Below are 144,179 nucleotides of genomic sequence, written 5' to 3' on the forward strand. Positions count from 1 at the left end.
ATGTGTATTCCCTCCCTCAAACTCAAAAAATTTATAACAGGCTCGCCAAATGGGTGGTTCCCCTTTTTCCTCACACTATTTGAGTTCTTGTTCACCCCACTCAACAAAAAGGAACAAAGAAACTGCCAGTCGGTTAGTGGGGCGTGATTTGTGTTTTTTCCTATGATGAGGACTTGACACCCATAGACTCACCCACTGAGAAGAGCCTCTGGAGGAGCTGGTGCTGTGTTTGTCCATGTCTGCCTCCTCAGAGTCAATATGGGGAACCTCGTAGATCACCCTGGCTGCTTGATTGTGTGCTACACACACACACACACACACACACACACACACACACACACACACACACACACACACACACACACACATTCACACAGATATTATTAGTAGGCTTGTTAATATAGAGGAAATACAGCGCCAAACTTCAGCTTTATTTGTTTGTTTCAACCACTGCTCAATTCTGCTACGCTTTACAAAGTGTCCTAGAATAGACAATGTGATCGAGTGCTTGTACGGTCTTCAACATTTAGGCTCAGTTTAACCTACATTACAATGCTAGTGGTGTTAGCTATCTGGATCATTTGTAGGTTCTATTTGCCCAGGTTTTGACATGCCAATCTCTGAAACTTCGCCTGCAACCCACTGGAAGTGAATGGAGATTTGATTGTGGCATCCAGAACATTTGAAGAAATCCAGTAATTTTTATTCATATCCAAATTAATTATATGAATTATATTTAATTACATGAATTTTATTTGCTTACTTTATGATTCACAGACGTCTCCTATGAAACGTTTGGACTTTTTGCCAAAGAAATAGTCCCTATTAGAAATGCAATGGGTGAATCATTTGATCTTGGACTGGGACAATGCATCAATTGATCACCAAGTTAAATACAATGTTAATATACCACATTCTTCCTTTTACCTTGTCTCTTTTTCAGAGTGCAGAAGCAGACGAGAGCGAGGAGGAGCAGTGGAGCCGCTACAGCCAGGGAAATGATCACAGGATCGCCGGTAGAACCTGGATGTTCACGTTGCGAGAGAAAAGAAAGGGAAATATTAAAATGGTAATAGCATGATTATGTTTTAACAGATGTTTTAATTTTTACATTAATTGTAATTTGTGTGTGAATTAAAATTAGGATTTCAAAAAACAGTTGCACTACCCGTGTTTTATCACCTACTTTCATTTGTGTTGTCCTCTGTGTTCTCTCTGGCTGTAACCGTGATGACAGTACCGTTTCCTTCAGAAACATTTAACATAGGTATCTCCACAGTCACATTACAGGTGTATCTCCCTGAATCCTCTCTTGTGATGTTCACAAAGGTCAAGACAGAGCAGTCTGATGCATTCTCCTGAAGCATTCCCTGAGAGTAATTGTTGAAAAGATATTTCTTAATTTCTGTTTCATTTTTCAGCCAGCTAACTCTTACTCTATCAGGGTCCCTTCTCCAGCAGCAGCTGATGTTTACTGTCTCTCCCTCCATCACAGAGGCATCAGGAGACTGTTTGACACCACGTTTGCCTGGTGAAACACCTGTGGAGAGACACATTGATACATGATGTGATGGTTCACCACCAGACTGTACACATTGCACCATTTCAGAAGCTAACCCAGAAGCTTTGTTGCACTTTTTTCATTGTTTATCAGTTTATAAGATTGAAATCCACGTCTATTCAAAAAATTAGATGTTCTAAATGGTGTCCGTGCAGCAGATGTGGTATTAAAGGTTCAGTCTGTGTGTTCTTACTTACTCAACAACGTCAAAGTTATTTTAGGTCATGTGAACAAACAAACTTGAATATATACTGTATACAGGGGTGCCGTAAGTGGTTGAAAACTTGAGAACTGACAGGGGCACTAAAAAAATATAACAGAAACATTTTAGAAACTAACCCTGATGCTATCTTTTTTTCACGTTTTTCAGTTCATCAGATTTAAACACATGTCAATTCAAACCTTATGATATTCTTTATGTTACCCTTGAAACAGTATTAAAGGTTAAGTTAGTATATTTTACTTACTCCATGACGAGAGGGCACAGCAAGAGGCGAGCAGCAAGCTACCGAACAGAAGTTTCATCCTTCCACCCTGATTCACCGCTGACTACTGACACTCATCTCTTCACAGCTGCTCAAAGTCCTTCCCACCACACAAGCACACACACACACACACACACACACACACACACACACACACACACACACACACACACGCGCATAAATCGGCGTTGAATCGTATTTTCTGCAGAGAAGTGTGAAACCACAGCTTTTGTTGCCCTTCCCTCTTCAGATAGAAAGCAGAAAAAGTCCCTGCATAACAAACTGTATAGTTATTTTTTTTATTATTTTTTTTCCTTTGCTCTAACAGAAATAATGAGTGCGCACCAACAGAAGAGATGCTAAGGAGAGAAATGATGAGTATTTAAGTTTAAGGAAAACCTTTTAAATTAAATAAGAGCAACATTGTCTCTGTGCAAAGGTTTAAATTCTGACCCTGAACTAAGTTTACCGGATCTATTTTAGCTTCTTTATAGAAGAATTACAAAAAAAAAATACGATATTGTGTGACCTATAGTAATGCACTGTATATTGTAAGTTTAATTTTTGTTAAAGCCCCTCCCTATGTGTGCAGTTGTTCATGTCATTATACTGTGTTTTTAATTTGTTCTTTTTTATCTTTTTTTTTGGTAGGAATTGGTGCAGTCCAGCTGTCACTAGCATTTGGTTGTACGATTCATCTGTTTTTCCAGGGGTCAGGTCTATGGAAAGGTAGTGGGAGGTACAGGTGGCATGTATTCCTGTCTGTTTTAGTGTCTATTTTTAGTTCTACCACTAGGAGTCCCCAGAGTCTACCCTTTGGGATGTAACTCACCTCTGACAGACCTTTCGATGAGTATGTACATCTTTGGAAGATACATGGTGTACATCCAAACAAAATTTAAACCAAGATTTCTTTATTTCAAAGTCCAACATTGTGTGCCCCCCCCCCCCCCAGACAAAATAGACACATTAAGCCATCCGCATATATTGTTTTTGTCCACATTTGATTACTTTTGGGTAAATTGGCACCACAAAAAAGTATGCCTAATCTGCTATTACAAGCTCCTGTTTCCTCAACATTAAACACAACAACATTAGTCATTTCAAAATGGTTTACATTCATTGCTACTTCCTGCCTCTGTTTGTTTGACTGCCTCTTACTTGGCATAAGTTTGGAATCCAGTTTCCAGGGTATTGTGCAATGACAATGACGATAGGAGGGAAGTCACATAGATGAACGTATTTCACACCTTTGGATGTGTTCGGTACAAATGCACCACACAAAAAGTGTCACACCCCTGTTAAGGTCTGACATATTGGGATTTAAAATAGACCTGACTTTTGTTGCAAGAGCTCCATTATATCGTGCATCATAAACAAATTACACAAAATAACACTGAGGTCTTTCAGCTGCAGAATCAGAGTTAAAGGCCTACTTCACCGGTTTGAATATGAAGGTGTATTGAATTCTGAGATCCTATGTAGTATAAATGTGCGAAAAAAAATTAAATCGGTTCATCCTAGCCTGAGAAAAGGCAGAAAGAGTGTTTTTTTTAACCCTATATTTCTCTTTCTCGTGACATCACAGAAAGAGAAATATAGGGTTGAAAAAACTTACTTTGTAAATATTACTGTGATGTCTTTTACTGTGACATCACAGTAATATTTACAAAGTAAGTTTTTTTTAACCCTATATTTCTCTTTCTGTGATGTCACGAGAAAGAGAAATATAGGGTTAAAAAAACACTCTTTCTGCCTTTTCTCAGGCTAGGATGAACCGATTTAAATTTTTTTTGCACATTTATACTACATAGGATCTCAGAATTCAATACACCTTCATATTCAAACCGGTGAAGTAGGCCTTTAACACTGTGGCAGGCTAGCATTTTAACCACAAATGTACCAATACTCCTGTCAGGCCTATGACTGATTGGAACATACTAAGCCAACACCTGGAGAGCTCTAAGTGGTTATGCCAAATAAAAATAATCAAAACGGTCCATCTTTGTAAAATCGATGGTGGAGCGTTATTTTTTAAAGAACAGTTACACATTTTGATATAAATACAGAAACTTTACAGAGAATATACAACTTAATTTATTGGTAACATGTTCCATAATGTCAGCACATTGCATTTGCATATGATGACTCAATTTGTATTAATAAGCATATTTTTAACAACATTTTATTAATAATTCTCTTTACAATTTAGAAAAAATATTTAATTATTTTTTTCTTATTTTGAAAAAACACTGTAAACCTGTGGAAAGATTAACAGTAAAGGCAAGTTTGTATATAACTAAGTACATTTTTTCCCCCTAGGACTGTACTCAAGTACACATTCGAGGTACTTTTGAGGTCCCATCAGAAAAGATTTCCTCAATGTCTCTTCCTGGACTCTTTTCTTGTCACATCCATAGTTTACATGAGAAACCCAACATAATACACTAATAATATTTTCAAAGGTCAGAGCTGAACCGTTATCTGCTCACCTGAAAATACCAAAACAAAATACCAATGATGCACCGTCCTTATTTTACTGTACATGCATCACGGAAGAGTTTGCGGAGGTGTGCAAAACCACAACTTGTGTTCTTTCTCCGTCAGATGCTTCTTCTTCATGTCCCTTCTTAATTACCATCTGATTCCGTTTCCCTCTCCTCTTCCTCTTGGTTTCCTGCTACTCTTTGGAGTGAAGTGAGTGGAATTCCAGTAGAAGCTGTAACATAAAGCACCGATATATTTGCCATGGTGATGCACTCTAACATGTACATGTATCGTATATGCTGCTAATGCGTCCACCATGATGGAGTTAAGTGACAGTTACCATGCGTTCCAAATCACATACTTTTTCTTTTTACTATACTACCTACTAAAGTGCAGAAGAGTGTTAGAACCACGGGAGAGAAAAAAAATCAGATAAGGCATTTCTTTTTTCATTATGTCGAGAATAAAGACGAATACTCCAAAATGCAATTGGAGTTAGTGGGGTATCTAGGTATTTTTGCCATACTGCAATTGACATGCATGTATTTGGACATCCTTAATTTTTTTCTGGCATACTAAATAGTATGAACGTATGGGTATTGGAATGCAGAGTTAGATTGTACCTGGTGTGTTTTGTTGAGCCTTGGTCCACATCCTGTTGAGGCAGATGAAGGTTGTGATAAGGGTGAGGAGGGGCAGGCACCTCACAGCATACACTATCACTCCCTCTTGGTCAAAACCTGAAATTCACCAACAGACACAGCTGCTTAGACTCCATATGCACTATGCTGTATAATTTCAAAATGCTGTTTCGATGTAATAACAACTTGCTTTGGTGTTTCCAAGTATTTTTTTCTAATTTTGCACACATGGAAACTGCTGGAATCCTTGTGTCTTCAACCTCTTTTAGGCTGGCAAACAACAAAACCAATGTCTGAAAACCGCTGATGCAAGGTGCTATACTATTTCTTGCTTTTTTTTAAAAGGAAAAATGCAACTGTTGGTTTTCCAAAATAAAAATGGGTCCCAGTTGTTGTGACTGAACACTAGTCTTGTGTCACCTACCGCTGGCTGTGCGATCTGTGTTGTCTTCTGTGTTCTCTCTGGATGTAACTGTGATGAAAGTACTTTTTCCATAAGATGTATTTAAAGAAGGGATCTCCACAGTCACCCTGCATGTGTATCTCCCTGAATTCTCTCATGTGATGTTCACAAAGGTCAAGTCAGAGCAGTCAGATGCATTCTCCTGCAGAGACCTTTGAGAGTAGCTGGCGAAAAAGTCCCTCTTAATTTCTGTTTTATTTTTCAGCCAGATAACTGTTGTTCTTTCAGGGTCCCTTCTCCAGCAGCAGGTGATGTTTACTGTCTCCCCCTCCATCACAGAGACATCAGGAGACTGATTGACACCGCGTCTGCCTGATGAAACACCTGTGGAGAGACAGAGAAAGAGCCATGACGTGGTTGTTCACCACATGTTGTGAGGCAGTACTATGTGTGTGTGGGCCCTGTGTCTATTCTGATATAGTATATAATACTGTATATTAGTGTCTACAGTTTCCTTAGCACTCAACACCTACTTCACCTCTGAATGAACCCACATGTCATGTTTTGCCTTTTTTAAGTTTTACTTTACTGCGTATGGCTGTAAAATAACAAAATACACTGTGAATCTTTAGTTAGAAACAAACAGCAGGCCATTTATTTATTTATTTAATGCTCTTTTCAAGTGAATGAAAGGACTGCTCTAATTTAGAATGACATGAATTATAATGAAAATGTATCTATCAGTTCAAAGAGATATTCAAACCATTAAGATGTCTTTGTTAAAATCATTAAATATTAATGCAATATTAATGTAGTAAAAGACAGGAGATTTAACAAGACAAAACTATGAGCTAAAATCTGCTTAAAAGCTAGGAAGTGCTAAAGGTTAGAATTTTGTCTTGCTTTGCTTTGCTTTGTGTCAGTACTAGACACTCCTTTAACTATAGCCTACAGTAGTCATTTGGTTCCTTTTTAAATATTTCAATTAAATCAAATAGACAAAATGTACAACAAAGTAACATGCATTATCTTGATCTTATCTCGCCTACAAATATTACCTTCCCATACCCGTGGCATACAGATAAATGTACTGCAAATACACAACACAAAAAAACACATATGCAATTAATGACACTCAATTTATACGGTGTCCGTCCACTTCCTGCAATAGAGTACCCCATCAAAAAACAGTTTTGACATAGGCCTATTGAAATATTATGTACTTCAATATGTCAAGTGCATGCTGAGTTTAAAAAAATACATTTTATTCTATAATCTTGTAACAAAAGAGCCACTACACATTTTCGGGCAGTAGGATAATCTGTGTATGGCATGGTTCATTTTTTTTCCATTAATCTAAAACTTTGTAAAAGTTTTGTTACATTTGCCTTAATAAATTATAATGTGGAAAGTTCACATGTAGTATTTATAATTCTTCTTGTCTACAGAAAGCAGTGCAACATTCAATACCTTTGGATACTCTGATATTTATTGAAGCAATGTGAGGTTTCTAAAAGAAGACTTGTTAAATCAACACAAAACTTCATTTTTAACACACTTAACTCAATCTAATAATATTATGACGATAATATTTGAAATTAATTATTCACTCCTCGATTAGTAAGTATAGGCCTACCATACTGTTGTAAATTAATGAAAAAAGTTAATTTTTACTTACTCCATGATGGGCGGGCACAGACAGAGGCGAGTAACAGACCGCTCAGTAGAAGCTTCATGTTTTCACACTGATACACACCTCGATACTGATAAGTAGATCTGTTAGAGCCAAGTCCGTCACACCTAAAGACACACGCAAAGACGAACAGGCATCATCCTTGTATGATGTTTTTTTTCACCGATTATTTTTAAGGGAAATATAAAACTACAACATCCAACAGCTTTAGGTTCACTTTGATAAATAGTAACAATTGAGATGAGAGACATGTTTTTTCTTAGAATGGCTAACACCATTTCCATTTTATTTGGCTCGTTATTTTGGTTTTACAGCCATTCACTCTCACCACTCTGTCTTAATATAGTTATATAGGTCACACATCTGAATAATGTTCTTCTTGCTGTATGTATTTTTACCAGGTGTTTAATGTGAGAAAACAAATATATATTAAAAAATATTAATATCAAAAACATACTCTAGAAACCTGTAAATGCTAATAAAAAAGAGAGAGAAGGGGGAATCATTTTGGATTCATATTTATTTAAGAGGCATACATTATTTTTAATGAAGGCAGTTTGCAAATTACAGTCTGCCTGCTTTTCTCTGTATTTCCATTTCCCATAAGGTCTACTGATAAGAAATGGCCCTGTGCTCTGCTATGGACTGTTAGTATGACAGAAAAGAGAACAACAGGAAGGCCCCTCAACCACAAACCATTTAACCAGAAGTCTTCACAACACCCAACACTTAGGCCTTTTGCAACCCTTGATTGTTTGTTACATGCAGTGTTAAAACAGATGCAAAAAAAAACAGCTGCTATTACACTGATAATCCATTTGATTCTGTGGGATCCCTGCTTTGACCATATTGCCACTTTGGGTCTTTCAGCTGCAGAATCAGAGTTAAACACCGATGGAGCTTTACTGGTTCCGGTCAGTAATGACTTTACTGTAAAATGTGTTTCTAAAAACAACTTTTTCCTGCTCTTTCGAATTCTATTTCCTAAATGGTTTGTATTATCCTCTACAGTTTCATTGCGTATATGAGATAATTGATATGTATTATAGTGTGCAATTTTTTCTACATGGGACATGTGACTTTTATCAGTTGTTAGTTGTAACACAATACATAAAAATATATGACTGTTCATTTACTCCTTTTATATTATTAAATGAGATTAGATCAGATTGAAAATGTATTGAGTAAGTAAATAAATGCTGCTCAGTATTCAACCAGAAGTGCAAAATGTATGGAGGTTATATTGAAATGTAGTGAATATATAAGATACAAACTGGGCATTATATGCAGAATAAACAGTTGAAGATATGATGTGAAATTATACAATTCAGATCTACAGTGCAGACAGTAGTGTAAGTCTGTATTGCTATGTGTGTGCATGATAGTGCAGGTGAGTGTGTGTGCAGTAGTTAATTGAAATGAGCAAATAGCGCCTGCTAGAGGGAAGGAAAACAAAAATGAAATTGTTCGTGGCTGGTGTAAGAGATCTTCCGAAGATGCAGTGCGCCCTCTGTAGACACTGTTTGTGATGGACAGCTATGGAGAAAAATGTTGTCATTCTGAGAGAACTAAAGTGTATAGCTTACCATTAGCTGCAACAAAACCAATGAATATAGTGGCAAACAAAAGGTGGCACTTGCAAATGATTCTAACCCGTAATTATGGGGGATCTTGAATATAAATAAAGATTTATCATGAGTAGGGCATGACTATTGAACTGTTACTATAAACTCTTAATTGATACTGGCAGATGTTGACATGGCACCAAACGCACAGGTGTTATTGATAACATTAATTAATGTTGGAGTCCATACACTTTAAATGGTCCATCAATCATGCCTAATTCAGAGTTCAGTTCCCAGATTGTGCCAGCAGAGGGAACTCAACACCACTTATGTAGTAGCCCACTCACAGAAAACAATGCATCTCTGACAGACTACACTGTCACCTATTGGATCTGCCCTCACATTAAGATGCAATATCATGATGCAATATACCACTGTTTTATATGACATGCTATGGGAGTGGTAGGCCTACACCTTCAGTAAAGGCTTGAGATGGAGCAGTCAGGTTCAATACAAAGACACTTTGTAACACATTTTCCTTGAGTTTCTTCCTCGGTTTCCTAGAAGTTGCAATAGGACACATGCCTTCTTTTAGCCACCGGATACTTCCCAGATGACATTTATACAAATAGGCCTTTATTTAATTATTTTTGTAAATATCATATTTTTCCCCCCTGTAGCCTATAGTTTTCTTGTTGCCTGTAGGCTACTACCTCTTGTCCGAGTGTCATGTAGCCTACAATGAATGTCTTCTGTGTGAATTAAGGCAACATGATTGGCTTAGCCTACTAAGCCTATAGCCTACTGTTATTTTTATTTAATTTTTTTGTTTTGTTTGGAAAAGGGACAAAATTAAGTGACAAATGGTGGTGGCACTGCTTTGTTCCTAGACCTCGAGTTCAAATGGGTTCCTGTAGGCCTAGCTGTGTCGAAATTCAGCACAGTAAGGCTATAGCTAGTTGAGGTGCAGTTGATAAAATAATGTTTTGACACAATTAGCCTAATTGATTCTTAATGCCAACTTCTTTCAAATGGTAGGCTACACGAGTGCATGTAACTGATGTAAGGGCAATTTCGGCCAACTGACGACTGTCAAATGCCCGCGAAGACGAGACTCAAAACAGCCGGGGATACCAAACTTTACGGCACCGGAAGTGATTCGCTGTGTTTTTTCGGGGGAGCGGTTGTAGCTTTGCAGTTATGACGAGAGACGCAACGTTAAAAAAAAGGAAAAAGAATCAAGTCTCTGTTGTGCCCTGTGCCTACGCTCTCTGCCATTTGCAACATTTGCACATTCCCGCCACGTGTGTGGTCGACGAATACATGCAGGCTATGCTCTCCATTCCTCTCCCATTGAATATTTTTTTAGGGACCCCTTGGATAGCAAAAGAGCTTGAAAACACGGAGGGAACACAATGAAAATACAGTGACAAAACCCGACACTTTTCCCAAGGTGAGTCCTTTGTCGCATTAGTAGCTAGCCCTAGGTAACAGTGAACTGACAGGTGTTGTGTTAAAATTGACAGCAGTGTGTTTCATATAGAAACGTACATTTCGTATAATAGCCTCTAGCTCCGGTGTTTACTTCACCGTCGACCTGGGGGGGATGAAACGACAACCCGACTCATGGTTGCATCCTCCGCCGTGTCCAGTGAGGTTATCAGACTACACATTTAGCTAGATATCGGAGCGAGTGTCAACCACGCCATTACAACGCAGTGAAATGTAAAGCCCGAAAAACGTCAGTCGGACTACTTAGTTGTCTTATTTAATACTATGTATTCGTTGCTTGTTTTTCTTCGTTACACAAAGTAGCAGGTGTATGGTTATCTTTCTATCAACAATGCAAAAATACTGACCATGTGGCTTAATAAAGATAGAATACCTTTAAATACTGACCATGTGGCTTAATAAATATAGAATACCTTTGTACGGAATGTTCCTTTTGTATGATTTGACCTGTCACATTCAGACATGATGTCGAACCACAACCGTGAACCTGTTAGGGGTTTTTTTTTTTGCTGCTCATGAAGCTCCAGGGCTAACAGGCTATTAGCTTACTATTGAGTGAGTGAGTCAATGAAATCACACCATTACTAAGGCTGTACACCTGTTAGGACCCACGTTGTACATTGTAGTAGTAGGCTATAGCCCCAGCAGAGAATAACACTGAACCCATGCACTTTATCTGCATTGTGGTAAAGACTTGTTGTGTATCTGTTCTACAGAATGACAATGTGTAAGTGTATCCATCAGATGAGCACATGGTCCGTGTTACTCAGTCTGGATTACTGTAGGGTAGGCCTAAATAAAAAGGCAATAATCTCCTGCTGTGACTCATTATGTGAAATAAAAGCTTTCTGGATATTGACTGGCACCAAAAACGCTTTGGCCTATTTACAGTCAATGATAGAAGTGTTGTTACCGGGAACAGAAGTCTGCACGTCATAGCAGAACAAAGTAGTTCCCAAACTGTAGAGAGAGAAACATGGCAGGTTTGCAGGCCTGATGGTGGAATTACACCATGATGTGTTATTGCCATTATTCTCAGCTGTCGGCACACAAGCAGCTGCCTGTTGGTCTGTGGCAGTTGTGATAATGTCTGATGGCGGGAGTGTGTTGTTCCCATGTAGCCTATCTTGCATGCATCTTTTGTATCCCAAAAGCGGACCTACCCAGTGGAAAAAAGGGCAGTTTTAAGACCTATATAGATTTCTGTCAGTAAAAGAAAATAGCTGTGTGTGTGTGTGTGTGTGTGTGTGTGTGTGTGTGTGTGTGTGTGTGTGTGTGTGTGTGTGTGTGTGTGTGTGTGTGTGTGTGTGTGTGTGTGTGTGTGTGTGTGTGTGTGTGTGTGTGTGTGTGTGTGTGTGTGTGTGTGTGTGTGTGTGTGTGTGTGTGTGTGTGAAGTCACTGATAGTGGACTCGGTAAGATTGTATTCATGTGGTTAGCTGTAGGAGATGAATGAGGGTTTTTGTGTGTGTGTGTGTCTGTGTGTGTGTGTGACATTTGTCTTTTGGAGCCCTCAAGCCCTAGATAACTAGTGTCTGTGAATGAGCGGTGTTCTTTTTCACAGCTACTGAGAACTACTGCTGACACACCCACAAAAAAGAGAAGTCCCCCTCTGTTAAAAAAAATAGTTTTTCTCTCATTGTAACTTCACTTAGATGTGTGTGTTTTCATTGTGCAGGGTGAACCACTAGAAGGCTTTTTTCACAGTCATCTGTTTGTGTTCCTCTAAGCTCACGTTACACTAAATATCAGTTTGGAAGCCATTAAGCAACGTCCATAGGGAGTAACCACAAACTGAGAATAATTCCTGCTAATTGTATAAATTGTCAATTAACTTGATTGAGAATATAATAAAACCTAATAACTTAAGTGTCCAGACTGATAATGTTATACCCGATTATACCGGATAATGTTATACCTTATTACTTTATGAGTTACCATTGGGAAATTGTTACATTTTTCGTGTCCGGTGCTCCAAACAGGCTTTTCAGTGGAGCCGGAGACATACTGTGTGCAGAGGTAGAACTGTTAAAATGAACAACATTATAATGCACACACAGCCACATTCATAGTTTTGCGATCAAAACCTTGTCAGACTCCCCAATGGACACAGACTGTTTAAAACGTACATGTCGGTTCGCAACTGATGCAGCAGTATCACAATGCAATTTGTTGTGTTGCGCCAGTAGCATCAAATTTAGCCTCCAGCTGCTAGCCCCAAGCAGAGATTGGGAGCAGGCTGCAGACAGGCGCACTCAACAACCTCATATTATTTTCATTATCAAACCTCTAGTCTTCCGCCCCAACTGACATCACCTCCATATGACTTCACAGATCTTTAGGAGCCGCAGAAAGGTTTAATTATAAAACTTGTTGGGAAATATACAAACATGCTCTTGACATCCTTGCCTCTGTCCTTGGTCTGTATTCTTTGAAATCCTGTCGACCTCATGATTCGGCCTTTTGATAGCCATCCAACCAGAATTTGTTTTTCGGGTTAGAAAAACTTTATTGATTGTCAAACAATTTCTACACTGCTGATAATGGTTTTTATCTCCAGTAGAGATTGTACAGTACAGTGATTTCCTCCTCTGATTTTGAGCAGTGAAAACTGCTCAAAATAGATAGATAGATTTATTGTCATATGCACCGTTACAGCACAATGAAATTTGCCTTTTCAGTACACACCTCTCCAAGAAACATACAAGACAGTGACAATAACATGGGTGGACAGGAGATAGTGTAACTGCAGGGTCGCAGCGGTGCCGCGCCCCTGAATCAGAGGAGCATTGAACTTTGTTGTTTGCTGTCTGTGTGGACTTCGGTGTGTCCTTGTTCCAAACACACTCACACAAACCAAGCCCTCTGCTGCTTGTTTAACCGGTTTTCTATCATAGGTCAGTTAAGGGAATCTCCAAATACAGACTGTACATAAGCACTGTGGTGACACGTAATTCTTCTTTGCTCTCCTATCAAACAAAGTTATATTAGGAGAGCTTTGAAGTCGCAGGCAGACCAGTTCTAATTGAATTGTAGCCAAGCACTGTGTCACTTTCCCTAACCACCCGAATCCCATCCTCTTCCATCATGTCAATTATTGTCCCATAATTTGTTTGAAGAAACCAAAAACACAGGCAATTTGTATGACCTGTACCCTGGCATCACTCTGCCGTTGTGTATGATTTGCTAGCTAGCTCTCATTAGTTCTGCTCAGCTGCCTAAAACATGTTGTCTGGTTAGACTGTAAGGACTTGAGACCAAACCTTTTAAAAAACCCTGTCCAATAAGGGAGTGTCCTGCAAGTAACCAAAACAGGCTCTCATCTGAACTTGCCAATCGTAGGTGGTTACATTGTGTAAAACGAAAAATTCCACATTGACTGATTCAACTTAATGGTGTGATTCAGCAGTGATGGTATGCCCACTGTGAATGTTACAACTGTCTTTTGTTATTTGTTTCTCTGTTTGTAGGGATTACAGGGAAGAGGAGGTTTAGATGAGGACGTTTGGGGGAAATTGGCCAAATGCTGACTAGCCTGAATGCAAAACATGGAGCGAGGTGATAAGGCATCGGTCGGAACACATCCTGTTCAACAGCTGCAATAAAAACAGATCTTATTTTTCTCACACGTTTGAGTGGATTGTGTGAGATTTTGGTTGATTTGAAGCTGTTTTAGGAGCTTGTACAGTTGCTATTATGTATATGTACTCTATGTACTGTTATGTTTCTCTAGCCTGATCCTCACAACAAGTTGAAACATGCAGTGTAGCAATGCCGCATACTAACAGTGGCATTTATGTGAGTGGAGGGAACAAGCTTTGCCACTGAGGTCAGTACCATTTGGGTCATGCTGTTGACTGTGTGCAGGCTTACTCCCATTTCAGACACTAGTGCAACACATGAAGGCATCATTAATACAAAATATCAAATCCAGTAGGCTTTGGACTGTGGGTTTGTGTTTTTCCAACTAGAGAGTGTTTGTGTGTGTACACAGGGAGTGGACTCTGAGAGACTCTTGGAAAAATGTACACGCATTGGAGAGAGACAGAACTTGTTCCCAGCATAGCTCCAGTGCCAAGGCTTCATTGGAAAGTAATTGAAACCGCACTAGGTCAGGTCATTTCTTAAACGTTTACAATACTGCTATTCCCAATGTGTTTTTTCAAACCAAACGACAGTCAAATCAGTTTGATTGCTTCCATAATTCCCAGACAGGTATCAGACTTGTACTGTTAAGTAGTATTTCTTTGGACGGCCTCTTCCCACCTTCTCGTGGCCTCTTTCCAGAATTGAAATAGGATTCCTGCATCTCTAAGTAGTGAAACCTTGGCAGTGGAGTGTAAAGGAAAAACAAACGTACTCGCCCGATAGTCTGTGGACATTCAGCTGACCTTACTGCCTCTCCCTTTGCTGTGTGCAGTTTCACCAGAACTTCCTACACCAGCCATGAAGGGCCGAACAGATGCTCCAGCAGACCGGTGAGTTCAGAATCACACGCAAAAGACACTCTCTCACTTCCCACTGTTTTGATTGATCTGCTCTCAGTTTCTGCCTGCTTTTAATTGCTGACAAGGGAATGATGTAATAATATTCTTGAAGGAATTCACACTGCATTGCATTTCTCTATTAGTTTTAAAATCTAGGAAAAAAAAGTTGTACTCCTCTTTGTAATATTTTAAGTTGTAATCATCAATATACAAAGCCTCTATTTTTTACAGTGCAGCCAAACAAACTCTCAATCAAAGAAAGAGTCACAAGTAAATTGCAACCGTGATATGATGTGACGCTTTTAGCAGGGCCCCGTAAAGTTTGTAGCCTTGCTGAGAAGTGGACAGTCCTCATCTAAGACCGTTATGTGGCAACAGTATGGCGGCTCCTCTGTTTCCCCTTTCATCTTTCCTCCAATAACAGCCTTTATTTATCTCCATGTACAGGGGCTTCTTGGTGGGGGTCTGTTTCTTTATCCTGGGCCTGGGAACGTTGCTGCCATGGAACTTCTTCATGACGGCCTCATTGGTAAAAACATTGCATTTCAATTCATCCATCAAAGACAGTAGATTTAAAATATATATATATATATTCTGCTGCTTTATTTAATTGTTATTTCATAAAAACCTATAGAGTCAGTGGAATGGTAATGTCTTACCATTTCCCAGTCAGATCTATAGTACATAAAAGCCTTTTTCTTAAAGGTTGAGTCAGTGATACTGGAGAATGCTTGTTGTCAAAATCAGTGAATATCTCCTCACAATCTGCTACCTGTACGTAATGTGTATTTGGGCTGAAGAAAATGCAGTGTTAATACACAGCCTAGGCAGCCTAGTGACAAAGAGGATGCTGTTCTTTACATTTCTTAAATAATCACATGCTGGATGGATCACTACAGACAAGAAAATATATCTCTTAAAACAATAGAATGGAATGTAAGAGTACATGGGGGCTTGGCTTAGAGGGGTTTAAGTGATCAGGTGATGGTGTGTTAGGCAGTGACCCATTGACCCATAGGGGCTCCATCATATGACTTTAGCTTTATCATATGACTATGGGTGAGCATGTGGATCACTCTACGTGTACACATGCTTTCACATGTCGGGGTGAAGACTCTTTTCATATCCATGTTACTTGCATCTCGAGTGCCCTATGAGCACTTTGGTTCCTGCTAAAAGCATTGCCACTTGACAGTCAGAGCTATTTTCAGTTGCTTACTGATAGAGAGGGAGCAGCATCACAACTAATGATTAAAGGTGCTGTAAGCGGAATGGTTCTTTTAGCTAACTTCCTGTCAGTTACTGCAGTTAGCAGTCCCCGCGCTCGTCCCTATGTCACCACATTAATGCACTGCGGTCTTCAAGCAGCGAGTTATCTAGCATCATCTCAGATCCATAAGTGTGATAAAACATGATAAAAACCATCAAAACAGACATTGGGAAGGATTTTTACCTGGTCCGCCATTGTAGGCGCATAAACATTCACCCATCTGTTGCTCTAGCGTGCACCGGCAGTGAGACCATGAGTGAGACGGGTGTCGGTTTGTAGCGTTCTCTCTTGTGATTGGATATTAATTTCGGGATCCCCCGAAAAGTTTATTTGCCGATTACATGCAGAGCAGCTGACTGAGAGGTCGGCTTTATGAAACGCGCACATTATGTAAGTGATCACTGTATGAATATAGAGCGATTTAACACTTATATTAACATAAATAAATTGCTCACTTCACCTTTAATGATAGTATCCAGCAACAAACCAAATGGGACCAGTGTTAATATACAGGTGCATCTAAAATGTAATTCTGGATTCCTTTCACTTGACTTATCTAGAATATTTGAAAGTTTCACTTTTTGAATTAAATTATAGAAAAAAATTAACAAATTTTTTGAAGATGCACCTGTAGTGGTATGATTCAAAAAAAGTGTATTAATGTTGATTAAAAAGCATATATTTTCTACATTATTTCATATAGTGCATATGAGAATATAGTTGTGATGAGGGTAGCACACTAGAAGATTGTCTGTGAATGTGGTTGTCTTAAAGCTGCGTGAATTGATCTTTTTGTTTGTTTGTTGTTTGGCTGCTTGGGGCCATCACACCACTAACATATGATAACCTCCTGATGTTGGTATGGTGGGAAACAGTTGCTTATTTATTCATAAATTGTATACGGAGATGCATACGGTAGTGAGGGGCCTTAGTCTTTTTGGGTTCCTCAGTTTAAGTGAAACCCTTCGCATCACACACAGTCACAAGAGCCACTGTTGATATAAAGATATATGTGCAGGATCCATTGACATTGATAATCCAACATCTGTCTTCGCTCTGTGCTTGCAGTATTTCCAAGGTCGCCTGAACACAACAGAATGGAGCAACAGCACGGGGGTGGTCCGCCATGAATACCACTTCAACAACTGGATGACGCTGCTCTCCCAGCTGCCCCTGCTCCTGTTCACCCTGCTCAACTCCTTCCTCTACCACAGGTCAGTTACAGGCTCCCTTGCTTTCATTAATGGCTATTAAGACTTGAGACTTTTTCTAACCCAAAAAGATATACATTTTAACCATAATGTTCAGCAAAAGTAATGAACCTCATAAGGGTTAAGCATTACCTCCAAGACTTGAGTTACATAGTCGCATGTATGACCAAGATATTCCAAAAGAGAGAGTGTGTGTGTGTGTGTGTTTTCCAGTTTGATGTAGAGCGTGTACCACTACTGTTAAATGACTGCTGTGTGTGTTTGCGGTTGCAGGATATCGGGGACTATACGCATCGCAGGTAGTCTGGTGTGTATCCTGGTGCTCTTCATCATCACAGCAGTGCTGGTCAAAGTGCCCATGGAGGAAGACCGCTTCTTCTCTGTCACCATGGCTACTATCTGGTTCATCAACTGTAAGTGTGTGTGACGTAGAAAATTACGAGTGTGTGTGTGTGTGTGTGTGTTTGTTTGTACAGGCATCTTTGTGAGGACAAATTATATATATTAACCATCTGACTGGGGACATTTTTGGGAAGTGAGGACATTTTTCCCGGTCCTCACACGGGCTGTTTGAGGTTTAAGACTTACTTTTAACTTTAAGGTTAGAATTAGTTTTAGGTTAGGTTTAGTGGGAAGATTGTGGTTAGGCATTTAGTGCCCCACAAAGGTGTGTGTGTGTGTGATTGGAAAAGTGTTGCGTTAACTGCTGCTTGCTGTCTCTCTCCCTCTCTCTCAGCCTTTGGTGCGGTGCTGCAGGGCAGTCTGTTTGGCCTGGTGGGTTTGCTGCCTCAGAAATACAGCGCTATCTTCATGAGCGGCCAAGGCCTCGCCGGGACCTTTGCTGCCATCGCCATGCTCATATCTATAGGCAGTAAGCCCCACACACACCCACATCATCTTTCCATGCCAAATCCCCCAGTTGCCTAGTAACAGTGGAACATTCAAAATGGATGTGGTGCCAGTCAAATGAGCATGACGCCACCCACCATACTCTGGTTCTTTCAAATGACACAGCTCCTCTTGGGTCTTTTTCGAAAAACTGTTCTCATCAATCTTCTATGTCTGTTTCCCAGAATTCCTAGTTGGCTAACGGGGTGTGTTTGTCACTCAGGTGAGGCCGACTCTGAGTCAGCAGCGTTGGGTTACTTCATCACGCCTTGTATGGGGACTCTGGTTACACTCTCAAGTTACCTGCTGCTGCAACGCCTGGTGAGGCAGCCCTTTTCTCTGCCTGCCTACATTACCCACAATACCCTGCACCTCCACTAGAGTATCAGCCAATCAGTCACTTGTGTTACTCTTTGTTATTGATTGCTGTTTTGACATTTACAATACAGAGTCAATACAGAGTCAGGCTTTTTTAGAACAGTGTTAGCTTGTTATAGTGGGCCTTTGGATACAGGGAAAACTTGTGAAAAATTTGATATTAGTATGTTGCACCTTTCTGGAATATCACTGAATTCCCTTGGTGTCTAAAAATAAGTAGATTGCGGTATTATTCATTCATATCATTCACACATTCATGGTTTCATTTCTGTAGTTTTTGTATTTCAGCCTAATTTGTTGAGTGTGTTGTATGTTGTTTCCATGCAGGAGTTTGCTCAGTTTCATCTGAACAAAGGCAACAAGTATGAGCCAGGCACCACAGACGGGCTGCTGAAAGGTGAGATTAGGGGCTTCCAACACACACACACACACACACACACACACACACACACACACACACACACACACACACACACACACACACACACACACACAGACTGTTGTTAGTTGTCCCCTTTTCACCATGTGTTTTAATTGTTAAGTGTTAGCTCTTTAACACTGAAGTTCAACTGACAGTGAGTGTGCATCTGTTTGCTTTTCCACTCAGTTCCACAATTGTGTTCCTCACTGTCCGGCTGAATCAAATCAATTCAGTGGAACATTATCTGTGACTTGATCCTCCATTTATCCAATTATAGCCCTGGCAGAGCCAGACAAAGACAGAGCCTGTTCTACTCACAGAGGAACAGTCACACTAGTGTTGTTTTTTAAGGGATGCTAAATAGCCCAAAGAGGCGCACTTAATCAAATAATACAAAAACCAGATGTTATATTTGACACATCTTCTTTGATCGCAAGTGAAATAATAACACATTGATGGATATGGCAGTGGAAGTGTCGGTAATATTCTTTTATTGAATTGCAGGGAGCAGCACAGTAGCGAATGGTAAACTGAACGGCCATGCTAACGGCTCTGCAGAGGCCGAGGTGGACTCGTGTCCAGACGGGATCAAACACGCCTTCCTGTCTCAGGAGGAGGACGACATGGCACAGGCCAAGTCCTCGGTCATGGAGGTCTTCAAAAAGGTGAACACACACAGGTCTAACAGTAGCATACAGAGTTCCATTTACAAGGGAAAATCTCTAAGGTGTGGCCTGTTTTTAGTAATAATTAGTAAGGCATTTAAAATGTCAGTCCTTTTTTAATTCTATTAAATTCATAAATGATTTAACGTTTTCTTTTCTCTTCATTCATTTTCCCAGATCTGGGTGATGGCGTTCTGTGTGGTGTTTGTGTTCATAGTCACTCTGTCCGTCTTTCCCGCGGTCACCGCAGACACAAGAACAGCGTTCCCAGCTAACAAATGGGGTATGATGACCGAGCCTCAGTTCAACTCAATGATACGATTATCGGCATTCAACTTACACTACCTTTTTATAGCTGTACATTCAGTATAACTTCCAATGTCTGTCAAACTCCTGTCTATTCTCTCCTCAGACCGGTACTTCATCTCCGTGTGCTGCTTCTTGATATTCAACGTCAACGACTGGCTCGGTCGGACCGTCACCACATTGGTACAATGGGTGAGTATCTGATGACCATTTCCACATTGAAAGCGGTGTTTCCATTGCCTCGACTTTATTGTTTAATAGGAATAATATAAAAAAATTGTTCACAAAAGTAATTTACAAAGAAAAATCGAGCCCCAAAACTAATCCGACTTTTGCATCCTTCAGGCCATACTTTGTGATTCCCTCTCCATATAACGATCCAGTTTTCCCTTCTCCCTCTCTAGCCCAGTAAAGAGTCCCGTCTGTTCCCGCTGCTGGTGGTCTCCAGAGTGGTGTTTATCCCTCTGCTGATGCTCTGTAACGTCCAGAAGCGCTCCTACCTCCCTGTCTACTTCTCCCACGACGCTGCCTTCAGTGCCATCATGTCATTCTTCTCTCTGTCCAGTGGCTACTTTGTGTGTCTCACCATGTCCTACGCACCACAGTGAGTACAAAGAAGTTCATAACAACAACAAAAACACAACGTCAAAATATCTATCAAATGGAAAATGAGCAACATTAGACTTTTGCTTATTTACCCTCATAAATTTGATCTGATATTATCTAATGCACATTGCACAACTAGGTGCACAGAAGAATGAACTAGGACCTTTAGGAACTAGGTGCATCACAAACAGCATTAATAAAAGCCGCTGCAGGTTTCAGTGTGGCTAAATATGGTGACGTCTGCCGTTGCTGCGGTAACAGCAATCTAACCTTAAAGCAAACAATCCTGGAGCGATTATTTTAATAGTGAAGTGCAGCAGGTTTATCTGCCTACTGTGCAGCCAGGCAAACAGTGTTTTCAAAAAGCATGTGAGTCAATAATAGGCTCTCTAAAAGCTCAACCACAGCTGCTTCGTCTTTCTAATATTCCCTCTCATATTAAAAACTACAAAACGACACATGAAAATAAAAAAAAAGGAGTGATGTCAAAAAGCTGTGTCACCTTTTGAACACAAAGACTGAAGGTGGCTGCATGTACACTGACGATTGCACTGGTATTGATGCAGAACTGTAAAGTTCTCGCTGCCTATTTGTATTGTAAAGTGACCGTCTCATATAGTGAAATATGGGATTCTGTGCCTGACTCAGTATTACATGCCTGAGCTTGTTCCCTGCTCCCCTCTGCAGGTTGGTGGAGCCTAAGGACGCAGAGACGGCAGGAGCGCTGATGACCTTCTTCTTAGCCCTGGGTCTGTCCATAGGAGCCGCCCTGTCATTCCCTCTGAGAGCTCTGGTCTAGTACACACACACACACACACACACACACACACACACACACACACACACACACACACACACACACACACACACACACACACACACACACACACACACACACACACACACAGACACACAGCATAGACACAGTAGAAGAAATACACACAAACACCCAGAACAAGGAAATATAATAAATGATTCATCCTATCCTTGCCTCTTCTGGGAAACCTGGTCAGGGTTCTTTTTCCCATTAATTTGTCTGGCGCTGTGTGTGTGTCATGAGGATCCCTGTGGGATGCTGTACAAACCCAGCTCGTGAAAATGTTATTTTGGCCACAACAACTGACTTGACAAGTTTCCCCCTTTTTTGAAAATAGGAAGAAGGGAAACACTTTATGTAACGGACTGACTGCGGGTCACTGGGACCTGCTGCTAACCTAAAGAAAACAAGGTTAGAAATTCCCTCTGTACATTCTCTTAGGATAGATGTTGGAATTTTTATGTTGTTTCTACTGTTTTTTTTTTGGTTTATGTGTTTCCTTATGTTACTGTTGTAAGTAGTTTTACACTGATCCTAGATAGAGAAACACTAGGTTACACATGTTGCAATCAACATCTTTGTTTTATTGACTTGTTTTTGCCACAACTGGGCTTGGTCTATACTGTTTTTGATTGGCTTTTGATATTAGATAGATTTTTTTTCTATTGGGTTGATGGCTCGAATGATTAAAGTGGACCTACTTTTTTGTAAGAATTAATATTTTGATGTATTTTTCTTTTCTTAGTGGAACAAAACTAATAGTGTTACATTGTCCTTGCAGCATCATTGCTAAGTCTCCTCAAGTGCAATAATACAAACCTGTAGCATAGTTGTCTCCAGCATCAGGCTGCTACTGCCACCGTCTGGTCAAAAGAGCTCATTGCTCCTGAGCTTCTTTCCTCTTGAAAAACCCCAGAACCATTTATGTAGGTCGGACATGAATCATTAAGGTGATACCAGGTTGTACTTTGTTGGCGACCTGCCAGAGTTTAGGTAACAGGTTATACGAGTACAATAACATTCTTTAATTGAAATGAGCCGGGGTTGGCACTGAAGAAGACAGGGTGAAACTCAACACCTCAGTTTGTCAAATCTTTGACTTCTCCTGAGAACAGGCACCTGATTGCTGTAAGCGGCAGCCATTTAAAAAAACCAAACTATCAAATCAGATGTTGACATTAAAGTAATAGTGTAAATAAAGGCATTGAAAATGCAGAGTAATTCTTGTTTTAAGGATTAAGAACAGTGTTGGCCACTTGCTACCAATGTGCCATGCTCCAATGGAGCACAACAATCCAGTTTTGTAAGGAATCTTCTTTTTCTTTTTTTAATCTTAAAAACTTTACATGTATAGGAATTAACTTATTGATCCAGGTCTAAGTAGATTGATTATTCTTTGTTTTAGCCTCATGATCATCCCAATCACTTATTTTCTTTTTAAAAGTATGCGTGTGCTTTCTTTTGTTTGTTACATGAAGGGTTTCAAGTGCACCTGTATGAGTTATGGTACGAGATATCCACGTTCTCATGTTGAACGTGAGAAGAGATGTTGTGACAGCTGCTGCTTCGAATGAACAAAGGGCTGAGTCCTAATGGAGGGAACTATGTTAACTGGGACCTTTTCAAAGTGTAACTTGATTCATGATGCATTGCATTCACATAGTGGGATTTTTTTTTTTTTGGGTTGCAGCAAACAATGAATGGCAACATTAGGAAAAAAATATAGAGAAACAGAGCAAGTAGTTGTCTGGATAACTGAGTATTTAAAAGAAAAAAAGTATTATTGAGACATGCTAATCCTAAAAAAACAAATGCAGTCAGTACTTTATATGGAATGAACCAAATGTCCTACATGTTGTCAATGCAGCATCAGTAATAGAGATAAAGAAGTCGGTCCATGTTGCGAATTACCCCTGTGATTCCTTGTCATGCCTCCTGGAAGAATTCAAACTGTTACAATTTATTTTGTACTTGTAAACCCTTTTGTATAAAGAATGTAGACTAACAAAGTGATTTGATTATGGGTATATCTCAGGCAGTGTACAACAGTTCAGTGCTTATCAGCCTTAATAATAGTGAACCCCACTTTAGACGGTACATGGCTGTGTTGGAATCATTTTGGATTGACTGTACATGCTGGCTGCCTCATTGTGATACGTTTGTGCTTGTGTCGCTGATTGCATATGTGTCAGAACAGCAGGAAACATTCAAAACAATCAGATAATGTGTTCGCTGCATACTCAGGACCTACGGGTCATACTGTTTTACTGTCAGGCCATGTCTTTGAGTTACAGTATAAGGGAATTCATGCCTGTGCACTGCACGTTCATTATGCATCTTTAGAGATTTGACTGTCAATAAATGGATTGTTCTAACCAGCTGTGTTCGTCGGAAAAGTTTGTTTTGTATTTGTTTTCAAACAGGGCTTCACCAACTCATGCTAGCATGGAGTAGGCTAGTTAAAGTGAGCCTGTTAATTCTCATTGATCTGGTTTTCTTAGAAATGTGAGAAAGCAATCCATTTCTATCACAAACTTGGTTCATGTATGTAATTCAAACTCATGTCATCTATATCCAGATTAGATATCACAAGTCGGGTTTATAAAAGGGGAACAGTAATATACATGCATTTAATCAAACTCATAATATAATGAGAAATATACTGTTATAAGACTAATTCCATAGATACATTTCAGAAATATTTAAAAAAACATCATTGTAAATGATTACACAATCAAAGCTTAAACCTGCTTTAAGAACCAACTTAGCTGAATGACAATCGGCTGGCTAACATGTCACCATTTCAGCGAAGAACGACACCCAACACTGACACAGATTCATTTCCTGTATTATTTATTGAAAACCCAGCAGTCGTCATTAATACCTGTTGTGCCCTTACAGGCAGGGGGAGTAAGGAGAAGATGTGGTAAACTAAACTAGTTGTCATTCTGTTGTCAAGAAAATAAAAAGCAAAGAAAGGACAAAAACAATAATAATAATCAAACACGCCGATATGCTACAGAATGACACCTTTTATATTGTTTTTTCCCCCCTCGTTTTTCTTCTAACACTTGCTTTGAAAAAGGGTTACACAGATGCAGAGAAAGAAAAAAAGCATTGAGCAAGAAGAAGAAGAGAGTGGAGCTAGGGAAATCAAACGTAAATGAAAGACGGTTTCGGGTGTGTCTTTCTTAAAATTGTTGTGTTTGTCCGTTTTTTTCTCTCTCGTCCTCCGCCAAGTGTTGCTTTGACTTATTGTGTAGTGAAAAGCCATCAGGAGACCATAGTCCCTCTATCGCTCGCTTGTCTTCCCTGCGTCTCTTCCTCCGTCCGGTCTTCATCGTTTCTTTGGGGGTTGGGCTGTGCGTGGAGGTGTGATGGGCCGACTCGCATTCATCCCTCCGTACTGGTACTTGGCTTTCTTCTCAGATGGCTTCAGGATCTGTGGAAAGACACAAAATTAGCTTGTGCTTTTACTTAAAGGTGCACTATGCAGTTTTTTTTGTTTACATTTGCAGAGCCTGTAGTTTACAAAACGTACTTACTCCTCATGTAATTATTTAGTATTGTATAGTTCTATTATCAAAACAAAATTATTTTGATGAACCTGGAACCAAACATGAGAATAGAACGAAACTGGTGGCCCTGCTTGTGTAGACAACAGCAGTGAAACAGTAATTCATTCATTTACAAAAACATGGCACCCTGGATTCAAGAATATAAAAAGTACTTCAAAAATGATCTGGAGAAATCAAAGAAGATGGTACCTGGAAAGAGCACATCAGGGTTTCGTCCACGCTCATCATGCCTCCGGCGTTGTCGAACTCTCCGCAGTAGTTTGGAGCCGAGAACAGAGTGACCAGCTGCCGCTTGGCAAAGAACTCATAACCGTCTTCTACCACCTGGGGGCGTCAGAGGCACAGGAACGTTAGACCAGGTTCCACACAGCATCATCCCATAGCAGTGATCCACTTTAGAGTCTAATGGGACTGATGGCTCAAACCAGCTCCTGTTGAAGCTCGGGAAGCCAGTTATCTACGTATTCTTGTACAGGCATCTTTTTGGGGACCAATGTAATCTTTTAACAATCTGAGTGAGGACATTTTGCCCGGTTCTCACTTCTTCAAAAGGCCTGTTTGAGTGTTAAGACTAGGTTTTAAGTTTCAGGTATGAATAAGGTTAAGTGAAGGGTTAGTGTAAGGGTTGGGGTTAGGCATTTAGTTTTGATGGTTTGGGTATGGGGCTAGGGAACGCATTATGTCAATGAGTGTCCTCACAAGTACAGAGGTACAAGCACGTGTGTGTGTGTGTGTGTGTGTGTGTGTGTGTACCTGGTGGGCTCTGCAGATGAGGTCCAGGTCGTGGCGGTTGAGGAACTTGCTGACCACGTCGGCGCCGAAGGTGAAGGAGACGCCGCGGTCGTTCTCTCCCCAGCCCTGGACATCCTTGTCTGGATCGGACCAAAGCAGATCACACAGGAGGCCTGGAGGTAGACACAGGCAGACAAACGTATGTTAGATCTTTCAAACTACTTGGGAGACGCATTTACAACATGTCAGGTATTAAAACGCTAATGGCTGCCCCCATGTATATACACACACACACACAAACATTCTTCACCTCCAGACATTCGGAGTCTCCCTGAAAGACCATAAGAGGATGTGAGAGACAGCTGCTACCAGGCTCTGAACACTGGCTGCCTTATAAGGACAAAAGGAACCAGGTTTAGTGAAGAGGGGGCAAACGCATTCACTTCAACTGGTTCGCCGGGACTTGCATGCAACGCGGCACATGACGTAGTTGGACAAAGACATGGAAAGGTTTTTATTTTAGGATGAGGAGTAGTGATCTTATATCCAGCTAAACCGTGTACGTTACTGACACGGCAGAAATAACCAGACAATCTAATCTTTTCATCTAAAACGCAACCGACGTCAAAGTGCAAGGATGCTGACAGCAAGTACTCACTCACTGGGCCATGCCAGTTATTAAAGCCTCAGGAAACCTGGTCTAAAATAGAATAAAATCAATATATGATATCAAAGTTGGGTGTCTCATTAAGATAGTTCATTAATATTATAAAACTTACTGTAGTTATAAAAACACAGCTTTTTTAAAGTCTAGACTATTTGACAGGACTGTGTGGGCATGGCCGTGTCAAATGGTCTCCATGGCAACATTTATTGTAATTTTAGAACATTCGAGCAGAGAACTGCCCTGATTGGTTCAAAAATACTTAATGTGTCTTAGGAACCAGAGCATAGCCAGGCTCGTCTAAAGCGAAATGACAAAATCTTCCATTTGGACTGATACATATGCCTAACTCTTTTCAGATGCTTAATATCATGCAACAAACACAGGTAGGTGTTTGTAGATTTGGGTTTAGAGGGGCTTTAAAACACCACGGAATATTCAGTGGACTGGAATCATGGCCACCTCGTAATATATAAACATGTCTCCTCCCAGAGAACGTCTCTGCCTAAATACCATGTCTCCTGGCTGTCCCCCAACTATCAGCTAATACATGCGAGTCATTTCCTAAATTTAGAAAGTTGATTTGAACTCCTCTGGGGCTATAAGTAGAAGGACATGCGCTCCACTCAGGATAATTTACAGCCAGTTAGTTAGGAAATGCTTCCCTGCTCTGAGAAGCCTGATAAGAAACAAGCCCAGGTGTGCTTTCACCCTCACAAATCACAAATTATTTTTTCATTTCTGTGAATAGAGCCACACAGTGCAGCAGTGTGTGTGACAGCTCAAGTGTCTATTGGTGTAACAGAGTGAGGAGAGTTGCAGGGCAGGCTTGGACTGGCACTCTGCATTCACAGCTTGAATTAACTGCTTGAGATCAAGTAGAGTTCTCTGCCGAGAGCAGCACTTCAGAGGTGGGCCTTGTGACAGTTTTTTCTTTTCACCAAAGGAGCCTCTTTGAAGCTCAAAGACATGACAATGCTGTAGTATGTTGAGATGGAACTCATTTGTGTTTGTGTGTGTGTGCGTGTGCGTGTGCGTGTGCGCTTACCTGTGTCGGGCACGTCTGTGGGTCTCATGATGCGTCTGATCTGTTCCATGGACTGCAGGTCTGGAGAGAGACCTGTGGACACCAAGCAGAGTAGGTTAAAGTTTGAAAAACTGAACATCCGATAAAATAAAATAAAAATACACTTTAACAAAAAAATAAATCAAAATCAAGTCCGCAATCTTCAAATGCAAATGGCTGTTTCCAAATCAGGACAGGGACTCTACCTCCGTGACAGCAGAAGATCTTCTCGTCCACTATGGCGGCGATGGGCAGGCAGTTGAAGCAGTCGGTGAATGTCTTCCACAGCTTGATGTTGAACCTGCGTTTACCTGTGAAACCAAAGACATTTTACAGAATGACATTGGTATACGCTACACATTTTCTAAAAGGATCGATAAGAGTCACATTGAAGAGAATCCTTATCTCTGGTCACTCACACTCGTCGTAGAAGCCGTAGATGCGGTTGATGGAGGCACACTCGTGGTTGCCCCGCAGTAAGAAGAAGTTCTCTGGGTATTTGATCTTGTAGGCCAGCAGCAGACAGATGGTCTCCAGGGACTGCTTCCCTCGGTCCACATAGTCCCCCAGGAACAGGTAGTTAGCCTCTGGGGGGAAGCCGCCGTACTCAAAGAGCCGCAGCAGGTCTGTGTACTGTCCGTGGATATCACCTGGGGTAAGGAAAGCAGGCAGTGAGGAGCAGTGGTTGAAATGCAATACTAAGTACATTTATTCCGATACTGTACTGTCTCTGCATTCACAGCTTGAATTAACTGCTTGAGAAGTAGAGTTTTTTTCTTTTCACCAAAGGAGCCTCTTTGAAGCACAACGACATGACAATGCAGTAGTATGTTAAGATGGAACTCATTTTTGTGTGTGTGTATATGTGTGTGTGTGTGTGTGTGTGTTCTACTCTACTATTATTTGGCAAATTAAAAAGGTGCACTATGTAACTTTTGGTGTGTCAGAGAAGTGAACATATTCCAAGTTATATACTCACAACTGAACAAACACACTTTTCTCAAAGGAAAATTGGACCCATTTAACACTGTTTGAAGTTAGGAAGCCACCTTAAAAGTTACTGTTGTTTACAACAGCAGGGCCCAAAGTTTTGTTTAAAAACATATTCTAGTCTTACGTTTGGTTCCAGGTGCCATAAAATTATTTTGACTAATGAAGATAAGATAGAATTATTCCATACTAAAATGTACATGTAGAGTAATTAGATTTCCTAAAATAACTGCAGGCTCTGAAAATAAACAAAAACTAAATCAAAAATCCCCCTCCACTGAAACTGCATCTTTAAGTGACTAGTCACTTTACAGATTACATATTTTTATTTGCGTACTTTCTACTTAAAGGAATACTTCACCCATACAGAACCAGCGTTCTATCATTAATTATAATATAATGAATGAGGTTTTTCTTTCCTCAGTCTTCCCTTGGCCCAGCTGTCCTGTTAATCCTGACCCTTACTGTGATGTCACAAGAAGGAAAATGTAGGGTTAGACAGTGAGACCATAAAACACTCTTTCTGCCTTTTCTCAGGCTAGGATGATCCGATTTCATTTTTTTTTGCACATTTATACTGCATAGGATCTCCGAGTTCAATACACCTTCATATTCCCACCGGTGAAGTAGGTCTTTAAGTACTAACTTAAGTAAAGGATGTGAATACTTTGTCCACCACTGGTGACGAGGGAGATCACAGAAAGATGCTGTGTCTGAAATCGCGCACTTCTGTACTTACACTTACTTTTTTGAGTGCACTTTGCGCAAAACCGGAGAGTGTGCCAAAATGCAGTGGACTGTAATGCCTCGTTTCCACCGAGTAGAGCGGGTCGGATCGGAGCGGCTCAGAGCGGGACAGCTCACTTTTAAGAATCTCGGTGTTGTTTCCACCGCCGACCCTACCCTTACTGGTAGGGCGGGGTTTAGGCTGGACTGCGATAGCCGACGCCAGAATGTGGGTCAAACTATCGGGCTGTGGGAACAACTGTGGTCAAGCCAGCGGTCTCTTGTTTTTGCTTGGTCAAACCAGCCGCTTCTTTATTTATTCCCCCCGTGTTGTGAGCACAGAGACGGCTCGGTGCAACTGATAGAGACAGTGAGCGAACAGCACTGGCTGCGGCAGCTACGTGACATCGTAGCAGTGGGACACAGTGTAGCCAACTGATTCATTTAATGACGAGGAAAAACACCACACAATAAACAGTGCCGCGCTCACATTTTCGCCAAAACTCTCTTCACTCTAGCCGAGGTGACTACAAACGGCGGAGATGATTCAAACCAGCCGCTTCTTTATGTATTCCCCCCGTGTTGTTGTGAGCGTGTATTTTACTACTATCTATGGCAGAGACCGCTCGGCGCAACTCATAGAGACAGTGAGCGAACAGTGCTGGCTGCAGCAGCTACGTGACTATGGGACACAGTGTAACCAACTGATTAATTTATTGACGAGGAAAAACACCACACAATAAACAGAGCTGTGCTCACATTTTCGCCAAAACACAAGACTCTCTTCACTCTTGCCGAGATCTACACATGGCGGAAATGATTCTTTCGACCAATCAAATGACGGCAGTGTGTAGCTCCGCCTTCTCATGCATTTTCGGCCCGCTTTCAGGCCGCTAGTACCCCTGCGGAGGAGTACTGAGATCGGGAGCGGCTCAGAGCGGTTAGGTGCGCTTAAACCGTACCCTACCCAACTTTTGGCAAATGAAAAGCCAAACTACCCGGACCGAACCGCTCCGACCCGACCCGCTCTACTCGGTGGAAACGAGGCATAAGTTCCTCGGTCGTGCACTCAAAACGGTCTAAAACTTGAGTGTAGAGCGATGGACACTTTCCACACTCAACGGCCGCCATCTTGCCTACGTAACGGAGAGGACGGGGCATTCTAATCAAAATAGAGGAGTTTGAAGCAACGATGGAGGCGGACGCGCTCTACAAAAGTTAAATGACACATTGTTTTTGTCTTTCCGCGACTAATGTGCCTGTTTTGGCTATCGGTAACGCAAGCAGAAAAAAATACCACCGAAGAAGAACCGTCAAAATGCGAAGTAATTTCCGGTAGGTGCGCGACGGCAGTTTGGACAGTGCACTGTAGAAATGAGAGCACTGCGTCTATAAGTAAGTGTACTGTAGGGATAATAAAGTGCACTCAATGTAAGTGCACTTACGTAAGTGCGCGATTTCAGACACAGCTAGTTCTTGTTTTACTGACCACAGATTTTGAGCGGGGCCTCCAGCTCCAGAAGGATTGGCTGACTGAGGAAAATCTCCCGGGACTTGATGCAGAGGCCGCGCACCTCCGCCTCCGTCATCTGGACTATCTTCCCTGGACGGCATCCTCGCACTGGAACACAGAAGAGGGAATGAGGTCAGCGAATAACCGTGTGTGTGTGTGTGTGTGTGTTGTTTTGGAGACACGTCCTGTTGTCTAACATTGAGGAAGGGAGGGAGGACACACCACAAAGACTTCCTACAGGTCAATGAGTACAGACATGAAGATATTCATTCATATTTTTGACAAAAAGTGATTTTGACAACAAGCGTTCTCCAGAATCTCTGACTGCACCTTTCACCGATTGTCACAAAGTAGCAAGCAGCCCTAGAATGAATCTAAAGAAACAACCGAGAATGACCATTTAACACATGTATGTTACATAGTTTTCTATGAGCTGGACTGGAGTTCCTTCGCTACACAACATTGAAAACAGTTCACAGACTGATCACTGACTCTGATTGAAAAACCTTGTGAACACATTTTTTCCACACAGAAGTGAAACTAGCGTTGGGCATCTTAAACAGCTGATGCATGCAAAGCAGCAGTGGTGGCAAGCCTGTACAGCTGCCTCTGCTGTTTGAGACTCCCTGCAGTCATTTTCTGTGTCCTGCATATTCCCTGGGTAGTAAGATGAATGACACACACACACACACACACACACACACACACACACACACACACACACACACACACACACACACACACACACACACACACACACACACACACACACACACACACACACACACACACACACACACACACACACACACACACACACACACACACACACACACACACACACACACACACACACACACACACACACACACACACACACACACACACACACACACACACACAGTCAGATGACACCACATCAACATGATGGAAATCCTAGCAGGCAGCAAATAGGTAAATCAAATGGGGGGGTTGAGGTAATCCTGCAGCTCCACAGTGGGACTAGTTCTTCTTCTTGTGTGTGTGTGCATGTTTCTTGGAAGAGACTCCTGTCCTGGTGGGACAAAAGAGTGTGTGTGTGTGTGTGTACATGTACAACATGTGTCTGCTATTCCTTCATAGAGGCCCTTTGGCGATAAACACCCTCCCTTCAGTGTGTCTCCCCCATTCAGCCAAACACCAGCCCTGCGACGAGACACACACTATATTTAGACACAGCAAAGGGCAGAGTCTCACACCTCTAGACCAACACCAGTCAATATCCCAGGAGCAAAAGTTGTGCGCAGGAAGTCAGGATTTGACAGGTTTTAACTGCGATAACAATCACATTGTTCCATATGAACACCTTATACTATGGGTCTTGGCTCACTACACACTGGGCAAGGAGTGTCTGTGTGTGGATCGAAAAGTGTGTGTGTGTCAACTGCCCAGGGAGCGATCATTTCACACCCCCTCCCTTTCAGCCCCGCGATGATGACTCGTTTGCAGGTCTGTGCTGGCTCAGCTGACAGGGAGGGAGGCCTGACACACACACACACACACGCACGGGCACACACACACACACAGGTAGAATAGATACTTTGAATTCTCCGTCTCCTCCAATGCGAAACAAACACACATTACACACATCAATTGACCTTGACTTGAGAAGACGGGACCACTACGGGCTTATGGGGAGGCATCCCAGCATCCTTTTCTCCTTCAACCACTGCACTGCAGCGTCCACTTTGTAGGAAAAAAGTGGGAGAGAGAAACCGGGGAGGTTGTACCCAAATCTGATCACCATGGCAACCAAGCAAGACCAATTTTCCAGCCGGCAAGGTGAGCAGGAGATGTGTGTGTGGGGGCATCTCAGCCAACCCACACACTGCATACTAAACAAGAACTAAGAAATAGTGAGGGAAACCCTGAAACACACACACACAAATACCTTTCCAACAGTTTGTTAACTTTGTTCCTTTCAAATGAATACAGCGTTTATCAGTCAAGGAGGGTATATAGCAAAACGTTGCAGCCAAATTGCATTGTGGGAGGTGTAGGATTCTGCGTTTTTGCCGCATTTTCTGTTATTCCATATTCCCATATCTATTCAACGACTAAATATCTCAATAAATTGCTCGACACACTTACACCTACTCAGGCATGCCGGCCAGAATGAATGATACAAATCAATAGGGTCAAAAGGGGATAATATGCATAATCAATTTAACTGACAGGGAATTCCTTTAGGATTATGGATCTGATCGTCTTTTTGTAAATGAATTTGTAATATCCGTGCAAATGGGAATATTTATTGGTTTTCTTAAAGTCTTCTGTGATATTGAAGTGAATATCTTAAGAGTTTTCTGACAGACAGAAGCAGCCATTTTATTTATTTTTTGCTGACGGTCCAAGTGCAACACACTCCTCAAAACAACGGTAAGTTTGCAGTGCACAGAGGCATTCTAAACACGACTCACACACGAGGACAATGACAGACAGACAGCCCAAGACAGATGAACTGAATCAAGCAAAGTCATGTTCCCAAAGTGTGTACTGTTTTCCCAGGTGGTTCTCACGCAGCATTTGAGAGAAAACCCTCCATGTGCTACGTTCCAATTCCTCTGTCCTAATTTGGTCAGGTCTGCCTGGGCTCTGTGAGTTTTGGGTCACACTCTGACCTCGTCACAATGAACACGCACACGTCTTTTCTTTAGCTCCATCCAAAAGGAGATATCTGCGTCACTGTCTCTCTTTCCCAGAATTCCTTTCTTCCTCCTCTCTAATCCCCCTTTCATCTATAGTTCCATTCTTGGCCGTTATTGTTTTAAATTAAATGAATGTTCCAAGTTCCGACCAGGTACGCACTACGACTAATCAGGAACCGCATGCACAATATTTCAAAACATCTACAGATGAATCACGCACTGAGGCTTCATTCCATTTGACATTAAAGGCCTTGAATTTTAGCTAAAGAAAATTATTCTCATCAATAAATATTGACAGTTTTACTTGGCTCCAGCCTTACGTAGGTGAAATGCTACTTTATCATGACTTTGCAATGCTATTCCCATCCAATTCTTTAGTTTTTCTTTTTAAAGCTAACCTGTTGTTAAAATATCCCGCAAGTTACTTTGTTTTACCTCTACTATAGAGAACTGATAGCCTATTATTACAGCCCCCCCCACACCCCCACACAGTGCTCCATAACCTTTCCATCTTCCTAGTAGTTGGCAACGTTAACTCGTTAAATATCTGGGAGGATCAAACCACCATTGTGTGGCAAGTTGTTACAACACGCTGACACACACAATTGAATTGACCTCTTACCAGTACCTTTTACAGGATTTCATCAAGAGTTTAATTTTCAGTCTTTGTGGGCTGTTTAAGGAGCGTTTAACCAAAACCGCCCGGAGTAACCAATGCAAAAAAACTTCTATCCAATAAAAAAAAACTATAATAAAAAAGTCATGTATTTAGTTAAGTTTAACCCTAAAAAAAGGACCACAAGAGGATTTCCTTCTGCTTCACTGGTTACAAACGGCGTGTCGAAGGGCAACTATTTTTCCATTTCTTTCAACAAAAAAAAAAGGAGAGTTCATTTGAGCAATGCACTTAGGGCCAGAGAGAGAGAGAGAGAGAGAGAGAGAGAGAGAGAGAGAGAGAGAGAGAGAGAGAGAGAGAGAGAGAGAGAGAGAGAGAGAGAGAGAGAGAGAGAGAGAGAGAGAGAGAGAGAGAGAGAGAGAGAGAGAGAGAGAGAGAGAGAGAGAGAGAGAGAGAGTAAGAATAAGTGAATGGCTTCTTGAAGGCATTACCATATATGGGCGCTAGTGTATGGAGTAGGAAGGAGGAAGCGGGCTAGTTAGTAAGGACAGGGAGGGAGCACTCAAACTGTGTGACAGAAGGAGAAGGACCCGGGCTCCATCCACAACAATGCGACGGTTGTAATCAAGAAAAAAAACACGCCATGATGTCAGACCAGTATCATAAAACATGGCTGACCTCTGTATGTCAGTTCATTCACGCTGTTAGCTGGCTTTTCTTTGATTTGAAACAGATCTATAATGAAATCTACACGTGTGATGATGTCATGCATTTTTCTGTTGAGTATGGACCGGTCTTTTTACTCAACAGACACAATCGTAAAAGGCAATCAAGGGCTTTCCCTACAGAAATACAGTCTAAATTTGGCAAATGTTCAGAATAAAATAAAAAGGGGACAAATTTACTAAATGTAAATAGAAAACAAATCTGCCCTGACATTCAATGTCAAATACAGCTTCAATTAAAGTCATTTAACCTTAATCAACACAACTCGAACAATGTTACCATACACTTTCAAAATTACGTATCCGCTATCCGGCACACTCAGAGAAACATTCACATCCATTTGGAGTTGTGATTCTGGCCACCTAATGAATACAATATCTTTAATCACGCTCCGTTAAGCTCTGTTTTGGGTCTCCACCATTTCCTGAGAAAAACAATCGTCTCTAAGTTGATTAGTGTAGCTTTAATACATTCATAAACTGAACATGAAAATGCAAGCTCGGTTAAAAACTCAATTTTCCCTGTTTCTTGAATCTCCAAGCAAAGATATACAAAGGCAGTTGAAGCGGGTTCAAGCGGGGCCATGAATGTTAAGCAGGTATGACTGTGTGTGTTTTAGTCCGGGCAGCTAATAAAGATGCCCCGTCAGACCTTTTTTAGCTCCCCACCACCATTCTCTATTCTCTCCCAATGGGAACAAGGCCAGCAGCAGCTCCCCTCTCCCACAGGGGGGAGGGGGGTTGACGGAAAACACTGACCCCCCCTCAGTGAACCAGAGAACACACAACAAAGTAACTCTGGGCGAAGGAGAGCCAGGGAGCCAACCTTTGAGGGGCCGAAAAAAATCCAAGACTGTGATTCTGGCCTTTTTCTGGCATTTTCCTGAAGACATTTTGTTCGCCACGGCTGAATGGCCTTCTTTGTGTGGGGGCAAAAGAAAGGATGAAATTGAGAGGCGAGACACGATGAACGAGAGGCTTGGGTATAGGCAGAGAGAGTGTGGGCGAGACGGAGAGAAGGAAAACCAAAGAAATGGAGAGAGAGAGAGAGTTGGAGTGGAGGAAATAATTGAAGTGAGGGAGTGAATTGAAGGATAAGAGAGGAGGAGGTGGGGGTTAGGGTAGAAAGCCTCTGGGTGAAGCTCTGTGCCACGGTCGGTGCCAGGGGGTGAGCGCTCCCCCACGCCGCACAGGCTCCACCATTGTTGTTTCCATAACAGAATGCCACGCCAGCAACAGCCTGGAGCAGCACAGCAGCAGCAGACCTATCGCATCCCACCAAAACAAGGAGGTTGAGGCATTCTGAACGAGCACAACAACAACAGGCCTAAAAGGAGCTTTACAAAACTGCAGCAGTGTGCATTAGAATTCCATCCAGTAAACAAAAAAAAAAAAAAGTTTCTTCATGTCAAAATCCTAACAAATCCAAAGTCTAATGGTTGTTTACGCTTTGAGGGTGGGGACTTGCCACCACCTCTCACACCAACCAACTGTTTCACTCTCTTTTAAAGTGAGAGTATGTGACCTTTTAAAAAGTTAGAAATAACAACATGCTGTAACTTCCAAATGAAAAGGTGAATTCATAAGCAATAAGCACCCTCTGCTTAGTCCAACGCATTCAAAGGTTTTACTGATACATCTGGTAGTTTATGTAGCAAACTCCAAATGTCATCAGCATAATGGCATCACCTACATTTGCTGCCGGGGTCTTCGCACACGAATAAAAAAATGCAACTTTCCATCCTGCCTCCTCTTCGAACACTGGCTCGTGCATGTGTGTGTGTGCGCCCACGGGCCACCTGTGCTGGCAGGCCAGACAGAGGGCCCCGTTGTGGCTAAAGCCAGAGGGCCGGCGTGGGCTTAGCATTTGGCATGTGGAGGCTGTAATAGCTGCTTTGCTGGAATGATTGCAGCGCATAGGGCACACTAACAGAGCAGCAATAGTAAAAAAAGTAATGAGGAGCAGAAAAACAGGAGCCTCTTATATGCACAACTCTCCTAACAAGCAGTGAGGGGGAATACACACAAGGCAGGTCCAGTAGAGTGTAGACAAACAACATGGAGGGGAGGAGACCCAAGCATTTCTGTGGATGGATGCGGGGAAAATGCAACGTCAGCTTTAAAATGCGCTTCGACCAATTGTAGGGAACCTGCTTAGGAATCTGAAACATGCTACAGAGTGTACTACAACAACAATATACGATTTAATGCAGCGATGATGGTATTGATTTTTTCAGCGTAGAGACAGGAAAAAGAGGTACTCCGGTGATTACACACCTAAACGTATATTAAGTACATATCAACTCCACACACAGTGTTTCAAAACCAATGCAGGGGTTCACGCAGATATCCTTTATCTTGGTATTGTTTGAGAATTGATCCTTACAATTTTGTATTAATGTAGTGTTGTTCATTGTTCCATTGCCACTATCTTGTTCCATCATTTGTTGTACTAAGAGAATCGAATCTTTCTTTATTAATGAATTATAATATTATCTTCTACTACAACATTCTTGCCAGTAAGCCTATTGAATTGAAAAAATGTAAATTGAAAAATTGAGTGGAGCCAACTAAGTTCAAACATTCATGAGGGAAACTTGACAACGCAAACTCTGACTACGTAATATTAACTAACACACACACACACACACACACACACACACAAACCCATACAAGTGCCGTTTGTAATCACACAGATGACGGGCTGTGCTAAGTGCCTGTGTCTGTGTGTGTGTGTGTGCCACTGTGCTGCTTACCGTTTAGCTGTGACTCACGAGACTAGAGCGAGTCGGTGACAAGTGGTTGTGTTAGAGGGAGACGAGTGAAAGCAGAGAGGGCAGAAAGCTGCACAGAGTCCGGCGACGAAGGCTTCAGTGATGGTAAAGTGTGTTGATCAGGTTAGTCCTGTCGGCTAGACAACGCCTGTCGAAGCCTCCAGACACCAAACAACAGCTGAAAGACACGTGCACTGTTTGCCTCTGTGTATGGGTCTGTGTATGGGTCTGTGTATGGGTCTGTGTGTTTGTATTGTGTCTTTGAATGTGTGTAGATTTATTTGAAAATGCATCTTTTTTTACTCAGAATTTCCCATGACTCTTTTGCACATTTTTAAGCAGGTGCGTTCAGATGCCTGACAAGGTGTCAATTACAAATGAGGTAGCTTGTAGATGGCGTGTAGCAACTGGTTTATTTATATGATCGTGATGAAGCTACTCTTTTATTTCCAATGCTGGCAGCATGCCTCTACAGATGACAGTAACTGTGTTTCTATCCACCAACCACTTGTCAATCGAATTATCTGAAGTTCTCTAAAAACATTAGTGCGATAGAATTGGTATGCATTGCGCTTTGCGATTGACATTTGGAGGTGTTTTTATTCAGTTTTGCAGTGAACCGCGGCTCAACATTCATGCAAACATTTGTGAACAAAAGATTATGGGATAAGCATTTTACGGATTTAGATAAAAAGTTCTAATGAGATGGAATGTACAATCGTTGTACCCATATTCATGAAATTCAGTATTCCAATATTACTGTTCCCATAAGGGATTTTTCGTCTGATTTTACTGCATAAAAATTTGGAAACCCCCATCTCTCTCTTAGTAAATGATCATATTAACCTTGTTGACTCCTTAACATTTTAAAATATGTTGTTTCTTAACTGGTGATGACTTTATAAGTAAAAAAAAAAAAAGGCCACTTCACTTGACATTGCGCTCAATTTTATAAAGACAGTAAGTGAGAAGTAAAAATAAACTGCATACTGTATTACCATATTGCCCTTTTTAAACTCACCCCGTGTGTGTGTGTGTGTGTGTGTGTGTGTGTGTCAGTCACTGAAAGGGTAGGTTAATTTCTAGCCGGGACAGCTGTGCCTGTTGACATTTAATAGAACTTTCCGATGTGTGCGTTTGACTCCGCTCGGCACCAGCGTTTGTGTCGAGGTGGTTTAGGAAATCCAGGTCTGGATGAAAGCTTGATGTGGCAGTCTGAGGGGGGATATCCAGGTTCCATACCGTTGACAAGTCTTTGGGTTGTAGAAATAGATTAAGTCTGAAAATAAAGTGTGGCCTGAGCGAAGACAAATTGATGCGCAAGGGGCAGTTTGGGACACAGGCCGACAGAAATACTAAGGGAAATACTAATCCTTGCCATAGATTGGCTGATTGGCTAACGGTTTTTAAAGAGAACATTTGACATGATGCAGTTTGATTACACTCTTGTTGTTTATAATGTTATATTACTAGAGATGCACTGATCCAATATTTTTAGTTCCGATCCTGATATCTGCGATACTGTCCGATATCATAATTATGATACATTTGTTTGTTGGTGCTTGGTGGTGATTTTATGTGTAAGATTAGGAAGGCTTAAGCAATACAGCAATTCAAATATACACAACACAACTGCTTTGAACAGTTTGAATACAGAATATCAGAACTCAACTTTTGAATCGCTGATTCCAATACTATAATGTGTGCTATATTACATAGCTATGGTCTTAAAATGTCAATTTCCTTCATGGTTAAAATAATTTAGATTTCTACTTGTCAGTCCAATATCCGATACGTAGATTGCAGCCATATCGGACCAGATACCCATATTGGATCGGAGAATAATGGACAGTGTTAACTTCTACAGTTCAGTGAAAACTTATTCTGCTGAAGAACTTGAACATTTTGTTACATTTAAAAGCTCCAGAATTACATGGACCCCTTGAGCGGAGATTTTTCTGTCACAACATCACCTGAACATAAGATTCAAGCTAAGTTCTTGTACGGCCAACTTGTTTAAGACTACATTGCAGCATCTATGAACTGGTTTCATTTACACAACTGATTCCGTTTTTGGATCCAGAAGTATCAGCCTGGAGAAAAAAAATGTAAAAAATCATTAGCGTTAAGCCTGCCTCTCACTAAGCTGGCATTTGGCACACTGCGAATCAGCCGGCCAGATATAAGTGGAGAGAAGACGGATATATTCACACACACAGGCACAGCTCACATCTGGAAGACTTTAAAACGTGATGGATCCCTCCAATTTCCTCCACTGAGGTTTCCTAGCCGCCGCAGCAGAAAAAGAAACACCAACTAGATAAGTAGCCAGCTAACTAGGCTAGGCTAGCTGTGTAGCACTGTGTGTGTACTAGGTGTGTCCAACTGACAATGCAGCCACACAGTGCTGATAGTGTACAGCTGACATACACAAACACACAGAGAAAGAGTAAACAAATTCAATTATGTAACCAGTCCCAATCAATCAAGATGATTAGGTTCCACTGACATGTTGGTCCACACTGTGCTCATTTGTGTGTGTGTGTGTGTGTGTGTGTGTGTGTGTGTGTGTGTGTGTGTGTGTGTGTGTGTGTGTGTGTGTGTGTGTGTGTGTGTGTGTGTGTGTGTGTGTGTGTGTGTGTGTGTGTGTGTGTGTGTGTGTGTGTGTGTGTGTGTGTGTGTGTGTGTGTGTGTGTGTGTGTGTGTGTGTGTGTGTGTGTGTGTGTGTGTGTTGTATACTGAAGACAAACTCTGAATTTCCAGGAGACAGACAGACTGAATGACAGATCAGCTCAACTATGTCAGAATCCCTTGTTTAATAGTGCCAACGCATAACACTGGTGCAGGAGCAACAACAACGCTTTCTTCGACAGTACTGTGAAAATAATACACACCCCGATTAACATCCATCCACACATGCATGCCAGCTTCCTGAGAAGATTGGACAAACGTCACACGCATGTTTATAATGCACCATTCTAATTTATTGCCATCCACCAATGTGTGATGAGAAAGTGTTGTCGGGAAGTAATACTATGCATACAGTTTAACATTGATGTGCCACTCTTTGTCTGATGACTCAAAACTATGCAGCCTGTTTTGTTTTGGATAGATATAATGGCAACCTTTCAGATTTACCATGAGGACAGAAATCTTGAAAAGAAAATCTAATTTAATAAAAAGTTACTTTAATTTGAAAAGACACAGGACCCAGACAGTGCAGGTTCAATTAAAGTGATATCATATCATCCGTGTTGGGGGAGCTACTTTTTTCAGCATAGCTTTGCAAAGTTAATAGATAACAAGTTAAAACATTAAAAACAACAATAACCAAATATTGTCAAAGGTGAGCTGACAATCGCCCTGACTGAGATCTAAAATATGTCCTTAATTAAAGAGTCCCACAGACTTTTCACAACCTATGTCATATTTGTGTTGGGAAACAAATCCAGATTTTCTATTAACTGGGGCTCGTCAATGGGTGTTTAATTGGATAAGCAATAGTCAAATTTCAATAAAAATGAATTCCTTTCCTTATATGGTGCACAAATCTTTCAGTAGGCTACTAAACTGAAAATACAAATAAAAAAAGTAACTTAACTACTTGAATCACTACGCAAATATGAATGTAGGCTAGTTGAACTACCAGCAGTGGCTTGTGTCAACATCTCCTTTCAGCAATATTCCCACACAAACATCATAATAATAACCCAGTGACGAGCTTTCTCCCTCCAGCTGGGAAAAAGCTCCACCACCGCTCTGCCAAATCCCATTCGAAAACTTACATAGGCCTACTACAGCCGGGATTTTAGATCGTGCAAGGGACAAACCAATTGCGCTGAAGATATCCGCATACTTAATTCAACAAGCTGCGCTTTGTTTTAAAAAGAAACGACAACTTATAGCCTACTGTATATGGGGACTGATATGCACAACAAGCTGCCGCCGCCCACCGCGGTGTCCTCTGTCGCGAAAAGCTTGGGGGGATGTAGGCAGAGTCGTTTGTAGGATAGAGACTTTTTCTTGAGGAAAATATTCTTGACAGTTTTTTTAACGCTAAAAGTCGAACAACACTGATGTTGTACAGGTATTGCGACATCATTCAAGACCGCATTAGTTAGTTTTAAGATCGGTAGGCTATATATATGACGTTCTCCCCCATAGCGTCGGGGTACAACAGTCCTCTAACTACAACTTTGTTGCCAGGCAATTGGAGAGCCACACTTTAACGCTCAAAAATCAAACTGAAAGGAGTCTTTAGGGGCGTAATAATGTTATGAAATCCCGATAACTTGACTAAAGGTGTGCCTGGGATTCGTGTTATATCGATGGACGGGACTGCTCCCGACTGTCCACTCCTTTACCCCACCACACCGGTTGACGCTATCATGTAAAGCGGCCCTTTCTCTGGTCGACTCCTGACAAACTGACGAAACTGAGAAAACCCCTCGAGGGCTCACAGCAGCCATCAACAAGTTAAAAAAAGAGTGAAAATAGACTGCAAACTCACCCTCTAAAAGCCTGGAAATAAGCGAGTCGACGTCCAACTCCCCCTCCGCCATTTCTGTTAACGTACAGCTCTGCCCGCCGCAGTCTCTGGAGCTGGCAGGGCAGGAACCGCCCGACTGCACTGAAACGCACCGCCAACCTCCTCCCACTCATTACGCTGCTTTCAAAGTCCCTCGGATACTCTGGCTTCCATCAAACAATAGAGAACAGTGGAGATTTTAATCAGACATAAAGTACCGTAACACTTTTTTTTAGTGAAAGAGTGAATTGTTTGTTCAAACTATAACAGTGTTATCAAATTCAAGTATTAACATTTGAGCTTAGGCTATATTTTCAATAATGTAAGGTGCTGATTTCTGCTGCCTGCATTTCAGAATGTTTTTACTTCCTTTATTCTATTATACCATTCTTCCATCCTGTCATTTACAACTTGTTGGAGACAAGTAGGCCTAGCTCTTGCTAAACCCAACACATTGTATAGTTTGTGTCAACCACTCCCATCACCTAATGGTAATATCATTATAATTGTCAAGTGCAACTGTGGCCTTGTTCCTCATGATTCAGCCGATTGAAGGTGTCAAAAAATCCCAACGTTAATATGAATAAAAAGATTAAGAAAAACAAAAACAAACACAACTGTAAACAACAGTCACAAACAATTTAACAATAACATGATAAATGAAATATACTTTCCCCGCCGTCTTTCCTGCGTTTTGTTTTTGTGTTCTCAACTTGTATCTATTATTTCCGCCAGCACTTGAATGCATCAGTCTAGACCTTTGCAACAGGTTACTGTATTAGAAATAATAATAATAATAATAATAATAATAATAATAATAATAATAATAATAATAATAATAATAATAATAATAATAATAATAATAATGTTTTGTCTTCAACAAACTCATTTGACAATTGTTGCAACAATTGTATAGCCTATAGCTTTATTGATTTCTAGTCACTTGTATGAACATGCGCATATGTGCAGATATTAATAAGACAGTTTTATGGCCATAAAAGCAAACCTAAATAGCAGAAAACTGAAAATAAAATAACAATAAAATAAGTGACCCAAATTAGGCCCAGTCACTGCAATTCTCCAATGCACAGTGCTGGCAATAATGAGAACAGGCACTGATTTCTTCGTCCATAGCGCCCTCTCCTGGCGAACTTGTTAACTTCATGAGTGTGAAGTTTTGGGGGATACATAGTTTATGATTATTTTGTCTATTTCAAAAAGTAAATAAAATACAATTTCGATTGTAGTGGGTTAGGAGCCCTGCATGTATAAGCCTGCTGGTGCTGGGGAACTCATTCAGCAGAATGGAAACCTCTGTAGTGTGGGTAGGTTCACATAAACAAGCATAGACCTGAGATCCCTTCTGTTTACAGGAGGTTTAACTTGTAGTGGAGGTCGGAAGTGGATCCAGTCTAACTGTGTTGTTGCCTCTCCCACACATCAACTTATTTTTCTGTCCCTTTCAAGTGCGTCATCTGGGTATTTCCGCACTGTTTTGAGTGGGTGGTGGCAAGTTGCACTGCAGAGAAAAAAGCGAAGGGGTGCAGCTGCGTCAAGCCACCCAGAGAGAGAGGACGGCACCGGAAACACACCACTTTTCTCTTCAAAATAATAGCGTAAGGCTACTGTGAAAACCATAGATGGTATATAAAAACAAGCCAGCATTTATTTTAATTTGTTTTTATTCATTTTTAATAAAACATTCTAATATAAAAGATATAAGATATTATGTAGCCTATGTAGGCTATACATGTATTAACTTTCCACGTATTAACATGCCTAAAATTCCATAGCCCTAGCATGATAAATATATCGAAAATCAAAAAACAAAACAAAGGGGACAAGAACACTGGAAACGCAGATACATACAATACTACTACTACTACTACTACTACTACTACTACTACTACTACTACTACTACTACTACTACTACTACTACTACTACTACTAATAATAATAATAATAATAATAATAATAATAATAATAATAATAATAATAATAATAATACAAAAATAGATGATGTTTCATGAACAAAGGTATGACCATTGTTTTGCATATTGAGGTGAAAATGGAAAACCTTGTGGTAAATCACAAAATTACATATTCAATAAACAATTTATGGTTAATGCTTACATATTATTATTAACCGACATATAGACTAACATTAACCGGTTTTTATTTATAAGCAGGATTAACGTGTTAGTGGTGTAGAAATGTATATCGGTAGGTATACAGTTGTAGGCCATATTAATTCTATAATTTATTTTTCCCTTAATAAGCTAAACAAATGAAATAGAAGAAGGAGCTTGATGAGGCATTTTGTTGACACTAAAGTGTCCTTTCCATCATGTACTTGTCAATAGCGGAGTCACCATATTGACTTTGGATAAGAAGCGTGTTACGCAAAAAGAAAACAAAAGAGTTGCAAGATGTTCCTCAAACAGGTGCTCTTCTTACCGGAAACCCCGTTATGGTGCTGGCGTGCAGCTTCACAGTCTGTCTGCACACAGCCGTAGGTGGAGCGGAGGACAGCGCTCTGTCAAGAAGTTTTAAGAGTCCCCTCTGTCGTGTTTGAAGCGTCGTTTAGCTTGTTTAAGGAAAATAGGAAAAACAAGCTACGTACAAACAGCGGCGTAGACGAAGAAAAGCGCGAGTCGGACTCGGACACAGCCATGGACGGTGAGTGGAGCTGCCTTTATTTGCTCGGCTCTGTTTAGCTTTTAAAGCCAGGAGGTGAAAGTGTACAGTCAGGGAGTTGTTTTGCGCTCGGGGGAAAGCCCCGCTAACACTGGGCTAACACAGGAGCAGTCGGCTGCTCCCAGGCAGTAAGCTAACGTAAGGCAGGACGTTTGACACAACTTTGTGCCTCTATGACGTATTCCTGCCATATCCTAGTAAACATGCGATGTAATAACATTGCTTATTACGCATTCTCTGTGTGTGGCCAACCCACCTGACACGGGTGAACTAAACAATGTAGACCTGCCAGGAGGCCCGTAGCCGTCAGGTCAGTCCACTCAGTGGATTTCCTAATATAGCTTCCAAACCCCTTTCAAAACTCTTGTAAAAGTATTGGTCATTTGACTATTCGGGGGAATATGCAGTGTGTTATAGGCCTATCTATCACATTCTTAAAGCTTTCCAGTCATTTTTAATCACTTGTCTTGAGTTCGGCTATAGTGTGTGACCCTACCAGGTAGCACAGCATTATTTCTAATTAATAAATCTCGCCTAGTAGAACTGCCCCGTGCTGCTCGCAGTCGCCTACCTCTGAAGGCCCATTAGTGGACAGAAATTGTGGAAACAACATGCCGGGCTTTGGCCCAAGGTTGTGGCGCGATGCGGGCTCTCTAGATGCTTCTATGTATGCCGATATGAAGAGTATCCTATGGCGATTTAAAAGCCGCACAGATTATAATGTACCATCACATTTACATTTAGCCTGCAAGCCCAATAATATTAAATAGCGCAATTTTATAATGAGGTTTGGTTTTAATATTAGGCACAAGTGTTTTTCACACCTTTTCCACATCATAGTACGTCCCTGAATAGTTTGAAATAGACAGTTGATGATGGACGTGATTTATCCGTGATGGAGAGGGAGAAGACAGTGATTATCAATGATCTATCCCACTAGTCTAGGCCTACTACTGAACACAAACAATGTGTGTGAAAATCAAATGAGATTTTGAAAGTGACTCACTCAGCTATGTCATGTTATTGGTGCATTTAGTGATTTATGAATGCATTGCCAAGGCCACACTATGATGTGGCAGGGTAGGCATTCACTTTCACTTTCTCAACATCTGGCTCAATACAGCAGGGTGTCTTTCCAATACACAGTCAAAAGTGCAAGTGGCCCTTATATCCATATCATTTCACATTATAGGCAGAGTCAGCAGAGTTTCAAGTGAATGCTTATTGTCAATAACATCTTTTGTCAAAATCAGTGAATACCTCCTCCTGATATGCTACTTGTCTGTACTTTGTGCAAGCTATAGAAAGAAAAAAACATTGTTGATATACACAGCCTAGACTCTATAATGTATGTTGCTAGCCAATATGGTGTTGGTGTGCCCCCTTTGTTATCATAACCTTTGTTTATGTGCCAATTACAGAGCCTAGGCTGTGTATAAACACCTCTTTTTTTTCAGTTCAGGAACGGTACTACATATGGGTAGTGGATTGTGAGGAGATATTCACTCATTTTGACTAAAAGGGATTTTATCAAAAAGCATTCTTCAGAAACGCTGACTCCACCTTTTAATTTCACATACCGGTATATAACTTTCAAATAACGACTGTGGGGCTTGTTTCACAGCCTTTTTTTTCTTTTACTTTTGTCAAAGAAAATCCTGGACCATAGCTATATAAGTCAAACAAAAGATACATTTTCCACATTCTATTAGTGAGGTTTGCGGCTTTAGGAGCTCTAGACAGGCATGTCACAACTTGGAAAGCATCTTAGTGCCCATGCTTTTCAAAGGAAACAAGTTCTGCTGTTGGGTGGAGCTCTGACCACCTGATCATCCATATAGCGGCACCTCGTCGTACCTTATCAATCTCAACAATTCATTTCACTGACCCACAGCCTGACACTGGAACTGGAGCGGCCTCTTGCTTCTCCTTGGGGGGTAATTTGACACCCATATATTACACCCCGCCCGTCCTTGTTCCATTCCCATCAGCTCTTCAGCTTCTCACGGAGCTTTGGCGGGTGTTTTTATTTATATTTAGCTGGGAAAGCCCTTGTGTCTTTAATTCTGGTTGACCTATACTCTCTTTGACCGTCTTGTAGATTTCCACCCTTACTGCGCCAAAGATGACAAACTCTTACTTAACCACAACTATGTGATGACTTGAGAGCAGCTCTTGTTTTTTTCTTTGTCATCTGCGCTACCACTGTTTGTCCCATACTGATGGTAACATGAAAATCGCTCTGAGACTCTGTATATTAACACGCCTCTTGTTTTCTTCTGTCCACTACAGGTGTGTATGGATGGGGCCTGACCCCACTCAACCCAGGTAAGGAAGCCGTTTCCCATGCTCTCACTAAATCACTGCTGAAATTGTCTGTAGACACTTTCCTTCGTAAACCTTTCAAATACTCTATTGTTGAAATCGATGACAGACAAGGTTGACGACAACACTGAACACCGTGTTGACATCACTGATTATAGTAAAATGCTGTGAACACAGACAAAGCCTTTTTTTCACAATCCGGATGCTGTGTGCTTTACTGTGTGTTTTCAAGGTGGATTTCGACCTGTCCGTACTGTGTGTGTGTGATGAAAGAACATCTAGTGTTAATACACAGCCTAGGCTCTGTAAACAGGCATGTTGCTAGCTACGGTGGACCCCCTTTATTTACAAATCCTTTGTTTACTTACCAGTCTACAGAGCCTGGGATGTGTATTAACGACATCTTTTTTTTTCAGCGCACACACAATACGGACAGGTAGCAGATCGAAAGGAGATATTCACTGATTTTGACTAAAAATTATTTTTGTCAACAAGCGTTATCCAGAATCGCTTACTCCACCTTTTTAAAAATGTCATTCTCTTGCTTCCGGCCATGTCTCTTCAGTCCAAAACGCCAGCCCCTTCATAGAGATCATCGAGCAGCCCAAGCAGCGTGGGATGAGGTTCAGGTACAAGTGTGAGGGCCGTTCTGCCGGCAGCATCCCCGGAGAGAAGAGCAACGAAACCACCAAGACCCACCCAGCCATCAAGGTGAGGAGGCTGCTACTGTTTAAAGGCACCGTGTGTAAAGGGAATTGATGGTTTATCAGAGCAGACTTGGTAGAAATGGAATATAGTATTCATAAGTATGTTTTAATTAGTGTATAAAATAAAAGTTTATTTTTTAAATTACCTTAGAATGAACTTTTTCCATCTACATAGGAGCGTTGCCATGTTGCACTGCCATGTTTCTGCAGACAAACTCAACTGAAGTTTGAAGATGAAGAAGTACAATAGAATACATGACTATATACATTTTTAACTCCTCACTTGATATTGTGGAGAGACTTGACACAGTGGTGGATGATGCCATCTTTAGTAACTAGCTTCTTGTACTTGAAGGACACCGCAGATATTGATTGATGATTTAAAGAGATCATTAGTTGGAGCTCTACCAAAATGTCCCAAGTGCTTCACAATAAAATCCATCGGGAAGTAATGAAAACGACGAATTAGAATTAAAACGGATAAAACTAAAACAGAAGAGCAAAAGCATCTGTCTCTACAGAAGCGAGGGAGCAACCATTAAGCAGAGCTGAAACAGCCATAATTCACTTATAAACCATACCGATCCATATTCCAGAAGCTGGTCAGGTTCATCCAGGTCTCTATTCCCCACATTCTCTTGTTGTTTCGGTACTGTTGCTGCTGCTGCATTACTATACCCAACTTGATTGGTCCTGTTCAGATATAAGAAGGAGCCGTTTTTACTCAATTGATTGAGGGTTTTTGATAGTGTAGATATTTATTTCTCGTCTTGCACCTTTTTATTTCAAACATTCACTCTGAAAGCCTTTACGAAAGAAGAGATATCTGGATTGTATCGAGACTAAAAAAAAGTGGATGGGTGCATCTCTAGTTAGGTCATTGAGGTTATAGTAATACAGCTTGCAGTGGCATTTTCAGAAACATCAAAGTGTGCTGTGTTCCTCCTCCTACAGGTGCACAACTACAGTGGCCCGCTGCGCGTCCGCATCTCCCTGGTGACCAAGAACGCGCCGCACAAGCCTCACCCGCACGAACTGGTGGGAAAAGACTGCAAACATGGCCGCTATGAGGCCGACCTGCAGGAGAGGAGAATACACAGGTAGGCGGGACTCAATGGGCGTGGCAAGGCTTTGTTACAATGTTTTTAAAATTGCCATGGTGTAAACTCGCAGCTCCACATGACAACAGGCTAGCCTTTGTTCGGTATAAGGACTTTGTCATTTACGGGAGATGTCGTCTTTATTGTCCCGAATCATGGTAAAATGACCTGCCGGGCTTCAACTTGGGTTTAGGAGATGAGCTAACCATTAACAGCATAAGCCAACACAGGTGACACTGCTTGCTTTGTGCTCTTTCAGTCATGTGTGACATGCTTAAAATGAAAAAGTAAGTAAGTATTAAAGAACTGCAGAAAGAGACCAAGGACAGTGACATACCACACACTTTAAATGGCCTGAAGTTTTCATAATAATTAACCAGTCTGCCTGGGCAGCGGGGACATTGTTTGTCCATCTATCTTTATCACAAGAAAGTCAAACAAACAGTGCGTACTGCCCTTCCACTTCCAGTAATGTGAGTAAGTGCACTGCTTTATATTAGTCATTTGTTATTCACATTAAACTCCCTGCATTGCATGATAATAGTACAGTCAGAATAGAGCTATGTGGAGGTTTAGCTCCAGTTCTAGGCTGACAATCAGTACATGTAGTAAATAATGTCTAATGTCAGGATCTTTCCATAGATTTGTATATTATGGGCCGGTTTCGCAGACATGGATTAAGCCTAGTTCTGGACTGAATTGTACTTTCAATGGACAATCTCCATTCAAAATTCCATTTAGTCCAGGACTAGGCTTAATCCATGTCTGTGAAACTGGCCCAGTATGTATTTCATAAAATGTAACACTTAACAGATAACAAGCACAGTGTTTAAAACAAAATGATGGATTCGGATAAATAGGCAGAAACCATCGACAATTTAAGAAGGGATTTAAAAAAAAAAAAGAGAGTGCACTTGAAGTCAAGTACTGTATTTTTCCACTTCCACTCCCCCTCTCCTTAACTGTCCTCCCAACGTCTGGATGTGGTCAGTGAGCCAAAGTGACGAGGCCTTTTTACTTTTAAACGTGTCCTTTTTTTTGGGAGCAAAAAATCGGAAGAAGATAAAATGTTGATTAACTCATAATATCAAAATACGACATGTACAAACTAGAGACTTAGTTTCCGCCTGAGTGCTTTCTGTCTTTTTTTTTTGGTTTTGCTCTCACAACGTATTTGCTTTCAGTTTTCAGAACCTGGGCATACAGTGTGTCAAGAAGAAGGATGTGAACGAGGCCATCACCTGCAGGCTGCAGACCAATAACAACCCATTCAACAGTAAGTGGTAACCCCTGTACGGACATTCCACAGCCCTGGAAAAATTGGACCACAATGCATGCATAATCATGGTGTATGGCATGGTTATTGCCAAAAGATGTATCCTGAGGCTGTGGAAGTCCGACTTGGCCCTCCAATTCAATTGGGTGTTGTGTATGTATTGTATGTGTTTACTTATTCTGTTTGTTTTTTTTGTCCATATATAAAAAAATAAAAAATAAAACCACTAAAATAAAAGTTTCAATAACAGTAAGTGGTAACACAAAGCCCTTTTTAAATAAGCCTTTTTGTGTGTGTGTGTGTGTGTGTGTGTGTGTGTGTGTGTGTGTGTGTGTGTGTGTGTGTGTGTGTGTGTGTGTGTGTGTGTGTGTGTGTGTGTGTGTGTGTGTGTGTGTGTGTGTGTGTGTGTGTGTGTGTGTGTGTGTGTGTGTGTGTGTGGAAAAGGTATTTTGCAGAGTGGAGGGACTCGCATGCAAAGGCTATTTCTTTGATGGAGTTTTACTGAACTGGAACTGAGATATTTCTGTTTAACTTAAAGGATAAAAGTGACTTTGGGGGCGCACTTAGCTCAGTTGGTAGGGCGTCCCCCCCCCCGGGCCGGGCCCAGCAGCGGACCCGGGTTCTATTCCCGCCCGCGGTCGTTCTCTGCATGTCACTCCCCTCTCTGCCCCATTTCACCTCTGTCTCTGCACTATCATTAAAGCATAAAAATTACAAAAAATATCCTTAAAAAAATTAAAAAAGTGACTTTGAAAGAAATAATTTGAAAATCCTGTCACCTTTGACTGTTATTTGAATGCCAATAGTGTGTACTGTAAATGCCAGACTGCTGTGTGGCCTGACTGTCTATCCTTGTGTCTTTGCTGCAGTTCCCGAGGCGAAGGTTTGGGAGGAGGAGTTTGACCTGAATTCGGTCCGGCTCTGCTTCCAGGCCACCATCACTCTGCCTACAGGGGAGCTGTTTCCTCTGGAGCCCATCGTATCGCAGCCCATCTTTGACAACAGTGAGTGGACTACACACACTCAAGTACACACACAAGTACACACATGCTGATGGTCCGTATTGTGTTTTCTTTAATGTCTTTATTTAATGATTATTTATTTATGTTTAATTCACATACTTTTTTGTCTAAGTCTATATTTGATTTTCATAAATCCCAGTATCTGTGTAAGCTCTGTGTTCTCGAACCGTTCTACACGGTAAGGTTCACACTCCCACCTCTTTCTACCTCTTTACATTTCAATGTTTATCATCAGCCTGAAAGTGAAATAAATAGTATCAGTAGTAACAGCAAGCATCTTCATATAGGCAATATAGTCTTCTATTCTAAATTGCTTGGGAATGCGTCATTGTCAAAATATAATGTTTTCAATGCTTGAATGAATAGAAATGACATTGGCTTCACTTTGAAAATCTCTCATCCATCTATTTAAATTAAAGCGAGGCAGACTTTTTCAACATGAGTAAGAAGCAGTCATAATAAATCAAAGTATTCTACTTTTGAATGATAGCAATACAATAATGACGTTATAAACATTTTCAAAAAAAGACAACGTTGGAAACAGCCCACGGCGCATTAAAGTAAAATGTACAAACGGAAAACACCAGAGCCTGAATTCCTCCACATCAGTAGGTGTTTGTTGTGGTAATCCGTGAGCCTGATGTTGTATTTATTTGCTCACGAATGGCGTTTTCTGTTTCCCAGGGGCCCCGAACACAGCCGAGCTGAAGATCTGCCGAGTCAACCGCAACTCTGGAAGCTGCAAGGGAGGAGACGAGATATTTCTGCTCTGCGACAAAGTGCAAAAAGGTAAAACGTGGGTTGGTTGTTATCAAACATGGGGTAATTCAGTGTAGAAGGAAAGGATGAAGGGACACACACACACACACACACTGCAAGAGTCTGTACCTCTACTTTCACATTAGACAATCAATAAATAGCACCAGGAAGTGACTAAGCAGATAAAGCTTGAAATGCATCTTGAGCGGAAAAGGTGTCAACCTTTAACAACCACAAGATAACAGCGGGGGAGTTATACAATTCAGTGTTATACATCTGGTGACCTACATGTTCACAGTTTAACAGTGGGTTTCTATGTTGTTTCAGTGCAAATGATGACACAGTAAGGAGTAAATCCCATATGGTGATGCAACTTGCTATTAGCAATACATATCAAGGCTCGAAGGTTAACCCTTTTAAGTGTCAGTAAATACAGTACTTGACGGGACATACAGTGGTTTGCCAACCTTATATAAAGTGAGACTATGTAACCTCTGAAAGATAAAATAACACACATTTCCACTCAGATAGAATTGTGAATATATTGACATTAAAGCCCTACTCACTTCAATACATTGAAGGGTTTGGCTGCTCCAGCCTTACTTGGTCTGGCATGACCCCTCGCTTATCACAGCTAACTTGCCAAACTTTAGATAGATGCAGTGTTTACTGACTTTTTGACAATGCATTACTTAAGCCAAGGTTACACCACACTTTACCATCATGAATCACTCATTGGCACTATTAATCAAAAGCTTTGGTGCATTACGTGTATAGTTTTAATACCGTGCTACTGAATTTGAAATGTGTTGTGTAGTTACTTTTAAATGAAAGTGTGGATCAAATGACTTAATATGAAAAGGTTTAACCAGTTGTGTAGTCCTCTGGCCCAAAATGAAATAAATAAATGCAGCTTTAAAGTTTGCATTTCAATAACCTTTGTCCTCAGATAACACACCAGGCGTGTAACCAGTGTGAAGGGATCCATTTGTAGTTATGCTCATGTGAGGTTTCGTTTGCCTGTCACAGTATCTGCTCCCTGTGTGTAATGCAAAGCAGTCGTGTTATTTCTGAGGGACTTATCACGAACAAAAAAGGCTTTCTTCCTCATTCTCAGAATCTCATTTCTCATTTATCCTATGTTCTACCAAATGCGGCGGTGGTATAGTTGTATGGGGGGGGGGGGGAGACTGATTGAAAATAGACTGAATAGGGTTTTCTTTGAACAAAGTGTTTGCGGTGTTCCATGAGTTTTGGTATCAGAATGAAATTCCTGCGTGGGTGCAGGGCTGCTGCTGATATAAAATTCATGTTTTTGATACTCCCTACACCTAGTGAACTCCCTTTTATCTATTCTGTATCATTTATTTGCATTTCCTCATTTATACTCGGTTAAACAAAGCAAAGATTTACAATGTTGATCAAAGATCACTCTTTTCAAATTAGAATAGTTTTCCCTTGGTTGTAAGCAGTAGGGTTGTTCCAGCAGGCTTATATGTGCTGTCCAACATGTGCTTTGGATTTTGGATGTGGGAGTGATGGGACTGTCCCCTGAAAAACAAAGCTTGTGAAGGCTGAATCTTGGCCTCGATGATTTAACTCACACAAAGCTATTTCCGTATCAAGCAGAGCCGTCACATTTTGCCTCCATCATTACACCCTTTCACTTAAAAGTTCCACAGCTGAAGCTAATTACAGGTTAAACTTTGTTGAAGTGATGTTAGCAATAGTTCACCGCTGATTTTGTATTGACACTTGAGAGAAGAAGACCTCTGCATGATCATTAACTGGTGTGGATGTTTCATGGTGGACTATTTCCTAACTTATTTTCTATTCTGTGTCCGCCCCTCAGAAGACATCGAGGTGCGTTTCTTCCAGGACACCTGGGAGGGAAAGGGAACGTTCTCCCAGGCCGACGTCCACAGGCAGGTGGCCATTGTGTTCCGCACGCCGCCCTACCGCGACACTAACCTCTCCGAGCCCATCAGAGTCAAGATGCAGCTGCGCCGGCCCTCGGACCGCGAAGTCAGCGAGCCCATGGACTTCCAGTACCTGCCCTCCGATCCAGGTATGTTCCCATATGATTCCGCATATGGTCCTCATGAAAGCTACCCTTGAGGATATTAATAGAAGTAGTTAAATTTTTTAGATTTTTAGCTTGTTTGTTTGGTATAAGACAAGGGGACTGAAACCATTACTTTAACAGTACATGCATTTCTGAAGAAGAAATTGGCCAAATCCTTTGACCATCTGCGTGGCAGGATTATACTTCCCATTGACTGCCAGTATTTGAACTAAGCTAACTAGCGATGAGCGACCTTTGCCCATTTCTCATTCAAAAATACATACAGTTAAAGGAATGGTTCCTGTTGCCAAGAGTGAGGCAACAAGCTAAAAATAAAAAAAATCTTTTAAAACTTTCCCCTTTTTAACATTTCTCAGAATGCCAAAGAGTTGAATTTGTCTATCCGCTTTACAAAGCCAGTCCCTTAACTGCTCTTTCTAAAACGCCCACCAGATGAATACAGGCTGAATGAGAAGAGAAAGCGTACAGGGGACATGTTCCAGAGCCTGAAGCTTGGACCCATGCTCTCCAGTGGTACGTATGCAAGATTGCTTTCTTTCTATCACTTTGCTATATTTATATAATTGAGTAATATTTAAAAAAAATATTGTTTGTATGTATTGTTTTTTTCAATGTATTAAAACCCTGCCTGTTTGAATTGCAGTGTCCATTCCACAAGATAGACGGCCAATAGGCCAAGCCAGGAGAACAGTCACAGCCAAGACTCAGTCAATGAATGCACAAGCTGGTGAGTGTGTTTAATTTACATATGGTGATTCTTTCCAGTCAAATTGTACTAGAACTAAAAGTTAATAAATACATAAATCAATTGATTGAAAATGTATCGGCAACTGTAAGTTTGTGTTTGCTGTATTTTATTCTAGTGAAAGTTAAGGTCTGTTAATAAAATCCTACCCATAGATTTCATGTAAATAAATGTAGCCTTTGCTTCCTCTTCTCTTTGAGATATACAGGCTGCAATTAAATCATCTGTAACAAAGTTTATTTCGAAACAACCTTTAACAGATGATTTGCAAGTCATTTTCTTCATAGAGAAGTTGTTACTATAAGACATTAAGCAGTGTGTGTCTGTGTGTGCCTAATGCAGCAGCTGCGGTGCCCCCTGGTGCCATTGGAGGGAAACCCCAGCCCTCCTACTCCTACAGTCAGCTGGGCCAGCAGTTCTCAGTCCAGCCCAAGCTCGAGGCCTCCGCAACTACTAACCAAACGTGGCGGATCATGGAGACCCTGAACCTGGGCCCCCAGCCCAAATCTGCCCAGGTGCCCAGCTACACCATGGCTCAGTTGGCATCCTCTACCTCCTCTAGCACCACTTCCACCGCCAAGCAGGACTACTCCACCGTCAACCTGTCGGACCTTCACGAATTCTTCCCCAACATCTCCTCGGCCATGGCCCAGGGAAACACTGCCTCCTCCTCCACCCTCCAGGGCTCTCAGTTCCGGGTGGACGCGCCGCTTGAGGAGGACGATATCCCAGAGTTCCCCAGCTTCACCGAAACGCAGCCCCAAGGCGCCCTGGACAGCCTAAACATGGATGACTTTGAGGACCTTCTCAACCCCAACCTCATGGAGAGTGGAAGCGGCACCGCCATGTTGGCTCAAGCTTCGTGCCAACAAGCAGTCGTCCCGAGCATGGCGTCCCAAAACACTTCCGACCCCGCCGGCATGCCAGGCAGCACCTGGATGAATTACCCCACCAGCATCGTCAGCTTGCTCCAGAACGAAGGCCTGATGGACATGGCACCCAACAACCGGCCCACTGTGCTGGATGAGTATGACGAGTTGACGTCCGCAGATGAGGATCGTCTCATTTCCATTTTTAACAGCGGAAGCCAAGCCGGCTTCGTGTCAGGACACCCGACCTAAAGTTTGTCCATGTGAATTTGAGTTACAAACATTTTTACATTTTGACCACTTGTATCTTCCCTTTTAAGCCTTCAGAAATACAACTCCTTCACCGTTACTAAAGAGAAAGAGGATACCTGGTGGATATGAAGGGCTGTAAGAGACAGAATGTAGCAGAACGGCACACTGTGGACATGCTAATTGAAATGGCAGCAAATACTCTTTGTTGTATTTAGCTAGCGGGTTTTGCCAGGCCTTATATGCAGTTTGTCTGCACAGAACAGAACTTATTCCCCTTTCATCCTCCCTTGCTAAGCTAATGTTTAGCATCAATCATTACCCTTTTCAACCCGTTTGTTTTCCAAAAGATGATCCAATCATATGCATGGCTGCAGGCACTTGCTTAGATGTTTTTCCTCTTGACTTTACTTTCTGTGGAACATGTTAAGCATGTTTTGAACTGTCATTTTAACACATTTTGGTAGCTCTGGTCAGTGTTAATGTGATTTTCTTTGGTCTTCAAATATAATGGTTGAGTTTGGTCTGCCTTTTTAAAACAAAGCGGTTGCTATTCTCAGTAAGAATGTACTCTGATTTAGAGGTGAGTCTATGCTAATTACGTCCATTGTGCTTTTATGTACATATCCCCATGTACTTCGTTGGAACTTGATAGAATGTCTTCAAAATGTCTGAAGTTCGGCACCAACCACTTTCTGCTACAGGTGCTTTTATTGTCTCAACAAAATGTAACGTGGTAAGAACCAAATGAAGGTCTACATGTAAATAATCAACATTAATAAGCAACATTAATAAGTACATGCTTATAGCAATGAAGCGTACAAGAGGTCTGCACATCACCCTCAAGGGGCTGTATCAGATCTTGTTTTTTGTGTCTGGCAAAATAATTACTCTATGCTAATCAGTTTTTCTACTGTTCTTTATGAGTAATGTTAACTCAACTGCAACAGGCCTATATGTCACATTGCTAACCTCTGTAGTAAATGCGGCTTCTTCCAAAATGAAATTATCCTGTTTTATACTGGTATGATTTTCAGCAGATTATACTATATACCTTTTTTTTGGTTTTTGGTGATGATAAATTCTGTCAAAATCCTAAAACACGTTTTCTTGGCAATAAAAACCACAACATAGTAGGATTCTCTTGAAAAGCAGATTTTATTTGGCAACTCTTGTTATCTTGCTTTAATACAAAACCCCCCCAAAAAAGTATAAAGCCAAAACAAATGAGATGTAAATTAAATTCATAATTCAAAGAATGTTGTAAAAAAAGAAAAAACAAATCTTCATTTGATGCAAATTTGTCTCTGATCGTGTGCATACAAACAAAGGATTTCCTCAGCAAGGTAAAGGCTGGAGTGTTAAAAGCAGAACCTACAGAATACAAACTTATATTCCTTATGAATACAATATTTAATAGAAGAAAAAAAAAGGTGACAATTCCGGTCACTTAGAAAATATAACATGAGTAGACGAGATGGAAATCAGATTTAGTTAGGGGTTTTGGCCACAAGGAAGAACTCGACCAAAAATCAACCAACGACTCAGAACGACTTCAGTCACTGAATAGCACTGCACAACCCAGCTCATGGGATCACAGAGTGCTTCTTCATTTACCCTTCCTACAAAACTATCCTCTTGTTCCAGAAACCATTAGGTTACTTCCTGATTGGTGACTTTGTTGACAATGTGGGACCGCCTGGGTACACACTCTAGGTCAAACTTGCTCTCGTAAATGGTGGGACAGAGCTTCCAGCGGTTGTTCCGGTAGATTCCCAGGTATGTGTACACGTCCGGCTTGTAGGAGAGGGCGCACTTGACCCCTGTGGCGCGAATGACGTTGTCCAGCCGTATGACATCGCTCTCCTCTGTGAAGTTCTCGTTGTAGGCACATATGACCTGCCTGCCTGACTCCATGGGGTTATGGGGGCTCACTTTGACCGAGGAGATCTTGCCCTCCGCTGTGGCTCGGGCCACGCACTCCCAGGCGTGGTCCACCTTGAAACCAGTGTCCAAGTGCATCAACCACTTGCCCGAGAGCACGCCGTGGTTCAGGGCCAGCTCCTTCACTGTCTGGAAGCTGACAGGCCGACCACTGGCCAAAAGTTTCTCCCAGTCTTCCTGAAGGGCCAGCACGTCCCCATCGGTGGGGCAGTGAGTGGTGCCCAACACAGAAATCCACCCCACCGGGCTCACACCATTCAACTTGTCACCAAATCTCTTCACCTGCGATGGCCTGTTGCTCTCCAGCCATGCGTCGAACTCGGACTTGGGAGTTCTTCTCGAGTCGAACACTATCCACGGGTCCATGTCTGCAGCCAGGGCCTCGGCAGCGTGGGTGTCTGCTGCAAAGGGGGTCTCCACCACCTCGCCATCTCTAGCGGCCTCTCCCTCCTCCATAGTGCACTCAGTGTTAGGTTGTCTAACAGGTCCTGGAGCTTGTCCTGTGGAAAGGAGTTAGAAGTCGTTAAATGTTATGTCTTTACATCACAGGTGCACCCACCCAGTCCTAGTGTTACTTTACAACCCTGCCAGACACGGGCGGAGGCGGCGGTCAGCTGCACTGCAAGGCGGTTGTTTACCAATGTTAGCTAGTCTGCTAAAAGAACAACACTGACTATGTGTCCGCAAATTATTTGACAAGAATAAACTGCTAACCCTCACGTCTTGTGTACAGTTTATGAGACGCCATTAAACGTACATATTTAATTACCTGTCAAACGGGCTTTTAATTGCTTGACTCCGTTTTATTGTAGCTAGCAGGTTAGCTAGCTGTATGTGTTACCAACATTATTTAACACAAGAATAAACTGCACATGCTAACCCTCATGGCTTTTGTAAAGTTGACGAGGCGCTATTTAACACGGGCTTTTAACCGCTTGACACGGTTTTATTGCAGCTAGCAGGGTAGTTAGGCTATAGCCTTGTTAACAATTTACCGTGTTCGTCTTCTTCGACGAATGTATTGAAAGGTTGTGTAAAGACAACTTTTTAAGGACAACTAACGTGTAAAATGCATACTTTGCATATGGTCATTAAGAATAATCGCAAACTATGGACGTCGAGGCTTAACTTACCCGGGGGAGGTTGAAGTTTGCACTGCGCAGCCCGGGTGGTGTTACTTACCCTGTGTATCAGATCAGAAGGCGATATGAACAACTCTGATAATAATAACTGTCGCCCTATCGACCAAATCACGTAGCAAGGAAATGATTTGTTCTTTTGACAAATTTGGCACAAATTAATTCGAAAAGCTGCTTTGTTATCAGAAAATACCACTCAACCCCTTTGTTGCACGGGTTTTTATATATTGTTTTTGTAATTTACGAATAAATCACTAAATGACATGCTATCGGTGTGTGTGTGTGTGTGTGTGTATATCCCAGATAGGCAAGCACGCAATCAACTGTTGGTTTTTATTTCTTGCAATATCAATTGCAAACAGTCTTACATTATGAGCAACACAAACAAAAAAAAATATGCATCTTTTGTGGTTTTATGTACAAGTTGCGTGCTCTAACCTGGCGGCGCTAAGACCTCGCGGAACCTAAACCCGAGCTGCCGAAGAACGAGTGACGACGAAGTGCTAACGAGTTAGCCGAGTTAGCTACTGCTATCAAGTGTGTGCGCGGTGGAGGTGATTTATATATGATATAAAATAGTTCTCCAGAATATATTGCTTTTTATCTAAGGTTAGCCACCCAGGTTGTTTAATTATGCCCAGCAAGAAGAAGAAATACAACGCCAGGTTCCCTCCGGTAAGTTTAAACTTTGCTGAGCCGGTGTTTAGAATAGCTAACGTTAGCAAACTGTGTTGGGGAGCTAACTTCTCTCGATAGCTTGAATGGGATTCGGCCTGTTTGTTGCCTGCAGAGCTAACAAGGCTACTAGCAAACGCAAACCAGTTACCACTAGAACTCAAACCACGCCGGTACCATAATACCAATGTTTCGTTTCATTTAACAAGCTAAATTAATAACCTACTTTGCACCCCAGTGTTTGCTAAGGTACATCAGAGGTGCTGCTAGCGAGTCCACTTATTCACTTTGTTTTTAGCATGTCAGGCTAGGTGGAAGTGCACGTCATAAATCTGAGAAAATGTGTTGTCCTTTTGCTGTTTGCTGTTTTCAAACTTTTGAGGGGTTTATTCGGAGTGTGTACACAAAACAGACTATTTGAATAAATTGGCTTAAACATGCAATGATTTTAAAGTTATCTTATAAAATGATTAAGACAATTCAAAAATTGGATTGCATTTTACTTAATGGGACAGTCGGGACTTGGGTTTTATTACATAGAAATGTATCTTGAAGTACATAGTATTTAAACTCAACACGCATTGGCCCAATGTACACATTTAACGTAACATTAATCTTTTTTTGTTACAGGCGAGGATTAAGAAGATTATGCAGACGGATGAAGAAATAGGCAAAGTGGCTGCAGCAGTACCTGTTATTATTTGTATCCTTTCCTGTCAAATACTAGGTTGTGCCTGCTCTAAAGTTTCGATCATCTGTTGACTATGTGTCTTGAGTGCACATAATGAATTTATCTAAAGGTGCACTATTCATTCTAGGCAGACCTTAAACAGTTGCTTGATTGATCAGTCAGTCAACGGGTGGTGATGATGCGTGTGTAAAAAGGGTGGAATCAGCGATTCTGGGGAATGCTTGTTGTCAAAATCACTTTTAGCTAGCAACTTTCCTGTTGACATATCCTAGGCTGTGCATGAACACAACTCCCCCCTCTTATCGGTTAGTAAACTACAGCTGGCCTAAGCAGTCTAAAGTGATATCCGTTGCTGTTGTTTTAGTATTGACTTACTGGAATGATTGTGTGACACATTGAGTGAGTTCATTTTGACAAGAAAGAAGTGAAAACGATTTTCCCCCGCTGCACAGCTAAGCTAAGCTAGACAATGTGAGTGAATCGGTTTTATTCAAGAAAAGGTCATGCACGTTACAGCCAAATTTCCTTAACAGAGACGTCAGCGAGAGCGCTGGAGCTTTTTTTGGAATCATTGCTGACAAAGGCCTGTCAAGTCACCCAGTCGAGGAATGCAAAGACGATGACAACATCACATCTGTACGTTTACGCGCGCGTGTGTCTGTGTGCCTGTTGGAGTTGAACTTTTATGGAGTCACCCTGTGTTCAGTCTGACTGACACACTTTATATATGAATTCACAAAGCTGGATTATAACAGAAAATTATATGTTTAAGTCCATTTAAATTTGATTTTGGGAATGGCGCAGAAAATGTGTCATGTCTCCATTTCCTTTGGATTTAAAAAAAGACACTTTAAAGCACCCTATTACACTGTATTGTAATATATATTGTGCCTGTCATCTGACAGTATTTGTGTCGGTGTGCAAGAAATGCAGCTGCCAGGAAAATCTTACTGTGCGTCTCAGAGAAGCCTTTGTTAAAATGAATATGTAATCCGCTTTCATCTCCTCTCTGTTTGACATTAAGTTGACTTTTGTAGTCGAGCTCAGAATGCATGCAATTCAATGGAGAAAGGCAGTGTACTGATTTTATTTTTTAAATGGTGTGTGTGTTTGCAGAAAGCAATGCATTGAACTGGAGCAACAGTTTGATTTCTTGAAAGACCTGGTGGCAACGGTGCCGGACATGCAGGGCGAAGGGGAAGAGAACCACACCGAGGGGGGAGGAGAGAAAGTCCCACGCAGGTATGTTTCACTCACTCACTCACTCACTCACTCACTCACTCACTCACTCACTCACTCACGCACACACACACACACACACACGTTTGTACGGCACCATGGCTATCATTGAATGAAGCCGTCAACACTTTAAAGCTGACACCGTGGAACTCTTCAAGGTTCTATTTCAGATGCACTGCTAGTCCAGGATAATTTGATATTTTGCCGTGTCCCGTCACTGTACCGTGCAGCTAAGTTTGACTCATTAGAAATGTTTATCGCTTCATCCGTCATTTTACGCAGGCACCTTCACTTTTTATTGTGCAAGGCATGAATCACTTGACACTCCTTATATGGACACAAGGAGGGTTACTTTTTTTTGTTGCATTTTCCAGGAACAGCCTCTACTGTAAATTGAAATTGACTAAAGCAATGTCTTTCTAAATCCTTTAACGGTGTTACTTTATCACTGTTTCCATTTTGTTTTGTGATTTTTAGATTAATTACCAAAAAAACAAGAGAAAGCACATTTTCTCAGCTGGGCAGAGCGAGAACTAATTATTTGGGATTGCAGAGAGGAGAAGGCGGTATTGACTGTCGAATCAAACGCTGGCACCGAAGCCAAATTAAAGCAGAGAGCTTGGCAGATAATTGCAAATAAATTAAATGAGTGAGAAGACTTTTCTTTTTGTTTTCCCACTTGAGAGTGTGGCTAATTCCATTTAGATTAAATTTGTAGTGGTTGTAAGCTTCTCATATTTAAACACTTTGTCTCAGCTGAGGGAACGAGGCGTGTGGAATCACAGCGTCTTTGCATATAAATGGCTGAAAGTCATTTTCCGCCAGCGATTTTTCCAATATTGACTATTACTGTATTCACAGTGAATGGTTCTGATTTGAAGGGCAACATGCATTTTTAATGTGAAAATGAGTTAGTGTGCAATCAGTTGTGTCAACAGCTTTCAGACCAAACTGTAAATAGACCATTTTATTTATCTCCATCCAGCATATGACTTAAACTGCTCCAATATAACGTCTTTATTTCTCCCCAGGGGTCGAAAACCAGGGTCTGGCCGCAAGAATGGAGGGGCTGGCTCCAAAGGAAAGGACAAGAAGTTGTCCGGCACAGAGTCAGAGCAAGAGGTGGGGCTTGATTTGCATGCATTCTAGTTTTCTACGGTTCTATGGAGTTATATAGGTGTCATTTCCCTGAGCAAACTTCTTTGAAAAGTTTCAATACAGAAGTATATCGGACCTTCAACCCCTTCACAAGGTGTCAAGAAAATATTTCAATGGAAGTGCAAGAATGCACAAAGAATAAATATCGTCTCAACAAAAAGCCCTATAACATAAACTGGTAGCTAAACGTGATAATTAAAGTAGGGCTTTATTGTTATGTAACAACTACAACTCTTAACAAACAACTACTTGAAAAACAACCAAACTTGTTAAAATAATTACATTAAAAAACAGACTATTGACTTTGGATCGGTACATGGGTCAATGGCGTCAATCCGATATCCGATGAGTGGATAGCTTCCATATCGATACCAATATTGGATTGTTTCCCTAATAAGAGTAGAATACTATCCTGAGTAACTAAATCCTTCTAACATTTGGATTGGAGACAAATCAGCCTTGTGACAGTAGATCACATTCTTGTTGACAATAGCAATTTTGTCATAGTCATTTATCTACCAAATATAGATGAGGTGCACCTCCATACAGTTTGAATGGTGTGTGTTTGAGGTAAAAAGGCTCACTCTGGTGTGTTTTTCGCGTGATGTAAAAACAGGATGACTCTGAAGACACCGAGACGGACGGAGACGAGGAGGACGGCTCTCAGTCAAGCACAAATCTGCAGGCTGCATCCAGGTTCAACAGGTACATGAATTGTCCCCTTCGGTTTGGTACTTTTTTCAAATAAGTGGATTAATATTTTAATATTATATAGTATACTTTATAGTGGTAGCCAAAAAAAATAACATTTATACTGTTTATATCAGTTTATCTGAAAAAAAATCCATAAGTGTTTTTCACTGGATGCTGACACAGCTTGACAAGTGTGGCCAGGGATATATATAGCACCTATCAGTTAGAACCCAAAAGCGAAGAATATTACATAAGACATTGTGTAATAAAAAAACATCTAAATATATTTGTGTAAAATCTATTAATAAACCAACCATTTGTGAAATAATTTTTATTAAATTTTAATGTGATCATACTTATTTCCTTACTGACTTTTTTTTTTATAGGATCTTTCTTTTCAACTTCATTTTGCCGTGAGGGATCGAGTCACATTTTGCTGCAATCATACTTGAATTGACATTAATAATGTAAATGTACATGGTGGTTGACTATTTATGATGGGATTACTCAAGAGACACAGTGCAGCTGATATATGCACAGTGCTGCGGCAAATTGTCAGTAATCCATTATTAATGTGTGTCTATGTAACATTTGCTGAAAAGCAGCCACTGTGGCCACAAGTGACAATTACACGATGATGGTTAATGCTGAAACACAATGTAAGAGCAGCACAAGAACTGGAGTCATCTAGTCTTTGAACACACTCACTAATGTGCGTTGGATTAGCCAAAATTAGCCACGATGAGCTACTGTTCATATACTGTAATACCAGACCAAGAATGGTTCTGTCATCTAAAAACCCTGAGTGTATTGGAAAAAGGCACAGTGGAATATATTCCTTAATATTCATACTTTTATAAGTTAGTTAATTCTTCACTAATAGACTAATGATAATGACGACATTTCAATCCTATAATAAATGTAAACATTTTGCCAGATAGAATTCTGGTGGTTGACCTTACAGCCAAAAGCAGGAAGAGGGCGCTGTTTTCCCACTAGAAACACATGCCGAAAGCTTTGATGTGTCCCTAATTCCCACTCATGCTATGGAAATAAAGCAGCTTTTCACACCTGGAAAATAACACACACACACACACGCATCACATACATCACATACAGGCAGCGGGGTCTTGAGGAGATATTCACAGATTTTTTTGACAACATGAAGGGTTGACTGACTGTGTATTTCATGACCTCTGACACTGTACTCCTCTGCAGCAGTTCGGCCCCGGCAGCGCCCCCCCAGTACATGCACATGGGCAACATGGCTCCTGCCCCGCCCCACGCCGGCATGGCCTTCGCCCCACACCCCTCCATGATGGGGGCCGCGCCGCCTCCCCCGCCCCCCGCACCACACCAAAACGATGACGACAGTGACCAAGACTATGACTCTTAGCTCCCTCTCCTCCTCCTCCACACACACACACACACACACACACACACACACACACACACTTTCAACATAATTTTTGATTTCTTGAGTTGTTCTTGCGGCGCGCAGAGGAAGGGGGAAAGACAATTTTTCGAGGCAGCCCGCTGACAGTAGCGCCCTCTGCAGCCGGCTGTAAGAGACACACCGCCGCAGGAGACAGGAAACCTGGTTGTATATTATGTGTTTTCTTTTTATCTTTTTTTTTTTTTAAATGATTTTATTTTATTGTAGAGGATGTTTTTTAACAAGTCAGTCGTTTCATTTGACTATTAAAGAAATTGGCAGTCGCTGTTGTCGTTAACCCCCCCCCCCCCACCACCACCACCGACCCGCCCCCACAGACAGGATACGCGTGGTTTGTCACCTGGTTACTTTTTTTCATTTGGCACTTTTTTCTTTCTTCATCAATTCTTTCTTAGTAGACACTATGAAGTGAACAAATCAGTCACTCGAACCCTCAGGTTGGATTTAAAAATAAATAAATCTGTAAGTGGTATTGAAAGTCTTATACAGCCCAGTCGACACTTGTGCAAAGGCAAATAGTTGAGAGAAGTTACCGGGGCAACAGTTTGTTAAGTATTAGGAAAGGTGATCAGCTCTTGTCAAAGGGAAAAAAGGGGTGTATCACTGTCTCCCCAATGAAGTGTTCTATTACTGTGTTATCGATTGGCTATGAAATACTGCTGTTCCAAGTGTGAGCCCTACTTCCCGGCTCGTACAGTCCAATTGTCAATTGGGCAGTAACGTAAACAAGGAAGCGGGTGCATTTTTTACTATAGGTTTAGCTACCCTGCAGCTTTTTTCAATTGGTTTCTATTTTTAACTCACGTTTTTATCAAGATGAACCATAAACCCGCCAAAACCACAAGTCAACCATATCAGCAGGTTAATGATTTCAACATTTTTGTTTTGATTGTTGTTTTTTTTGACACAGTCAGAGGTTAGTCGCTCTGGCAGTTGGCCTTCGTATATATTATTTTATACGACAATTAAATTCCCCATGAGAATATACTGTGACTCTCTGACCATGACTTTGTTTTTAAAGTTGTTTGTCTCCTTTGTCCTTCTCTAATTTCTATCCTGGCAAACTCTTGCTTTTTGGAGCAACTCTCCTGTATTCCCACCCTCTTTTTAGCTTGTTTTAAATGTATATCAATTGAAAGCAGAGATAAGGGGCTCCCCATTCATGTGTCGGCCTCAATTATGAAATGTTTTTTCCGAATAGACAAGTTGAAGTTGACACTGTATTGTAAACTTTTAACATTCTTTTTATTTTGTATGGGTGAAATAAAGTTCATATTTCAATTTGAAAAAAAACAAAACAAAAGGCGACGCTTGTTTGTGTTTGTTGTGTTTTCCATATCAAAGATGAACGGCCTGATACAAATCTTTGTTCACCTTTTAGACACACATCTTTTGTTTACGTGACTGGAATGGCAAAAGCTGACTCCTGTTGCATCTTTAAGCGAAAAAAATAACTTTTTCAAAGTGCTCCCAGCCCTTCATTTAGCTATTTCACGGTGCGTGGAACACATCCTTTGTATTCTTGACTGGATGCTTGGCCTCTATGCTCCTTTTGATTTGTTCACTTTTGTTTTTATTGCATTATAAAACAAAACGTTTCCCATGGATGCACCACCCGTTGATTTCCAGTGCCGTGACTCATGGGACCTGAAAGAGTGGTGTTTATCCTCCGCATCACAGCCTCTCTAAAAGGTATTTTGAAACCAGATTGAATGCAAGACAGCACAGGTTTGGGTTTGGGGGGGGAGGGAAGGTGTTCACAGACAAGCCATTGTTACCATTGCGGACATGCACTCTATTTCTCACAGTAGTCGCCCACACACTTGGCCCTAGAGTCTGTGTGTGTGTGTGTGTGTGTGTGTGTGTGTGTGTCCAGGCCCAGTCCAGCCCCTTTCCTCTTCCTCCTTCCTTCTGTGTATTTTAAAAAGTCCATTTTGTCGTGTACATTTTACATTCTCCCTCCCCCTTCCAACCAACCAACCAGCCAACAGAGCGACCAAGCAACCCTGAGCTGGGGCCCGCAAAAACAACTGCATCCTTCCTGCATAAGCGTTGACTCAGCGGACTGCGAAGAGGGTGGGGTTAGTTCTGTGTGTGTGTGTGTGTGTGTGTGTGTGTGTGTGTGTGTGTGTGTGTGTATGCGCGTGTGTAGGGGGTTGACTTTAGTAGGTTAGTGTCCAAACAAACTGCAGCAGAAGAAGGGGAGGGGGAAGCCATCAAAGGGCCAACAGAAGGAAGCGCACAGTTTCCACACGGCAGCCCGGCGGGGCCAAAGGTGGCCCTCTGATTCCCATCCCCATTCCTAATGAAGCCACTTTTAAGAGAACATGGGCGCCTGTGGCCCACAAGGAATTCCTTGACCTTTTTCAAGAAGAAGAGCCCTTTCTTTTTGCGGTTACTCGAGAAACACACGTTGTGGCCTTGATCTGTCGCCACAATGGGTGGGAACCAACTCATTCATTTACTCTAATACTCTGTGCTTGAGGCTATTAAAATACCTTGTCCCTGCTTCATTGTAGTAGGTGATCTGTGGATACCAAAGTGGTAGATGGACAGACAGTCATTGCTTTACAGCGACGCTGAAAACTAAAGGTAGCATCACAACACTTTGACTTGACCTTATTTACAGTAGGAATACTATGAGAAGAACTACTTGGTCGGTGTTTTCTAGATGTGGGTCTGGTTTTCCAGGCTAGCATACAGTAGTTTTTATGCATGAATAACATATTGTTATAGTAAACAAATCCCCTAGAGACAAAAAAAAATCATTCTATATTCTACTAACAAGTAGCCTATTGTGTGTCTATCATAGCCTGTAGACTATCAAAGCCTCCATATATGTTCTTGTTGTTGTCCAAACACTAAACACGTAAGTAAGCCACACTGTTGAACTGGTTGACCTGTTCCTTCATCACCATGAACACACACACAATGTAGTTTGTTCTGATTTAGTCCTACGAACTCTGTCCTTCTAATCCAGGAAATACTCAAGCATACACTATAGACTTGAGCACCAATTATGGATTCATCCGCCGATAAAAATAGTCCCCAATGTATGCACATGTTTCGTCCTGTTTGAGTAAGGATTTCTAAGGACTACAGAGAAGCTGTTTCAAAAAAGATTTACATCTTCAAGGGAAATACACTTGATCAAAATGTATATGGGAATCAATGTAGGAGCAGCTTTGGACCTTGCCTGCATACGTTCATGATAAGTGCTGTGTCATGTTCTGTCTGAGGAGTCGATCCTTTTACTTTACTTCCAAATATTTTGCCCTGTGTGGAGGCTTACTTCCACCAAGAACAGTGTGCAATGATAGAAATAAAAAAAAAATTGAACCAATAGTTGGTACATTTTCTGTGAAGAGAATCTGCTGAGCTCTGGCGCTTCTATTATAGAAAGATGATACAGAAAGTTAGAGTATTCTTCCTGGAGTAAAACTTTTTTCTTATGAAAGAGCTACGTTTGACTTTATTTTCAGCAGAATTGTGAGACACTAAATCCCGCTCTACTTTAGGGAGAAACAGCTCAGTGGCTCTTCTACCTTATTCGGGTAGATAGCCCATAAAACTGCATGGACACACATAAAAGAACATCACACACCAGCCACACGCTGGCTGAAGGCAACTCAGTGTGTTGCTTGTGGAGAAGCTTGAAACTAATATTTCAGGTAGTGCAATGCAATAAAATAGAAATATGCATAACAGTACATTGGCCAAAATTAAAGGTAAAGTCAGCGATTCTGGAAAAAGCTTGCCAAAATCACGTTGTCAAAATCAGTGAGTAGCCTATGTCCTCACGATCCGCTACCTGTTCTTAGCCTACTGTTTACTCAAAAAATGCAGTGTTAATTCACAGCCTAGGCTCTGAAAACGGGTATGTTGCTAGTTATTGTGGGAGCCTTTTGTTTACACATCCTTTGTTTCCATACCAGTTTACAGAGACTAGGCTGTGTTTTCAGCACACCCATAGTACCTAAATTATTTGTTAATGATAATGATCGTCACGTGTAGGCTACCCACAGTTGTATTTAACTCCCAACTTATTTTGCTCGTTTGTTCCAGCTTTTTTAACAGGTTCATTAACCACCTGTTACCACAAGCAATGGCACAAGTCAAGTTAGCCATAAGAAACAAATATGTCGATAGGGGTTCATTTCAAAATAAAGGCACGATTGAACTGTGCTTTGTGGTCAAGTGAACTTCCGTAGCAGTCTTTACAAACTACAACATTAATTGAATAAGGAAAATGTCTTCTGAAAAATCAGAAACACATCATAAAATATGCACACAAAATAAAATGGGGCTACTCTTCTGTTAATAAATCGTAGCCTTTTCATTTGAAAGCAAACGGTTCCCCTAACATGTTATTTTCGATTATTTTGCGAGCTTGACACCCATTCAGTCTCGACCCAGTAGCAGTGTAAAGTTAGCAGTAAAATAACCATGAAAATACAGAATAAAAACAGGTAGGCTATTAGAAATATAAGCCTCATACATTCACAATACACGGATAAATTGCACTAGAAAATAACCAGTCCTTAAATTAAATTAAATTGTTGACTTTCACTTAGACTGAATGCATTACACTGATACAAATATTGGAAAGACATTGCCTTTAGCCTACTCTACTAAAAATAAAGTTGCAATATTTTTTGCACGAAACTCATTTTATTTTGTCACTTTGAACCGGATACGTCATCCCTGCTTGTGTCTAGCTTGAACGTGGCCTGTCATCTGACTCCTTTCCTGTTGGGAGATAAAAAAGTTTTGTTGAAACCGGTTGAAACCCCACCCTCTCCGCGGACTGTAGGCTAAGCACAGAGACGTAGAAGTGGTTCGAGGTCCTCCTGGCGAGTGAGCGACGCAGCGAGCGAGGAGGATTATAATCGCGCTGTTATGATGGAGTTATTGCGCTGTTTGGATTCCCCACTGTAACAAGTTGCGCGACCACCGAACCGCACCGGCCCACGCGCTCAACTCCAATTAGGAACTAACGGGATTTGTTTTTTGGGGCTGCGTGTTTTCCTCTGTGAACTAAAGTGAAGCAGGTTTGGAGAGAGCTCTTCCTGTTCACAAAGTTGGATACAGTTTTTTCTTGTGTTGTGATAAAGCCCCGACTCGTTGCGTGTTTCGGATTTTAATTTGTATTTTTTAAACACAGCCAGTAGGCTATGGATACTCTCGAGCAGTGGGATGCGGGATTTCCTGCAGGAGCGCCACAAAGTTGCTGTCAGACGCGGTTATTGGAGAACTGGGCTCAATAATATAATGCTGCGAACTGGTCAGCCCTGAAACTTGTCGTAAAATCACTGGTTGGCTTGACTGAATGCTCCTTTTCCTGCTATTCTTCTCCGCTTCTCGGTGCTTCCTGCTTGTGGTGGCCACTGCACTTAATGGCTAAAAATACATAAAAACTCAAAATGGAATGCTAGATTTTTTTGTGGGAACCTTTTAGTTTGGAGTTGGAGTGGAAAGTTTTTTATTTTTTATGTCTTGTCCTCTATAACTTTGAGTTTTCAAAATCAGAACACAACAGGTGGCAACTCTGAATGAGGGGAGATAAGAGCTACCTATCATGAGTGGATTCAAGGGGCCTTAAATCCTGGCTGGTGAAATGATATTTTGCTCAAACCATGTTTTGGGAAGCCATATCACCTGAACAGATAGTTATTCAGTGGAGACGGTGCTGCCTTTCTTAGCTTTTAAACCCCTAATCAAACAAAACCAATCTCTTGGTGGATTCTGCATTTTAAAATGGAGTGCTTTGCATTTCATGTCGAAATGAATGAAAGACAATCGCCACTCGGCTATCTTTGAGTCCTCTCCCTGAAGCCCACTTGTTGGTCCAACTTTTGAACACATTTCACTGGTCCCTGATGAACCAACAAGAAAGACAGGAAAGGGGCCGAGGCGCAATAAAGTACTCCTTTGTACTTTATTTTCAAACCCTTGGGGTCCAAAATCAGATCAGATTAAAACATCTGCTTGAGGCTCCATGGAGCCGCTGAAGAACATATTCAGTCGCGGCCCACTCTTGAACTGGAAAAACTTGGACCAATCGCAGAAAGGGAACTTCACCAACCCTGTGTGGACGGCCTTGTTCGACTATGAGGCATCCTGCAAAGACGAGCTCACCTTGCGTAAAGGGGACCTGGTGGAAGTCCTGTCTCTGGACTCCGAGATATCTGGGGACGAGGGCTGGTGGGCCGGTAAGGTCAACGACAAGGTGGGTATCTTCCCATCCAACTACGGCTCCTTCAAGCCAAATGGATATGGGAAGCTTCCGGATACCGGTATGGTGGCCGAACTCAGCCCGGCCGTGGTGGCCGATTTCGAACCCGAGGCGGTGGATTTCCGGGAGCTGAGCCTGGAGGAGGTAATAGGGGTCGGGGGCTTTGGGAAGGTGTATCGCGGTACATGGAGAGGCGGGCTGGTGGCCGTGAAGGCCGCCCGGCAGGACCCCGACGAGGACATCAGCGTGACGGCGGAGAATGTCAGGCAGGAGGCGCGCCTGTTCAACATGCTCACGCACCCTAACATCATTGTCCTGATGGGCGTCTGCCTGCAGGAGCCCAACCTGTGCCTCATCATGGAGTACGCCTCCGGTGGGGCGCTGAGTCGGGCGCTGGCCGGGCGTCGCATCCCGCCGCACGTTCTGGTCAACTGGGCCGTGCAGATAGCCAGAGGGATGCTGTATCTGCACAGCGAGGCCATTGTGCCCGTCATCCATCGGGATCTCAAGTCCAACAACAGTAAGTCCTTCATGCCCACAGCGCAGGTCATTTATCAATCAAACCACCGTCTAGCCCCCATCTGTCAGCGCTAGATTGATGAAAGGAAAATGATACAGATGTACTTACTGGGCCCTCTGTGTGGCATCATGCCCTGTGGCAGTAATGGAACATGGTGTACTACTGTGTATGAAGCTGCCTCGCTTAGTGTTTACAAAGCCATTTCTCCAACCAAGGCAACCTCTTCAACCCTCCCAACAATCTCTAAAGCCTGTGCTCCCATATAATTATTAAGTCAAACATGGCATTAGTCTAGGGAATTGAATGATCTATTTTCTGTGTACCATATTAGTACTTGCATTATCTTTAGGCTATATATCTCTCCTTAATCTAGAGATTAAAGTTTAAGATCTTGACAAAGCATAAAGAAATAAGATTAGCTGTTCAACAAGACATATTCTTGAAACGTAGCACGGGAAGGTAGGCCAAGGCAACAGAGAGTGAAAGGCCAGCAAATATGTGTTGTTGATAGGAGAAAATGCATTGGCCGGCAAAGGTCAGGAATTGAAGAGGAAGTCTCCTTCTCGCTGCCGTCACAAGTCACACTTTGGACTTTGATGCCGCCCGCGGGGGCAGCAGGACCGTTTTGTGCCAGGGTTATTGGGCCCTCACGGGTAGACACGTAGGCATTGAACCTTGTCATTAAAGCCACACTGTGGAGATATTCATATCTGATAAGGCCCTCTGTCCCCCCCTCCATCACCCCCTTCTGAAGTCGAACAAATTTGCTCCTCAGCTGCTCTAACGGTGCTTTTAGCTAACCTAAACATTCAAGTCACCTGAATGTTGCAGCAGCCTCCCCTCTGTTATTATCATTCTTGTGATGCAGCATATAATCGCTGTCAGCTCTGTGGCCGTATCTGCTGCGGCCCAAAGGATTTTTGTAACCACACTCTGCTCATCCTGTCTGCTACTGCAGATCCTGGTCGCCAAAGTGCACCGGAATAGAAAGAGATCATGATTGCTCCTTGTTTAACAGGGAACGACTGACACCGCAACATTGAGTACTGTAAATTCCTGGAAATATGACCTTGTGATAGGAGCACTAGCAGGTTAACTCCCTTGATTCTCGGTTTGTTGAAAGCAAAGACTCCCTATTCAGCACACCCTAAGAATACCTTTCTCTCAGACTCCTTTCAGACTTGTTTCCATCTTTCTCACTTTTCAACCAGCGCCTACTTTAGCTCGCTGACCATCGTCCATTCCTCCTCTCCTGTTCCCTCCTGCATCTGCTCACACCCTCTGCTTATCTTTCCTACTCTGTGTGTCAGGTTCTTCTTTCCTGAACTCTCCACTTGGAAAAAAAGTCTCCTGTAGAGCAGAAGAAAGTGGAGTTATGTTAATGTAGTGTTTGTATACGAGGCAGGCCAAAGCCAACACAATCCCTCTCCCTGTGCGCTGGGAGATTGTATCGCTCTACCGGCCTCCTTCTTCTTGCTTTTTTAAATTCTTCTCTGAATCTTTGTCCCTGGCTTGCCCCTACATGTCTCAGTCCATACACAGCCATAACCCTGTTGTGCCACTGAGCAATATCCTGTTGTGGTGGTGGAAGGAGGAGGGGGCCGGATGTGAACAGAGTGGGGGGGGGGGGCTCATTTCAAAAGATACTCTGTCCGACAATATTTGTGGCGCTCTTAGTAGGGCGCCGACAGGTTTAACGCACAGGTGCAAGAGCATCTTAACACGAGGGACACTTTTGAAGGAAACCCTACGTTTCTCTTGTGTAACAATAATGTGACGATGGGGGACAGTTATGTTTGACAGTACAAAATGTCCCGAAGCCTCACGGGTAAACCTCGGATTATGGTGTCAGTTCCTCAGAACAATGGTGCAAGTTCTTCTTTCTAAGGCTGCCATTTTCTGCAGTGCTCTGCAAACATACAGGGAAAAATATGTGAAAGAGGAGGTGGAGAGACTATTTTCCCCAACTGTACATAGCCTCCAGTTGGAGGACCAATATGCATGAGTGAGGCAACTAGATATTGTCTTTACTGGAATTGTGGAGTAATAGTAGAAGTGAATCCTCCCCCCCCCCCCCCCCCCCCCCCCCAACACAAAAGAAACTCCTTCATAATGATATGACGCTGAAACATAACAATGTTACTCGCACTCGGAGAATAAAGTACATATTACGTATGACCATTCAGGGCTAGTTTTTGTAACGAGGCATTAAGGTGAATAGTCATTATACCCCATGGCCTTGTAAACCAGAGCTAAAAGTTTCAGTTGTAGCTAATGATCAGTGTAGCGCTAGGGCCTGTTAGGAAGATGCTGATTAAACAGGATCATTGAAGAAACGGCATGGTGGGGCGCTTGGGACCGAGCCAGGGGCCATAACTGGAATTCCACCGAAAGTAAATACAGAGCAGAGAGTATAGAGGAGCCTCTTTCTCTCACCATTGTGTCCATATGGGGACGAGAGTCTGGGGATTTTTTGCACACCTTGTGCACTCAGTCATTTTCTCTTTTTAGCCCCCGTGCTTTAGTATCTTGCGGTGATCTAAAATGAGGTTTCACGTTTGTACCACTCTGAAGTAGGCCATACAGCTCTATAGGAAACCACTGAATCCCTTTACGTCCAAATGAAAACAACAGCATATGCCGATCTGCTTTGTAAATTGTATGCCCTGTTGAGTCAATCTGATGTACTATCAAAGGGAAACCTTTTCATTTTGTAGTTTTTTTTCTTTCATGATATCCGAGCATCCAGTGGTCAGAATGTTGCTGTTTTTATCAGATAATTTAATTTTCTCTCATGGCTAACAGAGACTGACAACTTGTGGCAACAGTTCCAAACCTCAGACTTTGAACCGCCGCCCACGTTGCTTTCTAGCTTCTTATCTACAAACAAGGACGAAAGCCTTGCAATACACCTTGGCCTTCTAAACATGCTACCAAACATAATGATTTTGTGGGGGAAATGCTTTGCAAGACTCAGTTTATAGATTGACAAGCTTATTCCCTTGTTAGCTGTAAGCACATTAAACACCTTTTTAAGACATATGTCAAAGTTGGCCATTTGAGCTGCCAAATGGTGGGCTTTGCTTTTTTTTTCTCCCAACAAATTTCTTTTGTCCTTCGCATATGAAAAGAAAATGTTCTAAATAATTTGACATGGTGTTTTGGTGCACGTGTAAGTATGAGGTTGGTCATTAAGTCAGCAGTCGATTGATTGATTTTATGATTTTTTCTTTGTCTGGGAGGGCACTTAAGGGGCAATATTATCACTATACAAAGTTGTTGCAGCTACTCTGTTAGCAAACAGTTGATTGCATTAGCATACAGTTCTATTAGCATTTATTTCAAAGTCATGTTGCAGTCCTGGGGCCTCATTTATAATGGTGTGCGTAGAAACCTTCCCAAAACATTGCGTTCACACAAAGCCAAGAATGTGCTGCGCAAAAAAAAAGTTGAGATTTATAAAACTGTGCTGCGCACAGTTGCACGCAATCTTCCCTTTATAATTACCCACCTGCGGTGATTTGTGCGCGGACGATCTCCGCCCGGTGTCATCCCACTACACCTCCCAGTTTCATCCCACAATCTACCATACATGGCGAATGCTAAATAGCTCCTGAATATGATGACGCACTTAATAAGCACAGCATTTTGACTGACATGAGGAAAAAAGGGAGGTAACCGGCCACAAAGAAAGCGACTGGGAAGGAAGAAAGCCCGTGCCATGCGTCGCTGTAACTGCCTCAAAAACACAAACACACACGCGCGCGCTGATCACATATCATGATTGGCACAGTCGTTATAGTCTTTGTTAAGATGTTTTGCCCAACTTTGTACTGTATGAAATATCACGTATTAGCGAAACTGTAGGACTAGCCTATATGTAGGCCTATATAAAATGTGTTGTGAGAAGTGAAATAATGCATTAGCCTATATATTCCAAAGCATTGTTTCCCTTCCATAGATCAACACATTTCCAACAACGTCAGATTATAGTTTAAACTTCGAGGGTTAGTTGTTATGGGAAAGAGATGCATAAAATAATTTGCTAAATTCATAACATGATTTTATCTAACGAAATATATAGTTTTAATTAATATGGTTGGCCTTAACTTTGTACAAAACTACTTTTTACACACAGCCTAAAATATAGACTATTTGCTCTCCCGCTGGCCACTCAGGGACACACCTCCCGACGTATATGATATTATTATAGAGTAGAACTATAAGATTCAATTTCAAAATATAATCAAAATATGTATAGACCTACTTGATAAGTAAATCAACCTACATCATTACTGCATGCCATAGACAACAGTAGCCTATATTCGCAACAATAGGTACGCACATAATTGATGAAATATATTGGGTGCCAAGGATATGTGTGTTTTTCCGATGACATAGCTTTATTTCGTGGTGTTGCCATTGAGTGTCGCTGATTCCCCGATTCAGCAAAACCTTGCGTGAGCTCTACGCATGGTCAAAAGTTTGCGTGGGAATACGCACACTTCTACGCAAAGAATTCTTTTATAAATACCACCGTTTTGCCACCGCACATTTGACCGCACATTTCTGCCGTCTACGCAAGGTTTTTGTGCGTAGAAAGCTTTATAAATGAGGCCCCTGCAATGCTAACATGAGGCGAATATTCAGAATTCACGCTTCTGTTTTGCTCTCTACGATTTGTTTAGAAAAATACCTGGCTCTTAAGCTCCTCAATGCTCCGCTATGTGTTCACCCTCTTGTTGTTAAATTTGTCAGTCTATTATCTATTTCTCGACAGGTAGTGTTACTAGTTTTGTCCAAACTTTTTTTGTCGCTTAAAGTAGCTGATGAGAGTCTCCTCGCAGCAAAAGTCTCACTATCGGTAACACAGCCCTCAAAAAGCCCATTCAGTCGAAAAACCAGTCGGTCCTTACACTGTCAGTTATCTGCACAAAGCCTTCATAGACCCAAAAACGGCTATGGGCACCACCACACGCCATAAAACTGCAGAGCTTTAGTTATAACTTGTGGGGAAAGTGCCAAGCTAAGGACTTGCTGGGCTGGAACTCACAGGGGTTTTTTTTTTTCAGGAAGAAGCCACAGTTAGATCTCGGTTCAACATGTCTCCTTTTTTCCTTTTTTTTCCTGCTAGTGGACAAACATCTGATACATCCCTCTACCAGCATGTTTTCATTCAGGGCCCCCACACTGCAGTTCACTCAAAACATCCCCCCTCTCTCTGTGTGTGTGTGTGTGTGTGTGTGGCGGCTGGGTGTGTGATGTTTGCATTTGTGTATTGAACTGCACTACCGTTACCAGTGCATACACACACACACCATTCCCCTGTTGAGCAGAGTTGTTTAGTGATGGGAATGGAGAGATTTTAAACCCGATAACGTCCGAAGATGCACCTGTGTTTTGTTAAAGCGGCCGTATTATCATTTAACATGTTTAGCTTGGGTGATAAGTGCGCCAATAGAGCAGTTGTGGGACAGACCGTGAGAGAAAGAGCTTGATAAAAGAAAGTCCTATCGACATATGGAGGTCTTTGCTTTTAAGAATGTCGGCGAGGCTCCACTTTCACTATCAGTATATGCCATTCAGATATTTTATTGGCTGCTGCATGTACTTCACTTCAGCAGTGTGTGTGTGTATGTGTCCTTAAAAAGGATGTACATGCACACAAACAAACACATTATTATTATTATTATTATTATTATTATTATTATTATTATTATATTATATTATATTGTGATAGTTTTTATTACACTTCTGCATGACCCCAAGGCTGAAAAGAGAAAAAAAGTGTAGAAAAGCGATGCTTTGACAAGAGAAAATAATGATGAAAAAGATGATTCAGCTAGGTGATCTCTGGGAAATGAAGTGAGCTTTAAAAAACCCAAAGAAGAATAAATAGAAATGAGTAACTTGTGCATCATCACTGTGTTAATATGTCAGTTACATGCAGTGAGTGACTGCATTGAAATACATATTAGACACCATGCGTCTGCTTGCAAAATCCCTCTTCTTGCTTTCCGCATTTGATCCACATCCTCCATAACGAGCGAATGTATCCAATGGCCTAGTGTTTCTCTATTCAGCCGGGGCGGCATAACATCAAATGTCAAGTGTAGCAGAAAGTGCACGGTCGTGATGTAACCTGCACCAATACGTATTTATCTATCTTTTTTTGATTACATTTATTTTTCATTCTGACCTTGTTTTTTGTATCTGCCATGATGGCTTGTATTCAGTATTTAGTTATCTTTTGATAGTAATACCTTTTTGTATGCTTTTTAATCCATGTTCCTATGTCTGGAGCACTGTTGTCACTTTTATGTCACTGTCTGTCGATGTTGTTAATGTTGTCTGCGTCTGTGTGTAAGCAGCCAATTCTTTTTAACGGCAACCAAATCTACCCTCGGGTACAAATAAAGTTACCTTAACCTTCTTATGGCTGCCTCTTTAGCCTCCTGTTTGCTGACTGCCATATCCTCGGGGTATCTGGGGTAGGAAGTGGACTGCAGGTCACCTGGGGGAGAGCTCAGCTGTGTTGCTGCTGGCTCAGAGCGAGTGTCAGTGGGCGATAAGGCAGAAGGGGGGGGGGGGGATTCTGGCTATAGCCTGGCTTATACTGTGCACCTCAGCCAACTGCCCTGGCTACATGGTTTCCTCTGCTGTCTTTATTCTTTATTTTGGAAAAGACACAGATGCCAGAGAACCTTGGCTCACCTTGGATGGAAGAGTAGATATGGATGTCGGTGTGCAAGTGAGCGTTTGTCTTTCAAGGCTTGTACTAAAAGCAGTCATTTCAGGTCAACGCTTTTAGAAGCTGATATTTTTGTGTTGCTATGATGTGTTGAAGTTTGAAGGTTTTCACATCGGGGTGAGTTTATTTAAATGTTTTGACTGAGGCTTTTCTAGTTTAGGCAAGTATGTCACCATTGTTGTTTTTTCTCGGGAGTGATAGTCTCTCCAGGACAGAAAATACATCTCTTTTTTTAAAAACTGGGGTTGATATTATTAGGATTATTAATTAGGAATGATAATGCAAAAAAAAAAACACGATAGAAATACAAATGCAGTGAAGTCTAATCAAACCATTGCGCTATATTCTATCTGGTTCAAGTTTCCAGACAACAGCCAGTGTGATGGTAGCCATCAATATTTAATCAAATGCCGACATTTGAGTTTGAATAAGAAGCAATTCTTTGTAACAATTATTATAATCTGTACCCTGTAGCCCGTCTTTACACACACACAAACCGTATTATGTATATATAAACAAAATGAGACGTGTCCACCCACGCTTAGTCATTAGAACTCATGTGTGTGTGTAGTCTAGTCAGAGCAGGATGAGTGAGGGGGCAGGAAAAACAATTGCAGGGAAAGAGGAGACCCCCCCCTCTCTCTTTCCCTTTTTTTTTGCTACTTGAACCTTATGCGTTTGTCCGAGCTCACAGGAAGTAGAGAGGTCTCCAGAACTCCAGCCAGAGTGAAATGTGTGGTTGTTTTTTTCTCTCTCTATCTCCCGTCTGAAAACCTCACCCTCAGCTGGGCCACACAGATCACAAGACAGTTCCCATGCAAAGCGGCAGCCAAAAACCTACTTGTCTGTTTGTGGAAGATACACTGGTTTATGAGGATTAGGACACATTTGTTTTTTGGAGGATTCCAGCACAAGGGGATGTTGTTCATCAGTCTAGTAAAGACCGTGTTGACTTTGATGTAGCTGGCAATGTTGTTTTTTTCCTTTTACAGTAGTTTTGTAATGTATTTATTTCTGCATATTTATTTAGATTTTTTTTTTCTTCCTCTTATAGTTGGCCGGTAAATATATTCCAGTTTTGTTTGCTTTATTGACAACTTTCTAATACAGCATAGTTAATACATACAGACATAGGCTCCATAACAACTCACAATGTTTCATATTTTTGAAATCACATCATATATTGCAACATGTGTGTGTGTGCTGAGTGACATACTGTGTCACGTGTGTGTCACAGTAGTATTACTTCAGTGCGGTTTGAGCCAGCTATGCATATCGTTAGCCTATTTGTTGGGTTGGGCTGTATCAACGTTGGTGCGAACACATACCGTAGCAGACAAAATAGAGAGGAAGTACTCTACTGAACCATGTTTCAATTTATTTGAAGTTTAAGATAGGCTAAATAATTGATCAGCAAACAAAGGGACAGCCATGTTGCATTAAATTTGCCGATTTGAAATGGAAGACCTTGACCTTACTTTGAATCACTTTTTTATTTGTTGCTACTTTAACCTTTGTATTTTTCACAAAAGTTCTGTTAAATGTGGAGGCAGTGATTCTTGAGAACGCTTGTTGTCAAATCACTTTTTGTCAAAATTAGTGATCATCTTCCCACTATGAGCTTCCTGTCCGTGCTGTGTGTCTGAGCTGAAAGAACATCTGATGTTAATACACAGCCTAGGCTCTGTAAACGAGTGTATAAACAAAGGGTATGCAAAAAAACACAACATAACATGCCTGCTAACAGAGCCACAGGCTGTGTATTAACACTGGATTTTCTTTTCAGCGCACACACAGTATGGACAGGAAGCGGATCGTGAGGAGATATTCACTGATTTAGACAATACAATCTGCAAAATATCCAGAATCACTCCACCTTTTTAAATGTAAATTGACAGGACAAAACGTTGATTCTGATTGATTGATTCTGACTTAATTAATAGTTTTTCTGACTTCATCTTGTGTAATTGAATTAAAATCCTGCTTCAGATGGGGTGTAAACAGAAAAAAAAAAGCTAGAGCTATACTCAGAACATTTGTACCTGGTGGTGTATACATTTTCGTCCTCCCCCATCCTCCCCCTTCCCTCGCTACCTTGACTTCAGAGCTTCTGGGGTCAAGCCCCTTGTCTGAGCTTCTAAGGAAATGTCTGTAATGAAGGTTACATTTTTACACACAAGCACTGGAGGCTTGTTAATAAGTCACCGTTTTTTCAGGACCTCTTGGTCTTTTACCTGGCACCACAGGCTTTGCACAGGGAATCATTTATAGCCACCCCTCTGACAGCGCTAATGTGGATGCCCAGAAACAGGCTGGCTGTGTCTTGATTCAGGGGTTGCGGTCTTGGAACCGGCCTCGTAGGCTGCATTTGAAGACCGATTGCGTCATAGCGGCGCGCAAAGGCTGTCCCATTTGCAAGGCTCCTTGCAAGGCTCCTCATATGCGGTCGTGAAATGCAGCCTTCGTTTCACGGTTTTGAAGCAGTTTTGAAGGCTGCATCAGATGTATCCTTCGTGGCCCAACATATCCCAAGATTCATTGCGTTTTTTTCAGAGATTGCATAAAATAAAATAAAAAATAACAAAACAGCAACGTGTTGCTCCATCTTCTTAACTTTTATCTTCCTTTCTTTTTTTCTTGTACTTTTTTTTCTTTTCGTCTGGTAGACAACTTATTTTTCTTTTTTCCTCCGCTGACAGGGCTGTCTCCGTTGGCAGCAATCAGGGTTGCTAGGCAGCACAGGAGCGGCGAGTCGTCACGCAAGGTAACGGCTTGTTACGTAAACCGGAAATGCTCGTAAACGGAGACCTGCGGAGACCGTCTCGTTTAACAAGGCTCGTTGGCCTTAAAACCGGCCTTAAAATCGGCCTTCATAGGCTATAGCCTTCATAGACCGCGAGACTGCGTCCTACCAAGTGCGTGGTCTCTGAATCAAGACACAGCCGCTGTGTGTGTGTGTGTGTGTGTGTGTGTGTGTGTGTGTGTGTGTGTGTGTGTGTGTGTGTGTGTGTGTGTGTGTGTGTGTGTGTGTGTGTGTGTGTGTGTGTGTGTGTGTGTGTGTGTGTGTGTGTGTGTGTGTGTGTGTGTGTGTGTGTGTGTGTGTGTGCTGTAAAGGCCTGTTTCTCGTGATAATTTGCTTGTCACTTGGGTGCCAAAATGTATTTTTTACGGAAGCAGTTTTTCCTCAATCATGCAGCTCATTTTGATTTCCTGTCTTGTGACTACACTGTATTAAACTATAAGAAGCAGACATCAAACCTCTTGTCGGGTTTTACATGCACGGAAAATATCAGTGATCAGCCACATTGAACAATCAGTTAGGTGATAGTTTAGAGAAAAGAAGTTGATTGCTTTGATATTGAATTTTTTCGTTCAGGTCATACAAAGAAACGAATGGCAAAGAAAGGCTTTTTCTGTGTCAGTTCGTGGCATTAAAAAGGTGCACCCGGGCAGTTTACGCCATTTTCTGACCATTTATAAACTAAACGATTTATAATACACATTGCAGTTGATGATTTTGTTATGAAAATAATCAAAAAGGAAGAATACAGTTCATTACAACTTGAGTTTTACTCGGTTTTAATGTAGCTTTTTAATTTGGCTTCCTGTAAGTAATGATAACCCTGATTTATTGCCGAGATCTTGGAACGCGGAGATATCATTTACAAATTAATTCACAGTTCACGTTGCTGCATTTGCTACAATGTTTTCCATGTCGTTTTTCCATGAAGAAGTGTCCCGACAGTTGAGGTAGACGTGAGACCGGACAAACCTGATCAGCTCTTGCAAAAGAACAAGTCAGAGAGTGTCTCACATTAAATGAGTCATTTTTAAGCATTTGATTGACCCCATCCACTCAGAATGATATATTAACCTATAATAATACACATAATTGCCACAGGAATTCAAGGTTTAAAGGTGGAGTCAGGGATTTGTTTGTCAAAATCATTGAATATCCTTACTATCCCACTACCTGTCGTACTGTGTGCCCTGAAAACAAATTGGGTGTTATACACAGCCTAGGCTCTGTAAACTGGTATGAATACAAAGTGTATGTAAAAAAAAAAAAGGGGTCCACCGTAGTTATCACCATGCCTGTTTACAGAGCCTAGGCTGTGTATTAAGACTGGATTGTTTTTCAGGGCACACACAGTACTGACGGGTAGTAGATAGTGAGGAGATATTCGTTGATATCGACAAGAAGGGATTTTGTCAACAAGCATTCTCAAGAATTGCTGTCCCCACCTTTATCTAATGACATCGCTGTGGTATAGAGGGTGAATGTGAAATGTACTCGGACCTGAGTCACAACTCATCTTTATGTGCATCGAATGAGGAAGCAATGCCACCTCGGGGACGATTGCAGAGTCTTCTATTCATAGCTATCAAGTGAGCTGTGTTGCGCCAGGTGTGTAAACTCACTGAGGTTGCCTAATTCCTATACACTGACTCTCAGTAAACAACAGTGAGAGCTGAGACGAAACTCCTGCCCGGCTGAGCGCTGGTTTCATCCTCTCTATGCATGATTATGCCCTATCACTCTCTCTCTCTCTCCCTCTCTATCTCTCTCTCTGCCTGGCTCGCTCACTGGCTGCCTGGTCAGAGGTTGCCAGACTGTCTGTCAGCCGATGGCCTCGTCCCTCGGGGGGACAAAGCTCTCGTTCTTCCTGGGGAAAGCCCCCACCCTGCCGGAATTCTCCCTTTCGCCTACGGGTGCAGGGCAGGGAGGGAGGGAGGGAGGGAGGGGAAGGTAGAGAGAGCATAGAGGAGGCATAGGTTGAACCGATGTGGAGGAAATATGTATTATTTTTTGGGCCGATATATTAGCAAATTCAAAGGTGGAGTCAGTGATTCCGGGGAAAGTTTGTTGACAAAACCACTGTGTCAAAATCAGTGAATATATATCCTCATTCCTCACGATCCTCTTCCTGTCCGTACGCTACTGTATGTGTGCACTGTAAAAAATACAGGGGTTAATACAGAGCCAATGTTCTATTAACTGGAATGTAAACAAAGGGGTCCCACCTTAACCTAGCAACATGTCTGTTTACAGAGCCTAGGCTGTGTATTAACACTTGATCTTTTCTTCCAGCGAACACACAGTACAAACAGGTAGTGGATCGGGAGGAGATCTTCACTGATTTTGACAAAAAAATATGTTTTTACAACAAGTTACAGTACTGCTGACTCCACCTTTAAGTTTGACCTTTTCCACAGAAAGATATTTGACTTTTGAGTTGTTGCATATTTTTCTTGTCTCTGGTTAAAGAAATGTAGACAAAATATTGTATTTTTAGTCACATCAGCCAATATCTCATGCGCTGATACATCTGTCGCAGGCCTACCCTGCCAGAGATTGGAGGGGGTGGTGAGGAATGGTAGCATGACATGAGAAATGCGCTGAGAGAAGGGAGATGTAGCTCCAGCGCCAAATTATAGAGCGAAAACATAATTAAGTGAGGTGCAGAGTGAAGAAGCAGAGAAGCGGCTTTGTTGAGCTGACTTTTGCAGCTGGCATGTTATCGGGACAGGGGCTGGATGCCTAGAGAGAGAGAGAGAGACACGGTCTGTCCCACAGCTGAAAGGTTACAGCCTCTATCTGTGCATGCACAGTATGTTCAGCACCCAAATGTCCTTGGATGGGACGTTGACCCTTTACAAGATTTTGCTCTAGGTATATTGGCCACTTTAACCTGGATGTAATTGCCTGTTGCTAAACCCAAATTTTGTAGGCCTACCTGTTAATCTTTAATTTCTCATATGGCACATTAGGCAATGTACAAACAATGATAAACTGTCGTGGACTTGGACTGTGAAATAACACTTGGTTACTATATTCAAAATAGTAAGCTAATTAGCAAAACATGGCAATGTTTGTAGCTTATATTCCAGCAGACCCATTGTTTAATGCATCGCCTATTCATAGTTTCTATCAGTTTTGCAGACTCTTAAATGCAGGCATGATTTTTATCCTTACTTGACATTCTATGGCTTGTCTGCTGTAACTTCCTGGAAATGCAAGGGCCACTACCTCGGTAATGATGCCGCACCAAGTGAAGTTCCCTAAAGCTGTTTTCTATTCATTTGAATTTTCACAGTTTCTTTTTTTTTTGACAAGGAGAGCTTGAACTCATTTCCCACATTAGGGCTGCGTTTTACTCAGCTGTTAGGAAATCCAAATAGACCCAAGGCCCTTGTTAAATGTCACGTGAAGAACGTGGGGAATGTAAATAGGCCGTGTTTGCCCCAGGATCATGGAAGTGGTTGCACTTTATCAGTCAGGTATAAGCTTATGTTAAACAACAAAGAAAAAGACGACAACAACACGGGGATTCCATTTTAAGCTTGCTGTTGCAGGTTTGAGTCAGTCTTCCAGCACCAAACTCATATCTAGGCCGTTGGTTGCTGGCAGGAGCCACGTCTGCAACTGACACACTCTTGTTTCGGAACAACAAACAATGCCAAACAGAGCCCCTGTCGCCATGGTGATCTGTCGTCGTGGTGTTCTTGTGGCGACATTGTTGGGTTTCGCCTCTCTATCAGGAAAGACATTCTCCTCGGGCAAGACCCATCTAGTCATGATACACGCCGGTATCCTTTGAAGGGAGTGGTGGATTTTCCGGCCACTTTTGTTCACACACCCCCTCAAAATGTGATAGCAGTTGAGAGATAACAAGAGGATGCCCATACAAGTCCTGCATATCTTTTTTTTTTTCCATATACAATTTACACAAATCCAAGTTCATCGGGTCCAAACCTCGAACTTGTATTTATTCTACTTAAAGGTGGAGTCAGCCATTCTGGAAAACGCTTGTTGTCAAAATCACTTTTTCGTCAAAATCAGTGCATATCTCCTCACGATCTGCTACCTGTCCGTACTGTGTGTGCTGGAAAAAATCTGGTGTTTATACACAGCCTAGGCTCTGTAAACGGGCATGTTGTTAGCTACGGTGGGCTACTTTGTTTACATACCAGTTTACAGAGCCTAGGCTGTGTATTCATACTAGATTATATTTTAGAGTATGGACAGGTCAATGAGGACGTTGCAGGGAGATATTCACATTAATTTTGACAAAGTGATTTAGACAACAAGCATTCTAGAAAAATAACTGACTCCACCTTTTAAGTCATGGCATCCTCACCCGCAAAAGACCTCAAGCTATTAGTGTTAGAGCTGTTTCTGCTGCTCTCCATACCACATGAAGGTCATTTTTTTCCCAGGGTCCCCTCTGTGGTACTCTGGAGTTATCGCACACTACTTAAAACAACTTCCAAACCTTTCGGCACACAGTTTTGAAGATGTCAGCAGCAGCAAGGCTTAGTGTTATGTGGGTCAGCGGCTGATTTGGACACAGTGTGTTGCAATATGCCGTCCAGTAAGCAGCTGACTAATGCTGCAGCCCTGTCCCACAGTGCGAATGATGGTGGACTGGTGGTGTTGAGAGGAGGAGGTAGGGCCGGACAGGGCTGAACTGTGGATGCACCCTGCGCAGGCTCAGGAAGTGGAAGAAGAATGTGGTTTTGTATGTGTGCTGAGACTGCTAAAATGCTTTTGTTGCCTGCGTGCATTTGCATGTTTGATTCTCCTATGCGCGTGTGTGAGTGTGAGAGAGATTGAGATTTTTGGACCCGTGTGTGCACGCATGAGTGCATGTGGAGAGTTATTTGTCCCATAAGTGCAGGGACCTTTATGTGCATGGGTCATGTATATTTATTATGAATGTGTTATGAAACTGTCAAATCCCTGTTATGTATGTGCCCGTTGGCCTTTTTAATAAATCTGCCTGTGCATTAAGTGTGTGGGTGAAGGCACTAGGTGTAACAGGCCTGGGGCCAAGGACTGTCATATTGCTTTTTCAGCAAGACCCTGTACTATTATTACCAATTTACATCCGAGGATGGATGGAATTGTAGGCTATATGTCTGTCTATTTCCCCGGCATTAACAATAGTTTATCCCTCTACACTACAGCAACTCTCACCTCAGTCTCAGGCTGTGGTGTGGTGTTGCTAGATACAGTTGGTGAGAACAGGTTTTGGTTTTGGTCTTAAATGTGGCAACCTCACTGTGACACAGTCAATGCATCCAAAAGTTGTTTGCCAAGATACTTGGTTGAGTATGGATTAAACAAATTAGAGTGTTAAGTGTTTTTTAGTTGTTGGTAGTAAGTCATGTTGAAGTTTGCGGTTTCCCCCATTCAGATTTCTATGCTAGGATAAGCTTAGTACTTCCTAACTCACCTAAAGAGAGCCAACCTTAGTGCCACCCTTAAACCAGGCCAGCTGTTTTCCCTTGCTTCGTGTCGTTATGCTAAGCTAAGCTAAATTGAACACGTCCTGAAGCTCTGTGGCTACCTAACACACAGACATTAAATTGATTTCTAACTTTCTTAAAGACAGCGAGTAAGCATATTTGACAAAATATTGAACTGATCAGTTGAATATTTCTTCGGCTAGGTACAGAAGAAAAATCATTGTCTGAAAGACACCAATTCTCATTTCTTAAAATGGATTAAATCAGGTCCGGAAATTAATTTGTCACTGTTTCCTAAAACCAAGTTTGAACACAACTCAGCCCTAATCTAAATTAGTTGCCTTGTAATTGCATGTTTACAAAGTCTGGATAAAGACATAACTTTAGCCATGATTCTTTCCATCTAAATTGTCATATCCAAAATGCTGCCACATGTCTCAGACATATCTTATACTGTCCCTTGTCATTGTCATCAGTCCAGCACGGCTTGCTAGTTTTCTCAATTTTCGTTAGCAAAGAGATAGCATAACAATAATCTTGTTACTGATAGGGCAGCAGGGCATGCAATTGGTTCATATGGGAATTACCCTGCTGGATTATGTGGCAAGGCCTATTTGCGCTCAGTCACTGTGGATTTTCAGTTCAAGCAAATCATTACAGATTGAATAAGAAATAGTGGCAGATTTGAAAAGTTGTTCAAATATAAAGTAAAGCTGTTAAAGCCCTATACCAGTTAAGGAGATTACAGACATTTTCAACATCACTTTTCCTGGAAGTTTTTTTCTTTTGATACGATAATGAAAAAGTATTTAAAGATTATGTACTTGCCTTCACAAGGTTTTGATTAATGACTTGTTACACAGCTCACATTTCCCTGTTAAATGATTTGAGTGACTGACCTGACCAACCTGTTTTTTTGATACAAATGTTACTCACCAATAGTGTGTGTGTGTGTGTGTGTGTGTGTGTGTGTGTGTGTGTGTGTGTGTGTGTGTGTGTGTGTGTGTGTGTGTGTGTGTGTGTGTGTGTGTGTGTGTGTGTGTGTGTGTGTGTGTGTGTGTGTGTGTGTGTGTGTGTGTGTGTGTGTGTGTGTGTGTGTGTGTGTGTGTGTGTGTGTGCAGAGATTTCTCATACTACTCTAGTCGTGTGCAGCTGTATGGCAAAAAAAAGGAAAAGGACATAGAATGTGAGGGTGTGCTGCACTAAGTGTCTGTGTGTGCATCTGTTTGGCCATGTATAATGAGTGCTTTGTGTGTGTGTGTGTCAGTGTGTGTGTTTGTGTGCATATGTGTGTGGGTGCACCATTATCTATAATTCTGCGTTCTAGGCCCAGGCAGCCACTTTTAGCTGCGCCCTGTCTCTCTCAATCATATGATAACGATCAACATTCAGCACCTCTCTCTCTCTTTCTCTCTCTGTCACCCCTGCTCGCTCCACCACAGTACCTAACACTTCCCCTCCCTTCTGTCTCTGTCTGGTGCCATGTGACCCCTCTTAACCTCAGTTTCCTAAAATAGCGCTCTGCTTATTTTGCACAATGAACAGCAAGCGAGAATGGCAAAATATGGCTGCTGCATTTTAGTTTTATTTGAAAGGGCCCCACTACTACCTGAGGCTAATTGGCCCACACCGGCTTTACTTCCTGGAAGTGTGTGTGTGTATGTGTGTGTGTGTGGGGGGGGGAGGGGGAGGGTCTGCAGTGGCGCGAGCCAGTTGAAATGGAGTTGACCAACCGAATCTTGTTTTTACCGGACACTGACTTACAAGCTCACATAAAGAAGTGAGTGTGGGATCAGGGCCTGTTGCAGTAGTAAATAAATACCAACACCCCCCACCCTCAAACACCCGTAGGGGGGCCTTTGGAATTGACAGAAATAATGACTCAGTGGTAGAATGGACAGGAATTGATTTTCCGTGCAAAGGTTAAATGAGCGGGCACTTTTTTCTTTTTTCTTTTCCTTCACACTGTAGAGGTTGTTTTTGTTTTTGGCCATGGGCTACTCCTGCTATTTTATTGTTTGCGCAACCATTCTCCAGGCAGAAGTCGATGTGAAAAAGTTAGTGATGGACATACCTCGGTGCAGTTTTCTCCCTTTAATAAAAATGAAAGAAAGAAACTGTCTGGCTGCTGGAATTAAAGCAGGCTGTTAAGAAATGGCAAGTAAAAGCTTCCATTAGTTGTCTGTGTTTGTTACTTGTCACCTTCCAGGACAGAATGGACAAAGTATAGTATGAAAAAACTGAGTCTCCCATTCCCTTCACACACACACACACACACACACACACACACACACACACACACACACACACACACACACACACACACACACACACACACACACACACACACACACAGCAGACAACACAACCTCTTGTGATGCATTCCTTTGTGACGTCAAACCCGCCTGCCTCTGGGCTACGAGGCACAGCACAGGATGTCTGAGAGAGAGACAGAGAGACAGACAAAGGAAGGAGACCACAATGAGAGAGAGAGACAGGCAGACAAAGAGAGAGAGGGAGTCATTTCAATGTGTAGAAAAATATACATTTCTTATGTGTGGTCAAACAAAACAGGTACCCTAGAATTTCAGGGAAAGATGCACCCGAGGGAAGAAACACACAAAAAAAAGAGGAAAAAAAAGGAAAAAGAGGCACCAAGCCCAGAAAGTTGGAAAGTGACTGCAAATAGCCGGAGCCTTTAACTTCCCTATAATAAGTCAAATTCTTTTGCTGCTTCTCCTCCCTGCTGCCTGATGGCCAGCCGTGCCCTGTATGATGCCCACAGACTGCAGCCAGCAAAGTGGAAGACACAGCAGGCACAGAGCTATACCGATCCTACCCTAGACATGTGATCCGGAGTCACACACCCCAGCTTATACCCACATCCTCAGCGTTATATTCTATTTTCACAGACACAGCACTGCATGGGTTGCATTGCACTACGTTGGCTTGTCACTCAAAACGTGTTTACTCATACAGCCCATTACATTTTCCAGTGTGTGTGTGCTCTGGATCTCAGTTTTTTTAGATCCCGCACTTTAATACCAGTCATCCTTATCTTGATCCATGGTGTTGCATTCAGGTGTCTATCAATATAGTTTATTCTGATGCAGGTTCTTTTCAATTCAGTTTTTTTTTCTCTTTTAGCTTATGTTTAAGAAAGAATAGAAAACCCCAAATTGAAACCGACAAACCACATAATTATGTATATTTAGGGATTCGTAGAGTAAGCATGGTTTTGGTAATTTGTATGTAAAAAGGCATGGGCCAAATTTGGTTAAAAAGAGTGTCTACTAAGAATGTAGGCTGCATATGGTGCGATTGGTTCCAAAGCCTTTTTAATGACAATATTTGAATGTGTCTGAACAAACAACACAAACATCAATTTTAACTTAGTAATTACCAAATCCATGTTCGTTGGGGAATGTCTGATTTATGGAACATTTTGGGAGTCGGAAGTCCCATTATAAGCAGGTTATTGAGCGTTATGGCTACATCTGGGAACATCAAAAACACTCAAGGAAATGCTTCGTCATGACGCCTTCCTGCCGGCACAAGATGAATTGTGCTCTGTAATGATTCCTCACTGCGTCTGTCATTGATGCTGCACTTTTAAGCTCTGCTCGTGGTCAGGCCATATTGCAAACACCACATACATGATATGTGGTAGATTGATGTGTAAAGTGAAGTCTGTTATTTGGAATATAAATTGGCAGAACTGTGATATTTCTGATGCATATGGAATCACTGCTTGCAGCAATAGATTGCATGTTACAAAAACAGGAACAGGTTTTTTTTAGCCTTCAGTTTTTTTTTAGTTTTTTTTTTTAGCTTTCGTGTGAAACTAGTTACAACGTAGAGGCTGGTGTTGACTTCACCCACAAACTAGACATCAAACTTACAAACAGCGGACTGGAACTTCAATTTAAATCTGAGTTCTAACCTTAAAACCGCTTTTGTTGATCTCTCTGGTGTTATGACATACGCAGTGTTGTAATTTGACTGTAACTATGCCGGCATTGTTGGAGATGTACTAAAGTTGTCAAAAGTTTCACAATAATGCAAATCAGCCGGTCTCTGCAGAACTTAAGAGACTGTGTGTCTTTGAAAAATTGCCCTACTGTGTCTGCTAGAAACAGCTAAACTAAGATTGCTCATAATCATGTATCTTTTCACAAAGATAAAAACAAACCGCTAACAAACTACATCTACATTGGTCCACTTAACCACAACCAGCAATTTTCTGCACCTTGAAGATTTTGGGATGATTTTGTTTTTTTCATAAAAAATCGGAGCATTGTTTTCTTTTAGAAAGAACAAGGGTTGCCTGTGACATAAAGTGGCCCAACATTCTGACACATTTATATAGGCTTCCTCCTTGTGTTCTCTGCCTCTCTGCCTTGCGTTTCAATGAGGGCGTATTAGAACGCACAGTGCGTTCCTTTGCCGCTGTTTATCTGTCTGCTCTGAAAATATGAAAGGATAATCAGTGCATTTGCAGTGAGGCAGTGCGTGCCTGCTGTCAAAACAAGCTGCGTGAATCCTTTTTTTTTATGAAGGGCAATTAAGCAACATCTGACTAGTATTTCTCTAGTCCTATGTCGATTTCACACAATGTTTTCTACAATTTCTGCAATACAGACCCCAAACTTTTTAAATCCAGGAGTGAGTACATAGATAACGTAAATAATAACCTGTCTGTTATGAAAATTGAAATTGCGATTTTTTTTTTTAAAACGTGTGACACACCTGGTTCATAAAGTTTAACCAAGGGGCACATCACTTTTGACATGATGGTAGTCTGCAGGTATGAGATAAGCTGCAGGAAAGATGACTGTGACTGTACTTTAAAGGAATAACTTTTTGGGTGGTATGAGCTTTTTGGTCAGTTTTTTCATTTGACCAACAGATTTGGCAGATTTTATGTGGTCTAGTCTGATAAAATCAAAATGTAATTCAGTTCGGACATTGCACACTGGGGCGTTCTGTGAGCTCAGGAGATAGGGCGGTAGTCCACTGATGGCAGGGTTGCTACTTGTCGAAGTGTCCCCATGGGCAAAACACTGAACCCCAAATTGTTCCTGATGGTTGGCCAGAACCCTGTGCTGTAGCCCGATAGAGGCAGACATTGTAAAGCGCTTTGAGCCAGAGGCCTTTGGAGACACAATTTTAAATAGCCTAGCCTACAGTTAATTTACCATTTTCTACATGACAGAGCAGCCTTTCATGTATGGACACAAAAGTGTTCAATGTTAAACAATAGGCTTAGTAATTATAAATATAGTAAGCCAACCTAATTTGAAGAAATATTTGTAAAATGAAGCGATAATTTGTGACATTATTAAAAAAACAAACATTTAAACTCATTATACATTTTTATTTAATCATTATTAGGTCTGTTATTGTTTTATCATGGTATAGCCTACTCCCACTTTTACGACATTATTTCATGTCACTTTTCACGACCGAGAGACCTCAATAGCTGTTATCAGATTTATCCAGTTAGCTGTTAGCAAGCTCAAGACATACAGTTTTTCTAATCTGTGGATGGTCTAGCCAACAGGAGCTAGCTACCACTGCTACCACTGGCTCTTTACTTTGATTATGACATTATAATCTCTCATGCACAGCCTTATTAAGCTTAGCAGACTCAAAAGCTACAGAGCTATTTTAGTTAATTTTTTCTGTGTACTATTTATCTACTGCAGAGGCGTGTAACTTTGGCATTGTTGTTGCTGTGTAGCTAACAGGAGCTAACTGGCTAACTACATTTGTGGCTGGCTAAGACGAAAGGAGTCCTGAACTGAAAAGGGGAAAATTAAATGGCACATTAATAAATAAAACGTGTCATTTTGAAATGTGATGCTATTAACTTGAAGCACTTGAAACTGAACAAAGGTTGTCATCGGGGACAAAATGCTGTTATGAAATGAAACCAGACTTTGGGGAAAAAGGGCGTTTTGAAAGACAAATGTCTATAATGAATAGTTAATAACGTCTCCAGTTCCAGCTCCAAGAATAGTAGATGCCCAGGAGCTGCTAAATTCTGAACATTAATTTTTAAAATGGTGCTTCTTCCTTCCTTTCCACCCACAAGAGCCACCAGTGATGACGCAGCAGTTCCGTTGGAAGCGTCACACAGACGTCACAATTTGGCCCTGCTCCCAATCATGCACATGATCTCGGCTTGACACGCCACCTACACCATGTCATGCACCGAGCCATTAAAAAAAAAGAGCTTGCAAAGAAGCCAACAAAAAATGCATCAATTCACACATTTATAAAGGGATGAGATTCATGGGTTTACATTGTCGATAGTCAAATGTATGTGGACACTTGAGGTGTGGAAATGTGTTTTGCCACTGTCAGTTTGGATTGTAGTGGCATGAAAACGAGGAAGAGGAAGTGAGAAAGAAATGCAGTATTTGTGAATGTGTGCACTCAAGCGTATAGGCTCAGACTTGCATGCCTCTTTTTTTTTGTTATCAGGTACAAGAAAGAAAAGTTAAAAGCCAGTCTTTGCAGCGACATACACATTCCATTACATTTGGGCACCCAGCACTTTAAAAAACCTTGCTATGTCTAACTATGTCTCTTTTTGTCCCTTTCTCTGTCTAGTCCTTCTGGCCCAGCCCATAACCAATGAATGTATGGAGGGTTTGACGTTGAAGATCACTGACTTTGGCCTGGCCAGGGAGTGGCACAAGACCACCAAGATGAGCACGGCGGGCACCTACGCCTGGATGGCCCCCGAGGTCATCAAGTCCTCCACCTTCTCCAAGGGCAGCGATGTCTGGAGGTGAGCGCTAGTGTGTACTTTCCTGTGTGTACTTTCCTGTGTGTGCACTGATTTAGAATATTAAGAAATGGAAGTTTATTGATATAGTACATTTGAGTTTGATACAGTGCATATAGAAACTCGTACTGTAATGTTAATGTGTTATGCAAAGGACCAAAAAGGTCTGCAAACCAGAATTCTTGACATCTGGATTCATGACTCATGCCATGGATTGTTAGACTCTGAAAGAAGTCACTAGCTGATTAGTTTGAGTGTTTGTAGGTAGTGAAGGACTTCACAAGGAGATTGGGCACATAGCACTTGGTAATGTGGATGAATGTGACACTATGTGGGGTTGCTTTCTGGTTCCTGTCGAAACCATTAGATAATAGCCAGTTCACCTTAAGCAACGTGTCATTTTAAATCAAACTATTGTTACTTTACAATTCCAATCTTGACCAGGGCTTAATTTGTGCCGGAGCCTGCCGGAACAAGCAGTATTTGATTGGATCAGGCCGACTTGGCACCTCATGTGTCAATATGAAAATATATCGGTCAATATTTGTCTAATATTTATTGTTATATTTGTATTTAGTTTTTAATCCCCATTGAAGTTGCTTAGAAATTGTTTATTTTCCTTTTTTAATGCATTTTAAATCGGATTTTGGAGGAGTGGGAATGAGAGAGATGGCGGAGTGTGGGAATTTTGAGCACGTCATGTGAGCTAATGTTTGTTTTCATATGCGGTTTTTATTACAAGTGGCAAGGAGTCAAATGTCAAAAAGACGATCAAATTTGTCCAATTCATTCAAACCAGTCGGTACAGTAGGCGCGCAACAGCTGCGACGCGACACTATTCAGCTCACCAATCTCGTCTTTTTCTTTTTTCACCAGACGCGCATATCTCTCTGCTTCAATAGAGAAATAATCTGTTGACCCAAATTTGCCTACAAGAGGCAGCCTAGAGAATGAGGGAGAGACAGCAAGTCAGCAAACTGTAGACTATACAGTTTAGTTGTAACAGTGGCACCATGCAGTCCAGTGGGCTATGTTGCATTCACTGTGGATTTTTGACTCCGGCAACCCTCCCCACACTGTGTTCAGGGACCTCCTACGTTAGAAATTAAGCACTGGGAGTGACGCTCAAAAGGAATTTCAGATTGTTATTAATATCATATATAAGCTCAATTTGACAGTGGTACAAATCTTACTCTCGGAAAATATGTTATTACATTAGACAGTAGTCACTAGTAGTAGTACATCCCTGCAGCTCTTCAGGCAGGATAGTGGGCCTGTCATAGGCGTCTGTGGACAGAACACATGGTAGAAATGGAGAGCAAAGGGTGAAAGTGCAGCAGAGAAGTGTTGGTGGGACAGTGATGGATTGCGGCAAAGCTGTGATGGCGCCTCTTCAAAGGGCTGCTCTGTGCTTTGTTGTGGGACATGTGTACTGCACACTGTCCCATTGTCTCCGACGTAGACAGAGAAGGAGGCCGCACACCAAACCTAGCCGCAGCAGCCCTTTATCTGGGAGTAATTTTGTGTGTGTGTGTGTGTGTGTGTGTGTGTGGCCACATCTACACAGAAAGAGAAGAGTCCCTTGATAATGGTTTCTTTGTGGTTTCATAACAATGACTTTGACATCAGTGTGATTTGTTGAGAGGGGACTCGTGATGGCTAAGTGCTGTATACAAATTTGCATGTGGAATGAAGCAGGCAGGGATGTTTATGCTCAGCAATAAGGGGGGGGGGGGATAAATAATGTATTAAACCAATAACACATTCACGGCTTTGCTGCATTGTGGTTCTAGCAGTAACTCTCAGATGCTGTGGTTTAATTTGAATGCCGGTGGAGTCGGACCATTTCATCAATTCTTAAAGTGTGCTTTGCAGCCCCATACAGATTCTGTGTCAAACCCATTGAGCGTGCAGTTATAAGAACAGCCCTTGTAAACTTCTTCTATGGTGCAAGCTACTGTACTTCACAAATGATTTGGTTCTTCGAAAAACCCTATTTAGTAATATTGCAGAGTTTTCTGCTGCCTTAATGGGCTTGGTGCCACCTCTCTCTCTCTCTCTCTCTCTCTCTCTCTCTCTCTCTCTCTCTCTCTCTCTCTCTCTCTCTCTCTCACACAAGCACACATACACACACATTTTTGCGGCAATAGCCACGCAATCTGGGAAACAGCAAAATGAGCAGGCAGGCAGTCTTGATCTGAAAATAAAGGGTAATCTTTGTTCTTCCATTCTTTCTCTTCTGTCCACGCCTCGGGGCAGAACGGACGAGCGGCGTTTTCTGCACAGTCACAGTGTGGTAAAGGTTGTAATTAAAGAACTAAATAAGAAAAAAAATGGCTGCGGCCTGCGCTCTTTCCACTTAGCGGGCCTCTACAGTTTGCATTCAGTCGGTTCCCGGGCGAGGACTAATTGACAGTGTGGGAGATTCAAAGCCCTGCGCCACGCTTCATCTTCTTAGGACACAGGGCTGCTCCCCATTGTGTGGGCTGAAAAAAGGCCTGTGTGTGTGTGTGTGTGTGTGTGTGAATGCGTGTTTGTGTTTGTACAACTGTTGCATGCATGAGTTCACATTGCGTCTCTGGCACATGTTTCATCAAGCAAGCGACAAATGTGTCTTAACGCTGTACTCTCAGTGCTATGATAGTGAATGTGCAAGTTATAATATGCTGTATCGCACGTAAAAATAGAGCAAAAACTACCATGATTTATCATCAAATATCTAAAAACCGTAGTTGTTCTGTCAGACAAGACAAGACAAGTGCTTTAAGCACTATACTGTATGACGAGGTGTGTGTGTGTCTCTTGACTACTTTTGTTTACCTATGCCTTGTTTTTCTGTCCTTCCCCAGCTATGGTGTTCTGCTGTGGGAGCTGTTAACAGGAGAGGTGCCCTATAGAGGGATTGATGGACTGGCCGTGGCATACGGAGTGGCTGTCAACAAGCTGACCCTGCCGATCCCCTCCACGTGCCCCGAACCCTTCGCTCAGCTCATGGCAGGTGGGAACCATGGTTTTGCAATGTATTTGAAATGTTTAATCGAATGCAGTCATAGCACTGGTTAGGCCTCAGTGGTGTGCGGACTATTCTTGCGTGAGATCAAAACACTGTACCCAGGCACGCTCTCGTTTCCATTTCCCCAAAAAAAAGCTGTGTGGAAATTGAGAAAAACAAATTCCTGTATGTCGTTAATACCGTGGCCGTGGAGAGGAAGTGTTTTGCTTTGCTTGTGCAATATGTTTGTCTCAATTTACGTCCTTCCTTTGTTCAGTTTCACCTGGGTGCATGCGTTAGCCAAAATGGAGAACGTAAACACTTTCAATTATTTCCGCTTAGCCCCTTCTCTTGATGTCACCTCGTCTTTTACGGTTGTGTTAAATTTTTTTTAAAAGAGATTAGTGCACAAAACCACTGATAGCCACCGTAGAGGATTAATAAATTATCGGATTGGTTTTTTGATCTGCTTGTAGTGCCCCAAGTCTGGCGGTTAATTATACAAAACCGCCCTAAGCAAGTTAATTAAGCATAACACGTTGAATAAGTGATCAGCTTGACTCTAGATTGTGCTCTCACAAGTGCCTGGAGTATGTGTAAATAAAAATGTGAGGGGACTGCAGGATGCAGAAAAAAGAAATTAATCTAATGACCTGATTTTAAAATTATAAATGTACCAACGCCTTTCAGTAGTGTGATAAAAATGAAACATTTTCCAATGCATACCAGTGTGTCTGAGGATCCTGGTGAATCAGTGCGTTAGACTTCCCTCTTTTCAGTCCCTTGATTCAAGAAAAACACTCTCAAAAGAAGTGAAACCGTACTGCGAACAAGTAAATTGGAGCAAATTTACTGCAAATGTTTTCCACTCATTTTAGGGAAACGACTCGGCAGCGGCAGACTAAATAACCTTCGATTTTTCGCCACAACATGGCCCTACTTAATATCTGTTTTTGCCCCTTTTATGGTCCATTTCTTTCTTATTTCTTATCATTTGTGCCCTGGCGCGAGGACAGCCATGCATTCATGCTTAATAGAGGAGGAGCGGTTGTGGTAGTAGTAATAGCAGTGTTACTGAAGTGTGACATTAGTACAAGGGTGTGCGGTGTCGACCCTGCTGTCTTGATTGTGACTTTTTTGTGTGTGTGTGTGGTAGGGTGTTGGGACCAGGACCCCCACCACAGACCCAGTTTCAGCTGCATCCTGAGCCAGCTGCTGGCCCTTGAGCAGCAGGTGAGGGAGGAGATGCCCCAGGACTCCTTCCACTCCCTGCAGGACGACTGGAAGCTGGAGATCCAGGACATGTTCGATGAACTCCGGGCCAAGGAGAAGGTACAGGAGCCAGCTGGTGCATCAGTCTATTAAGTTAGCTATATGGTGACCTCTTTTTTAGCCATCTATTCAGTGGAGTATCCATGTCAAAAAGTTATTAAATGTGCATTATGTAAAGGGGATTTGGGATTTTGTTTTTCCAAAAAGACCATGGTAGAAATGGAATACACCTGGTATTCCTAAGTATATGTTGTAATTTGGGTATAATTTCTTCAAAATAAAAGTTTTTTTATTACCTTAGAATGAACCTGATATATCCACATAGGAGCAGGGAGCCCTGCCATGTTGCACTGCCATTTTTCTGCAGTAGCACACAATTGACAAACTTGACGGCCTAACACATTTTTATATACAGTATACAGTAGTGGGTGTCCTGGGGAAATGCACCTGTTGGAAGACGAAGAAGTAGTCCTATAGAATACATAACTAAATACATCCTCGCCTCATCACTTGATACTTGATATTGTGGAAAGACTTGAGGCAGTGGTGGATGATGCCATCTTTAGTAACTAGCTTCTTGTCCTTGAAGGCAACTGTAGCTTCTATACATTATCCAAACGGTAGGTGTTGAAACAGAGTGTTGCAATCTAGAACTTTCACTTTTAGCCATACCACTTTTTTATTAAAAACTGTACCTTTAAAACTCAGAAGTCAAGTCAGCAGAGGGGAAAGATGATGTTGTCAGAGTTCACCCTTCACTGTGATTGGTGCATTGAGGACAATGGGACGATTATGGGCGCACTCACACTAGGCTATCCGTACCGTGCCCAAGTATGCTTGCCCCCTAAAGTTGTTTGACCAGTGTGTGTGCTCCGTTCCGTACTCAAGCACAATAAACTTCCTTGGCCCTATAGCACTGTTGGGAGAGGGTTGCTTGGGCACTGTACATTTCCTTAAATGTATATGAGACTGTTCCCTGCGACCCAATACATCAATGCGCGCAACGGATTTAGAAAAATCATGCTTAGGCACGGTACGGCTCAACCGGGCCAAGTGTGAGTGCTCCCAAAGACTAGTCAATTGTGTAAAAAACTAACTTGATAGCTTTGTCAATCCAGTATGGGAGCAAAACAATGATTCTTAAGGTTTGGAATAAGGAGATAGCCCCCTGCTTCGATATGTGGCTCATGGAGTTCTCTAGCACTAAGAAAATCTGTTATGAGATTTCAGGAAAAGTCGAAAAATGTAAGCAGAGATGGCGCTTTCTCAGTTGTGTGTTTATGTTATCTTTAAAAGAAATAATCAAAAATAAAGTGGCCTATTTAAGATTAAAAAAAAATGGATATCAAACACCTTCTTGTCTCTTCCCTCCCTCCCTCCATCCCTCCCTCCCTCCCTCCCTCCATCCCTAGGAGCTGCGATGCCGTGAGGAGGAGCTGAAGCGTGCGGCCTTGGAGCAGAAGTCCCACGAGGAGTTCCTGCGTCAGCGTGAGCAGCAGCTGGCCCAGTGGGAGCAGGACGTGTTCGAACGCGAGCTCAGCCTCCTCATCCTCCACCTCAACCACAACCAGGAGAAGCCCAACGTCAAGAAGAGGAAGGGCACCTTCAAGAAGCACAAGCTCAAGAGCAAGAACGGGGAGAAGATCAGCATGCCCCAAGGTGTGTGTGTGTGTGTGTGTGTGTGTGTGTGTGTGTGTGTGTGTGTGTGTGTGTGTGTGTGTATGCGTGTCTGTTTTTTTCCCCACGTTTTTTTCATGTTTTCTTTTCCTTTTGAAACTTTTATTTTAGTAGGTTTACATAATTTTACACATACGGACAAAAAACTGTAGACATACAATAATTACACAACCCCCACCCTACCCTACCCTCCCCTCCCTCACATAAACAGACAAGACAGACAAAGTAACACTAATGATAAATAAATACTACCTGGAATGTTTTCTTTTCCTAATCGTAATGTATTAGATGGATTCCGTCCTCATGCAGGGCTCGGTGAGAAATCCTGCTTCAAGGAACATTACTGGCTGTTTTAATTTTTTACCTTGTCTGTCTGTTTGCGTCTGTATATTTCTCCTATACAACCATCCTTAAAGGCCATCTTCTCAATATTTGTTTTTTTCAATGCTCTGAACCAAGAATCTCAACTTCTAAAAGCACTTACCCATAATCATTCTTCAAATAAAAATGTAATGTCAGTAATCAACCAGCATGTTTCGCCTTAGATATTTGAAAAGGGAGGCTGCAGAAAGGCACCATTAACTTCTGTCATTCAATAACTTTCAAAGCTGTTTGCTTGTCAGAAGAGAATGTCAAAAGTGACAAGTCTTGAAAAAATTATCGGTTTTATTCCCAAAAAAGTCTCCCTAAAGCAACACTCAGACCATCAAATGTCAGATTGATGGTGTTGAAAGTGGATCACAGGTCTTTCTTTGCTTCTGTTTCCCCACACTAATACAGCTGGGTTCCTGTGTCCAAAGTATCCACTGCTGTCACAAAGTGTCACATAGCAGTTCACATCCAGTGTGTTTCAATGCGTGTGTGTGAGAGTGTATTTTTGGGCTGAGCAAGCATGCGTAAATGCACTGTGTGTGTGTGTGTGTGTGTGTGTGTGTGTGTGTGTGTGTGTGTGTGTGTGTGTGTGTGTGTGTGTGTGTGTGTGTGTGTGTGTGTGTGTGTGTGTGTGTGTGTGTGTGTGTGTGTGTGTGTGTGTGTGTGTGTGTGTGTGTGTGTGTGTGTGTGTGTGTGTGTGTGTGTGTGTGTGTGTGTGTGTGTGTGTGTGTGTGTGTGTGTGTGTGTGTGTGTGTGTGTGGTGGTTAGGCCTTTCCCAGCAGCAGCAGTAGGGCGGTGATGTGGTGGTGGTGGGGGGTTGATGAGAGGGGAGAGTGAGCCAACCACGCCTCGACACTTCCTGTCCGTGCATATACTGCAGGCTGGCCTCTCTCATTTTTTTTCGCTCTCACTCTATGTCTCTCTCTCTCTCTCTCCCCTTTTTCTCCTCCCCTCTAACTCCCTAGTCTGTGTTTTTATCATAGACTGTACAGTATATAAAAGAGGTTTCTATTCCCCTTCTAACCATATCTGCCTGACTGCATTTTCTTCTCTCTCTCTCTCTCTCTCTCTCTCTCTCTCTCTCTCTCTCTCTCTCTTCCTTTTCTGAACAATGTTATTTTGATCTTTTTTCCAGTGTTGCTCTTGCACTTTGTACCCAGCGGAGTAGATCATATATTATGCTGTGTCCCCTATTCTCTATACGTAGATATAAATAAGAACATGTTTAGGAAGTTCTTATTCAGGATTTGAAGCTATTCTTTATCACAAACACAAACAGTATGTTTGCTGAATTGCAGTGTGGTGTACTCTAGAGGGCTGCACTATAAGACAAAATAAATAACATTAAAAAAGAAATATAAAGAAGAATGAAGGTAAAATAAAAAGATACAATGTTAAAATGTATGCTTCAACAAGAGACACTTGTTGCATGTTGGCTAAATATAGAGAGACAAAATAAAGCAAAACAGTGAATAATACATCTATCAGCTTTTAAACTTTAGCCGTGGGTTTCTACTTCTAAACACAATGTAACTTGAGTCGGCTCTGGTCCCCTGAACAAAATGTTTGCTTCTATTGCCAGCTAACCTGCAGGCTATAGCCAAACAGTACTAGCTACCGCTATGAGCTGCTTATTGTGTTCCAGCTCTCAGAAATGCGTGATATCTTTCCTTGAACGAAGATTTGTGCCCCTAAAATTAAAATGATTAACTTTATTCCATATTTTTGGTTCAGAATATTATTTCGATGTAATTTAGGGTTTGTTTAACTTAATTAATGTTAGCTAAATAATCTTTTACATCCATTAAACATTTAACAAACAAAACAAGATATAAGGTATATGCACTAAAATTGATGACTCATCATTTATCAATGCATGTCAAAAGTTCCAAAGGAACCCTTAAGTTAAAAAAGATTGCAATATATATGACTAAGTTTAGACAAGTACAAGAGTTAATTTGGAGTAATACTTTCTCAGTTAGGACACATATTATGTTCCTTTTTGACTCCTACTGAGCTCTGTAGATTGTTATAGCGGTATTAGCTAGTAGTGGTAGCAGCTAGCAATGACTTGCTCGGTTAAATATGAAATGGCCAGTTCCCATTCAAACACATCACAGAAAGTAGTGAAGGTTGACTATATGAATACGTGTTCTCAGTATGCCATGACACTGTGCAATAACACTGAATTTCAACTACCCTGATAGTCAGTACAGGCTGTTTCAGAGAAATAAGGAAGCTCTATATTAAAAAAGAAGCCTTGCAACCTTCAAAACTACTATGAATTTACCAGTGTGGAGCGTTGCGAGGAAACCTTAACGTGTGTGGTGTATACTGGTTTTTGCCGTCCATCCATCCATCCATCCATCCATGTGGTCTAACATCTGTTGTATATCTTTGTGTCTTCACAGATTTCATCCATAAGATCACTGTGCAGGCGTCCCCAGGCCTGGAGAAGAGGAGGAACTCTCCAGATTTAGGTTCAGGCTCTTCACCCTCCTTCGGCCCACGCTTCCGTGCGATCCAACGTAAGTCCAGTCATTTTTACCCCACTCGGATAAGCACACACACAAACGTACAGGTACCCAGGTGCGTGTGTCTGCTTCCAGAGAGACATGTAGAAAACCAAATAATGTATTGTAGACTCTCTACTTTCTTTTTTGCACCCAGAGGCTATGTTGCAACATTGCATCCTTCAGTTTCTAAATTCTCCCCCTCTTTCATGTGCTCCCAACCACCCACTCGTCTTTTTTGTCTTTTTTCCCTCGTTTCCCTGTGGGCCCCCTCCCTCTGTCTCTCTCTCTCCCACTCCCTCACACACACACACACACACACACACACACACACACACACACACACACACACACACACACACACACACACACACACACACACACACACACACACACACACATACACACCCTTTTCCCTTTTCAACAGTCTGCTTCAGTCCAAATATTATCTGACTTCCTCTCAGAGGCTCAGCACTATAGAGCAGGGTTTGTTTTCTCTCTCTCTCTCTCTCTCTCTCTCTCTGCACTGCACTGCAGCCCTACTCTGTCTCTATCTCCCCTTGCCTGCAGTTCCAACCATTGCTACAGCTGGGGGAGCCATTGAGCTGCACTCTCAACACAAGAAGAATCCCTTTGTTTTTTTTATATGCATGTAGTGGCTACAGTGCGGTTTACTGAATTAGAAATAAGCAGGGAGGAATTCATTTGCTCCAGGAGAAAAGGGGGGGTTGAAGATATACAATCATCTCCAGCTTGTCAGGCTCTCAGACAAAACACCCCAAAATGACTGTTCCCCCCCTTCCGATGGGACGTTATAGCCAATGGGTCACAAGGGCGTCTTTACAAAACCCCAAAAGGAAATTTGTGGTTCAGGCAATAGGCAATAAAACTGGATTTTTTTGTCTTTAAACAATTACCACAATAGGCTGACACGGAAGCCCACATTGCGGTGAAACATTTTGCCTGTGAAAGTGGTTAGTAGACGTAGTGAATCCAAAACATATGCCAGCTTCATTTACCCATCAAATAGAGGGCTGGTTTTCCTTAACTTCTTAATGGCCTGTCTTTAATGGCAATCACTAAGCCATGCCGGGTGCCTGCCATTAAAATGTGTTTAGTGGATATTTATGCTTGCCCTCTCAGTGTAGCTATCAGTACAAAAAGCAGTGATTTATTGCCGGGGCCTCCCCAAACTTATTTGTCTAAAGAACTGCTAAATTGATTTGCATTAGCCCACAGAGCTCCATCCAACCAGGTTTTAGTGCGATTAATACTGAATTAGTCTTGTTGGGGGGCACAGTGAACCTTGCAGAATGATCGGCTTAGAGGTAACTAATTCTACTGAATTCGACAAACAAGTAAAATAGACCAGTCAGATATTTTTCCAGGGTGTTTTTGAACTCTGGGATGGTAGTAGTAAGCATTTTTTCAGCATCTCAGTAGGCTGGCTGTATCGTACTTGCTGGCAGCAGCAGCATGTGAATATTGCTCCCCTCATTTATTTTTCTTCTGTCTTCGGGGGGCCAGGATTAGTTTTGGTTCTTGGGTTTCTCTCCTAGTTCCCAATTCCTTATTCCACTTCCAGCACTTGCGGTATAGAAGTCTCCACACTTATATGTTTTTATGATGATGTAAATGCGCTCCTTTATAGCCACGATAGCTCCAGGAGTGGCAGTGCTGGACAGACGGCTGCAACCAATTTGCAATCCAGGCTGAAATATCTCAACAAGTTTTCAATGGATTTGGATGAAATTTGAAACTGGGATCACAAACGGGGCCCACTGTAGCTAGCAACATAACCGTTTACTGAGCCCTTTTTACTCTTAATTTCTTTTCAGCACACACAGAGTACGGACAGGTAGCAGATTGTGAGGAGATATTCACTGATTTTGACAAAAAGTGATTTTGACAACAAGCATTTTCCAGAATGGCTGACTCCACCTTTCAGGAATTGGAGCAACATTTGAATGTAGCTATGAATGTAATGTTTTTCATTAACACCAGTGTTAATCAACAATGCTAGCAATCTTTAAAAATGTAGTGCAAACATGGTAAACATAACACCTGCATGTTAACATAAGGACATTAGCATTCAGCTGAAAGCACTGTGCCTAAGTACAGCTTGCAAGAGTCATTAGCATGGCTGTAGCATCTTATTATTTTTGTTGAATTCTAACAGTAAACAAATGTCACCTTGGATTTTCTACTGTATGAAAAAAGCCTTTGCTCTATATTTATCCCAATGACATTGGCAGACTATATTAACAGGGGGCAGAGGCGCTGCTTGAGAAATACACAAACATTATCACAACCATCAAAGATACAGTATATTCTGTCAAAACATGATGACATTGATGGTGCCATGCCGCAAAAAGGAAATTGGCTTGACAGAGGAATGTGTTGGGAAAGGGAAACGTTTTTTTTATTCCACCGTCTGATCTCGATGAGATTGCAATGCCGACACTATCACCTCATAGTGTTCTGTGATTCCTTTGAAAACATTGTGCTAGAGAGTGACGGCAGGCTAAAGTGCATCAGCCAGGCCTTCAGTCCAGTAGGGGCCAAGGAAAATAATACATTATATTTACTTTTCTCTACCTCATTTCTGATGCTGAAATGAAATGACACGAACGAGGGACCCTCTAGAAATAAGCAGCCCCATACCCGAAAAAAAAAGTACCATTAAACTTTTCCCTCTTGGTATTTGCAATGGCTTACAACAGTGTCCCTCCCTACCACTTTTGACTTAACATGTCAGGTGTTGTGTTGAGAAGGCGCCCCAAGGCTTTTTGCGAGAAGGTGTGAGGGAGTCTGTATCTTTGGAGGTGTTGTGCAGGCAGCTAAGAAGGTGTGTGAATGAAGGCTAACACAACCTTCACACAAGCAAGTTGGCAGGTGAAATCCCAACTTTTATTAGCTCTCTCTCTCTTCGCTTCTTTTTCATCTTTTCCCTGGGGGACTTTGGCTCCTTTTTCTTCTCACACCTTTTTTCTTTTTGCTCTGGGAACCATTCAGAGGTTGCCATGTTGATATGATAAGGTAATCTTTACAAGGCTCTTAAGAATATATAAATAATATATAATAAGAACGAGTGTGCTGGAGTTTTAGCCGTAGCAGAAGTCAACCAAAGGACACTGTGTTGGAGTCTTGGAGACAATTCATTTTTTATTGATTCATTGGTCAAAACTGCCTTTTAAAGGTGCTGTCAGCAATTCTGGAGAATGCTTGTTGTCAAAATAGCTTTTGCCAAGATCATGATCTTTTACCTGTTCTTACTGTGAGTGCACTGAAAATAATTCCAATGTTAATACGCAGCTTAGGCTCTGTAAACGTGCATGTTGCTAGCTCCGGTGGGCCCCTTTGTTTACAGACCCTTTATTTATACAGCTGTTTACAGAGCCATGACTGTGAAATAACACTTACTTTGCAAACAGGTAACGGTATCATGAGGAGATATTCACTGATTTTGACAACAAGAATTCTCTAGAATCGCTGACTCCACCTGCAAATAATGATCCTCACCTAATTAGAATACAGCTTAGCATCGTGCCGACTGATAACATGCAATCTGCTATTGATTTTCGCATTTTGTTCCCTTTCTTTTTTCTCCGCAGTCAGTCCAAGTGACAGCAACAGCAGGTCGTTTGGTCTGAGCTCGGTGTGGCCCCTGGAGGCCCCTTCTCATAAACAAGCCAACGGAGACCTGAGGTTGGGACACCACTGGAGACCCCAGAGCCCCAAGAGTCCCAAGAGCCCCAAAGTCCTACGACTGAGTCCCCAGGAAAGCAGGTACTGGGGGTCTGCCTTTTGTCTATTGCAATGATACGATCATATTCTACTCCTATTCATGGGCATGCTTTAACGATTTTTCCATAATCTGGCTGCTTTCCCAGTCTGTCGATGAGGGCCAAGCTCCTGGGATCGGACAGCAACGAGAGCGGAGAATCCAAGGATGACTTTGAGGAGTACAGACCCTCCACGCCGACCCCTCCCGTTGCTCAGAACGGTACGGTATATCCGGATGCCTTCCATTAACAGCCGGCTGCATATCTTAAAGCCGCTCTTACAATCCACTCCGGCATGAGTGTGAATAATAAATAATAAAAAAAGCTTGATGAATAATGAATGGCCTCGACTATTTCTCCTTCTCTTTCTATGTCTATTTAAAACTTTTAAAAAACCCTGTTTTTCTCTCTCTCTCACTGCAGGATCCTCGGCCAAGGACAGCCTGCGTCTTCCTCTACCTCAGCGGGACTCTGGCAGCGAGGAAGGGGGTTCCTCCCCGGCAGGATCCCCCAGGCCCGAGAGGGTTTGTTCCCACCACAGCGGACTTATTAAGGGCACCCACCGGGCCCTGCTGGGGGGCGGTTCCCTGCTGGCCTCCATAGGACTAGGCCACTGCCTGGATTTTCCCCCCAGGGTGCCCCCTCGGACTAACCCTTCTTCCTTAGGGGACCGCACCCCCTCTGAGCCGGAGATCTCCCTCCCCAGGCCCCTGGTTTCGGACCCCCCGGTGGTGGACGACCTCATCACTTTCTCCACCTCCGAGCAGCAGCTGCCCAGGCCGCTGTTGGACTTAGCGCTGCAGTACCAGGAACTCAAGCCCTTGCCCCTGACGCCGCCTCCGCCCAACCCACGAGAGAGGAGCGGACATCGGACACAGCAGATGCCCCACAGCCCCCACTGCCCACGGAGCCATCAGCACCAGCAGGAGGGAGGCAGGGCCAGCCAGGGGGAGTGGACCCCAAGTTCACACACCACCAACGGGGAGCAGGGCTGTGAGGCCTGGGACCACAGGGCAGAAAGGAGGAGGAGGTCCAGCCAAGGCCTCCATGCCTCTCAGCTAGGTCGGTTTAAAAAAAATGTTTTAGCTGAACATCAGTACCATGCAAACAATTACCCCCTTTAAAGGTGGAGTCATTTTTTGTCAAAATCAGTAAATATCACCTCACGATCCAATACCTGTCCATACTGTGTGCGCTGGAAAAGAAATCCAGTGTTAATACGTAGCCAAGGCTCTGTAAACTGGTATGTAAACAAAGTTGCCCATCGTTGCTGGCAGCATGCCCGTTTACGAGGCTAGACTGGATTAACACTGGATTTTCTTTTAGCACACACAGTACGTACTGGTAGCGGATTGTGAGGACATATTGTTTTGTGCCTCTGCCCTGTTTATTCTCGACATTGTATTTGTCTTTATTCACAAAATTATATTTCCACCTTATACTTGACATGTCTACTTTATTCTCTTAGTGCATAATGAAAAACTTCCTCTTCTCATTCTTTTTTCTCCCATGGCCCTAATTGTCTTCCGTAGTTTCCAGATTGCATCCACTCTTTGTTTCTTAATTATCTTCCCGATTCTCTTGAGCGCTGATTATGCTTTAGGAGGGCTGCACACTGAAGCTGGATCCAACTTTCACCTTGAATAATTTGCCTCCTCAAAGTTCTTTTTCAGAATTATTATTATTGTGCCTTTTTTTTCCAAGATCTTCCTGGCGCAAGGGAAGCTTCAATGCTGCACAGGCTTTTTCATTTACATCAAAGCTTGTTTACCTATCTCAGGTAGCAGCTGGCCCTCCACACTTCCCTGCTAATACTTGCTAAGCGAAGCTAGCATCCAATCTTCTGTTGTTTTCTTGCTTTCAAGTCAAGAGTTTTATGAATGCCAAAAATGAATGTGAAACGTCCCTCGGCACAGTGGAGGTCACGTATAATGCAGAAAGGGCCTGCATTTAAAGACGGCTCATAATCTGTTGTTGACCTCAGAGTCTTTGTTGATAATACTTTAGAAAGACTGGAAGGTTAACCGGAGCAGTGCTGTTTCTAGCATGCATTTACCCTTGAGTTTGAACAAATTAGCATACGAAGGCATTTTAAGTGTTGTGCCTACATGCCGTCTTTCAAGGATGCACACATGAAGCACGATGAAAGATCACCCCTCAAGAGGGATTAGCGTTAATTTCCTCCCCTCAAAATGACATAGAAATAGGACATTTTCAGTTCTCATGGGGGCATATTTAGACTTTTGTTTGAATTTGTGGAAGTTGTCATGCTCGACAGACATGATGTGCGTATCGGCAACACTTTCATTTACAGTACCGTTCACATGTTTTTCTTCAAAGACATTAAAATAGGCTGTCTATTTCTTGGAAGCACTGGCACAGTTTCAGAACCGGTAACGACGGAGGCGCCCGGGTATGGGGCTGTTTGAAGAGGCGAGTGGGCTTTTTACGAGGGCTTTTAAGAGAGGGCCCCGTGGTAACATTTCACACTCTATATCTGGTCCGTTTGACTCACAAAGCTTTGGATTCTCCACAGAGAGGGTTTCTTTTGAGCTGTGCCTGCAGGTACTGAGCAGACGAGCCTCGCCGCTAACTGCCGTAATCGCACAAACCACACGCGCTCATTTACATCGGGGGCGAGCGGAGGCCAACAACAAAAAAAAGCCACACATAATTAAGCTAAAGCAAGTGTTTTAGCTAAACATCTTATTACGTTTATTGACTGTAATGACTCGGGCTTCGGATGATGCATACACAGACTGCCACAAGGTTGCTGGCTGGAAATGTGTGCTAGAGAGAGAAAGAGAGTAAGATAGAGAGGGAGAGAGAGTGTGAGAGAGAGAGAGGATTGCTTAACTTAATTTTTCTTGTTTGCTCTCTTGTGATTCCTGATTGCTCTTTCTTGTCAGCTGAGGGCTGCCGTCGATGTAAATAATGCCATTTGGCAGACGCGTCACATTTGGAAGAGGCAAAATGTTCATTGGAGCTGATTTATTCCAAGTTTAATGTTCTTGTCGCCGCTAATTTACACTTGCTGTTTGCTTGCCTGCTCGCTCGTTGCAGCTCTGTCAACTACTTACACAGCGCTGCGTTATACTTAATTCAGACTAATTGCGTCAACATTCCGCGCTGGCGATTGTTCCAGTTCTTCCTGTTTCTTTTTGACAATAATTTACCACATCATGTTTCTGTTTAGTTCAATTTCATCATACACGTCAGAATATTAGGAAGCAAATGCATTTCAGTTTGGTTTGGAGTGGATAAAAGAGTGTGGCAGCGTGGGAGAGCTGTTAGTGGAACACTACAGCAGTTTGAGAGTAATTCACAGATTTACAATTAAATGGGATACTGATGAAGGTGCTAAGTACGATGAGTATTTTTTCTGATACTATGCCTCTGATTTAAGAGGAGCTCCACTGATTTTACACAATAAGGCTTATTAACTCAGTCAGTTGCATGTCTTCCTGTCTACCTGTCCATACATTGTGTGCGCTGAAAAAAAACAGTGATAATACAAAGCCTAGGCTCTGTAAACGGGTATATTGCTAGCTTGTTTTGTTTAAATACCAGTTTATAGAGCCTTGTGTATTAACACAATCAATTTTTTTCCCAGTGCACATACTGTACAGTATGGACAGTCGGCGTATCGTGAAGAGATATTCACTGATTTTGACAAAAAGCGATTTTGACAACAAGCGTTCTCCAGAATCGATGACTCCACCTTTAACAGGCACGGACGGTTTAGAGAAAAATGCTATTGAGTTGTATTATCGCAAATGTAGTTCCCAGCGATTTTAAAGCTTGACCCAGTGTTGGGGCTAATCGTCAGGAAATCTCTGCCTTTGCTGCTTTGATCTTAACCATTTAAAATGAAGTGTGTCTTATCAACCTTCTAGAAGTAGCAATACTAAATGTTTTTTTTCTTTCCCCTCCTTTCCAGTTTTGGACCTGCCGTTGTGCCAAGACACACAGGACTCACTGGACGACAAGCCTTCGACTCCCTTCTCGCCCCAGCCTAACCCGGCCCTCTGCAGCCCCAAAACGCGCCGTCTGGAGGTCAGCGTCATCCCCCGGCCCCGGCCTTCCCCTATCCGCGCCCGCATCGACCCCTGGAGCTTCATCTCGGCCGGCGGGGGGAACTCGCCGGGCGCCAACCGCTCCGAGGGCAGCAACCTCTGGGGCTTCCAACCCTCTCCCACCAACCCTTTCCACAACTGTGACCCCTTCCCTTCGCCCGACTGCGACCCGTTTGCCCTCAAAGCCGACCCTTCCGGCGGCTTGGATGTGGCGTCGCCTTTCGACCCCTTCTCCGCCCCCTTCCACAGCTCCTCCCGCTCTGCGCCGTGCTCCACCAACGGCTCCCCCACACTGCCACACACGTTCCGCGTGGCGCCGCTCAACCCGGCTGACTCGCCCCTCATCGACCTGGGCTGGGCCGCGGCGGCTATGGGCAAGCAGCCCCTGGATGTAGCCAAGGAGAGAGCTCACCCGCGCAGGACAATGGGGCTCAAGCCTTTCAAGTCCCCCACGCAACTCAGAGACGACAGGTTTTAAACACACACTGTGGGGTTTTTTTATCACAGAAAAACAGTCCAGGACCTATTTCCTCCACTACTACAACTATGTCCCTACAGCTCGATGAGGATTGGAATCTTCCCCCATCACTCAATCCCAACGCGGGAGGGTTTCACCCACGGAAGCCTTTTAATCATTGCAGGCTCTATTTGTACACGAGCTTTGGAGCAGCAGAAAATCCAGTGAAAGAAAGGTGGTACATTGGATTGTGAGATATAGCTGCCTTTGAACCAATAGCCGCTTCCCATTTTCATTCTCCCTCTCTCTATCTCTGTTTGGCCTAGCTTCCCTTTGAAGGCGCAGAACACAGATCACTAGTCCCATCTTCAGATTCTATCAGACTGCTCATACCCCCCCACTACCTTTGAAGCATTGTGACAATGCAGAGGTGGATAAGGCGACTTGCACAGCTTCATCTGCCTCTACCTCTCTGCAGACTGAGAGCATTCGCGACAATGGAAAAATTGGAGTGCCTTATTTTCGTGAAGTGTTCTTAATATATATATCTTCTTAAGGTTCCTCTGAATTTGACTTCAATTTGAAAATCAATGTAGCTTTTCTGCGGATGAAAATGTTGTCTGCATCTGCGTGTGCATGTTTGTCTAGACTCATTGTTCAAGGAAAGCCTATAGTCTTTTTTTTTCTTTTCTTTTTTGAAACAGCAGTGGATTACATGTTTTTGCATTATGGGAGAAACACACTCAGACTGCTCATGAAATCCAAGACAAAACCATGACCCAGGCATTCCATTTGGAAGCAGATAACATTCCAGTCACATTCCTGCGGGAAATGCCAGGGATCGGACGGAGTAATTCGGCTGGCAGACGAACAGGGCACAGGAAACAGGACGGGGAGCCCTATGCATTCCCCTTCATATGCCAAAGAATGCTACTGTGACAGTGTAAGGGCTGGGACAAAGGGTGTTTGCAAATGCATTGTTTTTACCTCCATGGAGTGCCAGACGGGTGGGGTTTTAGCACAAACTAGACTGCACAGAGAAATTTGAGACAGCCACAGATATTATTTGAACATTTTTTAAATTACTTTTCTTTTTAAGTTATGTTTTTTTTATTCCATCACCACCCGTCTGATGCTGCAGGAAGGTTCAACCAAATACGTTTACGTATTTGCAAATACTACAATACGTCAGTATGGAAGCTTCATTGAATACTTTATTCGTACAGTAGTATAGTGTGGAAGTGTCTTCGCAAATCCAGCCCACAATTTTTCCGTATCTCGAACCAGATCTCACCTTGACCTGTACCACTCGCTCAGCTCTTATTAATCCCTCCTTCATTGTAAAAATGAGTAAGTTAGGAATACTCAAATTGTCAAGGCAACTGTCTTCACTAGAACTACAACTCTAATGTCTGAAGGAGAACTGCCTTAATTTGGGCCAACTTATTATCTTTTGTTGAGAACTTATTGTCCATATGTAATGTAACTTAAAGTACTATTGAGTTCTACATATTGAAAATTCAGAAAAGTTGTGCCAACTCATTACGTTGTGTTCAGAAAGTTTTACAGACAATTTCAACGCTGTTTATTGTTTGAATCAACATTTTGACTGACTTGGTTTGTATTAGTAGTTGGCACAATTGTTATTCTTTGTATGTAGAACTAAAGTATTTTATGTTTTTATACAAGTTACGTTTTCATTACAATGTGAATGTTAAGTTCTCTCAACAAAACATAAAAGTTGGCTCAAATGTAGGCAAGTTTCCCTTAAAACTTAAGAGTTTTAGTTGGACTTTTAACTAAAATAATCTAGTGAATTCAGTTGCCTGTTGTTCTGGAAATATTGCATTTTTCCTGAAATTATCGACCAAATTAAGTTAAAACCAGAAACAGGCCATAAGAATGTATTCACTCCCTTGATTAGAATGAGATGAAAAACTCTAATGATAACATATTTTTGTATATGATACGTAGCTCGATCCAGCAGCTTAGTTCAGCGTAAAGACTGGAGTTAATTAAATCTGCCATGCAGCACCTCTCCCATCGCTACATTCTGGTTTGTTTAAGGGCAGTGACTTCCAGTGTTATTGTCGTGGAAACTTCAGGAAGTCGGGGAAGTCAAGTCACTTTCCCAGCCAAGACATTGCCAGGCATACAACCCCCCCAGAAGACCACAACTTTGTAGTGTTTTTAAACTTCTGTTACCTTTGGACAGAGTGAGGCCAGCTGTTTCCCCCTGTTTATCCGTTTTTTTATACCAAGCCAAGCTCACTGTGTAAGAGTTGGTGACAGGTTACAGGCTTCTATCATTCACACATTTGGTCTGGGTTGGATCAAATCTCTGAACTGAGCTTGTGAGATGTGGGCTGGTTTTGGAGGGACTAAGAAGCAGGGCTCCTTTAATTTTATTTTTACATTTTTATGTCATTTAAAATCCATCCTTAACCATTTTAACATTGCTAGAAAAAAAGATCTGGTACAGTCACGTGATTAACTGTGATGTCATATAAGTATATTTTAGAACATAAACAGCAGGTAAATTCAACATTGAACAATAATACAGGGAGAAATTCATTGTAGAGATACTGGAATATCAATTTTCCCACTAATAACAATCTCAGTAGAGCAGAATGCACTGGAGTGACAACTTACAGTCATTGCTCATTCTACATACTAAATGTAGATTTTTATGGAAACACAAATGGTCCTCAAGCATGTAGTCTATTGACATAACTGGTGTAGGTCAAGCGTGTAAGCAACTGAAAGAGACCCATTTACACACAGGGCACAAATCCTTCCTGTTACCCCATGTCTTTGCCAGGGCATTACGAGGTACACATAGCTGATTGGGTTCATCACTGACACCGTGTCATTGGAAGACAATCCTGGCTTTGTTCGGATGAAGAGTGAAAACCCCGTCTCCGAAGGGGGAAAGCTTTTGAGATTAGCCTAATAATCCTTCTGAAAAACAGAGGGGGAGTGATAGTGATAATTAGCCTTCTCGATAAGAGTAGATATTTGCTTAATTAATTTGCCCCGATGACTTACAGAAAAAAGCCCTGCGTCCTCCTTGTTAGATGCATGGAGTCGCTTTCCATATCAGATTATGTCTGGATTGAGGCTGTGTCGTTTTTCTTAAAGCTATAGTGCGTAACTCCTATCTCCCCCGTGAGGAATTCTGAGTAATTACAACAACACCATTATGCATGGATGTATACCTTCTGAAGTAGAATTGACAACTGAAACATTTCTTGGGATTTTTCTGCGCGCCTGCGACAGCATTTTTTAAACGCTGCCATAAAGTGAGGAAAATAGAGAGGGTTTTGTGGAGCTGATAAGCTTGAACAACTTTGTGTTAGTTCATTTGGCGACGGCTTGAATGTAACCAAGAATCATTTTATATGAAAAAGTTCCGCACTACAGCTTTAATGCAGTCTGTTTCGAAGACATCTTGAGTCTTTTGTCTGTGGCCGCTGGCTGCTCAGTCACTTACCGGATGAATTCTACGCTTGTCAAGGCTAACCTTTTTCTACGCACTCAGTTAATGTTGGCTCTTCATTTCTTTCTTTTTCTTCCTTACTCCTTTGCTTCCCCCTCTAGAAAGTTTTTCTCTAGGGCAGTTTTGGCCTGACACTGCAGAGCTTTCAGTTGAGTAAGTGCAAGGTTTTCATCCACCAAGAAAAGAAAGAAAAGAAAAGCCATTGGTTCTGGGACAAAGTCTGCTCAGAGGAGGAGAGTGGTCATCTTTCTGGCAATTGAATTAGTTGGAAATCGAAACGGGGAGCGTTAGTTTATTGTATATTCCTTTAACACATTAATGTGTCCGTTTATCATTTACTAGGCATCCAAGTGATACTCAAGAGGTGCTTTTAAAGGTCTCAGTGTGCTTGTAACGAGCTCGGTTTTGTCAGTGTGTTGTCCAATCACATCAAAAGGCAAAAGTGTTTCCAACAACCACAGTTGAAGTTGTGGGTGATACGCCTTTTGTGATGGGACGTGGTGAATTGGATGAATGGGCAAAATGGCGCACATTTCCTGAAAGTGTAGTGTTACACATGAAAGTTGGCGGATTAAGTTGTTAGAAATTGAAAAAAGAGACATTTCCTACTTTCACAGCTCAACACATATGGCAATTGCCTCTTAAAGCGATGTGAAGAATGTAGGATTGTCTGTTTCAGAATGATCGTTAAATTCTACCCCTTGGATTGTGATATTAGGCAGCGGGTAGAGCTGTTAGACAAAACTGACAAGCATTGTGTTTGAAACTTTAATCTCTGATGGATGTCATTGATTTTAACGTGTCTGCACACTATGGCATTTCAAAAAAAAAATGATGCGCTTTATGCGATTACCTGTAGTGGGCACTTTTTTGAATTTTTCGGAGTTCCCGCATCAGTGTCGGCGCAACCCCGGTTTGTAGATGCTGCCATACCGATAAAATACAGAGAGAGTTTTGTGGAGCTGATCGGCTTATTCACTTATTTGTCACCACATTTTTACGAATGCTTGAATGTAACTGACATTTCTTTATATGAAAAAGTTACGCACTACAGCTTTAATTTTTTTTTGGTAAAACCGAATTAGAAGCCACCATTCAGAATAAAACAATACATTCCCCTAGCAGTTCTAACATGTTGACTTCTGGTCTAATTCAACAACTCACCTGCCATCACTGTAACTGTGGATGTCTTGCGGAAGTTAGAAGTTTAATATAGAATTTGTCTCACTAAGCACTGTTCCCGGCCTTCCTTCGCTCACTCGTCCTCCCTTGCCGACATCTCGCAGACGTGACAAGTGGTGAGTTATTGGCTCGTCACTCTGTGTCAACACACCCAGCCACCAGAGCAGTCTTATGATGGCCATTATGGTTCCTGGATAGCGGTTATTGTCAACAGAAGATAGGCTACATGAAGGAAAATTTGGGAGGATGATTGAAATGTCTGGCGGATTATTTCTGTCACAAATTGTTGCACGCATGTCAAGTTTTCCCTTCAAACCGCCACTCAAACGTCTGGTCTGTTTTGTGTCGCTCGGCGGGTAGACTTTAATTCTCCCCCAATTCCGACATCATGTTGAAAAGCTTTTTTACCTGTCGCTCTCCATCGAGATTGCACGCCTTGTTGAGTGATTGACTTCATGACAAATTACTTGCAATGACAGGAGCCACTGTACTCCTCACATACAGTATGATTAAAGTTATATTTTTTTTATAGTCAGAGCGGGAATTCTCTTTCTCTTGGAAGTGGTGATAAAAATTTAAATACTTAAAAAAAAACATGCTTATTTTATTAGTAGGCTACAGAAACAAAATACTCACAATCATGTGAATCTTACAAGAAAAATCTAGTTTGGTAGCCTAGGGAATAGACGGGACACATAGGTCCGGTTTTGGGTTTTGGCCTGTCAGATTGAGGGACTATAACTACCACTCGTGTGCCGGAGTTGACAGGCAAGCACTCCCAATGAGAAAGTCCTGATGAGTTGTTTGTGATGCTCTGGTCTTCCAGGCATCGCCCCAATCCGTCACTGCTATTCAGTGTCCCTGGAACAATACTGACAGGGGGAGAATGGAAGTGAATTCCCCCCCGCGGGAGAGACCAATAACTGCCCACCGGCGGCAGTGAACCACATTCAGCCCTATACTGTGGCAGGCGGAGCAGGCTTGATTTGAGGATCAAAAAATTCCCAGTTCAAGCTCAGACCATTGACACTAATCAGCGAATGTCAAATGGTCAACCCATTACATGAATAACAGCTAACGAGACCGCACAATAGATGGAACCCAAGGCTCAGGCCCTCATCAAGCCAAGAGGGATACTTGTGGGCGTAGGTTGTGATTTAGAATTACAAAGGAAGAAATCAGAGCCATTATCCATGAGAAAAAAGGATGCTGCAATGCAAGCTAAGTATTTGCTGCTATTTCTTTTGAAGGGGTAAAAGCGGAACAGTGAAAAGTGTTGCCTAATCCTAATGCAACCATCCATTCAGGTTACTGTACACTCACTCACTCACTCACAGCATGGTTTGGCTTTGTTAATAGTGGATATGTTTACATGCATGCTGAGTGTCTGACGTACCCTGATTAAGCCATTCATTGATTCAATTGTAGCCACGTCTGCTGGTACGTCAGGTTTAGAGGCCCCAACAACTGACAAAACGTAGTCAAATGTTATCAGGAAATTCCATGACGATTGAAAAGATCAGTAAACTGTTAGTTAAATAATTGAAATAGTTGGAAAAAGAACTATTAAGAACGTATAATGGTTCTTATTGTGTTCCTTTAACAACAGTAAGTTGATGCAATAAAATATGAACTAGAATATTTTTGTCCTATTAGCTCAAGTCAACAAGTCAAGTCAGGAGAGGACTGTATTTTCTAAAAGGAAGCAGCACATTCTCCTATCTCCTGCATTGTTACTAAGAAACATTTTTGCGGCATTCAACAAGGTCAGAACTCTGGCTGAACACGTCACATTTATTTTATTGATGAAATCATAGCTCGGGGAGGGGGTCAGTGAAGAGTGAATTCTCAATCGACAAAATAGATGGCCTGGCATTTCGGTGGCTTTCACCCCATTTAACTCTGCGGCCCTTTTTCTAGCGCGGGTTCAATTAAGTGGGGGTTACAAATATATGTGGTTATCAGCTGTCTCGCTGCCAGCCGTCAGCTCCGCGTTCACAGACACATTATATTGCTCCTTCTGGCCCATATTAAACCCAAACACCTGTCCAGGCCTTTGTTTGGCATTAATAGGCCGAGACTAAATGATCAAATATGACCTTCCATTCGACTGTACAGGACTTTGCACATGGACAATAGCCATGTCTGTAAAAAGGCGTCGCCAGGTGTGTAAAGGATAATGCTTAGTTTTTCCAAATAGTAAGTATTATTCCTAATTCTTTTCAGTCTGCACATCCAAGGTCACCATCTGCAGTCCTATTTTTCCTCTAACAACGAATATAACTAAATGAATTGAGGACCCATTCATTTCTAAGACCACAATGGTCTTACCACAGTGACGGCTTTTGGATAATGCTGGCGCGCTGTTTAGAAAATAAACATGGATTTTATCTATAAGGTCATATTTTTCACCAACCTTAAATCCTGTCTCCCACCTTAAAAGATTCCCCACTATTCGACAAGTTTGCAATTTCAACCACAAAGTATTTCATGAATGCCATTTTTCAGAGATAATTCCATTGTTTTGGATGAAATCAGACATTGCCCTGACAGCTAGCTTACAAGGTGGATTTTAAGTTTGAAGCTTTTTGGTTTCTGTGTATCTTTGTTCTCTCAAACATCAGCTATGCCTTAATTGACCAATGAATGGTAAGAATCAACATGACAAAAATTAAATTGCAAAAAATTAAGCACTGGGTAAAAACTATAATTGGCAGATGTAGTGTAAGAAAAAATATATTCTAATTTGGTGTTAACAATTTTTATAAATGCCTGAATTACAGTGAATTACATACCCGGGTTTCATTTGATGAACAGAATGCGTAGTATCAAAGTCGCTAATCAGGGCAAAAACTATACTGCAGTGCTGACACTTAGCCTGATTAATGTCTTCTGAGGCACAAATATAATTCAGGCTAAAGTATTTAACTAAGGGCTCAAGGGTATTCAACAGTAGGTGGTCTCTCTTTCAGGTGCTCATGCTTAAATAACTGAACTCTAAATGATCCACTGAGGCAATTTTAATAGGTTTTGGATGGTACAAATCCCCATGACTCACTGGTCAAATCTCTTCCACTGACAGCATCACAGTACTGTAAAGGGCTTTTGCATTCGGACCGCTTCCTACTAGCCAGCTAAGGACATTTCCAGAACTTATATATGGAGGGCTGGGGTGGGAGGGGGTGTTTTTGGATATTTATAAATGGCCATCTTTTTACACACTGGATCAAAAACTCTTTCTCTTTCTAGATGGCCATGGACACAGTCCAAGTTAGGATGATGGATCGATTGACAAAACTGTTTTCACTGGAGTATTTAAGATGTATGTATGGGTGCTTCACACGAGACAGATTAATTTACAGTAACATTCCAATATTCTTCCCCGAATTAGACCAAAAGCTGTATGATAATGATTCCTTTTCAAGCCCCAGTATCTGTGTGTAGCAGAAACATTCAACAGAAGTGCCTGGTCAAGCTTGAAATCCGCTTCTGTGTGTACATTGCATCAAAATGTCAAACTAAACCCCAGTCTAATGTCCCCTTTGGGGCACCCATACTCAATTTTTATGTGCATAAAACTGCTAGACAGAGACGAGGGTTTTTTGTCACTACCTTTTGACTGGTAGACAAGGTTGACCTCCTCTCTGTCTTTGTATCTATTTGCTTTTTACTGTAATTGTTCCAGATTCATTTCCATGTCTATGTGTGTTTTGTACTACACCCTAGGCGATGTGATAGCGCAATTGTTGCATTGCCCCAGGCTGGCAGCCATTTTTACATCTCTCTCCAAAAACGGCCTCTGCTCACGATGCGGGCCAGAGGTTGTCGGGGCTTTGAAAATCGGTCATTGTTGCATTTTTGTGAAATCTCGCACTGGGCTGGGCCTAATCAACTGTTTTTATTGTTGTGTTGTGTCAAGAGGACTGTTTCTGTATACAGTATGTGAAAAAAAAAATGTTTTTATTTTCTCTTGACTATTGTAATGGGTTTTAACCTGTGGAAAAACAAACAAAAACAAAGGAAAAAGCTCAAAAAGAGATGAGACCAAATAAAATGTAACACTCCTGATTTGTTTGTGACTCATTTGTATCATGGCGGAAAAAGCCAAACCACAGAATTTGGTTCCACAAGGAAGCTTTTATGATGAGGCAGATGTTTCTTTAGGGCTCTCAGTCAAGTTGTAATTGTATTAATTGTAGATTAACTTTTTTCCCTAGAGCACTTTAAAGGACTTCCCATCCATGTTGGCTTTAAAGCTGAGGTTTGGAAAAAGCATTGGAGGAAACCACAGAGCCCATTTAAAAGCCCTTCTGAAGCTTTTGATCATTTTACATTTGGTCTTCTAGTAAAGCTTAACCACAAAATAAATCCGAAAACATTTGTATTCTTAATTACAGTCTCTCATTACAGCACAGTCCAGTCGTTTCTGTCTTTTTGATCAACGAGACGGGCGTCTTTTGGTGATTATTTTGCCATACCAAGACCAACGGAGCCAGTTTTAGGTTTAACATGAAGAGATTTCTTTTGAAAGCGATTTAAAAAAACAAATATTGTTCAAACTGATTACAGTTAATCCACTCTGGAACATGGATGTCTGAAGCAAATTGCAATCTACCAATAACTTTTGAGACATTTCGCCCTCAAGAAAAAAAACATTTCAACAAGGTCGTAAGGATACAAAATATCATGGCAATGCATTGGGTTGCTGTCAAGATACATACCTCTGGGCTAAAATGGTGGCACAACCAACTTAAATCTCCCAATACTCGCAAAAATGGGTAGAGAATTGCACCTATGAGTGTCCTGTCAGGCTTTCCGTAGTCACTTCTATTGGGCAGATGCAACCATTTGTCTTCACTTGGCAGTTCCCTTTCAACATGAAACCCAAAACAATGTCAATCCCACCACCGAAGCAGAATAAAAATGTTGTGTCATAACCATATTATGACATCTTTCCACATTGTTTACGGTCCATAAAATGGAATGAAGACTAGGAATGGTTGAGCGGAAATAATGTCTGTGTGTGAATTTGTGTTTCTTTTCTTGTGTGTGTGTGTGTGACTCCTATTTCTGTACCTTGCTGGTGAAGACGTTTTGTCAGTTGTGAGACCAGGTGCCTTTACAGCTACATGACAGGTGATGACAGGGTGAAGTTTGTTTCCTGACAACACAAATGTGGGGCCCCTCGAAACAGACCCTTGAATGCACTCACACACTTCTTTTTTAGCCCTCTTCTCCTGCAGTGTGTGATTCACCATCTCGAGTGCAGACCAGACGCAATACAGCAAGATAGACAATGCGGGCCTCTCTGGTGTTTCCAACCTCCAACTAAATTCACATTAAGCCCTTTAGAACCTCTATCTAATCAAATCCTCAAGCTCGAGTGTGAAAGCGTTCAGTTAATAATGATGAGGGCTAGGCTTAATATCAGAGTAAGTCTCTGGGGAATTCAATAACAGCACTAGAATTAAGTGATCACTTCACACATCAGGGGCTCCTTTAAGGTGGAGTCAGTGATCCTGCAAAAGGCTTGTTGTCAAAATCACTTATTGTCAAAATCAGTGAACATCTCCTCATAATCCGCTACCTAAAAATAAATCTAGTGTCAAAAAACCGCCTAGGCTCGGTAAACTTGTATGTAAGCAAAGGGTATTTAAGATTTAACAAAGGGACCACCGTAGCTAGCTAGCCACATGCCTGTTTACAGAGCCTAGGCTGTGTATTAACACTGGATTGTCTTTCAGCACACACACAGGTAGCAGATCGCCTAAAGCCCTCACTTCACATAGGGACTCCTTAATAGTCTCTGAGCTAGTGAGATATCAATCACTCATTGACGTAGGTGTGTGTATGCATCTGGACTGCAAATATGCCTGAGATGAGATATTCCTTGTATTGTTTCAACGCTTTGCAAACCGGGGCTGAATATGGCTACAGGGGGAATTGCAGTGGATCCAGCGCAGCAGCAGTAGCAGCAGCAGCAGTGTAGGCCTAGAGTAAACACCTCAGATATGGAACATCTCCAGGGAGGGGTCATCATCTCAAACATGAATCTGTTTGAAGGATGAGAGGAACAACATGTGCTGGTGAGGGGCTGGGAGTTCATGACTTTACTACTACCCTCTCTCTCTCATTTCATCAAGGCTGTCAGTCAACTGGACAACACAGAGAATGGGGAATGGGCGAAGCGTCGGAGAACAATATGGAGAAACTGATCTCTGCTGTATATAGCGTCTGACTGACCCTCCTCTACACTCCGGGCCTGAGTCTCCAAGGGCTCTCGTTGCCATGGACACTAGTGTGAGCCAAAGTCTGTAAAGCGCAGTGCAGGGCCTTCACACTGAGCACTTTGTGTTTATAAAAAAATACATTTTAATAGTCCTATTTTTTTGGGTCAATTTCAATTATGTATTATTTTTTAGATACTTTAATCTGATTGAATAGACAAAATAATAACGATACTGTGTTGTTTTCATAACGGTTGCATTCAACATAAGGTTTAATATACCCCCTGATTATACTCACATTTAGAATACAATGGAAAGTGCTGTAAACTTTTCAATTTGAAACATTAAGGTAAGGCAAATTTATTTTGGGAAATTTTGTTTCCATAACATGTCTTCCATACCAGTATAAATTAAATGTCCAAAATGTACATTCAGGTGTTTATTTTACTACGCCTGGTATGTTTGCATCTGCATCGGCATTTTATTTATTTATTTTATTTTTTTACCATATTCACCACGGTCTCACCTTAAAGGTCTTATTTTGTATATATTCTATTATGATTGAAAAGACAAAAGACACCATTAAGAAACAACGTGCTGAATTGCTGATGTGCCCCCAGGGACAAAGAAGTCCAATTAGTTCATCAACCTTTCAAATGATCTAACTAGTCCAACAGGTGTTCATGTTAATTATCCTACTGACCTTTTATTGATGATATACCTTCAAGACTGGACCCAGACACCTGTGACACTGTCACCAAGTAACCAAGGGTTACTATGTCCAGAATTAACTCGGTAACTGTGAATCTTTTTATCTCTGTGTGCTTGTCAAGCTTTAAGATGGTGACTTATAAGAGCAGGCAGGTGGAGTGAATATATGTGTTTGATGTGTTCGGTGCGGTTACCAGCAGAGTGAAACATACTATTCAGGGGGGATAAGAAGAAGAAGAAGAAGCCGTTGAACCTCAGAGGGCTCCAAATAGCCACACAAGCGTCTGGGAAGACTTAGGAGCAAATGGAGGAAATCCAACTCTCACAGTGCTGTGCTCTTTGGGACAGGTTGTTCGGCAAAGCTCACAGCTAGAGCCCAATACAGACCTCAGTGGGACAAATCTACAGCCTCACAGTTTCTTTTTAAAGAAAATCATTGGACAAAAGTTGTGATGGATTTTTTTTTGTTCACACAGTAAAAAAGTGTTCTGTGGGTGGACAAGACAAAAATGTGCCCTCTTTTAGTTAGAGAAAAAGAAGAAAGATATCAGTGTTCACTTTTGGAGAGAAACAGCAATGCATTAAAAAGGCCTTCTTAACTCATCCAAGCAGTGAAGCATATTTTGCTAAGGTTCAGATATTCACAATCAGAATCTACCCATTAACTAGAATATAAACAAGCAACTTTTCTGATCTCATCAACCTTAGCAAAACACACATACCTCACACTCACACAGCTCCCTCTGAATGACCCTATACAAACACACAAAGACTAAGGTGGGTAAATATGGGATAGATGGACATAGGTGTGCAGTCCGACATGGTCAGACACACAATGGCAAGTAGACAGAAAAGGATCAAAACCAATAGCCTACAGCAGAAACCGAGAAACTGCCTTTTTCATTCCACAGTCCACACATTCTTCTTCAAAAGTCAAAGCATGGCGCTTACATTACCCACAGTGCAACTGGAGATAATGTAGTCTCAAGCACACACACTTCTTTTTAGACCTGAACGTGCTATGCTTATTCCTCCGTATTTTTTGTCTCCTCTGTTTCTTATGTTTTTCTATCTATCTGTCTGTCTGTCGTTAGAATTGTATTGTAGGCCTATGTATTTGTTGTAGGCTATTGTGTAGCTGTTTGTATGTGTCCACCTTATCTAATATCTATATGCAAATGTCTACAATAAAAATGTTGGTATAATAAAATAAGCCTTTTGTACAATTTTTCTTTACACATGCGTTAACTGTTTCCGCCACTAGACAGCACTGCTGCATGCGCACGAAGAAATAAAAAAACATGGCGTCCTGGATTTTTATTTATTTCGTGGAGTGGATGGTTCACACCAAACACAGTAACACACACGTTTTATTTCGGTAATATGAGCAGTGTGAGCAAACCGTGGCGAACAGACACATTTCGAGGAGCATTCGTGGGGACTAAAACCTCCAAAGCAGGTGAAAAACAGTGACAGTTGATATTGATGCTAGCGCTGCTATGCTAGCCACAGCGGACCTTTTCCTCTGCCGCCATCTCTGAGCGCCCGCTCTCCAAAGTTATGAACCTGAACAATTAACCAATATAACCACTAGGAGCAATGACTGTAACATGAGTAAAACGGGATTGCTCATTGCCCTGGCCTGGAGTGTGTAGCCTACTGTCTGAGGTCGGCACAGCGCAGAGAAAGCCCGGAGAAGATATGCACAGTTCAAGGTGAGACCGCTTGCTATGTTACCAGTTTATGTTCACTGCAACAGGTTACTAGCTATGTATATTGGCTCCTCTGTGAATGTGAACAATGCTAACTGGTCTGTCATGTAGTAGGCTATTTTCGAGGGATAATGGAGGGGGTGAGCATTGGCTATGTAAATCAGCTCTGTTATGGCCTAGTAGCTGACTGATGTATTTGGACGGAAATGCGTTAGGCCTATGTAATGGAAGTGATTCATTGTTGTGCTGGGGGGTGTGTCTCCTCTGAATGTGTTCACCTGCATCTGATTTAGAGCTGCTCTTTTGACATGATAGCTCTAATGATAGGTCCATGCATGACAGGCTTATATGTTTTTGGTGGCCTATATATTTAGGTTGGTCTTTGTGTTGGTAATGGCACCTGAAAGGAGATGGACTTTGTGTGTTTCTGTGCAACTGTAGGCTAAAGTGATATCGGAAAGTTTCATTGTTCAAATCCCTCCAACATGCAGGACCAAGGATTCCCTTCTTTTGCTATTTACATATCCCCAAATAAAAATAAAACTTTAGTTATTTTGTATATCCCCAAATAAAATTTTTACGGTAGTATTTGACACGGTAAAAGTAAGATCTTAACATTTGAAGAAGTTTGAACTACAGAATATTTAAGATAGGCCTATCACATTTTTATTTTCCTATGGTAATAGGAGTGTGATCAATGTATTCTATTTTACATTTGAATGAAATTAATTTTTTTTAAATAAAATGTGCACATCTCTATTCTGTTAGTCGGTGTTAAAAATCCACCCATTTTTGCTGTTCATACCCAAGCTCTCTCATCCAACCCCTCCATAACCGCTGTGGAGGAAGCTTGAGCACAAATGAGCCCTCAATGCAAGACGTCCTAGCCTGTCAACGAGCGGAAATAGTCCACTCTTCTTGTACCTTTTCATACATTCTAAGTGCGCTTTTCAACCCGTGTCTTTCTCTGCAGTGACGCTGGTAATTTCTCAGGAGGTCATAGACTTGTTCTCAAACATGTAGGGAGGGTGTCCACCCATATTGACACTGTATTGAACGGTTCTACGTAGGATTCAGCAATAGTTTCTTAAAAGTCAACTTTTTACAGCTAAGGAGCTTTTAATGGTTAAGTCAACTGAAAGGGAAAATCTGATCGTAATTTAGAAAAACAAACTGTGGCAGTGTGCCAGCAGTACTACACTATTTCTGCATAATGTTGTTCATCCATAACATCTCTGCCATTCCCTGACTATCTATTAGAACATGTCCAAACGTCAGGCTTTTAAATCTGTTATTTGCCCAATCTGATGAGCGATAAGTGGCTCTCGCGGCCAAATTACACAAAGTCCTTTTGGAGCAGATAACGAGCTAGCCAGAGCCGGAGAGAGAGAGAGAGAGCGAGAGCGAGAGACGGGCTTCCAGCAAATTGACACTGGAACAAAGATGTCCCTAGACAGTGCTGTAGTAATGGAAGATATCTCAAGCCAAAGAATAACAGAGCAAATATTTTTTGTAATTCTGTACCCAAAACTCTGTAAAGACCAAATGTAGTCATTTTGCCTATAGTTTCATGTTTGGTGTCATTTACACTGTATCAATCTTTGCTCATTTAAATGCTAATGTAACAACATTTAGCTGTGTAAGATTAATCTCTCCCTATGTGTGCATTTATCAGGCTGAAGAGGATATCCAGTCGAATATGTTTGTGCACAAGTCACCACCAGAGGGCAGTGTGTAAATGCACAGCCACCTCATAAGGGCTGACTAGTGGAGCACATAATAACAATGGACTTTTTGCACTAATGTGGTTCTATTAATTATCAGTGCAGCCTTCTGTGTTGTTGCCGTGGTTTCGGGGGTCAGGGGTTGATCATGTGTTTCCTCCTCCTCACTCATCTGGAGGCCGTATTGATGAACCGCTGTCTGTCGGAAATAACTTTTGCACGGCGGCAGGGCTATGACTAACAATGTTTTTAGGGAGAGTGGGTCCTCCCACTGCGGAGAGCAGATAAGGTGTGTGCTGATTGACAGATTGAGATCAGTGATATTACACAAAAAAGGTCATTATGGAAATGTATGCAGAATTGAGATTTTACAAAGGCCTCACTCCTTATCCTTACAGCGGGAGTAAGGAAGCGAGAAGTAAGGAATCCCAGTAATTTCCACGGATGTTTTGGCGCTTTGCAAAAACGATCTCAACTCACGCACTCTCACATACTTATGAGAAAAGTCGTACTTCTGAGCTGTTGATATTCTCCACAGGGTTCTCTTAACTGATCAAAGATTCATTTTTGCAATTTGTGCCAACATGCTCCACCTGTCTGTGAGCCAAATTGGCCACTGTTTGTGGTTGCTTTTGACAGGCCTATATGGTTACACAGAAATCCTCCATCCTCACGCTTGATTTCACGCCTAACCCGCTTCAAACAGGAGCATGTCGGAGATATGACTGCCATGTGCGCGCCAGCAGTTGCGCAAACAATTACACAGCGCAACAGCCGCGACAAAACCTGCCTGTTTTTTTGTGCCGTGCGATAAGAGAGCACTGAATAAATGGGCTTGTGATGCATGAAGGGCTTGAGCGGGGAGAAGTGTTTGCAGGGTAAATATTGCGGTTGGCCTTCATGCATGTGTACAGAACAATTACATGCTTCATTGTTGCGACAAAGACGTGCCGAGACAGCAGCTATATTTGCAGCTAATTTGCCTTGAGAAGTCCTCAGCAGTGGTGGTGGTAAATCTCATTGGAGACTGTATTTTAGCAGCTACAATATGCAACAGGCTGCTGGATGTGAAAAGCAATAGCAGCTCCAATGTAACTGTAGGATGACAGATAAATAATTACTCATCCATACCGGACACCGGGTTAGGTCTAATGACTATATAGAGGATCCATTGTGTATTATCAAATCAGTTTGAATTAGAATGTGTTTTTTCTTTATTGTTTTGCATTCAATTGACTGCAGCAGCAGCAGCAGCGACAAGTCATTATCTTTGTCACTATTGATGACAACTCTAGACAAGTCTGTAATTCAAGATGTCGCTACATCTTCCCTGACTGTTTGTCTGGCCAAGATATGATTTTTGTAATTTTTCATTCTTTTAATCACAGGAGTTTTTTGTTTATTTTTAAATAGGCTACATACTGTATATTTAAATGTGCTAGTTCTTAAGAAGTGATTATGGCTGCAATTCAGGATTGTTTTCCATAACCTTAAATCTCCTGTTTATGTTCTCAATAAATTGACTGGTTGTTTGTTCTATAAAATGTAGATACAATTTGGAACCATCACTGTTCCGGGACTGTTTTCTTAAGTTCTGTTTTATAAGGACTAGAATGATCTGAGAATCATTATCCCATACATAACTTTGCCATTTTTACACTGCAATATTCTAATAAATTCTACTGTAAATTACAACATCTACGATAAGCTAGAATCCTCTGATGCTAATGTGTCGGCTGGGTCTTAATTTGAAGCCGACATTATTAGGCTTCAGCCTTTAAAAGCAGAGTGAGTGAAATGAATAATTCATCTGTCATGGAACAAGACACGCTGTTGGTGGTAGAAGAAAATGAAGAAAAGGAGAATTAAAACAACTGGGATTCCTCCAATACCCAAAAAAAGAACAAAGCTAAGTCTTGAAATGAGCAAAGTGATGATATCACCACATAGTGGGCCTCACTACAGCAGAGGGCTGCACTTAATTTTTTCTCTCTCCGAGACTCATACCCTAGGGATTGAGGGTCCACGTCTTGATTCACGACCAGCGCCGTTGCAATTGAATTTTTTTAAGAGGAACTAGGGGTTTACAGTACAGCCTGAGCCTTAATAAATGGTTTTCTTAAGAGCCATTCACGGCCTTGTCCTGGGCAACGGGGGAAATGATGACGGATTGGTTTTCTTTTGCCATGCCTCATTTCTTATCCAAATGAAATCCAGGAATTCCATTCATCCCCCTTAGGAGATAATAAATTGCTTGAGTTGTTGGCTGTGGAGCGTGCTAGTGTCCTTTCCATTCTCACCTCCTTCTCGTTGTTGTCTTTCTCTTTTTTTATGTCGACTTTTGTCACTTTAGAATAGTTCACAATAAAACAGATTGGTGTATCCTTCTGTTGTACAATGAATGGGATACATTACAGGTAGAATAAACAACCTGCTACAGCCGTTACGGTTCAGTCTCCCTTATATGACTTACTGTATATGACTATGCACTTAAAAAATGTATCATAAAGTATTGGTTTTACCACTTCCACTATACAGTATCATTCATTGGTTTTCCCACACCTTCTTACTCTGCTTACTCTCTCAGGGAGGCTGGATCCCATCCCAGCTTGCATTTGGCAAGGCTGCTACTGTCAATACAAGCACTTGTAGTACTTTAAAAAGCTGCAACAGGGCCAGCGGCAGCATTCTTGCTCCAGTGACTTAAAAAACCTTTGTTATAAATTGCACCGGAAAACACATTCACTGTTTCTTTCTGTTGGCAGAAATTAAGTGAAGTGCAAAGCCAAAACTTCACATGCCAAGTAATTGCACTCTAGCTAACCGCTTTAAAGGACTCCTCGACTGAAAATGGATCTCCTCTTAGCTCTTTGATTTGCATCTCTGCAACACCCCTCAATGGCCAAATAAACCGCCTATTGCAGGCATAGCTAGTCAGTATAAATAGCATGGTAGTTGGTAATCTCTGAAGGTTTAACATATTTCCATTGCATATCGCATTATAATACTCATCCCACTAATTCAGTGTGGATGTGATACAAATTATTAAATTTTGACTGGCTGAAAACATGTCAAAAATATATACAAATCTATTAACTTCACAAACCTCTTTTTGACAAGGCACTTATTAATTAGAATTGATGGAATTCAATACACATGTACTAAATATTTAGGTCTCCGGGAATTTCTAGGAGTTTGTACCTCTCACTGAGAATGTATGTCGTTGGATTTGTTTCATCATGTACCTCTTTGAGACTGATTGGCACTAATTACTGTCATGTGACTTCAGAATGCTGATATTGCCCTCGTTAGACAATGAGTCATAAAGCTTGGATCTGTCACTTATATGGGAGATATTATTAGCCTCCATCAAGTGAAACAGTGATCAAAAGGCAAACGTCATTATGATTGGAGTGAGCTTGTTGTCCTGTTAACAACTCTTAATAAGTGTTTTCGGTAACACTTTATAATAACTATCCGTTGTAACTCGTTAATAGATAATTAGTAAACTCTTAATTAATGATTATTAATGATTTGTTAAGTGTTTGTTAGCAGTTTGTTAAGGATTTATAACAATGGTAGATAGTTAATAGTTTAATAATTGAATCAGTTCATCTGGGAGGTAATCCGAGATTAACTGATCACGTCACGTTCAAGTCCATGGCATGCACAGTGTGTATTGAGTTTATTTAAAAATATTTGAAAATGGGGCTGCCCTCAGTTGCCCATGCACTGTGTATAGTCTATAGCCTATTTCAGCCTCGTCGGTATCTCGGATTAGCTCCCAGATGAACTGATTCAATTATTAAGCTATTAACTATCTACCATTGTTATAAATCCTTAACAAACTGCTAACAAACACTTAACAAATCATTAATAATCATTAATTAAGAGTTTACTAATGATCTATTAACGAGTTACAACGGATAGTTATTATAAAGTGTTACCGTGTTTTCTCTGACATGTTGGCAGCAGATGAAGGAGTTTGACAGTTATATATTCAGGATTAACTCACCTTTAGAAAGTTAATGAAAGAAAACAGGTTCAATTTTAATTAAGCTACTTTCACTCCTGTGTTATGTAGCATAGTGTGAAACCTTTAGTTGCATCTGGAGGTGACAATAATAGCATATTTTTTGAGTAAATGGCATCCCAGGAGAGAGATAACATTACAATCACGCTGATTAGATTTCAGCCGGACAGATGTGACTTGAAAGACTTATCTAATGTTAAGTTTTTTAAAGTGACGTTAAATGACACTTGTCATAACAGATGAATCATTTAACTTTGTTTGAGAGAAACTGCATGCTCCGTAGCAAACAATGCAGATAAACTAAATGTTAGCTGGCATCATGAGAGGTTTCCGTCAGGCTTCATGCCTACAGTCGGAATATATAAGTTGTTAATTTATACAAATTATAATTGGATTGTTAACTGTAACTATATGAGTTGCTGTAAAAAGCAGTAGCAGTAACATGTTTCACAAAGTGACACTTGAGGTGTTGGTGGTGATAGCTCAGGTGTTTTGTGACTTCACATGGCACGCAGGAACAAATAATCAGCAGGGCGATTGTCTTACATACGCAGGGTTCGACATAACCAATGGCCCGCTGGCCCGGGGCCAGTAAAATCATATGCAGGCCAATCACAGTTCAGTATCTTTTTGTAGACGTCTATGAGCATACTGTTAATATTAAAGGGATAGTTAGTTTTAGTATTTTTGAAGTGGGGTTGTATAGCCTATGCATATATCAGTCCGCAAATCAGCGGTGAAGAAATCCTAAATTTGGTGTGCAATTGAACGGTAAGTATTTATACTGCGAAAAACAGTATTTTGGCTGGCCCTATCTGCAACAGTACAATGCTCAATTCTGCTACAGCGACGTCTGCCCCAAACTGCTTAAAATTACTACGCAGACTGCCATCTCCATAAGTTAACAGTCTAACTATGCAAAAGTACTTCATAATACTCAAATACTGAACTATCCCTTTGACCAATTTACAGCAGGCTAGAAATTATGATCTAATCGGCAGCTAGCTGAGCTGCTGACTACCCATTAGGATTGGAACCGTTCCTTGAATAACTCGATAGCTAAAAAATCATGGATACAAATTCCCCATAGGAGATTTTTGGCAGCTCTGTAGTCTGTAAACAGCATAGTTGTGTATTAAACAGCCCGATGGCATGCGGGCTTCTTATGTGATAACTAAAATTATCAATAGCTGCAGCCCTATGACTCATCAAAACTTCCACACAGTCCATAGTGGGCTAGCTGTTGATCTGTTTGCCCAATATGACACAGAGCAGCCAGATCATACTCATACGCGCCCTGCCTAGTATTCGGGGAGCGTGCCAAATTCACTTTTAGTCACAGAAAGAATCATGCAATATAGGTCGGTGCATGAGAGACTGTGACCATCCTGGCCAATCAAATTCACTACTTTCATACCATGGTAAACACAGGGCTTTCCCTGTCATGACGCTCTGACGGGTTTAGGAATCCCGTAGAGATTTCCTCACAGGACACTTTTGTGGCCTGTTACGTGCCAAGTTTCAAATATTCAGTAAATAAAATCCGATCAAATATCCTGCAAGGAGCAGAGGACATGTTTTCCATGCATATTCAGAATAATATGCCTGGGGATGATGCCCCCTTTTTTCCCATACAACCTATCTATTTGTTCGGTTGGTGAATATTTTATGGGTAAAAGAAGTTATGTTTTTACCAGTTAACCCATGATGACTATGGCAATCTAGGATGCATGTCCTTAATGCCTGAGGGTTTTCTGAAAAAATAGTACGAATTGTCAAGTCTACCAAAACCTTAATATCTAAGCCTGTGTAGCACATAGAGACATGAAATAAAATACATTTAAAAGTTAAGGTTCACAGGTTTTAGTTAAACATGCTCCCTTAGCGCTGACAGACCAACAAATATTTCTAAAAATCGTCAAAATTAGATGAATTAGAAAATTATTAAATATTGTTAATAAATAGATGCAATGTGTTGTGTGATTTTCGTCAGTAGTCTATAGTAGACCTTGATTCTGACGCCACTAACTGTTCTGTCGCCGACATAGCTGGCGTATTTTTTTTATTATTTTGTTTTATTTTTGTATTTTTTTGATTGACATGATTTTCGGCAAACCACACAACTTTTGAGTGGTCACGTGGTCTTAAAAAAATCAACAAAACCCACCTCATGTGTATTTGAACCAATGACAGTGCATTCTATGCTGGGAATGCCATGAAAATTAGATAAAGTAATAATGCTGCGCGACGCAGCATCAGGCAGGAGAGCCAATGTGGCATCGCGCAGCAGCCGTCATCAATGGGTTAAGTTGAACAGCACCTTTTCCAAACTTTCAGCTTCAATTCATGCAGTTTTTCAGTGTACTGTACCCTAGTTCTTCATAAAAAACAAAAACCTTCTGACCTTTGCAATACTTTAAAACTAGTCTTAGATTGGTTGGACATAGACATGGCCGTGTGCTAGCGATCATTCAAAAAACAATCTCCAGTATGCCAGGAATCAACTGGTAATCAGGGAATACAATCTGATCGTGGCAATATGTTCGAGGCCAGTAAATGGTGACAGTCAAGAGCCCCTTCAGTTGAAATAGATGAAGGGAGACAGGATGCCTTTTTGGGCTGCAAACAAAGCTCTATACTCTGTCCTGTGAGAAATGCTGCAGGGAGACAATCCCTGGGTGAGAAAAAGCAGAGCGGCAGTGATACATCTCATTTTGAAGGTGTAATTCAATACGGCGGGCTAGAAATGTATCCCCATCCAGTCCAATACAGCGTTTCATTTTTCCTCATTCCCTCCTGCTCATGTTACTGATGTATGCTCATTTGATTCACTCATGTTCTTTTTATTGAGACCATCTTGAAAAATATAAAAAAATGCTAGCAGACCTTTCTCTTGCCTGCAGGACTGTATGTATCAAAGTCACAAGACAAACAGGCACATGCATTTTATAGCTGCATCCTCACACCCTTGTACATGCTCACAAATAAATTCACAATGACAGGTGCAAGAACGCCTTACCGGCACCCTAAGATAACGCTCGGGAGGCATGTCTTTGTGTGTGGCATAGGCCTGAATGCGACAGTATGCTTACAGCAATCTGCAATCTGAAGAGGCGATGTAGATAAACACAACAAGACGTCAACGGGTTGGCAATACTTTGGCTACTCAATGCCCCGTTTATAGATAAGCAGTGGATGACAAGGTTTATTTAAATGGAGAATACTTGTTGTCAAAATCACTTTTTGTCAATATCTGTGAATATCTCCTCACAATCTGCTACCTGCCTGTACTGTGTGTTTGCTGACAAAAAAAAATCCAGTGTTAATATACACAGCCTAGCCTTTCTAAACGGGTATGTCGGTAGCTATGGTGGGCCCCCTTTGTTCAACATGCATACCAGTATATGATATACAGTACTGTGCAGACGTTCTAGGCAGGTGTGAAACATGGCGCAAACTAAAAATGCTTTCAAAAACTGAAGTTTTAATTGTTTATTGTCATAAATTAACAAAATGCAAGAAGATAAATCTAAATCCAGCAGTGCCATCAGCTCAGAACTGGCAGAAACCAGTGGGACCCAGGTACATCCATCTTCTGTTTTCAGCATTAAGGGCACCATTAATTCTGACCAAATCTTCATCTCTATGCAGACACTTGCAAGGAACTTCCACCATACTGTTGCCTGCTCACACTCATTATTGTACAGCTCTCCAGCCCTTCATCGAACAACCTGCCTTCTGCTAATCAAATATTTCAAATTTTGACTCATCACTTGTTGCCACTTTTCTGAGCTCCAGTTCCCATTTTTTCGTGCATATTTGAGTTGATTGATCTTGTTTCCATGTCGGAGGTATGGCTTTTTGCCAGCAATCCTCCTTGAAGACCACTTCTGGCCAGACAAAGATGGGTGTACCTTGGCCCCACTGGTTTCTCCCAGTTCTGAGCCGAAGGCACTGCCGGACATCTTCCGATTTCGAAGGGGAAATAAATTTGATGTGTTTTCATCTGCTGCACTAAGCTTCCTTGGCTTATGTTCTTATGTCCACTGTGTCTTCTACGATCCTCAACGTTGCTTGTTTCTTTGTGATTCGTCCAAAAAGCAGTACATCTTGAAACCCCAGTCTGCTTGGAAATCTTTTCTGGGTTATCCTTGATTATCTAGTATAACTAACTTAGCATTTTTTTTAAATTGATAAAAATAAACAGATATTATGTATATTTTTGAAAGCATTTTTAGTTTTCAGAATGTTTTCACACCTGCCTAAAACTTTTGCACAGAACTGTATATCATTAAAAAAAATTGCGTAATCGCCCATCCTTGGCTAAAAAAACAAAACATTTAGCCTTAAAAGCTCTGTCACGTTGCATAGATGTGTGATAACTATTTGTGGATTAATAACATTGCACACGGTCATTTGTCAATTTTTAATAGAGAAAATACGTATTAGTGGAACCCACAGTCATATACAACAGCTCATACACTTTGTGTACTAGGGCTGGCCCGAATTATTTGAATATCCGAGTATTCGTTTGTTAAATTAGTATTCGGAGCTCAATTCAGTATTCGTTATATTCGTTTTTTTTTTCAAAAAACTTTTTTTTACATTTCTTTTGCAAAGGTAGCTCAAACTGCAGTATATTTTGTCAGCAAATAATAGTTGAAGTTATAAAACATTTGTAAAATACAAATTAGACGTTAATTTAAAATATATTATCAAATTATTTGAACTTTGACCTAGTTGGCCGGTGCCCTTTCAAAACGCAACCGGTGATATCAGCTGTAGTAGGCTACGTGATGTTACCAGAGTGAGGCAAACTAAAAGCGGCACCAAGCGCAGGAGGGAGGGAGAGAGAGATGGAGGAAGAATGGATTGTGTTCCTAATAACTCTATAGGCTGCCACAACATTAGCGCGATTTCGGAAGGAAATGTATTGCTTGACGTAATGCTAACGTTAGCTTAGCTCAGCTGTTTGTTTACATTCAGCCATGCTATTCAGCCATCATCAACCGTGACTTGCTTGCATCATGGGAATAGGCAGTCAATAATGGATATAATATGGACACAAAATACTATCAATATTGGATCTTTGTATGGATTTATAAATCGCAGAAAAGATGCACGTTCCTGGATGAATTGATAAACTCCTGTATGGGTTACGGAGGACAGCTGATTTGGAACGGAAAAACAGCTGTTTGCCTCCACGGGGAAAAAGTAAGGAACTCCGACTTTACTACCGTTCGAAAGTTATAAAAGCATCAACAAACTACGCAGCTTGGTGTCTCGGCTCACACACTCGGTTTCAGTGAGTACATTGGCATTATTAATGTTGGCTTGATGGTGTGTTTTTCTGGAACGAATATCCGAATATTCGCTCGGAAAAACCAAGGAATACTCGAAGCCTGAAAAATGGCATTCAGGCCAGCCCTATTGTGTACACATACAGCCTCAGCTGCATTACCACTTTCTGTGTTCCCAAGCAAAATTAACACACACACACACACACACACACACACACACACACACACACACACACACACACACACACACACACACACACACACACACACACACACACACACACACACACACACACACACACACACACACACACACACACACACACACACACACACACACACACTCATTAGCCCAGAGAGAGTGCAGGGGGGTAATGAGTGGATCCTGTGTGCGTGGTAGAGCTGAAGTGGCTTCTGAGGAGGCGAGGTCATCCGAATGCTGCTTCAATGCCACGGCAGTTTTAATTAGAGCGTTCTCTAATGGAGCCCTATCTGGGATAGCCTTTAATGAGCACCTAGTCATCCTATGTGTCCTTAATTTGTTCCACATAACTGAGGCCATGAATAATCTCACACTGTGAATGATTATTTAAGGCCGGTGGGGATGGTGGTCGGCTGTTTTTGAGAGTCATTGTAGCTTTCAGCATAGAGCTTAGAGCGGGGGAGGTGTGGGGGGGGGGGGGGGAGTGCAGCTTTGAGGCGTGGACATTGCAGTTTCTCTGCAAGACTCGCCGCTGACTTTACATTCCCCAAACACAGGGCTCACAAGCATAAGGATGGTCGTTGCCATGGTAACTGGGGGAAAAAAAGTAGGGGAGGGAAGCTGGAGGGCGAACACAGACAGACTCATCAATACGCAAACCCCTCAAAGAAGCTGAGTGATTTTGCAATCTCTCTCTCTCTACATGTTTGCCTCCTCCCTCTCTGACATCTCTCCATCTTTTGTTCCCCCACTTCTTGCCCTGGTCCACCCTCTCCTCTCTCTCTTTCACACAATGTGTGGGTGAGTGCTTTACTGTACTGTGTGTCAGACACTGTAATCCGCTGACAGCTACACTGACGTCTAAGTTGTGTGACTTGTTTGGTATGGCTTCATTCCAGCAGCGGAGGTTTGGAAGGCGGCTACCTGTTCATCCATCATTATCCTCCTCTCTGCCCTCTCTCACTCTTGATTTTTCTCTGCCAGTGACAACCACTCTCTCATGCTAATACTCATGTCCCTATATATTATACGCATGAGCACACACGTAACGCCTACTGTATTAAAAACACACTTTTTGTGCTTGCATACTTACGCATATACATGCGTCAACGCCCCGCGGCTCAGGCTGACATAAGCACATCCACATTTATACATACAGAGAAGACCACACCTCAAAGGGCAAACTTTAATGAGCAGCCACACACTCTTAGTTGTTCTCACTGCATAAGTCCTCCCTTACTCTTTCTTGAGCTCCGTCTATGTCCCACTTTTAGCCCCCGTTCACCATCTTGTATCCTGTTATTTGATCCATCCACCCCCATCCCTCCGCACCACCTTCCTGCTGCCGCGTTCACAGCTCCTCCCTGGCATCCTTCCATTTACGCAGCGCTCCGTATACATATTTGAATTGTAAATTGCGGCTCTATTTGTGTCATGCCCAAGAGGTGGCTGTCAATTAGTCTAAACACCGTGACGAATCTTGTGAAGAGGGGGAGATGTAAAGAGGGAGAGAATGACAGGACGGACACAGACAGTAAGTGAGGTAAATATAGCTAGCACCGACAAGGCAGGCCAGTAGGAGGCCTTTGTATGGTCTAGCACCATCGAGGGACCTCCTGGTGGGAGAGCAGATCCGATATCAGTGTCATCAGACCAAAAAATCCCCCCACTACATCCCACTGAGAGCCTTGGCAAAGATACACTGATCAGAAGCTAAGCCCCCCCGGAGAGCCACTAAATGCAGGGGCGTGTCGAGAATCACACTGGCAGAGGCTGAGCCTGCACACTACCATGACTGTCCAGCATATGTTACAGGCCTGCTGGGCGACATCTAGGCTCACATGAGGAATGTAGGCAGTTATTCACAACAACATACACAGCCCTGTTATGAATGAGTAATTATATAACGCACGGTGGAAGGAAGGACATTATGCAAATTCAGCAGATGTTTGGAGGGTTTAGCAGCAATATCGTAGGAGATAGTAGAAGCAGATAAATACACAAGAGGATTATACATGAAAACTGTACTACTTGTTTGATCTGACGGAGACACTTAAGTAGGGCTTGCCGATGATGGTATTATAGCGTTGACGGTAGAAATGTGTTTACCGGGAGAGATTTGGCCATATCGTTTATACCGCGGAGAAAAAAAAGTTCATGTCACAGGAGGCAGCTGTGTACAGTTACACTACAACAACACCACCGCGCCACACGGGGCACTGCAGCAGAGTGCTTGGCTCCAAGAGAGCTTCACTACCTTCAGCAGAAGAAGCCTCATCTGTTAGCTCTAGCTGTTAAGCCCCTGTTCGCTGCTTACAGTAAAAAAACAACTCTGTGTCACAGTGGCGGAGCAGCTGGTTTAAACGGTCAAACATATAAACAGGCAAAGGAAACTTGCTGCTGTGCACGGCGCTTCAGCATGCTGTTGCTATGACGCGTCGTGAGCTAGCTGGCTAACTGATATTTATACGCATGTATGCGTATTTTTACTCATGTATTTTAGAGGGGGAGTGTGTAACCCAGGTTATTTTCTGTAGTTCCAAAGTTACAGGAATTCCCTAAAAGGATCATTTTCAGAAAATAATCACTATACTGTAGTTTACGTTGCCCCCTAAACGCATCATGGGCGCATGAGCGGCAGACAGCCGATGACGCAGAACAGAGAAACTGCGAGACACACATGCAACTACTAGTAATTAGATGAAGATAACGATATTGATAAGATATCTTATGTGAAAAACTACATTTGAGACACTTTTGAGATAAGGAAAACTACTGGCGGTTGGTTCGGAGGAAAGCTCCGGACGGGTGCTTTCCGAGTGAATTGACGATTTATCCTGGTGAGTTAACAGTTCTAGGTTAGCTAATACGCATTGGGTTAGCCGCTTAGCATTACCTCAGGGCTGCCAAGTTTCACCAAAAGTTTGGAGTGAGATTTTTTTGGCCGAGGGACCCAAAACCGTGTCCTCTTTCCCACCCAATCATTTTTGCTAGTGTCCTGCAAGTTTACATATTGTTCATAATAAATTAGAAATAAAAGACAATTGGAAAATGTGATAAAACATCAAAAATCTTATTAAAATAAACAAATTCATGAATAGCAAAGTCGTAGGACAGGTTTTAATTAAACATTGGGTGTGGACATATTGTAAGTGGGGGTCTGGGGGTCGGTCCCCCCAGAACATTTTGAGCATTAAACACTTAATTTCCTGCATTCTGGGGAATTTTTATGAAGCAATGTGTGCTTTTTCTGCATTAATTTTTATGTAAAGTAAAAGAGAACATTCACGGTTTCGCTGACAGAAATTTAATTGAATAGCCTACAATGCATGTGTAGTGCTTTCAAATATCTCCTGTAGCCTATTGTTAAAACATTTGGTTAAACTTTAATAAAGGTAATTATTCTATATGTAGGCCTATTCAACATTGTATTGGTTATTTTTGATCCCACCCTCTCCCTTGAACCCCACATCCGTCACACTGTCAAAACCTCCTTCTATCACCTCCGTAATATTGCAAAGATTAGATCCTCCCTCACACCCCATGCTGCTGAAAGACTCATCCATGCCTTCATCTCCTCCCGCCTTGACTATTGTAATTCACTCCTCGCCGGCATCAGCACCACCTCCATCAACAGACTCCAACGTGTCCAGAATGCAGCTGCCCGTCTCCTCACTCACACCAACTCGTGGAACCACATCACCCCAGTCCTCAAAAAGCTCCTCTGGCTCCCCATTTCATTCCGGATCAATTACAAACTCCTGGGGCCTCATTTATAAACGTTGCGTACGCCCAGAAGAGGGCGCACGCCAATTTCTAAGCAAATATTGGGATTTATAAAAACCAAACTTGACGGGAGATGTGCGGTCCTCCACGCAAACTCTGACCCATGCGTACGCACAGAAAGTGGAGAAAGGAGAAAAGGCGACTCCGTCGGCACATGTATGAAGTGCGAGAACGAATGTGTTTGTGTAAAATGTATCCAGATAGGCCTATTATAAGCCATGTAGGTCTATCATATATTGGGAGTTCCTTTGCAAAACGGATGAAGCCATTCTTACAACTAATGAACAAATGCCTCCACGGATTTTTCCATGGAGTGATACCAACAAAAACAAAACGAATTAGGATCTTAAATAGCCTACAAACGGAGATATATGAGTGCAAATAAAAACAAAATAGCAACGTTCGAATAAGCTCTGCAGTTATTAAAGAATAACCTATCTGCATGTTGTGGAATTAATTCTGATAATATTGAGGTGGAATACAGCCTATTACTTTTACACTGACGCTGTTCTCGATGCCTCAGTCAGGCAGACAGGAGTGCACCTTTTCATACACTAATGATAAGCCTACTGTACATCACATAGGCTACTGTGATGTTTTTCACGGCTTTTAGTCCGTTTTATTTATGTGTTTTTCTTTGTGTTTAAGCACGTCGCAATTGTGTTTTGAAAGGGACTGTGAAGTTTATTATTAACCCTCCGCCGCCCGTCACTGCCCCGGGATGAATTCTCCGAATCTGTATCTCATGGTGCCCCCCGCTCGTGGCACAAACACTGTTGTGTGAGTGAGGATATGCACTTGTTTGCGTCCACTTTTATGTCGGATCACTTCTTTTTATTTCGGCCACAGCGTTCACAAAGATCGCCACAGGCTGCACTCTATCGCCTTTACGCTCACACTGCCACCAAACTATATTTTCCCTGTTCGCCACTTCTCCAACGGGTACTTCGGGGTGACCGCAGTGATCCACACCGTGTGGAGTTTATTTTTCCATTTCCCTTTCAGTCGGCGATTGCCACTACCGCCTTCATGCACTCAGTAAATGATATTAATTCGGGCGTGTCGATGACTATGTATGGGTAAATATGGGCGGTACGTGAAGCCCGCAAAGGCTGCGCCACATTTAGAGTTGATTGTGATTTATAAAGGGAAACAGGCGTAGGACGTGAGTGCGCACTGTTTTATAAATCCGAATATTTTTGTTCGCACGTACATCCTACATTTCTTCCGTACGCCAGCTTCCACGTGAATCCCACGCAAAGCTTTATAAATGAGGCCCCTGGTCCTCACCTACAAAGCCCTCCACCATCTGCCCCTCACCCCCTCCCCCCTCATATCTCACTGGCCTCCTCTCCCCCTATCAACCCCCTCGGGCCCTCAGATCCTCCTCAGCCAGACTCCTCTCCACCCACACATCTAAACTCTGCAGCTTTGGTGACAGGGCAGCTCCCAGGCTCTGGAACAGCCTCCCCCAATATATCCGTGACTCTGAGTCCCTCACCATCTTCCAGTCCAAACTCAAGACCCATCTCTTTTCCTCTGCCTACACCTAGTTCACCCACCAACCCAACTCTACATGTTATTTTTGTTTGTTTATTGTTTTGTTTTTGTAAAGCGCTCTGAGTGAGAGAAGAGCGCTATATAAATAAAATGTATTATTATTATTATTATTATTATTATTATTATTATTATTATTATTATTATTATTATTATTATTATTATTATTATTATTATTATTATTATTATTATTATTATTATTATCCAATTATCCAATTATCCAATTATCCAATTTCAATTCACCATTATTATATTAAATCTATGACACTTGATGTCTTCTCAGAACATATTTTTCCCACAGTAACCTCTAAGCTTAGTTACTCAATACATTCATTCAATTAATGTTGACAACATTTTAGAACAAAAATGTGTTGGTGTGTCAACCAGCCCAATAACATAATGCAAAACAAGCTTTAATATATCAAGTGAAGTGACTGATTTGAATTAAGGTGTTCTTACCTCTTTGTTCATTTAATACCGGCGTCCTTGTTGTCATTAATTTTCCATATAATTTGAACAAAGGGCGGGACTGGGAGGCGGCGGTCTTTTATTAGTTTTGTAGTGTAACGCAGGGGGGCGTGGCCGTGGTGGTTTGCCAAGTGGCTGCTGCGTCTACGGGCTGCACACGGCCATGGATATTTCTTTATAGGTCCATGCCATGGACCTATAAAGAAACCGCGCGTGCAGAAAGAAAGCATGGCAGAAAGAGGATGTCACGGAACTCAGTCCGTTTAGCTTTTCAAAATAAGACTTTCAAAATAAAAGTACAAAAAAAAAAAAATATTACGGGGATTAATTTCTCTGCGTGAGAAATTGGAGGTGTGGCGTGTGAGCGTGTGAACTGGTTGATATGCGTGTGTCTCACGGCCAAAGCGTGAGACTTGGCCGCTCTGTTACCTTGTTTTTGCTTAAAATTAGTAATTGTGTGTTTAAATGCCTGAGATATGTGTGTGAAACTTAAAAAACAGTCAGGATATAAATTGTATGTGATGTGAATTGGATACGGCCGAGGGTGTTAACTGTTCAGCCATTTAGCATCTAAAATTAATATGTGTATTGCTGCTTTTAAGGTAGGCTATTTTCCACGTGCTGCTCCGTTTTGTGCCCTGTTAATGGCCATGGCAGTGTGTTAGCTACAGGCAACATGTGCAGTGTGTTAGAACATGGTTAAGCAAATTTACATGTGTGGAGAAATAAGTTAAAGGGTTGATATTTGCATTCAATGAGGCTCATGTTTAAAAAATAGAGGTTAAAGGATAAATTTAATTAATATGCTGTTGCAGCTACTGCAAAGTTTATTCTGTGTACTTTTAAAAAGATTATTATTTAAGTGTAATGCAATGGACAGTGAAAAGAAAAGCATTCAGACTGTTTAATAACTGCGCTGCACACTTTTGTGCAGGCTGGTTTTTTTCGAGGGACGAACTGTTTCAACTGGACTGATTCTACTGCTTTCACCATCATCGCTGGATCCATCATCTCTCATCGGACATCGGTTGCATGCATGGACATTGTGCTCAAATCCAGGCGGTGGTAGGAACAAAATTAAAAAAGCGGATTGAGGATTATTTTGTTTTGACACTTTTTCTTTATTCTGAGTACTCAGGGGTTTGTTTTTTCTTTTGGTTCTTGGGCCCAAGACAAATAATTGACTAAACTGTTATTAAGGTATATTTGAAGGGGAAACACTGTTAAAGGTACAATTAGAAGGAACTATGATTCCTAAGCAGTGATAATTTTGTGTTTTTGCAGGATATATTTTATTTATTTTAAGTACTTAGTGCTGCTAAGGTACAGTTTTATTTCACTTTGTTTTATTATTCTGGGTCAATATTTCTACTGTTTTTCTACATTGCTGAGAGAACAAGTGCAACTTAGTTTCTGAAGATATCTTTATAAATACAAAACTTTTATTCTCTCAAGTCGTGGTCACGTGTTTGTTGTGTGGGTTGGAGGTCTCATTAATCATACGGTGTATTAAGCTACAATCAATCCCCTTACCAATCGAATATGAACTTAGAATCTTTAGTAACCTGATATGTTTTATAGTAAGCAAACACTTATGTTTACATCCAGTGTTTCGCCTAAACCTTGGCGAAACAACAAAACATTGCTCAGCAGTGACCCAAGTGGTCAGACAACCTTTAATATCAGTCTTGTGTGTTTTGGAGTAGGATCGTTTGTGCGTTACTTGCTTTAACATGTTTTCCAGGTTTTTCTATACTAGGCCAGGTGACAGAATTTGGGGATTGCCTGCGTCGGTTGTGTATAGAGTTTTGAAACAAAGTCTGTTCCTGCAGGGGCCCCCCTCTGTCATAGATGCTGCCTGGGGGTGCATGATGACACACACGATTTAACACTGAACAACATGCATACACAATCAAACAAACAAACAAAACTAACAACCCAGCCCATTTGAGCTTTTATGTGGAGAGGCAAATAAACAAATTGAGTTTGACAACACATCGCCTTCTCTGATGGTTGCTGAGAAGTTGTCGTGGCTGATTGTCTATCTAACCAGTGATGTCATATTATTTGTGAAAGCCGAGATCCCAGGCATGTGTGCAGCGACGCTATTTGCCTTTGGAGAAAATGGTGTCACAGCTTTGTTTCAGGCTTTTTACTTACTTAATTTGAGAAATGTCAAGCAGAATAGAGAGCTCTCTGCAGGAGGAGCATTGAGTGTGAGGAGGTCATCGAGTTTAGCCTGCGAATTGTAGAGATGTCTTATTGTAGTGTGATCCCATGCGTGTGTGCACATTATATTTTACAAATTGGTGACTCAATTGGGAAAAGCAGCACAGAGCTTGGATAGAGGATTGGCTGATGAAATAGGGTGTAAAACCGCACACAAACTAGAGTCGTCACGTTCCTTCCCTTACCTTTACTAACCTCTGCTCCAGATCCACAAACATGGTGTTTGATGTGATACTGTAGCTATATCCCATTCCAGACGGGTCTATGAAGGCTATAGCCTGTGAATGCCGATTCGAAGGCCAAACAAGCGTTGTTAAACGAGACAGTCTCCGCAGGTCTCCGTTTACGAGCATTTCCGGTTTGCGTAACAAGCCGTTACCTTGCGTGACGACTCGCCACTCCTGTGCTGCCTAGCAACCCTGATTGTTGCCAATGGAAACAGCCTTGTCAACGGAGGAAAAAAGCAAAAGAAGTTGCCTACCAGACGAAAAGAAAAAAAAAGTACAAGGAAAAAAAGTTAAGAAGATGGAGCAATACGTTGCTGTTTTGTTATTTTTTATTTTATTTTATGCCATCTCTGAAAAAAACGCAATGAATCTTGGGATATGTTGGGCCGCGAAGGATACATCTGTTGCAGCCTTCAAAACCGTGAAACGAAGGCTGCATTTCTCGGCCGCATATGAAGGAGCCTTGCCAATGGAACAAGCCTTTGCGCGCCGCTATGACGCAATCGGTCTTCAAATGCAGCCTTCGTAGGCTGTAACCCCTGAATTGAGATTCACCCTGTTTCTATGTTCAGGCCAAGCCCCAACCTCAGCGATTTTTACCTGCATCCAATAAGGAAGTGACCTCAACTGTAGTAACCGGAAGTGCCACTAGGGGGGTGGTACCAAGACTGAGCCATTTTTCTTAAACTCACTTGTTAGACAGGCCGTTTTCAAAGTGTTATTAAACCTATTTACAGCCTGGTCCACAAAACCATTTTAGTCTGTATGTTTAGGTCATATCTCCATGACAACACTGAGG

The 144,179-nt window shown here is 41.8% G+C and overlaps 7 protein-coding genes across 9 annotated transcripts in view; 4 read left to right on the forward strand and 3 right to left on the reverse strand.

The window, feature by feature from the left end:
- LOC307268954 (uncharacterized protein) overlaps positions 1 to 2,099 on the reverse strand; it is a 3,008-nt gene extending 909 nt beyond the window's left edge. Inside the window, exons 1-4 of the mRNA XM_080051766.1 lie at positions 2,029 to 2,099; positions 1,187 to 1,540; positions 928 to 1,023; positions 193 to 299 (exon numbers count right to left, since the gene is read on the reverse strand). Of these exons, the coding sequence (XP_079907892.1) occupies positions 193 to 299; positions 928 to 1,023; positions 1,187 to 1,540; positions 2,029 to 2,086 (615 nt within the window). The 5' untranslated portion in view covers positions 2,087 to 2,099. The remainder of the gene's footprint in view (positions 1 to 192; positions 300 to 927; positions 1,024 to 1,186; positions 1,541 to 2,028) is intronic.
- An 8,015-nt stretch (positions 2,100 to 10,114) lies between these two features.
- Positions 10,115 to 23,772, forward strand: LOC307269079 (equilibrative nucleoside transporter 2-like). 2 transcript variants are annotated; one of them, XM_080051909.1, is made up of 14 exons: positions 10,115 to 10,288; positions 14,766 to 14,823; positions 15,280 to 15,361; positions 17,171 to 17,316; positions 17,587 to 17,726; positions 18,050 to 18,184; positions 18,425 to 18,522; positions 18,907 to 18,976; positions 19,505 to 19,665; positions 19,843 to 19,948; positions 20,078 to 20,163; positions 20,376 to 20,575; positions 21,265 to 21,377; positions 21,454 to 23,772. In XM_080051909.1, exons 2-13 carry the CDS (start codon positions 14,792 to 14,794, stop codon positions 21,374 to 21,376), a joined length of 1,368 nt encoding a protein of 455 aa, XP_079908035.1. In that variant the 5' UTR covers positions 10,115 to 10,288; positions 14,766 to 14,791; the 3' UTR covers position 21,377; positions 21,454 to 23,772. The 2 variants fall into 2 exon arrangements, with proteins under 2 accessions (XP_079908035.1, XP_079908034.1); XM_080051908.1 differs by having other exon boundaries at positions 21,265 to 23,772.
- A 458-nt stretch (positions 23,773 to 24,230) lies between these two features.
- On the reverse strand, positions 24,231 to 42,081 carry LOC307268803 (serine/threonine-protein phosphatase PP1-beta catalytic subunit). Its single transcript, XM_080051553.1, has 8 exons — positions 41,976 to 42,081; positions 30,640 to 30,771; positions 27,854 to 28,084; positions 27,641 to 27,745; positions 27,417 to 27,488; positions 25,726 to 25,877; positions 25,162 to 25,296; positions 24,231 to 24,836 (listed from the first exon to the last, which is right to left on the reverse strand). Exons 1-8 carry the CDS (start codon positions 42,025 to 42,027, stop codon positions 24,732 to 24,734), a joined length of 984 nt encoding a protein of 327 aa, XP_079907679.1. The 5' UTR covers positions 42,028 to 42,081; the 3' UTR covers positions 24,231 to 24,731.
- Positions 42,082 to 44,509: 2,428 nt separating this feature from the next.
- On the forward strand, positions 44,510 to 55,840 carry rela (v-rel avian reticuloendotheliosis viral oncogene homolog A). Its single transcript, XM_080052338.1, has 11 exons — positions 44,510 to 44,673; positions 46,984 to 47,019; positions 47,582 to 47,727; positions 48,678 to 48,823; positions 50,008 to 50,099; positions 50,969 to 51,103; positions 51,806 to 51,910; positions 53,733 to 53,948; positions 54,399 to 54,479; positions 54,610 to 54,693; positions 55,054 to 55,840. The coding sequence occupies exons 1-11, from the start codon at positions 44,667 to 44,669 to the stop codon at positions 55,830 to 55,832; spliced, it is 1,827 nt and encodes a 608-aa protein (XP_079908464.1). The 5' UTR covers positions 44,510 to 44,666; the 3' UTR covers positions 55,833 to 55,840.
- Positions 55,841 to 57,473: 1,633 nt separating this feature from the next.
- On the reverse strand, positions 57,474 to 58,955 carry cUnh11orf68 (chromosome Un C11orf68 homolog). Its single transcript, XM_080052339.1, has 2 exons — positions 58,907 to 58,955; positions 57,474 to 58,273 (listed from the first exon to the last, which is right to left on the reverse strand). Exon 2 carries the CDS (start codon positions 58,227 to 58,229, stop codon positions 57,483 to 57,485), a length of 747 nt encoding a protein of 248 aa, XP_079908465.1. The 5' UTR covers positions 58,230 to 58,273; positions 58,907 to 58,955; the 3' UTR covers positions 57,474 to 57,482.
- A 482-nt stretch (positions 58,956 to 59,437) lies between these two features.
- On the forward strand, positions 59,438 to 66,079 carry drap1 (DR1-associated protein 1 (negative cofactor 2 alpha)). Of its 2 annotated transcripts, none has more exons than XM_080052350.1 (7): positions 59,438 to 59,587; positions 60,218 to 60,290; positions 60,821 to 60,914; positions 61,395 to 61,520; positions 62,549 to 62,639; positions 63,292 to 63,380; positions 64,587 to 66,079. In XM_080052350.1, exons 1-7 carry the CDS (start codon positions 59,546 to 59,548, stop codon positions 64,762 to 64,764), a joined length of 693 nt encoding a protein of 230 aa, XP_079908476.1. In that variant the 5' UTR covers positions 59,438 to 59,545; the 3' UTR covers positions 64,765 to 66,079. The 2 variants fall into 2 exon arrangements, with proteins under 2 accessions (XP_079908476.1, XP_079908477.1); XM_080052351.1 differs by having other exon boundaries at positions 64,590 to 66,079.
- Positions 66,080 to 69,667: 3,588 nt separating this feature from the next.
- Positions 69,668 to 119,248, forward strand: LOC307269139 (mitogen-activated protein kinase kinase kinase 11). Its single transcript, XM_080051979.1, has 10 exons — positions 69,668 to 71,579; positions 93,202 to 93,382; positions 96,229 to 96,377; positions 97,528 to 97,703; positions 99,056 to 99,302; positions 102,104 to 102,220; positions 105,820 to 105,994; positions 106,099 to 106,211; positions 106,414 to 107,052; positions 109,931 to 119,248. The coding sequence occupies exons 1-10, from the start codon at positions 70,823 to 70,825 to the stop codon at positions 110,542 to 110,544; spliced, it is 3,168 nt and encodes a 1,055-aa protein (XP_079908105.1). The 5' UTR covers positions 69,668 to 70,822; the 3' UTR covers positions 110,545 to 119,248.
- Positions 119,249 to 144,179: the final 24,931 nt, after the last annotated feature.

This window comes from Ammodytes marinus, assembly GCF_949987685.1.
Source record: "Ammodytes marinus genome assembly, chromosome: 23".
Classification (NCBI taxonomy): domain Eukaryota; kingdom Metazoa; phylum Chordata; class Actinopteri; order Uranoscopiformes; family Ammodytidae; genus Ammodytes; species Ammodytes marinus.

Coding starts and splice junctions, on each gene's coding strand:
- LOC307268803 (XM_080051553.1), bottom strand. CDS start 42,027: ATGGCGGAGGGGGAGTTGGACGTCGACTCGCTTATTTCCAGGCTTTTA. Junction 25,878..27,416: donor CACAGACGTGCCCGACACAG/GTAAGCGCACAC, acceptor GTCTACCTCCAG/GCCTCCTGTGTGATCTGCTT. Junction 25,297..25,725: donor TCATCTGCAGAGCCCACCAG/GTACACACACAC, acceptor TGACGCCCCCAG/GTGGTAGAAGACGGTTATGA.
- LOC307269139 (XM_080051979.1), top strand. CDS start 70,823: ATGGAGCCGCTGAAGAACATATTCAGTCGCGGCCCACTCTTGAACTGG. Junction 97,704..99,055: donor AACTCCGGGCCAAGGAGAAG/GTACAGGAGCCA, acceptor CTCCATCCCTAG/GAGCTGCGATGCCGTGAGGA. Junction 99,303..102,103: donor GAAGATCAGCATGCCCCAAG/GTGTGTGTGTGT, acceptor GTGTCTTCACAG/ATTTCATCCATAAGATCACT.
- rela (XM_080052338.1), top strand. Junction 53,949..54,398: donor GTACCTGCCCTCCGATCCAG/GTATGTTCCCAT, acceptor AACGCCCACCAG/ATGAATACAGGCTGAATGAG. Junction 54,480..54,609: donor TGGACCCATGCTCTCCAGTG/GTACGTATGCAA, acceptor TTTGAATTGCAG/TGTCCATTCCACAAGATAGA.
- drap1 (XM_080052350.1), top strand. CDS start 59,546: ATGCCCAGCAAGAAGAAGAAATACAACGCCAGGTTCCCTCCG. Junction 60,915..61,394: donor ACGATGACAACATCACATCT/GTACGTTTACGC, acceptor GTGTGTTTGCAG/AAAGCAATGCATTGAACTGG. Junction 63,381..64,586: donor GCTGCATCCAGGTTCAACAG/GTACATGAATTG, acceptor ACTCCTCTGCAG/CAGTTCGGCCCCGGCAGCGC.
- LOC307269079 (XM_080051908.1), top strand. CDS start 14,792: ATGAAGGGCCGAACAGATGCTCCAGCAGACCG. Junction 17,727..18,049: donor TACTATCTGGTTCATCAACT/GTAAGTGTGTGT, acceptor CCTCTCTCTCAG/CCTTTGGTGCGGTGCTGCAG. Junction 20,164..20,375: donor TCACCACATTGGTACAATGG/GTGAGTATCTGA, acceptor CTCCCTCTCTAG/CCCAGTAAAGAGTCCCGTCT.
- cUnh11orf68 (XM_080052339.1), bottom strand. CDS start 58,229: ATGGAGGAGGGAGAGGCCGCTAGAGATGGCGAGGTGGTGGAGACCCCC.